Consider the following 144,179-nt stretch of genomic DNA (forward strand, 5'->3'; position numbering starts at 1 on the left):
GGAGCTCTGAGATCTTAATGGTTAACGCAGTGGCCATTGGGCTGCTAACTGCAAGATCTGAAGTTAGAAACCACCGGCCACTCCTGGAGGGAAAGACGAGGCTTCTATGCCTGTAAAGAATGACAAGCTCTGACACTCACAGGGGCAATTTTACCCTGCCCTGTAGGCTCTCATTGAGTCGGCATCGACCCCAGGGAAGTGAGTTTGAGCGAATCTAAACGATCATGTGGTTTCTTGCTTTTTCCTCGTTGGACCTTGGCTGATAGACTACCAAACAGAGCTAGAGCTGGAGTCACAGGGGGACTTTCCAATGCAGAGTTGGGGACCAGGAAGGAGAGCCAGTCAATGCTCATTTGCCACCTGTGTCACAGGGGGAGACTGGAGAAATAAGCTTGTTTCCCTTTTACCTTCCCTGTCCAACTCCCAGCCTCCAGACTCTTCCAGTGCCTCTTATTGGCGAAACGCAGTTATAAGTCAACTTACACAGGATCTAGGAGACACAGAATGAAACAGGGTGAGGGCTGGGTCTGCGGGTGGACAAGACCCATAGAATCTTGCAGTAGTCATTGGGATTAAGGAATTAGCGCTACGGAATTTTATGATGAAATTTAGATAGCCTTTATTTATCTCTTTATTAAGTAAATGAAACTGGTGCCTACCCCACTCCTGTCTCTAAACTCATAACAGAGAATTTTCTGATATCTTAGAAGGAAAATGGCAATCTGAAATCTGTAGCTGCTAATAAAATATGAATGTCATAAAAGACTCTTTGATCTTGTAAATTAATCGAACAGTTTAGAAAAAATTACTTTAAGATGAAGGTTCAGTGAATAATTAATTTTAAAGGTAGCAGTTTATAAATTAATTCAAGACATGCTGTCAAGAATTTTATAGGAAGACTAAAGACTAAGGCAATAATTTAAGAAATAACCCGATCCACTGGCGTTTTTTAATTGAAAAAGAAATTGGAGACTCTGGACTCTGTATTATGGACCTTATCACATTACAAAGAAATTGAAATTTATCATCTTGTCTGGAGGATCGCTGGAAATTATATTTAGCAAGAGAAACACTTTGAAGTGAGCATTTAAGGAAGGAGTAAGTATTTCACAACACCAATGAAGTACTGTTTAGCAGTTTTGATTGAAGCATGATTCACATATTCTAACTAATTTCAATAAGACTATCTTGAAAGGAAACCTGACTCTTGGAATAGTTTGTGCTGCCACTGAAATCGCACTTTCTGAATCATACAGTGAGAGAATAAAGCAACGAAGATTGTTGTTCACTTGAAAACTACACAAGAAGATGAACAAGTGAAGTTAACGAAAGTTAATGAAGAACCATTGCTTTATATTTTATTTTTTATAATTGTATCATTTGTTGTTGTGACTGTTGAGAATATTTACAGCAAAACACACTCCAATTCAACAGTTTCCACAGTACAATTCTGGGACCTTCATTACATTCTTTAAGTTTTGCAACCATTCCCCCCCCCCCCCGCTTTGGGAGTTATTCCTCCTCCATTTATATGACACACTGTCTCCTAATTTTCTGTGTAGTCTTGCACATTGTTGTCAATTTGAGCCCATATAGGGAGGCAGATCTCAGCAGCCCTGATGGCATGGTGGGTTACGAGTTGGGTTGCTAACTGCAAGTTCAGCAGTTCAGAACCAGTCTAGGGGAGTAGATTTGTAGTCTTGGAAGCCCACAGGGGGAAGTTCTACTCAGTCCTATAGGGTTGCTATGAGTTGGACTTGACTGGATGTCGGTGAATGAGTTTAATATTTTAAGTTGTTGTCACTGTGATCCCATTTAGGTTGATCTTAAAACTAAAGGCAGGCATTCTTTCCTTGTAATGTTACACTAGTGTTTGGTTCAAAGTGTTGTTTGGAAGACTTCAGGAGCATTGTTTGAAAGGCTTCTGGGGATACTTTTGGTTTAAGGTGTAAAGATGTTCCCAGGACCGTAGTTTCATGGGCTTATCTACCTTCCAGGATTCCAGAATAAACACTGTCTCTGGAATAATATAGGACTTTGAAAATAATATCTGAAAGGATTTAACGTTCTTTGAATGAAGAATAATTTTGCCATTCAATTTGCTAATCAATCAAGAGCACGAGATGCCCAATTATCCCTGCTGTCATGAATATGAAAGGAGACTGGTAGCAGAGTGGTTACAAGGTCAGCAGTTCAAATCACCAGTCGCTCCTCGAGAGAAAGGTGAGTGTAAGAGTTATAGTCTTGAAAATTTCTGTAAAAAGGGTCACAGTCTCAGAAACTCACAGGGACAATTCTACCCTGTCCAACAGGGTCACCCAGTGAGTTTTTGGATCATGAAGATTAAATTACTGCCAATAATCATAATGCTAAAAACCAAAAAAGATTGAGAGAAACAGACACACACTTTCTACTCACTCCAATAAAAAATGAAAAGGAAATGAGTTTAATAGGTAAACCACAATGGTACTAGTGCTAACTAAAGGCTGCGGTGTTGGTAGTGGTGTCTGCATTTCATCCTGATCCTTAAATTCTGCACATCCCGAACTTAAGTTGCCATGTCATACCTAACAAAACTAGCTTATTATATGAGATTGTTTTGTATCAAAAAAGAGGTGAACATTTTTCAAGATCAGAGGAGGGAATTGCATTGGAGCTTAATTTCTGAGGACCTGCTTTGCAGAAGGCTATAGATAACAGTTAAAGCCCAAAATCTATTTCTTACCCACCGAAGAATTTACTGCAGAGGACAGCACTGAAACTACAGCTCGGGGAGAGGGGCATTTCTGATCAGAGCACACAGGAGCAAATGAAGGGGGAGGAAGAGAGAGTGGAGCACATACTGGTCCACCAAGCTCTGAGGATGATATCCCTGTTCAGAGCAGCCAATGCACAGAGAGGACCATATGGCCAGCCCCACTACAAGATACGACATCCCTCACTGACCCATAGCCCCATGTGGGACAACACTGGAAACACAGTGAGGAAATTGAGCCCAATCTGACCCCACCACACCGAGGCAAAACACTAAGGGCGGTTCGAGGGGCAGGGGGGAGGGGAGGCGGGGTGAGTGGGAAGGAAGTGGGTGTTAACAAACCCAGGGACAGGGGAACAAGAAGTGATCCAAAATCAATGGCAAGGAGGGTGTAGGAGGCCTGGTAGGGCGTGACCAAGGGTAATATAACCAAGAGGAATTACTGAAACCCAAATGAAGGCTGGGTATGATAGTGGGACAAGAGGAAAGTCAAATGAAATAGAGGAAAGAACTAGAAGGCAAAGGGCATTTATAGAGGTCTAAATACAGGCATGCACATTTGTAACTATATTTATATATGAGGATGTGGAAATAGATCAATGTACATATGTATAGGTCTAGTATTAAGGTAGCAGATGGACATTGGACCTCTACTCAAGTACGCCCTCAACACAAGAATACTTTGTTCTATTAAACTGGCATCCCATGATGCTCACCTTCCCAACACCATCGCTGAAGACAAAGCAGGTGCATAAGCAAATAATGGTGAAGAAAGCTGATGGTGCCCGGCTATCAAAGGATATAGCCTCTGGCTTCTTAAAGGCTAGAAAGTAAACAAGCATCCATCTAGCTGAGAAGCAACAAAGCCCACATGAAAGAAGCACATCAGCCTGTGTGATCATGAGGTGTTGAAAGATCAGGTATCAGGCATCAAAGAACAAAAAAAAATCATATAATTGTGTGCTCACCTCCCCCATATCATCGCTGAAGACAAATAGGTGCATAAGCAAATGTAGTGAAGAAAGCTGATGGTACCCAGCTATCAAAAGATATAGCATCTGGGGTCTTAAAGGCTTGGAGGTAAACAAGTGGCCATCTAGCTTAGAAGCAACAAAACCCACATGGAAGAAGCAAACCAGCCTGTGTGATCATGAGGTGTTGAAGGGATTAGGTATCAGGCATCAAAGAACAAAAAGTCATATCATTGTGAATGAAGGGGAGTATGGAGTGGGGACCCAAAGCCCATCTGTAGGCAACTGGACATCCATTACAGAAGGGTCACAGGGAGGAGACAAGCCAGTCAGGGTGCAGTGTAGAAATGATGAAACATACAACCTTCCTCTAGTTCCTAAATGCTTCCTCCCTCCCCACTATCATGATCCCAATTCTACCTTACAAATCTGGCTAGACCAGAGGATGTTCACTGGTACAGATAGGAACTGGAAACACAGGGAATCCAGGATGGATGATCCCTTCAGGACCAGTGGTGAGAATGGTGACACTGGGAGGGTGGGTTGGAAAGAGGGAACCGGTTACAGGGATCTACATATAACCTCCTCCCTGGGGGATGGACAACATAAAAGCAGGTGAAGGGAGACATCGGACAGTATAAGATATGAAAAAATAATAATTTATAAATTATTAAGGGTTCTTGAGGGAGGAGGCAGTGGGGAGGGAGAGGGGAAAATGAGGAGCTGATGCCAGGGGCTTAAGTGGAGAGCAAATGTTTTGAGGATCCTGAGGGCAATGAATGTACAAATATGCTTGACACAATGTATGTATGTATGGATTGTGATAAGAGTTGTATGAGCCCCCAATAAAATGATTTTAAAAAAAAGAAAAAAAAATTATAAATTATCAAGGGTTTGTGAGGGACAGAAGGTGGGGGAGGGAGGGGACAAATGAGCTGATACCAAAGGCTCAAGTAGAAAGAAAATGTTTTGAGAACAATGATGGCAATAAATGTACGAATGTGCTTGACACAATAGATGGATGGATGGATTGTGATAAGAGTTCTATGAGCCCCCAATAAGATTATTTAAAAAGAAAAAGAAAGTCCAAAATCCATTTGCAGGATCCCCACATGGATTAACCTCCATTGAACTCCCCCAGACCATTGACAGTGGAGGTGAATAATCTTACCCTCTGACCGAGTGCATTGGGAGTGGATTACTGCAGATACAATTAGGTCAAAATTTACTGTATCATCACCAGGAGTTGGAATAGACCCCAGGGCAGTTATATATATATATATTAATATTGTGTGGGGAGGCAAGATGGAGATTTCTACTCCCACTAAGAGTTACAGTTTGGGGAGCATACAGATGCAGTTCCACCCGGTCTCGTAGGAGCACTAAGAGTTGGCATTGAATTGATGGCAGGGAGTGGAGTGTTGTTTTCTGGTGACTGTCACAGATGCTCTGGGAGATTCCAGTGCTCTCCTTCCTCCCTCTGGGCTAGGGTGACACTTCCTGCCCTTTAGAATCTGTGTATGGCCATAAGAGTCCATACGCCTCAATGAAAAGAAAACATGGATCACTTCTGGGTGGAAATGTTCAAGCGTTGGTATAAAGCTTGCTTTATTTCTTCTTGCACTGCAGTGATGGAGGAGGGAGGCTGTTGCTGAGAGTCTGTCAGCTTAGGCCTCTGAGTGAAAGCTTTGTGGAGCTGAGCCCTTCATAGCAGGAAGGGAGTACAACTGTGGCCAGTCTCTAACCTATGCTGGTTGTTACTGCAGCACAAGCTCTTCTGTTTTAGCTGATACAGTTACTAAACCCACTTCCCTGGAGTTCCTTCTGACTCATAGTGATCTTCTAGAGGGTTTCCAAGACTGCAACTCTTTAGGGGAGCAGACAGCCTCATTTTTTCTCTTGTGGAGGGCCTGGTGGTTTGAACTGTCAATTTTGTGCTTAGCAGCCCAATGGCTAACCCACAGTACCATTAACTAAGAAACCAAACTCACTGCCTTTGAGTCAATTCCAAGTCCTGGAGAAGCTATAGGACAGGGTATCACTGCCCCTTTAGGTTTCTGGGGCCTTTTCTCTTTATGGGCACAGACAGTATCATTTCCCTGAACAGAGGTCAGTGGGTTTGAACAGACGACCTTGCAGTTAGGGCTCCTTCAAAAGGAAAGAAGGCTCCACAATCACAAATTGTGGATCCAAGCAAGACAAAATCCTTGACAACTTCAGCCTTTTCTCCATTTATCATGATGCTACCTGAGATATAACGATGATGCAACGTTGGGTGCTGAAAGTGAGGAGGACTTCATGTACTTGCTAAAGAAACCAGGTAGCTGGTCGTCTTCCAAATTTCTTGGCATAGATGAGTGAGCGCTTCCAGTGCTTCACCGGCTTGCTGGAACATTTCAGTTGCTTCCATCAACTTCTGGAGCCTTGTTTTGGGCTAATGCACACACTCAGTGCTGCTTGAACTTCTTCCTTCGGCACCATTGATTCTTGGGGATATGCTACCGCCTGAAATGGTAGACTGTTGACTAGGCCTTTCTGGTGCAGTGACTCTGTGTACTCTTTCCACCTTCTTTTGATACTTTCTGCATCATTCAATAGTTTGTCCAGGGAATCTCTCAGTGTTGCAACTCATGGGTTGAATTTTTTTCTTGAATTCTTTCAGCTTAAGATATGCTGATCAGAGTGACAGGACTTAGAATCTGATTAGCAGGCTTCCTGGTTCTTTCTGGAAAACCTGCTTTAAAGGTAAAAAACAAAACATGCCAAATGAGTTCTTTTTTGGTTTTCTCACTCTAGGTCTTTGCCACTTCATTATAATATTTTACGTTGTCTTCTTGAGCTTCCCTTTGAAGTGTTCTGTGCAGGTCTTGGCATCATTTCTTCCTTTTGTCTTAGCGACTCTCTGATGAAGAGCACATTTCAGAGCCCCGTTTGACATCCACTTGGATCTTTTCATGACCTGTGCTCGCTTCATAGATGCGGTTCTTGATGTCATCTCACAGCGCAGCACATCTTCAGTCCAATGTGTTTCATACATCAAGTCTGTTCTTGAGAAGTTCTTGAAGTTTAGGGGAATTGTCTCAAGATCATATTTAGGCTCCCATGGAGTTGTTTTAATTTTCTTTAGCTTCAATCTGAAGGTACATATGAGCCATTGATGGTCAGTCCCAATCAGCCCCTGCTCTGGTGTCAGCTGCTAATATTGAACTTCTCCATCATCTCTCCCCACAGATGTAGACAGTTATATTTCTATGTGTTCCATCTGGGTAAGTCCAGGTATATAGGCATCTTTTGTGCTGTTGAAAAAAGGCTCTGGCTGTTACCTTCTGTTTCTTGTGGTCTAAGAGCGCATATACCATTTTATCCATTAGGTTTCTGTACTGCTCATTTAATCTGTGCGACTCTTGTCTCCCCTCACACCCGAAAGACTGTTAGGACCTTGAGATCTCTGGGTGTGAGGTTGACTTTTGCTACTCAACATTGTCTTTTTGTGTCTGGAAAGTTTCACTAATTTCTCTCTGCTGACACCCCACTTTCTAGGTGAGAGGCGCTGCTTGGTGTAAGTGCTTAATACATTCAGCTACGAACCAAAAGGCTGGAGGGGGGAGTTGACCCAGAGTCCCCTCAGAAGAAATTCTTGGCAATCCACTGCTGGAAAATCAACCATCGAACATCCAACAGAGCACAAGTCTATTGTGGCCACCTGGGGTCAGTATGAGTTGGAATTGACTTAATGGCAGACGACAATTGGTTTGTTTGGTGCTTTGAGGTGTGACTTAAGTTCCATTCCCTCTATTTGATGCTCTATATTAAGTTAAAAACATGCTATTCTTACTTCTCAATGGCACACTGTGCACCTGCACATCTGTGGCAGGTGGAAAAATGGCCACTCCAAAGATGCTCATGTTCAACTCTCCAAATCCGTCTACATGGCAAAAGGAGCTCTACAGGTGATATTAAGTATCTCAAAATGGGCCGATTAGCCTGTATTATCTTCTTAGGCTCAATGTAATCACAGGAGTCCACATGAGGATCAGAACAGATGCACCTTAGTCCTCAAAGTGATATCTTTGCTACTTCACAGTTTAAATAGGTTTGTATAGCAGATTTGCCCAATGTATTATGTCCTTGGATTTCTTGACTGCTGCTTCCAAAAACACTAGTTGTGGATCCAAGCAAAATTGAAATCTTTGACAATATCAGTATTTTTTCTATTTATCATGATGTTGTCTGTTGATCCAGCTGTGAGGATTTTGGTTTTCTTTACATTGAGTTGTTGTGTTAGACAGGGTTCTCTAGAGAAACAAAACCAGGGTACTTATGAATACACATATATATGTATGTATATATACATGGATATATACAGCATGAAGGAATATAACAGCTAATTAGTCCAAACAGCAGTACAGAGGGCTCAGTTCAATTCACTTGCATGGAACAGTTAATATATTGGAACCCCTTCAACTCACAAGGGCTGCTGGGTCCAAGCTTAAGGAAGCAGACAGCTGAGTCTTCCGTAGTGCAATGCAGGCAGTCCAGTCACAGGCAGCAAACAGCAGGGTGTGTCACCAACAGTCAGCTAGATGACAAGATCCAGCAGTCCGAAGCTCAAGCAATGTACACACCAACAGTGTAGCGAAGCAGATCTTGAGGGAACCTCAAGCTCTAGCAACACAGTCCATGAGTTGGGTGTCCCACAAGTAGTATAGATCACAAGTTGAGGCAGAGAACTAGCTAAGGCAGCCACACACTGGTCCAATCATGAGAGAACGAGAGAGAGGTGGGGCTTGCCCAACCATTTATCTCTTTGTCCTCCAATCAAACTTCGACCTTATTAATCCCACATGTTCTTATTGGCCAATTTGGCAAAATAAACCTACCTATCACAGTTGCAATCCATACTGAAGGCTGTCTTCTGTGATCTTCATCAGTAGATGCTTCAAAACCTCTTAGCTTTCAGCAAACAAGGTTGTGTCATGTCACAGCATATCACAAGGTTTGTGTCATCACAAGCACATCACAGATTATTGATGAGCCTTCCTCCAATCCTGTTGTTATACTCTTCCTCAATAGGCCAGCTTCTGGGATTATTTGCTCAACACACACATTGAATAAGTTTGGTGCAAGGATACAACTCTGACATGTTTTCCCTGATTTTCAGCAACATAGTATTTCATTGTCCCTTTGGTATGACTGCTTCTTGGTCTAGTTATAAATTCTTTGTGAACCTAATTAATCATTTTAAATTCACAATGGCATCCATAGTTTATGATTCACATGGTAAATTGCTTTTTCCTATCCCATAAAACACAAGTAACAGCGGGGCGTGGGAAGGGAAAGGGTAAAAATGAGGAGCTGATTCCAGGGGCTTAAGTGGAGAGCAAATTTTTTTTTTTGAGAGCAAATGTTTTAAGAATTATGAGGGCAATGAATGTACAGATGTGCTTGACACAGTTGATGTATGTATGGATTGTGATAAGAGTTGTATGAGCCCCTAATAAAATGATTTTAAAAAAGAGAATGACAAGGGCATTGAATGTACAAATGTGCTTTACACAATTGATCTATGTGATAAAAGTTGTATGAGCCCCCAATAAAATGATTTAAAAAATAGAATTAAAAGCCAAGAACTGTATTTTCATTTAAAAAAACACAAGTAAACATTTTTCTGTTATCTGTTGCTTTCAGCCACGATCCATCTACCATCAGTAAGCCAAATCCGTCATGCTACATCTTCTGAATCTGGCTTGAGTTGTGGCAGCACCATATTCCTTGCATGTGATAGCATTGACACTGCTTGATAATTCACATACTCTGTTCGATTACCTTTCTTTGGAATGGGAACAACTATGGATTTCTTCCAGTCAATTGGCCAAGTAACTGTCTTAAAATTTATTGGCATGTCCCAGTGAGTGCTCCCAGGGCTCCATTTTGTTGAAACAAAAGCTCCCAGGGCTTCATCAGTTTGTTGAAACATTTCCATTGATATTCCGTCAATTCCCGGAGCCTTGGTTTCTGCTAATGCCTTCAGTGCAGTTTGGACTTTCTCCTTCAATGTCATGGGCTCTTGATTGTGTGCTACCTTCTGAATGGTTGAATGCCAACCGGTACTTTTTGGTACAATGACACCGTGTAGCCTTTCTTCTTTGGATGCTTCCTGCATCATTCAAAAACTTGCCCACAGGCTGCTTCAATATTACAACATGAGGCGTGAACTTTTTCTTTCTTTTTCTGCCTTGAGATATACTCTGCATGTTCTTCTCCTTGATTTTCCTACTCCTGGTTTTTTCACTTGGAGCAAAGGAAGAGGGAGGAAGAAAGAGAGGGAACGACAGAGGGAAGAGGAGGAGGAAGAGGGAGGAGAAGAGGATTTCTCCCAAGGAAATAGCTCATGCTGTTGTCCTGTGGGTCAGATGACTCCTGACTTAAAGTCGCTGCAGGAGCTGATGACCCAAGATAGGAGGCAACACACCAGGCAGCTGATTCAAATCCTGAGAACTGAAGGTCAAATAGTGATAAGCTAGATGCAGGATCCCATTGAACAAGTCAGAAAGCTTTGCCAGAATTTCCATATATACTCGGAGCAGGCCACACTCCTGAGGAAACACCTTTCAACTAATTGGTTGTTCTCAGCATATCTCAGCATGTGGTGGTGATTACACCACATCTCATTGGAGAATGATTACTAAACCTCTAAGAATACAGGTCCAGTCAAGTTGACACACAATAGTAACCATCCCAGAAGGGAAAGGAGAAACAGCAAAGTGAAATGGGTAGGACATCCTCCTGACTTATTTAGCTGTTTCTGTGACACCAAGGAAAGCTAAAATGCTAAAAAGAAGAAAAAAAAAGAGAGATTTCATCATTTCTAAAGGAATTTTTCCTTAAAGCACAATAGGGGAAAATATGTTAAAAATGGAGTGTCATAGTTTAACGTTGTGTACTAATTTCAATTAAACAGAATATTTAAATCCACAGGGTGGTTAATATTGCACTACAAGAGAAAGAAAATGGTTACAGAAAACGCATAGGGCATGGGTTTGGGAAATCAATTTAGGTTGTTAACTAGTGAATTGCTGGAAAAATGAAATCGTGTTTGGTAACGATGAGGCTGACGTTGCAATCGCCGCAACCAGGGCTCAAATAGCCAACAACTGGGAGGCTGACTCAGAAGGGGTTTGTTTCCATTATCCCGAGGTGTCGGCGAATCGGAATGGGCAGATGGGAACCAAACCCAAACTCCTGTGGCAGTGAGAAACGGTCAAGGGTAAGAAGGCACAGCTGCTGTTTATTTCCCCCGAGATTGCCTCCTGTTCCTAAGTGTTCTGTGAAATCTACGTCATTATTCCAATAACTTGGCTGAATTCCTTCGGTTTCTGCTACAAAACCCACTGTCACCGGGTTCAGAGGCCTTAAATAATTCATTGCAATGAATACGGAAAGGCAGGAATTGTGTGAGATTGCCCGGTTAGCAAGGTTGCGGTGACTCACAGGAAGCTAGACTTCAGAGTTTTGAATGGTTAAAATCTCGGTGAAAACACGGAGTCCTTGTTCCGAAGGCCTCTCATTAACAGGGACACACATAACATTGCAAATGTGTGTCCTGTTTGCTGCCTGGTTTTGTAAACAAAGTCTGTTTTGGGTCGGGTCCAACCGAACGCCCTTCCAGATTCCCCGGCGCACAGGGGGGCGGCTCCTGCCCACCCCCGGGTCCCAGGCTCCGCGAGCAGCGACCCGCCAGCCAGGTCTCTGACGTCAGTGCTCGGGTTCCCGGAATGCCTTGCGGGGGGCGGTCACGTGCCGAGCCTCACTTCCGGCCCATCACTTCCGCGTGCGACCGCCGCTTTTGTCCGGCGGGGTTTAGGGGCTTTTCAGTACCGCCTTTCTGCTTCCCTGTGCCCCGCGGGAGGGACATGAGTGTCCCCGAGCCGCCGCCCCCAGGCGGGGTCTCAACCGGGCTGCCCGACACCCTGGAGGCCGGGGAGTCGACTCCGGGTACGTGCTGCCTGGGGGTCGGGCCGATTGCGAGTGGCCGGGGCCCGCCGGCAGGGGCTGGGCCCCGGGGCCCTCCCCGCGGGAGGACACTGCCGGCAGCAGTTGCGGCCCTGGGGCTGAAGGGGGCGTTTGGAGCCTCCCACCCCGTCGTGGAGGTGTGGGCGGGATTGACGTTAACGCTGGGTGCAAAGGAGGGAGCGCAGAGTCTGGATGGGGACCGGTGTTTGGGGTTTGGTCGGGGCATTTGATGGTGGGTCATGTTGAGTGTGCGGGGCCTGGCGCGAGCCAGCTATTCGTTTTGAGGCAGTGACTGGGGATAAAGTTGTGAAGATGAGCGCTTTGTATTTCGGATGGATCTATGATTATTGACCGCTCGCTCATGACATCCTTCCTCTTGCTTGGTGACGTTACCACATCCCTATTCCTCCTGCAGTCTCTCTCCCAGCCTGGCTTCCGGGAGAGTTTTAGCCCTAATGAATCTAGGGCGTCATTGATTGCAGCGAGTCTAGAATGATGCTCTGCTGCATCATCGTTGGGGACATTAGGCAAGTAGGCACTCAGTTTCTGGCTTCAGTGGCTCGGATAAGGAACTGTAGACCAGCAAGGCTTCAGGACGTTGGATGTGGCTTCTACCCCCCGTTCCAGTATCCCAAAACAAGGCTCTTGGCTTTTTTTCTTGGTCATATTTTTACTCCCCTCTCTCCCTCTTCAAGCTTCCAAAAATTGCCCCTGAAAATGAATCTCAGCCACTTGGTTGCTCGGTGGTCGGGCACTCATCTCACATACATCTTGGACATAAATCACGCAGCTGTCTGCTTCCCTTGGTGGGGAGTCATCCTCACTTGAAACTTTCAAATATAACTATGCCTTTTCTCTTGGTCCCCCCACCCCCATCACCTCTCTGTTTAGTCTTGGAGATTTTACTATACAATTTTTTTGCATTTGTATTTACAACCACCATTGTAAGGCTTGCCCACTTGGGTCTTGTACTCTGCCTCTCCATCTGTCCCAGGGCAGTCACGTCACTGCTCCAAGATACAGCTCAGATCATCCCTTAGCACTCACTGCTTATTAAGTTCACACTCATGAACAGGACAAGGGCTCTCACAGGTCTTTGCCTGGTGCTCTCCCGCTGCCACTCAGGTGATTCTGATTCCTCAGGACCCTGTGGGTTGAACTGCTTCACCGGGTTTCCAAGACTGTAAATCTAACGACAGGCTGAGCAGTTGGCTTCATTCTTCTCCCTCGTGCTCTCTCCACTGCAAACAACCTCTGGCGCCCTTTACAGAGTAGCCTTGGTGTTACATATTGCCTTTCCTCAAGCCACTTCCTTTCTGGGATTGTATCCTGTCCACTCCTGCCTCAGAGTGGACACCCATGTGGAAATAGTAATCCTCTAGACTCTTGGTGGGATTGTAAATGGGTGCTGCCTCTTTAGAGCCAGTTTTATGGTACTTATTTTAAAAATGCATAATCCTACGGAAACAGTGGCATAACTATGTGAAGATAAGAAAGGTTCAAAATAGCCAAAACACCGAAAAGCAGTGAAAATATCTATTCTTAGGAGATTGATTAAACAAAGTACGGTTAAAGTATGTTCTGCTAAAAAGAGTACACGGTATATTGATGTGCAGCAGTCTCTACATCTGTACTAGGGTGAGTCAAAAATTGTTGCTACAAAATTATAGAACCCTTTATGAAACAAAACATGGAAATGTCAAACTATTGTGTCTCATAGCTTTTCTCTAGGTCTACAGAGTTCTGAAGGTGGTGTTTCTATTTCTTTATCCTTCCCCTGCAGAATTCTCCACTCTGACTAACAGTCTTTCAAAACAGCTGTGCTGGCTTCCTCCAATGACTAGACTCATGTTCCTTTTAGTTATTTGAGTTTGGGAAGAAAAGCAGTCCAAAGGGCAAGCTCAAGGCTGATTGGACGGGATGAGGGTTCTCAATGACTCAGAGAACAGCCCTCAGGACTCTTGGAGCATGAACAGGTGCACTGCCAAGACGTTTCCCAGCTTTCCTGCCTTTGCTTTCTCACTGGTGCAGTTTTCCATTTCCTTAAAGCTGCTTCTTAATAAGGTGTGAAGGTCCTGTGCTCTTTGAGAAATTGAATCAATATTACCCCTCGGGGATCCCCAGAAACCATCTTCACAACTTTCTGGGCTGAAGTCTCTGCCTTGAATTGCATTGGTCAGCAGATTCCCTCTAAAGACACTGTTTTGATTGGAACAGCCACCCCCTCCCCCGCTTTGTTTTGTTTCTTGGAGGCACCTCTTCTGACCCATGAAACACATGCACTGACACCAAATTCAGGAAGATCACGGGCCAGTGGGTGGCAGGTCTTGTGGATAAGTGGCGGTAGCGGTATTTCAGCACTGACAGGGGTCTCCACGTGGCTCCTTCAGCTCCAGGGCACTAGCGTAGCTCCATGTGTCATATAGCAAGCTTGTCTCTACAGGGAGTGTCTGTGTCCTGCCTCCAGCCAGCTATTTATTTCCTTAGCACCTCCAAATGAGGTCATCAAGCTGCAACCTGATTGATAGGCTAAACTCCACCCCTTCACTCTTAAGTCTCAATTTGACAACAAATTATTTAACTACCACAGAAGGGGACTTGCCGTATCTATTATATGGTATCCTCAGAGCCTGGTAAATAAAATAGATATTCAGCAAATGTTTCTTACAGAAAGAAGTAAGGTTGAGATTCTTATTTGTAATCTCCCAGAACAAAGTAACTAAATCTATGTTAAAACATGAGTAACCACTATGCTCTGAATAACTAATAAGAAATTGGAGGCTCATGAGTTAGAATTGTGTGCCTTCGACCCCTAGTTAGTCAGGCATGTAGATTTGATCCTTTAAATTGAAGGATCCCTATAGTCACACTTCTGTCAGCAATCTCTCTTATCTGTGGGCAATGGGTTCCAGCCTCCATCCCTCAATACCAAAATCCACGGATGCTCAAGTCCCATAGGAGTATATAAATGGGGTGCACTTTATGTCAGCTCTAAACCAAACACAAACCCACTGCCGCCGATCTGCATAGGGTTTCCTAAGCTCTGTAAGTCAGTTTGGGAGCAGAAAGCATCACCTTTCTCCCATGGAGTGACTGGTGGATTTGAGCCACCGACTTTTTGGTAAATCTCTAGATGACCAAATATACTCGAGTCTAAGCCACCCCGAATATCTGCTGAGGCCCCCAGTTTTACTACAAAAATGGCATTAAAAGTGTGCTGAAAAACTGGGCTCATTCTAGCATATATAGGTACCTCGTATACCTAACACAGTGTAAGTGCTGTATCAGTAGGGCATCATGCCCTCTTAGCCCTGTGAGGACTGCTTTGTTCGCAGCGTGCTGGATCTGTGCTTGGTTGGATCTGCAGGTGCAGAGCCTCCAGATGGGGAGCGCTAGTGTATTTGTGCTTTCTACTTCCATTGAAGGGCTGTTGCTGCCTCTGCTCCAGTCAAGCCGGAGGCAGTTAGTAATGGCCATATAGAACTTCCTTTTTTCCCATGGGAGGCACCAGATCCCAAACACTCCGCTTTTCCCATCACTGTCTTTGTATTATTGGTGAAGTGCTCCCGTTTTTACTTTGCTGATCTGAATGTTAAACTTGCAACTTTGAGAATGGCAAAGTTTATGTTTCTTGGGATTAAAAAAAATTCAGTTTTAATTTGTCCAAAAGCTAATTTTGAATATGAATTTTTCTCAGTCTTGCCAAAAATGCTACCTGGACATGTGTTAAAAACAAGGTGTTTTGATAATGTATTCTGTATAATGTTCTAATTTGATGTTAACCGATTATTATAATTGAGGTATTTCAGAGGTTAATATTAATTATAAAATGCTTATAATATGGTTTTAGTAATGTGTCCATCGCATGTTTTACATTGTTTTTCTTTTTCCTCCTCATTCTAAATCAGTAAATCTAAATGCTTAGAAATGTTTGATTGGACCCTGCTCAGAAAGTGATTGAGGGTATTTTAAAATATTTCTGAGTACAGGAAAACTATGCTGCATAGTTTCTGGTTTCATACTTTGGAACTATAGAAGGCATCTCATACAGCAGATAATTGTTCATATGCTCTCTTCTTCAGAACCTGTATTGAGTCTTATGAGAAACTCTTAGAAAGTCTCTTTTCTCCCTAACCAATGACAAAGCAGTCCCTCTTTTACATATGTATAATGTCAAGCAATAATTAATGTTGACGCATTTTTCTTCCATTGACTTGGAGAATATTTATAGACTGCATTTTTGTTTACATGCTTTCTGCAGGCTTTTTGAACTCAGACACCTTTTAGAATGCTTTGAAAAATACAAATGTCTGCCTTGAAAAATATAAGTACTGATGGTGTACTGTTATGGTTGGCCTACTAACCAGAAGATCGGCAGTTCGGAACCATCAGCCTGATGCTCCATGGGAGGAAGATGGGGCTTTCTACTCCCATGAAGAATAACACTCAAAAACTCACAGGGCCAGGTTTTCCCTGCCCTATAGGGTTGCTATGAGTCAGAATCAACTGGATCACAGTCAAAATTTTTTTTTTAATTTTACTTTTAGCTTTAATGTTCTTTTGCCCTCCAAAAAAGCCCAACTGATTGCCATTGAGTTGATTCTGAATCATAGTGAGTGTCTAGGACAGACAGAAATACCTAGTGGGTTTCTGAGATTGTAACTCTTTATGGAACTAGAAAGCCTCATCTTTAACTGTGGGGTACCAGCCCCCATAATCAAACATATCCAAGGGGCAGTTGTGTAATTGAGGGGTAAAATTAAAGAGACATCAGACAAGAGAAAGCATGCAATTGCTCACCTCCCGGATGGCCATGATATTGTTAGATCTCTCTGGAGATAGAGTTGCACCTCGGTCCTTGGCTCTGCCCGAGAAAGAATTCACACCGAAGCCTGGCTCGTGATCCAAGTGAGTTTTATGAGAGTTAGAAGAAGTTTCAGGTTTTACATGGCACCCATAGGACTCCTCCCGACCATGCAGCCTGGCAGAGACTGCTCCGCGTCTCGCAAAGGTCTCTTTTCCCGCGACTCTCTGTTAGATCTCTCTCCCAGTTCTCCTCCTCCCGACTCTAGGCTCCTGCCTTTTCAAGGATTCCATGGGGAGGCGTGGTGGATGACCCCAGATCGACCCCATTGACTGAATTGAATTCACCTGGCCCAAGTGGGCCGATCCAGGTTTAACGCCCACCCATGCACACCTGCGGGAAACCCTGGGCCTCTGAGCATGTGCAGTGCGCCACCCTTTGTTCTTGTGTTTGGCTCTCTGGGCATGCGTTAATGGACATCCCATCCCTGCACTTATCTGCCTAACAATATCAGTAGCCAGATCTATGCAGAGAGAGCAAATACTATTTCCAATCACAGCTTATATACATTTTCAGGGACATGCCAGCCCCCCTGATTACATCATAATGGGAAGGGGTTGTACCATAGGCATACATGCAATGGGAGGGGGATGAGTTAGGGGTGTACACTCATAGGAAGGGGAAGAACTAGGGGCACACATGTGACAAGATGGGCAGACCCTGCATTCAAGATGGCAGCCTAACCTTGGCCCTCCTTGAGTTGGCTTGACTTTATCTTTGGGCTCTCCTTCAGGGAAATAATCCACTATCCTTATCAGCAGGGAGTGAGCCCCACCCAGGGTGGGACAGATTATAGGGTCTAATTGCTCTAGATGGCCCATAACTTCAAACTGCTGACCTTGCGGATCTCAGTACAATGTGTAACCAGGACACACCAGGGCTCTACCCTAGACATGACCATATACTAATAACCCAAGCTAAACCAAATCAAATCCACATCCGCTGAGATGAGTATGACTCAGAGTGGCCCTTTACAGGACTTCTAAGGGTGTGAATTTGTTATGGGTGTAGACAGCTTTGTCTTTCATCTGAGGAGCAGAGCAAGTGGTGGGTTTGATTCCTTGACCTTGAGGTTAGCAATTCCACCCTTACCTAACAGCACCATTTAATAGAGTTAGAAAACATTTTTTTGAGCCCTTGAAATCCATCTTCTCGGAGAAAGATAAAACTATTTTAAAAAAATCAACCACTATCAACAAAAATACACAAATAGTTGAGAGGTAGGTTTGTGATCTAACCCCCAAAGCCAGCTTCCTTCCATCTCTCTTATTCACCTACCACTTCAAAAGCTTCCTAACACAGTGGGCCACATATAACCCCTCCCAGGGGGATGGACAATAGAAAAGTGGGTGAAAGGAGACAGTGGTTGGTGTAAAATGTGGGGAGAACATTAAAAAAAATAAATTATCAAGGTTCATGAGGGAGGGGGAAATGAGCTGATATCAAGGGCTCAAGTAGAAAGCTAATGTTTTGAGAACGATGAGGGCAACAAATGTACAAATGTGCTTGACACAATGGATGTATGTACGGATTGTGATAAGAACGGTAAGAGCTCCCAATAAAATGATTTCAAAAAAACAAAAACAAACGCTTCCTAACTTTGCTTTTTGCTTGGGGACAGATGTAAGCGACACTTCTCCAGATGAAGGGCTGTTTGAGGGCTTGGCTCTGGAGGACAAAGCCGTGGAGCAGCTGGCAGAAGGACTGCTCTCTCACTACTTGCCGGATCTGCAGAGATCAAAGCAGGCGCTCCAGGAACTCACGTAAGATTGCCACCAGCCGCTCACGCGCTGTGTCCTTGCTGACATAAATCGTGGTTTAGGTGTGAGTTACAATGCTGCGCCGGGTGAAGATGTGTTTGTAATATTGAGTCACAATAGAGTACTTAAATGTCTTTACTGAGAGCAAACATGAGTAGTGGAACACCTAATGATATGAATGTAAAAGCTGAAATGAATGCTTTTAGAATATTTGAGCACTTCTAATAGGGACGCCTCAACCTTATCTAGATTCCAGATGGTTATGTATGAAGCTCTCTTTGTTTTAGAAAATCGTTTTATTGGTGTATAATTCACATCGTCCAGTCACATTCAGAGTTGTGCAGGCATCACCACAATGGGTTTAGAGCAGTTTCTTGTACTCGTTGTTACTCCCCCCCTCTCTCCTGCGGTGCCCCTGATAATTATTAATCCAGTTACTGTCTCTATGGATTTACCTAGCCTGGATTTCATACACAGAAAATCATGCAAAACACACCCAAACAAACACAAAACCAACAGTAACAAAACAAAAAAGAAAAAGCTCAATAGAAAAGAAGGCAGGAAACATTGAAAACTGAAACAACATTAAAATGGATTAAACAAGATCAAATGATAAGGTGTCACATCTGCGTGATTGACTTTACATTGCCCTCTGTCTGATAGCAAGGCCATCTACATTTCTGGACATGGTCAGAGGGGTTTATTTAATTCCTGGGGGGACCCTGCAAATGGATTTTGGGCTTCCACGGTCATCCACACCTTCTACAAACTGAGTGTCGTAATTTCAGCTCTGATACCATTCCTTCCTTTGGATCTGGATTTGAACACTTTGATCCCTGGATATTATACAGGCTGCTTTGTTTCTTCCATGTGGAATTAGAAGACGCCTCACTTAGTTGACTGCGTGTTTGAAGAGGAGGCTTTAAGACCCTCTTCTTTCTGATAGCCAGGCACCATCCAGTTTCTGCTAGAAAGTTATTTTCTCTTGAGATGTTGGACGAATAAACCCCTGTTTGCACATTGAGAAATTGCTTCCATAAAAGTCACATTTGTGTTCAGCTCCTGGTTCCAGTTAGCTACCAGAAGTGCTGCAGTATCTTGTTTCGAGATGCCCTGCCTCACAAGTACAGAGTAGCACGGTCCTCAGAGCGGTAGCAGCCTGTTTGGGTCATCCTGCAGCCCATCCTGCTGGGTCCTATTACCATCTGTTGTGTATTTCACCTTCTGTGTGCTCTCGTTGGAGGTGAAGGGACACTTTTCAAATCATGTTTGTCTAGATGACTCCGCTGGTTGACCCTTTTCTTCCTCAGTGGACTTTTAAAGAGGACCCTTTGAAGTCCTGCTGGCTTGATCGTCTCACTTGATAGATGAGGAAATTTAGGCCCAGAGAAACAGAGGCAGTCCTCAGGTCGTGAACATCTGACATACGGACACCTGTACTTGTCATTTTCACAATGTAAGCTTGCCCTCCCTCGGAAACAACCACACCAACTCCAGCTGTGATGGCCACTTGCTGTCCAGTGCAGCTTTTCAGTCATTAAAAAGGTGCCGAGCCTGTTCTTGACCAAGGAAGGCTTGAATAAAAACCACATGCATATGACCTGGCGCGTCCCTACAAATTAGACTTAAAGACACTCTTGGGAAGGGATCTCCTTGGCAACCAGGAAACCACCTGCAAACTGAATTTCCAGAAGGCGTACAACTGGCTATTGGCAGGTGTATCATGTGATTCCTAGTCATGTGCTGCTTCCATCTCGTTTTTTATTTATTCCTTTTGAGTTATTATTCATTGATACTGAATCTTTCAAACTCTACTTTGAAAAGTAATTGCTTTTCATTTCCTTTTTGAGAATCTCTCAAAGATACGATTGGTAAAACACTTGGAGTTTCTTGGTCAAGGTATTCTTTCTTCTAGGGGGATAGTACAAAGTTGCCCCAGATAGCTTTGAATGATGTGTTTGTTTTAGGTGTTAGAGTTTGAACACGGAGAATACAAATACATTATGCTACATCAAATAAGCTTTGGAGGTCATGTCTCTGCAGGTGGTTTCATATACTTTCCAGCTTCACCATCAGCCAATACTTACAGCATATGTTACTTTTGGCTGTGTGCTTGTGTTTCAGACAGAACCAAGTTGTATTATTAGACACACTGGAGCAAGAGATTTCAAAATTTAAGGAATGTCATTCTATGTTGGATATTAATGCTTTGGTAAGTATGATTTTGTTAAATGACCTCTTATTTTTGAAAATAGCTAGGTTTAACCTTTTTAAACTTAGCTTTGTATTTATACATGTTTAGGGTCTTTTCCTTTAATTTGAAAAACACGTATACTTTGTCTTTCAATAGGAAATTTTGATTTAATTTACTAGACCTGGTGTTGTAGTGGTTTTGCATTGGACTGCTTCTCCCAAGGTCAACAGTTTGAAACCTCCAATTGCTCCTCAAGAGAAAGGGGCCACTCCTGTAAAGAGCGCCAGTCTCAGAAACTCAGGGGGCAGTTCTGTCTTGTCCTAGAGCGTCTGCTATGAGTTGGCATCAACTCAATGGCAGTGAGTTTGTTTTTTTTGCTTTTCCTAGACTTACTTTCATGAATTAGACTTCTAGTATTGAATTTACGATAGGGAATTTAACTTATTTATAAGAGTGGTCTGTGAATAATTAGAGACTTATAATGGAGAATTGAAAGGAACTTTTAGTTACTGCTTTCACTCCTGTGGAAAACTAATCTTCATTTAGCTATCAATTAAAATTTTGTTTCCACTTTACACTAATATTTGATTTCATAGAATGTCAAAAAAAAGAGTGTTTGACCCTTTGACAATGATCAATGATCTCTTTCAGTGTAAATGGTAATAGATGAATTTCATCCAAAGCTCTATAAAAACAAAGCAAAACAACACTGACATTGAGCTGATGCTGACTCCTTAGGACAGGGCAGAACTGCTTCTGTGAGTTTCTGAGACTAGCTCATTTATGAGAGTAGAAAGCCCTGTCTTTTTCCCAAGGAGCACACTGCTGGCCTTGAGGTTAACACCCCCATGCATAACCATTATGCCACCAGAGCTATTTAAAAATAATTTTTTATTTTCCATTGTTAACTGAGAACATGCAGAGTAAAGCGTGCACCGATTCAAGTTTCCACGCGTGCAGTTTGGTAACGCTGACTGCCTTCTTTGAGGTGCGCAGCCATTCTTCCCCGCCTTTTCGGAGTTGTTCTTCCTCACTCACCTAAACTCACTGCCCCTAAGGTACATAGCTGATCTTTCTAGGGGCTGTTGTTCCCTTTGACCTCCAAAGAGTGTACATTGCAAGGCACATATTTATTATTTAAGTTAAATGGCTGTTTAGTTTTAAGGGGATAGTTTTGATGTGACGTTTAAAGTTGATGACAGGGAATTAGTTCCAGGACACATATCTCTGGAAAGTCTATTCGTTTGAATATGAAATTCTGTTCTGCACTTGCCCCCTTTTGGTCTAGATTCCTAAATACCAACTGGGATAAAAATGTTCAGTAACAGTAGCCAGGTCCATGCTATCCACTTTCTTGGCAAAGTTGTTCATGGAAGCCATTAGCCACATTTCTATTTTCTCCACCTCTGTCTGACGACCTCTGTCTGACGTGCCTTCCTCTGTTGTTCCAGGCAGTTCGAGACCCGTTGTCATTCTTTGATTAGCTGCTTGCACGCTTTTAAGAACCCAGGTGCTGTGCATCAAACTCGGAGAACAGACGTGCTCAACAACCTATTAGATCATTTAAGTGGAATGTCCCTTGAAACCATGACCTAACCCTCCAAACCAAGGAACTGAATCCCATCAAGTGTTTGGTTCTGCATTAGCGGCCTCACTAGCTGCCTTTTTTTGTCATTGTAAATATATCTATTCTGTAGCTTTTACTGAGTCACCTTGTTAAAGGTGTTTACAACTTATTGGCAACAGTTAGATTAATGAGCTGTGCAGCACTACGGCAATATGATTTCTCCATCACCACTGACCGGAAAAGTCAGTACTCCATAAACCAGGGCCCTCCTTTTCCCCGCCTCTCTTGCCCCTGGTACCACTCATAGATGTTGGTCTTGCTATATCACTCTGTTCTTGTCTTTTCATATAATGGAGGTCATGCACTATTTGTCCTTTTGTGAGTGACTTACCGGTATTTCCTTTCCCCAGCATAATGTCTTAAAGCTCCATCCATAATGTAGTGAGAAGCTCTATAGTTTCCTAGTAAGAGGAATTGATCACACTTTATTTTGAGAAACAGGATATTGAAAAGCACTCATGGCATGCTTCGCTTCCTCCATCCCTTGAATGCTAGAAATGGTTTGCTCTACAAAAGGACTTGTCATTGGGCTGTTATTGTTAGCGATTGGGTTGATTCTGCCTCATGGCAACCCCGTGTTTGCACAATCGAACTTCCCATGGGGTTTTTGAGGCTGTGGCCTTTCAGACACAGGCTTGTCTTCTGAGGCATCTCTGGGTGGGTTCAAATCACCAGCATTCCACTAGTAGTTGATTTCTGACCTGTTGGTATGGCCCAAGGGCGCCTGTCATTGGGAAAATGTAGCTTAAGAGTGTGTTCGTTGTATGACAAGCAAAAGCAAAGCCCTTTTTCTCTAGCATTGGACAGAGGCCTGTGGTATCAATGAAGTTCTTCCACTCAGTAGTATCTGACCTCTTGTGAAGGAGTTGAGTGAAGCTACACCAGCCTACATTTTTTTTCCTCACTGAGTTCATGTTGTAGCAGAATACATATTTGTCCAGTGAATGAGTCTTGAATAGGTGAACCAAACAGAATGTCATATTGTTTATTCACTGTGAGGGTGCAGGAACTAAGTTTCTCTCTTCTTTCATCTCTCAGCCCAAGAGTCGTCTAGATTTCAGCTAGGAATATGAATAGGGTCTCTAATCTTTAGAGTTCTCAAACCATGACTTTACTTGCAGCCATATTGTTGCTGTTAGGTGCCATTGAGTCAGTTCAGCTCATTGCAACCCTGTGTACAACGGAACAAAATACTGCCCAGTCTGCGCCGTCCTCACCGTTGTTCTTGTGCCTGAAGCCATGTTAAAGTCGCTGTTCCTTCCCTCTAGTGGAGGGCCGTCCTCTTTTTTGTGGCCCCTCTGCCTCACCAGGCAGGATGTCCTTCTCCAGGGACTGGTCTCTCCTGACAACTTGTCCAGTGTATGTCAGACGACACCTTGCCATCCTTGCCTCTGGGAGCACTCTGGCCTTCCATCTGCCAAGACAGACTGGTGTATCCTTTTGGCAGCCGTGGTACTCCCAGTAGTCTTTGCTAGCCCCACAAGTCAAATGCTTGGATTCTTCTTCGGTCTTCCGTCTTCGCTTTCCAATCTTCACGTGCACCTGAAGTGACTGGAAATACCATGGCGTGGGTCAGGTCACCTTAGTCCTCAAAGCAGCCTCTCTGAGGTTGTTAATCTTCTTTCCACTGACATTTTTCTCATTTCCTCTCTCTCCGTTACTTTGCCGGAGAGTGTGGTGACTTTTTTGCTTCTCTCCGCCCTCTTCAGCCCTCTCGATCATGCTCGTGGGCTCCTGTGATCTGTGGAGGCCAGCTGACATGCAGAGTCCATGCTTAGAGCTCCCTGGGAAGAGAGTGCCTTCACAGAGACTGTCTGCCTGGTCAGGCTTGAAAAGCCCCAGCAATATGATCGGCTTGGGGCCACAGTTCCCCTAGGTCTTTGCTCACACCTTGCTTTTTCTTGATGGGCAGAGACTCTTCCCTTAAACTGCCCTTTGGACATTGGCTCAGGCTCTCCTTGTAAGGATAGAAGTGTGCTTTTCTTGAATGGAACTGGTAGTGTTATTGGATGATTTTATTGAAATTTCAGGATTATATTGCAGATTTTAAAACAAAATGTATGTATTTAATATATAAATGACAAGTCTAACAACTTTAAAAAACTAAAATTTAAATGGTTTTCATTGAGTTTGTACATATTAGCTTTTCATTTAACCCTATAATGCCTGAATTTTTAATTTCAGGAAAAAAATTTTTTATTCTTTTCTTTCATAGTTAACAATATATACATTTAATTAAATGTTAGAAAAACGTTGCGCTCGGCGTTCTAGGGTTAGCAAAATTTTTTTTTAACAATTTCTACACAACTTCAGTGATGTTGGTAACTATTTTTTTCGATCCAAAAAGGCAGAAAATAATCAAACATAGAACAAACTAAGGATGGTTTAAAAGGGAAAACAAATGATAATGTGTTAAAATTTACCCAACTATATCTGTAATAATTCACTTTCTGATATCTGTAGGCAGGGTATACAATGAAGGCTTAATCCCCAAGGGTCTCTGCAAAAGGACTTTGGGATGTCACTATCATCTATAGCCCTCTGCAAATGTGGTGCTCAGAATGTATACATTTCCTTTCTCTGATCTTGGATTTTGTTTTTTATAATCCTTGGATCACATATAGACATGCTTCTTCTGTCTGGGCCTATCTGTCCCCTCACTTAGATGGCTTCTTGTTTTAAACAAGCTTTTAAGACCCCAGTGCTGTTGCTTGTGATTTCTTCACCACACTGTACCATAGCACCCTTGTGTTCAGTGGTCCCTTTTAGTATTGAGTTGGGGCTGTAGCGTAAGAACTGACTGATCTTAGACTAGGGCTTACAGTTCAGTATGGACACAAAATCCATTCTTATATCTAAGGTTGTAACTTAAAAGAAAAATCTGAACCAAATTGTCATTAGGGTTTTTAACAATTCTGCTAATGGTGTAAATTAGATTTGAATTTTGGAATTAAGATATACAGAAAGGTTTTTTTAAATTAAGATCAGCTGAGGATTAATGAGCATATTTATTGACTTATTTATCTATTTTGATATTTCAGTGTGTTTTAACTGAATTTTCATTTACTTTTTCATTTTAAGTTCACCGAAGCTAAACACTATCATACCAAGTTGGTGAATATAAGAAAAGAAATGCTGATGCTTCATGAAAAGACATCCAAGTTAAAAGTGAGTTGAAGAAATTCTTCTATCACATTCTTTATAGAAGCAGAGCTCTGTGTCTTTTTGTTTGGTCCCTATATAATGACGTGCTTAATTCATGGCACATGATTTCCTTTTATGCTCTGTCTTTCGTTGAATTTCCCTCTATGCTTTCTACGAATAGCTGGGCTGATTGGCGCATAGTCTCTGGTTAGGTGGTTATAATTCCTATCAAATGAGAGTTTGGAGTAACCTTTCCCCCCGCTAATCAGGGGGACCTTCCAGGACCTTAGAGGACCTAACAAGTTACATATGAAATTTGCTAGTATGTACTGATGACCTTAAAGCGAAAGACTATTGCTTTTAACTTTGGCCATAAAGTGTAGCCCTTGACTGTCAGCTCGGCTTTATTTACTTATGTATTTTGACACAGAAAAGAGCACTAAAGCTTCAGCAGAAAAGACAGAAGGAAGAGTTGGAAAAGGAGCAGCAGCGAGAGAAGGAATTTGAAAGAGAAAAGCAGCTAACTGCCAAACCAGCTAAAAGGACATGAAAAGTCAAGTGTCACTTGAGGCGCTTCCCGTGCTTGTCCCATTTTGTCTGTGGGTTGAAGACGACCTGGGTGTGATTGGAGATAAGGGAGTGCCTTAGACCCTTGTTATATTTTGAAATCCTTTCCCAGGATTACTGTGTCCTTAGCTTCATTTCTGCAATTGCTCTGAGTAGTAAGCCTATAATATTACTTGGTTTTGATATGTCTATGTAATATTTAAAATATAAAAACATAATTAAAAAATTTATTATTTTGACCTGGAATCATTTATATGCTGGGAAACGATCTGATTGTTACAATAATCTAGACTGTGAGTAGGTGAAAATTAAAGTTTCAGTTTCTTATGAAGTGATTTGCCTTTCTGGCAGTACAACGCTGGATTGTGGTAATCGCCTCGTCATTGCTTGGTCAGGAAGTTATGACTACTCTTTAGCAAAGAGGCAGAATAAGCTTTCGTGAAGAATAGGATATAAAAGTGTGGCAAGGTGGGAAAAAAGGCATCTCAGACAGGGAGCTGACCGCAGACATGCTCCCCACCGTGTGCGCCTTCTTGCTGCTAGGCAGTTCTTCCGTAGCTTCTGAGTTCGAGGTTGGTTGAGTATGTAGCAGAGGTTTAGGAGGCTATGGAACTATCACATACACTTAATAGGTTAAAATATTTCTCATATTCAGTAATAGACATCACACCCTGAGGTAGAGTTGTCAAGCTTTCCACCTGGAAGGTCTAGTCCATTGGTTCTCAACCTGTGGGTCGCGACCCCTTCGAGGGTCGTCTGTAGCAAAATTACAGATATAAAGTAGCAACAAAAATAATTTTATGGTTGGGGAAGGGGTCACAACAACATGTATTAAATGGTCGTGGCAGTAGGAAGGTTGAGAACCACTGGTCTAGTCACTAGTTCTGCCTGTCCTCTGATTTGCTATGTGGCCTTACAAATAGCTACTTTTTCTGCATGTTAAAAAAAAAATCCTAAAGTAGAATTATCTGTACTGGCTTCCTACTTTATAGATAAGGACAGCAGTGGGAGAAAATTAGTAAACGGCTTCTTCACACAAGTGGGAGGACAGTCTCTCTCGTGTTTCTAGATTTGTGTTCTCCAGTATTATATGTAGGAACTTAACATGTGAGGGAAATGTGGTATTTTGTTGTAGAATCACAAACGTATAAAATCAAGTTTGTGGTTTGATTATTATTTTCATGCCAGTGGGGCTCCAATCCCCATCACACATGGAATGTTTAAAACCTGTAGAGGCATATGACTGGAATGTGTATCTTTTATAATCCACGTTACATTCTCGGCAAGCTGGAATCACTACCTCTGATCACAGAGCAGGCTAATGATGAGGGAAAGTATTCGATTTAAATTGTGTATCAAACATTGGTGTGTTTAAAAGCTGAGATCATTAGCTGAAAGAGTCCCTTTAATGGGTGAACTATGGCATAACAATTCACTTGACCACAGCTTTATTTTTTTTCCACAACTTTATTTTTAAGAATAATATTTAAAAGTGCCAGTGTTGCTCTCAAGCACTTGCTTAAACAGTGAAGGGCTGGACAATGCCATTTAAAGCACTGAATGTATTGATATATGACTTGATAAAGGACATGCATTATTTGCCTGAAAAGTTTATAGAAATTATTCTTTAAAAAAGGCTGCTTCCTGGCCACCACACTGAATCATCTCAATCAAATCAGGAAATTAGGTTATTTTTAAAAATGTTTTTCCAAAGTGAATCTGGTGCACCCGAAAGGTGCAATGGTCTAGGTTTCCACATCATGCTACATACCATTAGTCTTTGGAAGCATCTAAAATTATAGATACTCCCACATCTCAAAAATAGTTCTGAGTAGGGAATCATTGGTTGAGTCAGGGCAACTTGTGAGCCATATGCTGCTCTTTGGGTACGTTACATGTGACTCTGAAGTAAAATTGAAAAAAACTGAAGGATATTCAGATAACGTGATTTCATTTGTTTATAAAAATATATGTATGGCTCTCAATTTTTAAGTTGTAAGGGACAGGATTGGCTTTTCCTTTGCAAAAGTGTATTGAGTGAATGGCAAACCGTACATTTTCAGAATTAATATTATGTAAAATTTCAAGTATTTTAAAATGTGAAAAAGAATAGGTATATTAGCAGTTACTATTTTAAGGCCAATTATAAATCAGTAGTACTGTTACCTTGGTAGTTAACACTTTATATTTCAACAACATAAATACACATCTGTACTGAATAAGCCTGAATGGAAATGCTTATATTTAGACTTGTATTTTTTGCATAAAATAGTAAATTTGTGCTTGAGAGACATCTTTTGTTGTTGTTGTTATTGAAAAATAATGCCTTTGTTTCAAACTATTTTGCAAATGTACTGAAATTGTATCACAAATGTACTGAAGTAAAATGTTGATATTTTGTATTCATTTTGCAGAAGACACCTTGTAAATATGCAGATGTGAATGTACTATAGATTGTGTTCACTGTGAATTTAATGGATACACAGTTTATAAATATACCAATTACATACCTTCATACAAGAGTGTTTTTGAACCCATAAAGTGATAACTATTTTTTATGTATTTAATTATTTTCAAAAGGCTCTCATCGATTATCAAGTACCATTCTGTACCTCGTCTCCTGTACTCCCATCACGTGTGTTATTTCAAACATGCTACTCTTTTGCTCTTCCCTCCTACCATTTTCTTAATGTTCTCTATGCATTATCTCACAAAATGACCATCTAATGAAATCCTTTTCAGAAAATTGATAGAAAGTGTCCTGAAAAAAAAAGTCATGGAAATAACCAACTTCCTAGGCTTTGAGAATAAAACAGCAACTACTCGCTTTGTGGTTCTGCAGAAAGTGCTTCATACGGATTTCTGCAAGTGTAACATATAAATAATAGAAATTTCCAAACAATATATTAGGGTGGGACCTCTGTGCAGTGCCTTTGTCGAGACTTGTGTATCTGTTTTCCCAAGCTTAAGTATTTATTTTCCTATGATTGAATCTATAGATTTAATCAGATTATTTTTTTTAAAAAAAGGAGTCCAAAGCAGTACTTTTTATACCAGGCATATGCTTCCCCTGGGTTCTATATAAATATTGTTAAGAATTCTTTTCTTGATGAGAGGCTCCTCCCCACCTTTGCACCAAGAGAAATGCAATCACCTTCATTGAGGCATACAAGGCAATGCTTTATTTCTTTTCCTTTTTTGTTGTTGTTTGATCCCATCGGATGGGGTTATACAGTCATCAGTATTATCAGCTCGCTATGTCTCCCCCCAACCTCTTTTCTTGTACCCACAGGGAACCATTACTCCTGTTACTATTTCTGAAGGGTTATCTACCTTGGATTTTATGTACCAAATGATCTTAAATATACAAATGGACATTCATAAATCTAACTTGATTAATGAAATAAAAACCATAGGAATTATTAAAGAACTAGAGAATAATTATGTAATATACTGCACCCTGGATTTTTCATCCCTTCCTTGTGGCCCTTCTGAGAGGGACTGTCCAATTATCTTACAAGTGGGTTTGGGGTCTCTACTACATGCCCCTTCACATCAATTTGGTTGCTTGTTTTTAACTTCTGATACCTATTCTGATACCTATTCCTGTTGACACTTCATCATCATACAGGCTGGTGTGCTTCTTCCATGTGAACTTTGTTGGTTCCTTGCTAGAGAGCTGCTTGTTTAACTATGAGCCTTTAAGACCCCAGGCACTATACCTTTTAATAACTGGGCACCATCAGTTTTCTTCACCACATTTGCTTATGCACCTTTTGTCTTCAGAAATCGGGAGAGGAAGGTATTATACAATGTTGCATTATTAGAACAAATAATCCTTGAACTGAGGTAAGATTTAAGTAGAGGCCCAAAGTCCATCTGCTTCCTTGTTACATTTACCTATATTTATATACATATATAAATACACATATTTTTTTCTTTCCTTCTACCCTACTATTATTTTTACCTGTTGTTCACCTCTCAGTAACTCCTTTCAAATACAATTCAATTGATTAAACGACTAGAAAAGCTACATCTTTCTCATCAATTTTAGAACACAGTGTTTCCCTGTTGGCTCCCTGCTCACTTGCCCCACCCCTCCCGTGGCCCTGCTAATCCTGCATATTTTTTGTAGTTAAACCAAAAAGAATAAACATACAAGACTAACAGGGATCCTGACATAGAGCAGATTAAGCTCTCTGTTAGAAGGATATACTATGTGCCATCAACCCAGTCCCCCTTTCTTCCAGATAGCTGCATATCCCAGGTCCCATTTGCCTAACAACTCATACACCCTTTTAGTCTTCAGCATTTGTGTCCAAAAGGCGAGCATCCTAAATGTCCTCATTGCTATTCCTCGCCAGGTATGGGGCAGTTTAGTGCCTCCCCTCACCCCCATTATGCCTGTAGACTTTCAGTGGCTCCCATGTGAGTAACCCACCACCAGTTCAGATGGGGTGCCACGTGCTGCCCCTTGAGTGTCAGAAGTCTACAATTGGGATTTCTCAGGGACTTGGTGGCTTCACTCCCATTACTGGTCTATTCCATTTTCCTCTTGGTTTGTCCCCATGTGGGTGGGTCAGACCAGCTGCTCTCCCTGAATTAAATCTTCAGAGCTGTCCTCTGCAGCACTGTCATCTAGGGAGTGGACATTCCTCCTTGAGCTGAGGCCAACCCTGCAGTCACCTCCGGGAATGAGCTCTGAGCAGGAACATCGTCCTCAAGGATTGGCACACTGGAATGAGGTCTAATCTTGCTTCTCCTTTCCTGTGGAGATATAAACAATAACCTCCCCCTTGGATTGGTTAGGTTCCTGACACCCTGTTGCTGTCATTTTTCTTCCTCTGTGGGCCTTTTAGCACAGGAGCTATCTGCATCTGTTTTTGATGACATATGAATCATTGGGTTTAGTCTGGCTCATGTCAGAATATCTGGTCCTCAGCCCAGGCATTGTGTGTTGTGTGTATCTTCCTTTATGCATGTTCTGCAGTTTAAACTTATCTCAGTGAACTCAAGTTGTACTTGACCTTTTGTGTTTAGCTAACCACTCTGCATAATGTCCCCAACTTTTCCACAACGAGGCATGCATTTTCCCCTCTAGGTGACCACAGAGCAACTCATTCTGGGTTAGTGCACCCAGTTGTGTCACCTGGGAAGGTTGTCTTTGGTCCCAGTGAATTTTTTTTGTAAAAGCAATTTGGCTTAAACCTCATTTTTTGTCTTGGCCTATTTAAGAGAACAGCATGCAGCTATGAAATTTTGTTTCCTGCTCAGGAGAAGTGCTGCAGAAATGGTGGTGGTATTGAGCACAGCCTGGAAGAACAGCACTATGGGAAAAACTCAAGTGTATGAGTGGTTTTCTTGTTTGAAAAAGGTAAAATGTCAAACCTAGTTCTAAGGAAATCTGTCAACTTCCCGAACAGACAAAAATGTCAACAAAATTCATGACCATGTGCTTGAAGCTGATGAAGGACCATTGAAGAGATTGGGAGGTTATCAGGTCAAACTGTTAATCAAACTTTCTCCTTAGAGGTTCTGCAAAGATAGCATAATAGTGTGCGACAAAAACAGCCTGTTTTCTGGAAGAGTGGGGATTGGTCTTGCCACCACCACAATGCACCTCACGCAGCCATCTCAGGTGTACCAGTTTTTGGCAAAAAAAACCAACCAGCATGCCCCACTCACCAAAGTCACCCAGCTCCTTTTGAATTCTTTTTGTTCCCGTGAATAAAGAGGGACACGATAGGACAGCTATTTGACAATGTAGAAGAAGTGAGGAAAAAACAAGGGAGGTTGTGGCAGTTACATAATCTGTCAACTTGAGCGAAGATGTGGAGTATAGCCTGTCAATCAGGTCATAGTCACTGATGCGTCTGTGTGGGCATGACCTCCTGAGGATTCTAGGAATGCTTGTCTTCCTCTCGAGATGGAACACACACTATTTCACCTTCCTAATGACAAGGCACATGGAGCCATGCTGATGGCAGCCAGAGCCCTGGAGATGCTCCCACTGCCACTGGATCCACAAGACCTTCCACCTATAGGCCTGTGATCTTCCTGCATTCAGCATCATTGCATGGGTTGTGTGAGTCTAACAGGAATTTATAGACTGGTATCGGATATATGAATTAATATTAGATTTATGAACTTGATCTGGACTGGGCTGAGATGTTTTTTTTTAATATTACAATTACTCTTTGATATAAAAGTCTCTTACACACATATGAGTGTCCCTGGATTTGCTTCTCTAGTGAACCCTGACAGTCTCAGAAGTGGTGCCAGCCATCCAAACAAATGCGTTTGAAAAATGTTTCCAAGAATGGAATCACAGATTTGACAAATATATTACATGTAACGGAGAGTACTTAGAAAGTGATAAGGTTGTTTTGTAAAAAAAATTTAAATAGCTTTGAAAAAAAAATCTGGATTTTTTTGGGGGCACCCTCATATCTATCAGGCTGAGTTTTCAGATTGTAGTATTTAGTTCTGTAGCCTCTTTGTTAAGCATCTTTCCCATTGATCTGTCTTTCTTGGAGTGAGGTGGATAGAAGTCCCCCCCCTATGATTGTCAAAACTGATTTATTTTTCCACCCTTTGAAGGATTTGGCTGATGAATTTTGTGGGTCTCTTGCTGGGCATGTGTTTGTTATGCTCACTGGCTCTTGGTCTACTACTCCCTTAAGCATTATATAGTGTCCATACTTATCTCTTGTTATGTCCTGCCCCTTGAGATTGATTTTGTCAGAGTGTAGAATGGCAACTTCTGCTTTTTAGATTGCCATTCACTTGATATACTTTTCACCATCTTTTGATCCTCAACCGGCTTTTTGTCTGTGAGCTTGAGATTTGTCTCTTGTAGACAACAAATTGATAGGTTTTGTTTCCTAATCCAGTCTGCCAATCTTTGTCTTTTAATAAGTGAGTTTAGACCATAGGCATTCAGAGTAATGCTACCCAACTGGATTTTTTTGCTGCCATCTTGGACATTTTGTGTTAGCTATTTTCCTACATCCGTCCTTAGCTGTGTTTTGGGTATGAATGGGGGATTTGTTCTTGCCTTCTTTTCTCCACTGGGTCACAGAGGTCTTGGGCATTGCTCTCAGTGCTATGACTTTTGGATGACATATCCCTATGTGGTGGTTTCATGTTTGTGTTCTGTAGATGTTGGTCTTCTGTCCAAAGTGAGTTGGAGAGTGATTTTTGTAGTGCTTGATTCTTTTTAACTTATTCTCTAATTTTTTCCTTATCTGAGAAAACTTTTACCTCCCCTTCTATTTTTTTAGAGAGTTTGGTGGGATAGAAGTTTCTTGGGTTTCAGTTACCCTATTTCAACTGTTGGAAGATACTACTCCATTTTGTACTCTTATTCATGGTTTTTGTTGATAAGTTTGAACATATTTTTATCTGATTACCCTTGTAGCTAGCTGCATTTTTTTTTCTCTAGCTGCTTTTATGATTTTCTCCTTTACCTCAAATTTGGGTAATTTGACTACTCTATTCCTTAGTGTGTTCTTCTTGGGATTCATTCTAGTTGGTGTCCTCTCTACTTGCTGGATGATTGTTGAATCCTCCTGTATTATATTGGGGAAGTTTTCTTCCAGTAATTCCCTTGTTATTTTGTCTGTTTTTTTTCTTCATTATGTCTTGCTCTGGTATCCCAATTATTCGAACATTGTTTCTCTTCACATCATTACTCATTGTTCTCAAGTTTTCTTCAGCTTCTTTAATTATCTTGCTTGATTGTATTTCACATTGGTTGAATTCTGTGTGGGTCACTTTAAGATTACTGATTCTGTTCTCCGCTCCTACCACCCTGTTGGTGATGTCTTTTACCATGTTCTTTGTTTCTGCTGCATCATCCCTTAATGTTTGTATTTCCTTTTGGTATGTGGACTCTATCCTCTTTATGATTTCATCCTTTTTCTGCATCGATTCCCTTATAGCATGTATGACTGAGAAGAATTCTGAAGATTCATTTCTGTGGTGGTTCAAAGTCTGCTTCTTCTATGCCCATTGCTAGGTTCAGGACCTCCTCGGCCATTGTGTTTGTTTCTCTTGCTTTCTTGTAGTGGCTGCGGATGTTGTCTACATGTTATTTTGATAGAGCTGGTGCCATTTGCCCAGGAGTCCAGGAGCCCTGTGTTTTCTTTCCAGAGTCTAGTAAGAATGATTTTAAGGACTACCTGGAGCCAGCTGCACAGTGGGGTCAAGCTGTGTCTCTATCTCCCTTGGGTTGATTCTCTCCCTAGACACCAATGGTTGTCTATTTAGAGTGCCGATGGCTCTCTCAGGTAGCATGGGTGGGGCGATGGGGGGCAGTGAGGGTGGTGCTGGGCAGGCCAATTGTACACAACATGGGCCTGCACTCACGGACCACAGGGTGGAAGGTGGGAGGAGGGAGCTACTCAGGGGACATGAGCACAGGCTGGCCACAGGTGCCTATCATGAACAGCAGCATCATGCTGGTTTTCAGCAGCAAGGGAGGCACTGGGCATGCCAATTGCAAGCAGGCAGACCAGCATTCATGGGCTGCAGCAGATCAGGGAGTGACTCGGGACCTAGGCACAAGCTGGGCACTGGTTGGAGCAGCCACTCCAGGCCAGTCTCAAGCAGCAAGGGAGGCACTGGGTCAGCTGAAGGCATGCCGGTGGACTATCATTCACGGGCCTCAGGTGGGGAGGGATCAATGTAGGGGACCTAGGCTCAGAAGTTTATGGGGATCTGTATTTAGTTGGTAAGTTGGTGAATAGGTTTGAGGCAATGCTTTTTAATCATTAAATCCCTAATCCTCACTGTGCACAAAATAGGAAATTTTACTTTGTTTTTATTTTGGGTAAATATGGTTAATATTTTTATATGTTCATTCAGATTAACCAATATTTCAGACTTTTTCTATTGCTAGCTTATTCATCATTTTGCTTTTCTGAGTTCTGATACAACAGTCTCCAGGTGAGATTAAATTTGTTTTTAAAGTGAGAAAGAAAGGAAGGAAGTAGCCAAGGATTAGTTTAACAGGAAAAGCAATGAAAGAAAAATTAGGTAAAATTTGGGGAGTGTATAGTCTTAATGTTGTATAATTTGCCTCTACTTTCATATTTCCATCACAACAGTTACACAGCAATGGAGACAGAATTCATGATGGAAGGGTTTATTAAAGATGCTAACAAGTTGCAAGGCCACTGAGAAATGCTCAGAGTTGTTTCCCAGGACATATTAGTTTCATGCCTGCTAATAAATTCCCAAAGGGCATTAGCGCTGAGTCTCAACTTGTAGGCATTCAGCTCGCCCTTCAGTCAGTAGTAAGTCTACCTACCCGGATTAAGTGTCCAGAGGCACCCTACTCCAGTAAATCTCAGGACAGAGGCACTTAGCTCTGCTTCCAGGGACCACCAAGCCCAACTTCCCTAATTATGTTTGCAGAGGCCCCCACTCTGCAAACCAGCCTCCTACACAAAACCACTCAACTGGCTCCATGGGGTGGGAAGTCCATCACTCTGCTCCATGCTCTGGCTCCTGGTTCTGCTGCTGCTCCTTTGGTGATATAGATAGTATATTTGATGGTATATTATCTGGACTCAAGAGGTTCATTGCACAGGGTTCTCGGATCCAGAGGACATGCTCCACTCATGGTTTTTGCTAATAATGAGACCCCTCATCATGCTTCTCAGAGGGCTCATTTATACACAGCAGGATGTCACTCCTGGGAATCCTGTCCCCAATTACAGATAAAGCCTGTCAGTATCTTCCCTTACCTTCTTACCAGACCCATGATGGGAGATGCCATTTGGTGGGAGGTAGAGGCTTTGGCTAGAAGAGCCACCTTAAATTCCCCACCCCTGCAGGGATGGTAAGAGGTGGTACCATCACTCATCAGTCAGATTGTCACACTAACGGTAGCTTGTGCGTTGCTATGATTCTAGAATGGTGGACCAGTTTTGGTGGAGCTACCTGGCTAAGAGAGATTAGGTAGAAATACCTGGCAATCTACTGAAAAGTCTCTGGATCCATATTGTCCAATAATGTTCATTTTGGACCAATGAACCCGAAGATGCTGCAGGACCAAGCAGTGTTTCATTCTGTTGTACTGGGGTCATCCTGAGTCAGAACTGACTCGCTGGCAGCTGACAACACCCGGGGGCAGTATTTGAGGAAAGAAAAGTATTAAGGACAAAAGTCATGATGGAATGGAAGGGTAATCTCTCCGTGCAACCTCAGTGAGGGAGGCTGTCGACAAGCATGTCAAGATTAATAAATTAATAAAAACCCACCAAGTTTAGGATAAAATTAATGAACGATTGCTCCCTATTATCACTTCATCATAAATCCGAGGGGAAAATGGTAGCTTTTCATTCTAGTTTAGACATTGAGTATAGACCTAATATGTTGCAGGTGGGCCTCCCATGCTCATATTCAGATAAGGATGGGCCTGAAAAACACTCGTAAGTATATATGAGAGCTGCTTACTCTGACTACTTACTCTGCGTGGCTTTTATCAATCCATTGGAAAAGATAGTCAAAAGGTGTGAGGAATATTTTGTGTATGGGAATACTAAGACACATTGTATCACAAAATAGAGGATGGTTACATCATTGCACAAGTGCCAAACCACGGAGACTCATGGCCCAGTCAAGCTGACACAGCCATCACAATCAATGTTGGTGTAGTCTTGCACCTGTTGTCAATGCTGAAGTCTGACACCAATGCCCAAATAATTGGATAGTGAAAATCTTAAACCATTGTTGGAAGTGGAATGTCAGATGATGAGTTAGATGATAGGTAGAGAATAGGCCTAATTACACTTGTGAGTCTGTGAATTTTGAGATCTTGAACAAATCACTTACACCCTATGTGTGATTTTCACTGCTTCGAATCCTTAGTTGTATTGCCCGTTGGACAGCTGCTCATTCTTTGCAACTCGAATGTCACCTCTTTATGGCTTTCCTTACCCCTCTCCCAGAAGAATTTCTCATTTTCTGTTTTCCTATAGTACTTCTGAATACATCCGCCTTAGGGTTTCCAATTAGCTTTGTTTTCCTCAGATATTAGCTCAAACCTCACTGCCATGAGTCGATTCCAACTTATAGTGATTCCATAGGGCAGGGTATCACTGCTCCCCTGGACTTCTGAGATGGTAACTCTTTATAGGAATAGAAAGCCTCATCTTTCTCACTAAGAGAAGCTTAACCCACTATGCCACCAAGGCTGATTCAATCTCTGCTTCCATGCCTAATTGCACTAAAACTTAGTGATAGGTTCCAAGGCCTTGGGACTAAAATGAGCTTGGAGATGATGAGTGAACAGAGAAAAATCGATGATACATACCCCACTGAGAGTTATTCTTTTCATTAATAGTTTCAGGGGAAAGGTGGACAGCTGACTCAAAACAAGTGAGCACTAAAAAAGTTAAAGAAACATTAAAAAATGGATGGGATAATACTGCCATCTAGTGGTCCTCTTGGTCCATGGATTTTAGTACCTGTTTCAATTGGTTTGTTCAAGACAATGACCTATCTGCGATCACCAAGTTTATTCCGGGACCCTTAAAGTTTCTTAGATAAGTAAGAATTTTCCACATGGCATGAACTTTTGCTTAAACTGTGAGATATTTGAAAGTACTCTATCTTAAAAATGTTTTAAAAAGTACTCTATCTGAAACATTTGATAAGGTAAAAACTTCATTTTTCTAACTTTCCTAGTCTTCCAGTTTGATGCTATTGAGGTTTTTGGTTTTGTTTCTTCTCCTTTAGTCATAGTCAATCGATCTATAATCATCAATCAGGCTCCGAATCTTCTAACTAAAACATTCCAGGTTAAAGATCTTGCTGTTACCAAAGTCCATGGAAGTTCTGTGGTTTTATTCAAGTGACCCTGGTATGTAGGGATCTGGGATGGACCCCTGGCCCAAGGGCAGCCCACCCACGGGCAGGGAACAGTTGGCCTGGCAGGAAAACATCTGTCTAAATGGAGCCAGAGGGTCTCATTGGTCTAGTCAATTGCTTGTCAATTTTTGTCTTGTGAGTTTGCATCAGGACTTTCATAGAGAATCAGCCCTTTAGTGATGGAAGGAGATGAGAGAAGACATACTGAAGTAGACGGAATGTTAGGTGGGAGATTTAGGTACATTTGAACTTTGGCTGGAGGAAGAGCAAGATAAGCAGACCCCTCGAGATGCTTTGGATCTTGATGGATCTTCTTGTTCAAGACTCATGAGACCTGGTGCTGGACTCTTCTTGGGCTTGTAGAGGGCTGCACGTTGAGCTGCCAACCACAAGGCCTTCAGTTCAAACCTACCAGCTGCTCCTTGGGAGGCAGATGAGGCGGTCTGCTTTCCTAACGATTTAAAGTCACAGAAACTAAAAGGGGCAGGTCTACTCTGGCCTTATAGGGTCGCTATGCGTCTGAATCAACTCAATAGCAATGAGTTTTATGGGATTCGGCGACTGGATTACACTTCTTATTTTTCACATTTCCACAAACTTATTTTTTTACCATACCACCTTCTGCTCCCTGCCTCTCCCATTTAGTAGAGCTAACCTTAAGAAACATATGTGGCAGCTAGATCTTCTTGCATTCGTGTTTTTCTTGAGGCCCCTCTAGCATATTATGTTTTTCAGAGTGTTTTAATATGAGGGGGCATTCCATTTGTGGAATGGAAATAAAAAATTAAAAAGAATGGAAAAGAAACTGGAATTTTTCTGCAAACATTTTGAATCTCCCTTGTATGGTTTATCTAGTTTACTTTTAAAGACACTATGTAGGAACCAAACTCATCGCCATCTAGTCGATTCCGACTTGTAGCCCTTGTGGCACTGTGGTTATATGTTGGCTGCGTTCTGCGAGGTCGGCGGTTTGAAACTACTCACGTCTGCCTGTAAAATGTTAGTCTCAGAAACCCACAGGGGCTGGTCTTCCCTGTCCTCCAGGGTCACTATGAGTCAGTATTGACTCCATGGCAAAGTGTTTGGTTTGGGTTTATGTAGGAACTTAAGGAGCCCTGGGGACGCAGTTGTTAAAACACAGCTGTGAACCGAAAGGTCAGTAGTTTAAATCCACCAGGCACTCCAAGGGAGAAAAATGAGGTTGTCTGCTTCTATAAAGATTTAGAGCCTTGAGAACCCTCATGGGGCAGTTCTATTTTGCCATAGGGTCACTATGAGTCAGAATTGGCTCCAGCGAATAGGTTCGGTTAGGTATGTAGTAGTTTATGTATTTTTATGTCTGCTCATCCAAGAATTCATGGGAAAAGATGCCGATGAGCTGCACCAGATTCAGTTCTACTTTCAGATCCATGCCTTTGTTTCATTTGTTGGATTTTCCTCTTGTTTTATCCATTTCTTTGCTTTCAGCAGTCTTGTTTCTGACAGACTTTTTAACTCCAGATCCACTTCCGGTTTCTTCCCAAACCTAAATGTTACAGTTGCAGTTCTTAAGCACCTTGTGACTTGTGTAGTCACAATAGAGCTCCAGTAGGAGCTGCCCATCAGAATGTCTGACTTCTCACTGGGAAGTTAGAGAAACGCCCAAACCAGGAAGGGAGAGATCGGTTTCCTGAATAGTAGGTGTGCCTCATCAATTGGTAGAAATTAAATTTAACTCCAAACTCACTTCCACTAGCCAATGCTGATTCTTCATGACCCTATAAGGCCAGGAAAGAACCCTGTGAGGGCCCAAGACTGTAACTTTTTACTGGAGTAGAAAGCCCCACCTTTCTCCTGCTAAGCGGCTGGTAGTTTTGAACTGTTGACCTTGTGGATCATAGTCCAACACGAAACCACTATGCCACCAGGGCTCCTCAAATTCTAACGAAGTATCAAAAATGGTCTCTTTCCTTTTTCTTCTCTCTCTCTGTTTTCATTGTCTAGACTCTTTCACTTTATCACTGCTTTAGGGCTGATCGATATGAACTGATGTTAACAGGAAACGCTAAGCTCGTGAGGCAGAGGGAGGATTAGTCTCCTGCTGGCCACCTTGCCCAGCTGAGAAGAAGGACAGCTTATACTTCGGTGTATCTCAGTTAGACAAAGCCAGACCGACAGGTTACCTGTGCCACACTGAGCTTGAGACAAGATGGGGACCGTAATGTGTCATAACCTGGGAAAAACCTGAAGAAAACGGTTTCTCACTGAAATCAAAAGAATGTGTGGCAGTTACATAATCTATATAATTTGAGGAAGGGGTGGGGTCTATCCTGTCAATCGGTTCGCAGCTCGATGACCTCATTTGAAGGCGTGACAGATAAGTAACTCACTGGAGGCCAGACACCCACTCTCTGTGCTACACATTGCTGTTGACAAGCCACATGGAGCTACGCTGATGGAGCCAGAAACCTGAGATGGAGGATCCACGTGGAGACCCATATCAGTGCTGAGATGCTTCTACCGCCACTGGATCCACAAGACTTTCTACTCACTGGTGGCTGTGATCTTCCTGTATTCGGTGTCATTGCATGTGTTGTGTGAGTCTGAAGAAGAATTTATGGACTGGTATCAGACATATAGGCTAATGTAGGACTTATGGACTTGATCTGGACTGGGCTGGGCTGTTTTCTTAATATATAATTACTTTTTCTATGAAACTCTTTCTGGTACACAAATGCATGTCCAGGAATTTGTTTCTCTAGCCATCCAGACTAACCCAGACCGTGAAATTCTTTTCTTACCCTTCTGGGAATCAGGCGATGCCAAGCCTCGCTCTCCGATTTGAATTCAATCATTCAGACAGTCTGACCTGACATGCAACTGAACAAACCTCCATCAAACATCTCATCCACAGCTTTATGCTGCGGGCTCTACACCCATTGCCAAGAGTCCATTCCAGCTCACGGGGACCTGACAGGATGCAGTTGAAATGCCCCCTGGTGTTTCCAAGGCTGCGGTCTGTAGGGACGCTGATGGCCACACCTTTGTCCCCTAGACCAATGTTGGCGCCATTGGCCTTTGGGTTGCCAGCCCAAGGGCTTCACCCCTGTGCCATGAGCCGCCCCGGGTATGTGTTTTAGGGGGGCTACAGCAGAAAAGGAGAAATAAGAGACAGAACTGAACAATAACTGAGTATGTACTATTGCTTTACATGAAATATGTTATTCAATTCTTGTAGCAACCCTATGAGGGAGGCCCTTTTTGTCCACCTCATGAGGAAGTGGAAGCTTTATGAGGTGGGAGGTGAATGTTCACAGTCACACAGTCGGTAAGTGGCAGCACAGCATTATGACCCAGGGCACACACACACCCTCCCACTCTCTGAGAGGGTACTTTTTCCTTATTGTCATCCTCTGGAAATCCCCGTCCATGTTTACAGTGCCAACTGCAGGAGGTGTGTACTGCTGCCACCCTTTTACAGAGGAAGAAACCGAGGCACATTGAGCCCGAGGACCTACCTCGCTCAGGATTGCACCAGTGTGCTTAGAAGACCCTCCGTGAGATGCACAGACGCCGTGGCTGCCACGGTGGGTTCAGATCGGACAAGGGCGGGGATGACACAGGACCAGGCAGTGTGTCATTCATTCCGTTGTACACACGGCCGCGGAGATTCTGAGTCGAAGCCAACTTCCTGACCCCGAAGAACAGCAGCAAAGTCGTGGAGATGGGAGTTGATTCTTGTGAAAAACCCAAAGCTACCATTTTCCAGGGGAACTTTTCTTGGCCTGGAGACCCTGGGTACGGAGATAGCAATAGGCCTGAGGAACTTGACATTTAATCTCCTGATCCAACTGTACCTGAGAAGGCTACCTAGCTTGATGGCGCTATTTTATGTACGAACCCCCTTCATTCAGCCTGAACTGGGTGGGAGAAACCCGAGCTTCCCAGTCAGGGGACATAAACATTTGGGGGATCCTGAGTCACCTGGAGATTTCACTAAAACGAAGATTCTGATCCCATCCATCTGGGGTGGGAACGCCCATCCACAGCAGGACGCTGAACTGGAACAAGCTAGTTCGAAGCCCTGCAATAGGGAGCCTCCTGGGAAAGCTGCCTTGAACTCTTTGACCCCTCTCGTCCGCCCCACAAAATCAACTGCCCCCTCCACCGAAAACCAAAAAAGCCAAACCCCACTGCCATCAAGTCCACTTACACCCAGAGCTGCCCCGCACCCCGTCCACCTGTAGTAGGACAGTGTTTCTGAGTCTGTACATCTTCTTGGGAGCACGCAGCCTCATCTGTGAGTTTGAGCCCCTGACCTTGCGGTGAACGGCCCAAGCCTAATGTGCAGCTCCCCAAATTCTAGGTAAACCTCGCAGGCCCGGAACTCTCTGGGTCAAAGTCAGCTACTCTGAGACTGGACAGGGTGAGCTCTGCCCTTGAGAAGACAAGGGTGCTGGGAAAGGCAGGCGAAGGGTAAAGCTGTGGAGAGAACCCAGCCACCCAGGAAGTCCACACCCATAGGAGAGAAAGCTCCTGTTCATGTTGCCTCCCTGCCACGGAGCTCCAGCTTCCTGGCACCTCCTCGTGTGGGGCCTCACAGCTAGGAAGGGAAGCCAGAGTTTCTTGCTGAGCATTTGAGTTGCTTTCAGGAGTAAATGTGGAGCATGGGCTGATGGGCTGTTTAAATAATAATAATACGAGTCCCACCAATTCACCTGCTTGGAGTGACAGTACTGCGGCCAAACTGTCATCAGATGGGATGTGTCTGCCCTTTGGCCACTTTACCGCCTGGGCCTTAGAAGATGAGTCTCTAGGTTGGTGACGTCACCTTCTTGGAATGTGGGAGCGGGGAAAGAGATTACTTCTCAGGATAGATGCTCCTTTTACTTCCTGGATATAATAGCAAGGAGAGACAAAAGGAGGCGAGGCATGTATTGGTCACACTGCCCCTCTGCACTCTGCCCAGGAGCCCTCTCATTCAACTGACTCACCGGCCCCTTTGTCCCAGGGGAAGGGAGGTGCCATCTTCAATAGCAGCTTGTGCCACCCTACAAGTCAGACCTGTTATAAAAGATACAGACCGACTTCCAAAGGAAGCTATGTTCCCACCCACCTGAATCCTCCACTTAATCCACACGCCAGTTAGGAGAACACGACGCCACACCTCCAGCTACAGAGCACAGCTGCCCAGCCCTCCTCGCTCCTTCTGCACAGAAACCCTTTCTATAAGGACCTCCTAGGATCCCTGGTGGCCTGGTGGGTTACACAGTGAATGGCTAACCAAAGAGTCAGCAGTTTGAAACCACCAGCTCTTTTGCAGAATAAAGACGAGGCTTTCTACTCCTGTACAGACTGGCAGTGTCAGAAACCCACAGGGCAGCTCGACTCTGTACTTTTGTTAGTCTGGGTACTTTAGAGAAACAAATCCACAGAAACTCATGTATAAGAGAGAGTTTTATATAAAGGGTAAGTGCACATCAAGAAAATATTCCAACCCAGTGCTGCCCAAGCCCACAAGTCCAACATTAACCCATTTGCCCGACACCAATCCACAAAGTCCTCCTCCATCTTACAAAGCACATGCAGTGATGCCGACTGCAGGAGGAAAGCCGAGTCAGTGAACGTGTAAGCATCTCAGTGCTGGCAGGGGTCTCCACATGGCTGCTCCAGCACCCAGGGCTGCATCGGGGTAGGTCCATGGGGCTTCTCCTTGGGGATGTCTTGCAGGAAGTGAGCCTTGCCAGCTGAAGCAGGGAACTGCACCCTGGTCCAACCACCGCAAAGCAACAGACATGAGAACAAGAAAGGCGAGGATCACCGAGCCATTTATCTCTCCGCCCTTCAATTAACCCTACCTGTGTTTATGAGCCAGGTTGGCACAAGAAACTAACTACCTCAGTCCTGTAGGGTTGGGATGAGTCGGAATTGCCTCCAGGGCGGTGAGTTGGGTTTGGTTGGAGAGAATGGCTGACCTTGCCAGGAAATGGCTCCGTTCCTGAGACACGTGGGGCTTCCCTGATGTCCATTTTTGGCTTCTTGTTGTTCTGTGCCATCATAGGACCCTGTGAACAACAGAATGAAGCACTGCCCTGTCCTGCTCCATCCTCACAAATGTTCCTGTGCTTGAGGCCATTGTGGCAGCCACTATGTCAATCTAGCGTTAGGACCTTTCGCTTAGGGACAACTCATTGATGCTGCGCAAACTGCTGGGCAGTCTAGGGTGCTTCCATCCTGCTGTCCCACCCGCTCTTCTTCACTGAGGTCAGATGTGCATTGCAGATGGATCATCTTGGCTGTTTCTTGGCTTCGTTAAAGAACTGTTGTTGTTATTGTTGTCAGGTGCCATCAAGTCGGGTCTCACTCAGGGACCTTATGTACAACCCACGGAAACACTGCTGGGTCCCGGGCCATCCTCATCATTGTCCGTATGTCCGTGGTTGCGGCCACTGTGTCAGTCCATCTTATCACAACACACTGCTAAGGATTTAATTGTGGCCTCTGAGCCGAGTGTAAACTGGACTCGGTCAGGCCACAAGCACACTACACTTTGCATTTGTAGCTGTCCAGGTCTCAACAATTTTACCACTGATGTGATCAGCCCCTTCGAATGAACCCGCAGTAAGCGCAGGATGGACCCCAGCAAACTCGGCAGCGCCCCACCTCCACTGTCCCCCGCGCCTGGCCTAAGGGACACGGTTGGCACCCAGGGGACAGGAGCGTCAGGTGGCCTCCGCTGACGCTCGAGGGAGCCAGGCGGCGCTCCAGGGCGCGAGGGGCAGGGGCCAGTCCCCGTGCGCAGCGCACCGCGCCCACTGGACCCGCGACCCGGGCTCGGTCCTCGGAGCGCACTGCGAGCGCGCCCAGTCTGCACTTGGCCATGGGGCTAAGCCGGCCAGGCCGGGGCGGGGCCGGCGGCGGGACCTTCCGGGACATTTCGGGGGTGGGGTGGAGGGTGGGGACAGTCCCGCTCTCCCCGCCCCCAGTCTCCGCCCGGGCGGGCCCCAGCTAGGCAGGGTGGCCCGCGTCCCGCCTGGCAGCTGCTGCTGCGCCAACGCTGTGGCCTGAGGCTCTGCTCGCCCCTGGGTAAGAGGCACCTGAGTGGATCGGGCCCGGGGCTGGAGAAGGGGGCGGGGGCGGGAAGGGGGCCCCGCTGCTGGGCTCCGCAGATCCGCTCCCCGCGCTCCAGCCTGCTCCTACATTCCGTCCCAGCCGGGGACACGCAGTCCGTGCTGCCCAGGGCTCTTTAGGGCGTCTCTTCCCTCGCCCTGAAGAGTGTATCGGGGTCCTGGGCGCCGGAAAAGCGAAGGGTGGCTGGTGGTGTGGAAGGGCGTCCTCCGTTTGGGGGGATGTCTGGAGGCTCGCGCTCCTGGACTGTGCCCCTCAGCAGGAAGGGGCGCCCGACCCCCGAGGGGCAGGGACCAGTGACGGCTTGCTGACTCCCAGGGGTGCCCCAGAGCCAGATGGGTGCGGAAAGGGCCCTCTGATGACCTCACCACTGGGTTCCCGGCCCCTTCTCTCACTCCGGGCCCTGCTTTTCCTGGACGGAGCGCGCCCTTGTCTGTGCTGCCCCGGGCCTGAGTGCAGGGTCCCACCGTTTCTGTGTGCCATTGTACCCCTTTGCCAAGGAGCTTGGTGGTGCAGTGGTTAAAACGCTGGACTGCTGGCAGGTCCGCAGCCACTCTGTGGGAGAAAGAGGTAACGGTCTGCTCCCACGAGGATTCATGGGAACCTTCCATGGCAGTTCCACTGGGTCACTGCGTCCCAATCCACTCATGGAAAGTAGGGGATTTACCCCTGCGGCAGCTCAGTGAGGATGAAGGGTCCCTTCTCAGAACAATGCTTCTAAAGGTACAAAGTAAGAGACAGAGTATTAGAAAGGAAACGAATTCCCAGACACCTGTCAAATATTAAAACAATTTGTGTGTGCGCACAGTAATATGTGCTTTTTTACTAACGCATTCAATCACAAGATTTGGTTATATTTAATATCTATCGTGGTTTTAAAGTACTAGACAACCGAAAGAATCAGTCAAGGTATAGACAACACCTTTAACCGGATAGGAAAGTGATGGAGGTTCCTATTGGTGGCAAAGTTGCAGGGAGGGCAGAAACAACTGTGGTTGGCTACCTGTATTCACAGTTGAAGAAGACTTACATTTCAGTTAGAGATGGCTGAAAACAAAGATGTAACTTTTTCCCCCTCCAAGTTCATGGCTCCAGGTTAAGAACTGTTGATACTGGAAAAGGCACAGGAAATGAGGTGCTTGTGGCTTCCGTGGACTGGAAGCACAACTTGAAGTTTGAACTTTGAACCTCTTTGTTGTACAATGAGGCTCAGGCACACAGCCCGGCTCCTGGCCCAAGGGGTGAAGTAAACCGTTGATTGGAATTTATTTTCCTCATTCAACCGAAAACGCATGGCCTTTTCCACTGTATGGCGATCCCGACACTAATGTGTACACAATGAATACGTGGATTCGAGAGGGTTGCTTGTGACTGTATCCAAACACCGAAAGTCATCAAGGAGACAGATGGTAGTTTGAAAAATGACTATGTTTAATCTGTGGGCTTTCTTTTATTTTTGGCCGTCTGAAGAGATAGGCAAACATATCTGGAGTTGGAGCTCTTGAGCTGTCAGCCCAAGGCCACGGGTCTGGTGTCCATCAGGGAAAACGAAAGTAGTGAGAGGGGACCAGCATTCCGCAGCAGAACAGTTTTCTTCTCTTGCCTGTGTCGAGACTTGTTAATCCGATGTGTTGTAACTCAGGAAATGACTTACAAGGGCTGGACACAGACCTTTGTGGGCACAAATGCATGCTCATCTTTTCTCTTTACCCTCTCCTGCCCCGCAGCCCACTGTGTGCCTCTGCTCTGACCCTGCCAATGTGGTCCATAGCAGCGGGGTGGGTGGAGGTGGTGGTGGTGGGTGGGTGGGTGAGGATGCGTGGAGAGGAAGAGTTGACACTAGGTTCCTAGAAACTACCCAGTTTAATCTTGAAGCCAGCCAGTTGCTTCTTCATGTCCAGCCCGAGAAATCTATGTAAACACAGTTGACAAGTAGAGGAAGGAAAGTAGATCGAGCCAAGCATCCCTTTAGTGCCAAATTAGGACAAGAGAAAAGGAGAGGGCTTTGTGAAACACAGGAAGTTTAGGACGTAGTGCAGGGCAGCGATCTGGCCCCCGGGTGGCACAAAGGTTGGCAGTCCAAACATGCCTAGTCATAGCACGGAAGAAAGGCCCAGCAACCAGCGTGTAGCTAAGAACATCTGTGGAGTGGTTCTATTCTGTAACACATGGTTTGCCATGAGTCAGAATTGTGTCAAGGGCAATAGCTTCTGGGGTGATGCCTTTAACCTTGGGAAGGGCAAATTGCTATGAGCCACGTTTCCAACATGCCCATCCCTTGCTTGTAAAGGTCCCTCCTTCCCTCTATCCTAACCTTCCCAGAAGAACATTACACACTCCTAATACAGACATTCCGACTAGATAGATTGACACCGTGGGCGTGGCAATGGGCTCAAACGTAATGACAGTTGGGAGGATGGCAGAGGACCGGGTGGTGTGCAAAGGGTTGCTATGAGTTGGAACCAACTTGACGGCACTTCACAAGCACAGGCCAACATTCTGTACGGATGATCCCTGTGATCCTGTCTGAGGTCATAGAAGCCTTATTCAACTCGGTCTCCTGTAAAACTAACTTGTCATCGTTAGTAAATGATCTGGGTTATCTGTGGTGCTTTATAAATGCCTGGTGAGTGATGGTGACAATGGTCATCCTTAAGCACCACATACCTGTTCTGTGCTGTCAGGTCACTTCCAGCTCATGACGACCCCATCGGCTGCTCTAGGCTCTGATCTGCGCGTATGCAGATCGCCTGACTTTGCCTCCTTCAGGGTTGATGGGTGGATTTGAACCTCTCAGTTAGTAGCGAAGCCCCTTAAGCCTTGTGCTACCTTGGACCTACTCCTTTTTAATCTGGAACATTTCCTTCTATCTGGCTGCTCCAGGCCTTTCCACCTGAATGAAGAATACATACATATTTATCCCGGGCCCAGTTCTTGATTTGTGGAATCAAAGCCCGTGGTGATTAGACTTCTGTGTTTCCTCAGGGATGTGATCTAAAGGCAGTCCTTGGTGTCCCCAGAGGAGAACGAGGTGTTTGAACAGTCTCCTTGTTTTACAGCATATGTTGTGAGGGCTCCCTAAGAAAGTGTGTCTAGTAGACATGGTTTGGGGTCTCTGTGAGCATGTAAATGGCATTGGTCCGAGGGCCTTTCCATGCTTAAGCCACCTGGAGTTGGATATGGATCATGAACCTTTCACGGGCTAGGCAGTCAAACCCACGCGGTAAGTCACAGGATAGGAGGGGTCCTTAGGATCAACTCCACACACCCATTTCTAGTATGCTCTAGAAATGGACGAAAAAGTGGCTCAGTTGCTTGTCCATCTTCTTACTTTTCCTCACATATGAAATGGGAGATACTAAAGTCCCCCCTCAGGTTGTGGTGAGGAATTCTGTGCAGTGCAAAGAACAGCAAGCTGTCAACTAATGACTTTAAAAAAATGTTGCTGTTGATACTTTTATTCTGCCTCTGCCATGGTCTGGGAACTCGGGGGAAGAGAATGGGAGGCGTGGTCACCATTCTGACGATGCCCTAGGTCTATCGTTCTTATGTTCCATGTCCCTTTGTCATTCATTGGCCCAATATGTCACCCAAAATAAAAAATATCAAACTCATTGCCATTGAGTTGCTGTCCTACCCATATAGGAAAGGGTAGAACTGCCCCTGTGGGTTTCTGAGACTGTCAGTCTTTAGAGCAGTAGACAGCCCCATCTTTCTCCTGCAGAGCTGCTGGTTGTTTTGAACTGCAGATCTTGCGGTTAGCAACCTTGTGTGTAACCGCTACACCATCAGAGCTCCTTGCACTACGTCACAGCTCGGCTTAATCTAAAGCAGTGGTTCTCAGCCTTCAACCTTCCTAATGCTGCGACCCGTTCATACAGTTCTTCATGTTGTGGTGACCCCCCAACCATAAAATTATTTCCGTTGCCACTTCAAAGCTGTAATTTTGCTACTGCTATGAATCAGGCACCCCCTGTGAAAGGCTCTTTCGACCTCCAAAGGGGTTGCGACCCACAGGTTGAGAACCGCGGAAGAGTTAGAAGAATAAATATTCCCATTTGAGTACCTACTTGTGGAACTTTCATCTTATTTATAGAACCCCAGTTTTAGAGGTGGAAGGGCCCTTTGAAGTTTCCCAGATCAATCCTTTCTTCCATCAAAGAAGAATACGTGGTACTACCTGCGATATGCATTCAGGTCTCCTGATTTTTGACACTCCCGTAGACAAGGCTGTGCTGCCAAGATAACTGTGCCGGTTTTTTGGACATATTAACAACATATGTTATTGGAGAACCCGGGACACCTGTTACCGACCCTCACCTCCTTCTGTCCAAGCCATTAGAAGGTGGCATTTCGCCAACCATTTCCAAACAACAGATGTGCCCAACTTTTAATTAAAGAGTCTTTTCCCCCCCTACTGGATTCCAAGGAATAATGGACCTGAGTAATGGGCCAGTCCCCTGATTATAATCAGACTCCACATTCAGAGGTTATTTTCATGTGAGACTCTGAGCAGGAACTCCAATGCTCCTGAAGCTGAGGACCTATTGTGTTGTGATCTTTTAACAGAGCCAGGAAACCAAAGGCTTAAGTTGAGCCCTGGTGTGAGAGAGCATTCATTCCATGTCCGGCTCCCTTCTCCAGGACAGGCATATTCAGACTTTAATAGAATCCTGAAATACACTTGGCTAAAAGTCAACGGTGAAAGATGGAATTGAAGGGAAGCCAAGGTGTGCGTCCTTATTGTAGAAAATTTAAGAGATCCAGCTCCCCTTGGCAAAAGCTAGAAGAGCAATGAGGCTTTCCCCTCCTATAAAAAATTCAGTCAAAACCATGAATTTCAGTTGCAATCAATCCAGTGGATTGACTTACCATTTTTATTCTGTGCATCTAGTGTGTAAATATATTCCTTCTGTATATTTTTAATTTTCTGCTTGGAAATGGCGTTGATTTGGTGAAATTGTCAGTCCTATCTCATCATCATGCATTCTCAATGGTAAAGTACGTATTCTATGAAAAATTCATTGACTTCTGAAAAGAAAATTAAGTGTTCCCAATGTGATCCCTAAAGAATCAGGGAAACATTTATTTAGTAAAATGTTTATTGAGGTAAGAAAACAGACCAAGTCAAGCCAAGCCAAAACAACCATGCCTTTCAGTTGATTTCTTCTCACAGTGAAATTTCTTAGTCCGGCTCTTCTGCCCACCTTGCTGTAGCCACCCCCAGATGATTGGGTAAGTCTGTGCAAACAGGGGGTGTGTAACCCTAATAAAGGCCAGTTTTCATTGCCACTCCCCTGGCTATCGGGATGAGTCCTCTGGCTAGCAAGAGAGAAATCCCAGGACTTTTGGAAGAAGAACCATCCGTGTAGCAAGTTTGAGATTCCTATTTGTTGTCTGAAGTGGTGGAGGCTTTGTTCAGGAGACTTCAAGGCAGAACAGAGAACCAGCACTGCGACTGGGAGGCAGAGGAGCCACTGGCTTCCTGGCTCATGGAGGCAGAGGACAACATGGCTGCACTGAGACCATGAGACTGGGAGGCAGAGGAGCGGGCTGGCTTGCTGGCCCATGGAGGCAGAGGACCACATGGCTGCGAGGCTGAAGACCAGATTAGGAACTGGGCTGCTGGCTGAGGAGAGGAGCTGCTGAGGACAAATGACTGTAGCCTTCATATTTTCTGATTCTGTGAACGTCCTGAGCAAACCTCTTCATCATGAGTAGTTCTGTGAGTTGTGTGTGGCCATTGCCGGGAGTTGTTCAAGTTGGTATCAGAATAGGGTAAAGAAAGCTGGAAGGCGGAGGCCGCCTCTCTGACCTCTGCTTTGTGACAATAAGAAAGAAGCCAGAGGAGGTTAGAAATGGCCCCCACGCTGCTCTGTGCAGAGACCCTATACGACCTAGTAGAACTGCCCCAATGGATTTCCAGGCTATCAACCATTTCAGCAGCAGACTGCCACAGCTCTTTAACGGAGCAGTTTTGAACCACCAGACTCTGACCCACGAATCCTCTGCTAAGTAGCTGAGTGCTGAACCGCTGCACTACAAGGGCTCCTTACACAAGCCTAAGGTCATTTGTAGGGCGTTTCTCAGAAGTGAGTGGAAGGAGCCACGGATTGATGGGCAGAGTGCCCATGACCAACTCATAGAGCTGTTGCTGCTATGTTAATTCGTCAATAAGGTTCCACAGCGTTTCAGGGCAGGGCGACCTTCTGGAAGCCTTTCTTCCAAGCTGTAAATCACCAACCTGGTTAGGAGCTGGTAGAACACTTCACCATTTGAGCCACCCAGGGAGTCCCACAGCACGACTAGTATTAGGAACTCTTTATCAGAAACCCTGTAAAGACAGTTCCTACAATTCACCCCTAAATCGGCAGGGAACTAAAGGACTCAACGGGACTCCCAAACTTGACTTGTCAGATCATGTGGACAATTGCTCTAACCTCCGGTCGCTTAGTCCTGACCCACTGCTCGTCCAATGGCCCGTACCACAGAGCTTAATATTTAAACAAATGTCTGGTCTTTTCACAGCCCTGTCAGTAGAGATCTCATATTACTCTGCGGTGTTCTAGTTTCTTTATTTGGTAATAATATAGTAACCCAGGCCCTGGTGACTCAGGGCACTGCTGGCGCTGCCATTACTCAAGAGGAGGTGTGGCAAGAGGAAGGGCACAGCATTCAAACACTCATGTGGTTTCAAGGGAGGGCTCATTTCCTTCTCTGCTCCTTGAGTAATACGATCTGGTTACTCAAGCCACCATCTCGTTCTTATAACCCTCTGAGCGAGGTCATCGTTTATATATATATGTACATAAAAATTGCATTGATTGCACACATTTCATCAGCATATGTCTCGTCATGCTTTAATTTCCATTTCCATTTCTTAGACCCGGCCCTCACGGGTACCCGACTCTCTGGTCATCTGCTTGGTCTTTTCCTGGTGGGACAGTGCTTAGTTGCTAGCCAAAAGGTCAGCAGTTCAAAACCACCAGCTGCTCCACAGGAGGAAGTGGTGGTAGCCTGCATCTGTAAAGATCAGAGCCGTGGGAAGTCTATGAGTTCATCCCGCTCTGTCCTGGAGAGACTCGTCAGCCACCCATCTGTCTCCTTGAAGTGAGCACTCAAATGTGTTGACTTCCACTGAATGGCCCCCACTCATCCTCTCAGTTTCTCCCAGGAGGTTTTTCTATGACAGCGGTTTCATTCAGAACCTCCAGGGATTCTCCTGGCCGTTAGCAGGAACCACCAAGTCAAATACATACAAAAGTTGCTGAACAGATCACGTAAATGGATGACAGGATTGAGGGGAGCGGGAACCTTGTACGGAAGCCCTGCTGGTGCACTGGTTAAGCGTTGGGCTGTGGGAGAAAGACTGGGCTTTCTATCCTGCAAAGAGTTACTGCCTTGGAAACCCCAGGCCACAGTGACTCACCCTTGACTCAATGGCAGTGAGTTTGGTTTGGGTCTGGAACCTTGTGCAAGTTTGAGATGAGCCCTGGCTCCTCAGCTCCAGCCAAGGATCTGCCGTGGAAGAATGTGGACACGGGGTTGTCAGAGGGGCCAAAGCCTGGGAGATCGCCAGTGTTTTTGCTGTTGGCAACTAATTAAAAGCAGCAGCAGCAGCAGCAGCAACAACAACAGCAACCGTCTGGACTGTATGTGACCTGCAGATCGCTGCTTTGTGACCCTTAGGTAGGATTGCGATGGTCTGGGCTTAAATTTGCAGCGTTACCAAGATATGCCTGTGCAATCTTATTTCTTCCTCTCCCAGTGCACATGTGCCCTGGGCCGCTCTCCTGGTCCACACTCATGCAACCCTCATCGCACGAACTCTCAGTCCCAAACTTCACACCCATCTGACCCAAAGTAGTCCAAACAAGCTTTTGTATCGAATCCTCCATTTCTGCTCACAGACGGCCAACTCTCTTTTCTCCCAGAGGCCTGTCCTACCTCTCACCCAATCATTCTTTCCTCCCGAATCTCTCTCGTCTTCCAATCTTTGTTTGCATTTCTAATGTTGGCACCCACTTCAGGCCTCTATCAAAAGGCCCTGGATCACTGCAATAACTTCCGACCCAGCTTCCCACACTTCCTTATCTTCTCTCCAAAGTACCGTATATCCTCGTGTACAAGCCGAGTGTTTCAGCACGTTTTTAATGCAGCTTTTTTGGTGGTAAAATTAGGTGCCTCAACTGATATTCGGGCCGGCTTATACTCAAGTATATACGTAACTTGCTCTCGGACACCCGATTCATTTTAAAGTTGCCTCATTGTTCAATTGCTTCCTAGAACTTTCCTCCTCCATTTGTTCTTCTCCCCCCCCCCCCCACCAGCTCTCTCTCTCCCTCCCTTTCTCCTATATTCCGTTCTCTGGCATGGTGTCTATAATCTGACTGAGCTCTTTCTTCTTGTCTAGTTCTCTCAGCATCAGTCAAATCTGGTTGTTGTTCAATTTCCCAACCCACCGTAGCCGTCAGCTGCGGGTGAAACAGTTGGCATACTCAAACAACGCCGTGTAGGACACTTGAATAAAGTGGTGATTTATCAAGGTGTGGGCAGGGTTAAGGGAAACAAACTAAGGGCCGTGAAGCCTGTTGGGGCAGGAGAACCAAGTACGGTTACGAAGAAAAGGCTGTAGCCGAGGAGCAGACCACCCCACAGGAATGTGTAGAGCCAGTAAAACGATGTACGTGTTAGTTTCCCACTGCCACTGAGACACACGTCCGCATTCTCGGTGACTTAGGCAATGCAAGCGTATTTCACAGTTCTGTAGTTCAGAAGTTGGGTACGAGTCTCACCAGGTTAAGGTCAAGGCGATGACATGGCTGCATCCCATCTGGCTTCACAAGCGGAGAGTCTGTTTTCTTTTCCTCTTCAGTTTCCAGAGGCTGCCCTCATCCTTGGCCTCCTTTCTGTTTCCCAAATCAACAACTTTGCTTCACTCTGACCATTTATCGATAGCCCTATCTCCCTCGGATGACAGCAGGAAAAGGGTCTTCCTTTTAAAGGACTCTGTGATGACATTGGGTCTCTCGGCCAAATGTAGGTCCGTTCTCCCAAGGTTCCTAATTTTATCATACCTGTAAAGTCCTTTTTGCCATGTAAGGTGTGTTAGTCCGGGTAGACTAGAGAAACAAATCCATAGAAACGCATATGTGAATAAGAGATAGTTTTATATAAAGGGTAATTGTACATTGAGAAAGCATCCCAGCTCAGTCCAGATTAAGTCCACAATTCCAATTATTGGCCCATATGTCCGATACCAATCTATAAAGTCCTCTTCTAACTCATGAAATGCAGGCAGTGACTCCGAATGCAGGACGGTCACAGGCCAGTGGGTAGAAAGTCTTGTGGATCCAGTGGCGGTGTTAAGCATCTTGGCACTGGCAGGGGATCTCCACATGGCTCCTCCAGTTCCCAGGGAACTGGGTCTATCGGCGTGGTGCCATGTGTCTTGTCAGTAGAGTGTCTCCAAGGGAGTGAGCCAAGAGAGAAAAGAATTCTGGAGTTCCCAGAATTCTCATGAGGAGGCCAGGCCCACAAAGAAGCCTCATTGGTTACATCTTAATTGACAGGTCAGACACCCCTTCACTCATAATCTTCTCAAATTGACACCAGATTATGTAACTACCACAGTATCCTTCCAAAACACAATGGTGGAGTAGCCATAGGGCAGCAGCATTGACATTCCGGCTTGAAAAAAAAATAAATAAAAGAGAAAATAAAAGAAAAAGGAGTCACTGGTCTCAAGAATTAAAAAATACATCAATTGTAGAATTATAAGAAGAAATTGTCAAATTCGCAAATGGTTGAAGATTTTAGCATACTTCTTTCTGAAAGTGATACATCAAGCAGTGACAATGAATAGTAAATAATAAAAGTATTTGGCATTATAATTAACCCTTTGATGTAAGGGATGTGCATAAAGCTTTGAGTTAGAAATCAGAAAAAATTCCGTATGAAATTTGTGTTAGGATGTGTGAAATGGAACACATGTTGAAATTGGCTTCATAATAGAGGTAAAACAAAAGAATTAAAATACACAGTTGGGAGACCTTTAAAAGGCCTCAAGGCCTGGGAACAGTTTGTACTGTTCTTGTCGGTGCCTCTTGGCTTGTGGGTCTGTCTGTTGGACACCCCTTAATTTTGAATGCAATCTAGCATGTTTTTGCACCCAAGTAGTTTGATCCACCTATTTTCTGTCAGTAGGAAGTCAGAGGTCCAATACTTCTCCTTTGAGGAAATGAGTAGCTGACCTCACGCTGCCCATCTTCTAAGCGCGAACTGGTGTCTTCCATTGACCGAGCGCACTTGGAAGACAGAGGGCAAAGGAGGCCTGTGTTTCTGCGGATGCAAAACTCTCAAGACTCGTGTGGGCCTCCTTTGTATGTTACAGAGATGCGCTGCAGATAAGAGGTCTCTCCTAGAAAATAGCTAAGTTTGCTAATGCTAATTTTGGCTTTTGCTGACATGGCGGAGGAGGTCTATGAGTCACAAGTTTTTCCCTTCAAAGATCCTTGACTATATCTCAGAGTTCTCACTTTTTGATATTTCCGAGTTATTAGCAAAAGATGTACCACTATCGTTAGCCTCTTCTCTAGAGCACACTTTCTTCATGCTTACTTCTTAATTTTTAACACATTTTACAGTCTGGGTAGGCTGAACATGTCCCCCAGTTATCAAGTCCTAGTTCCTTTTTGTTGTTGTTTTGTTGACCTTAATTTATCTCTTCTCTTGCATTGACCTAAAAGCAACCAGGAGAAAGCAGGCCACAACACTGCTTCTTGGGTGAATAGCTGGTTCCATCACTTACCAGTTCTGCTTTCTACATAATGGAAGCATCCAATTCTGCTGCACGTTCTGCCACCATATCACTGGGATCTCTTTCCAGGATAGTCCTCATGTCCTTCATTTCCTCCTGAGTGCTCACCACAGCGCCTTTCACATCGGGCACATAATTCTGCTAATTGTCTGTTCATTACAATATAAGTGTATTCACCAACGTGATTTCTGTTTGCTCGACCATGCTCCTCGCTTTTCTCAGTCATTCCTAACACTTTAATTAATAGCCACACTTTTACTAACAGTTTGTTCAAGGCAATCTAGTTTTTATTTTTAAACAACTAGTTTTTTCTTATGCTTGTCCACTGCCCTATCTCAGGCATGACCCAAAGCAAAAGAAAAAAAAAAACAAAACATTAGGAAGGAGTACTCTTCTGATTTCTCTGAGCGCCTGCTCACACTTCCTAGCGGCCAAACCCAGAAAGTGGGCTGAACCTAGGAGCCAGAGGGTGACTTCTCAGGGCCTGAGTTGGGCAGAAAAGAGTCTGGGCTGTATGGAGATCTATGGGACAAGTAGAGACTAGCTGGCAGAATCGTAATAAAAAAAAATCTGGGTGACGTTCCTGCTTGGAGCAGCCCATTCACAGAGAGGACTGCAGGGCTGGCCTCACTCAAGACATGACGTCCCCTCCCTGGACAACAGCGCTACAGACCACAGCACTGAAGATGCAGTTTAGGGAGTGCTACTGGCCTGACCCGCCCACATGGGGGCAAACCCAGAGGGGAGAGCAAGAGACCAGCAAGGGCAGCAAAGCCACAACGTTCCTGAGATATTGCGATTGTAGACTTTGGACTGAGTGTGTGTGTATGTGTGTGGGTGAGGGGTGGGCAGGTAATGCTTGACACCTCATCTGAACTGGTTGGGGGACATTCACAAGGGGCCACACTGAAAGTCTAAAGGTGCAATGGGGTGGAGGGTGGGGTGGGACACGAGACTGCTCCATCCTTGACTGCGGTAACAGAGATGGGGTCATGTAGATGGTGTGCCTTTTGGACACGGACACTGAGGTCTAAAAGTGTTTAAGTGCTGTTTGGCAAGTGGTCCTGGGTTATGGATCTCTGAAAGAAATGGAGGTTGAACTGGTGGATTGTAAGAGGACATGCTCGCTGTTTAGCAGAGGGAGACTCATCCACTCTGTGCCAGGACAGACTTGGAAATGTTTGTATGGTCTTTCTCTCTCTTTCTTTTCTCTTGGTGTCTGTCTATATAAGATAGGCTGGATAAGCAATCCCAAGGAGACAGCAATGGGACTGATGGTTCTGGGGAGGCTTGGGAGAGGAGGACAAGCAGGGAGGGAAGCGATGAGCAAGTAACGAATGGGACAGGGGAATAGTAAGGGATCTAAAAATGATGGTGAGGAGGGTGTAGCATTCCTGGTCATGTTTGATCAACTGAACTGCATCTGAGAGGAATTACTGAGAGGTAAATGATGGGTAAACATGACAGTGGGGAAGGAGGAAAGAAAAACTAGAGGAAAGAACATGAAATAAAAATTATATATATCGTCTACAGATATGTATATATGTCAATATATAAATATATAAAGATAGGTCTATCTATCTATCTATATCTATCTATCTATCTATCTATCTATCTATCTATCTATCTATCTATCTATCTATCTATCTATCTACACATACATACACAATAAGGAAACTGATAGACTTTGGTTTGTTCCAGTTATGTGGCATTATATGATTCTCACCTTCCTGACACATCGCTAAAGACAAAATTGGTACATAAGCTTATGAGGTGAAGAAAGCTAATGGTGCCTGGCTATTAAAAGATATAGCATCTGGGGTCTTAAAGGCTTGAAGTTAAACAAGTGGCCATCTAGCAGGGAAGCAACAAAGCCCACATGGAAAAGCACATCAGCCTGTGTGATCATTAGGAGTCGACGGAAATAGGTCTCAGACAAAAAAAAAAAAAGAGAAACAAAAAAACAATCAGATTGAAGTGAAGGAGTGTAGACAAAGTGGAGACCCCAAACCAACCTGTAAGATAATTGGACAGCTCCTCACAGAAGGGCCACGTGAAAGGGATGATATATCCAGGATTTAGTACAGCACTAATGAAACATAAATATCTTCTAGTTCTTTAACATTCCCTCCCCTTACTATTATGGTCTTAGTTTTATCTTATTAATCTTGTGAGACCTGTGTATGTTCATTTGTATAAGTAAGGCTGCTCGATGCTTGAAATTCAAGATGGATAAACCCTTTCAGAAATAGTAATGGAAGTAATGATTTCCTGAGGATACAGGAAGAGAGGGTGGGGTGGGGAGGCGGCTTACAAGGGGAGAAAGGGGAACTGATAGCAACGATGACTGTATAGCCTCCCTCTAGGGGAATGAATAACAGCTACATGGGATGGTATTAGATATGGTAAATAATAATAATAGTAGTATATAATACAATAATAAGCATTCCTAGAGTAAGGATGGGAGAGGGAGGGGAGAAAGGGGAACTGACATTAAAGAGCTCAAGAAGAAAGAAAATTATGAAAATGATGGTGGTAGCAAGTATATAATTATGCTTAATCTAATTGATTGTTATAATATCTGTAAGAGCTTCTAATAAAATGATTAAAACAACAACAAAAAACTTTAAAAAATCCCCCAAATAACTGGTGTTCTCCTTCCTGATGCCTTTGGGGTTGTGCTAAGAAAGTATCTGACTCCGAGAAGCTGTAACTATCTACTTCATCTTTCTTCTAGCTCTTTATTTGACTTATTTTCAATATTTAAATATTTAAACTGGACTTTATAATGTTTAAAAGACTTTCCATTGCAATTTGGCTCACAATATACTTGGTCAATGTTTACCAGCAGTAGGCAAGTCTACTGTTCTTCCTAGTGCCTACAGCAGGGCAAAGCCAAACCAAACTCAGTGCCATAGAGCCAATTCTGATTTATAGCGACCCCGAAGGACAAGGTAGAACTGTCCTTGTGGGTTTCTGAGACTGTAATTCCTTATCTTTCTCCCTCAGGGTGGCTGGCAGTTTCACACATAACCTACTATGCCACCAAGGTATCACGACCAAGGCTGTGTGGGACAATTTCTGTTTATCAGCACTAGTCCTTATATGTAGCACACACTCAATGAAGACGTCTTAGGTAGCATCTGATTTATGCAGTGCTATTCTTCCCATAAAGTAATTTCATTTATATGTACTTTGTACAGGACATAAACTCTGTAAATGAAAGTATATCTTAGACTATGTGTCTTGATGTTCAGTTCTGAAATATTTATTAGTATTTTGACTTTTTATTATGAATTGGGTGAAGGTTTATGGAGCAGGTCAGTTTTCCACTAGACAGAATCATACACTTTTTGTTTCACTTCATTGACTTCATTCCCACAAAGTAACATCACTTGTCTCACTTACTCCGGGTGCTCCCTATTTCCACTCCTCCTTCTTTCCTAACCCTTCTGAATTTTGTCCTGGGGTAAGTGCTGTCCTTTGATCTCAAAAGTTTGATTATTCTAAGGCATGGATGCTCCCCTAGTGTGACTTGACTGCTGTTTGGCCTTGCACCATGGGGGTGAGTGCATTTCCTGTCCTGAAGAATTACTAAAGACCATAGTCTCAGGGGTTTCACCAGTCTCTTTCCAATCGGTAAATCTGGTCTTGGGTTTGTTTGTTTTTATGACTTTGAGTTTTGTTCCATATTTTTCATCTACCCTGTCCAGGAGCTTCTAATGTGATCCCTCTCAGAGCAGATGATTACGGTAGCTGGACACCGTATAACTCTTTTCTCATGGTAATGGAGTCCGATGTTCTTATGGTCTATAAGTTATTGGATTATTTCCATGCATATTCAATTTTTTAAAGTTTTATTGGCACTTTATCCACATGTCACATAATTCAGTAATTTACCATATCAAGAAAAGTTGTATAATCATCACCACAGTCAATTCTCATCTTCAATGTTTTTCATTCTCTTTTGCTCCCCAAATGGAGAGACCAATATTTGCACCTACAATGGCTGCTCAAAAGGTTTTAGGACCTAGCGATGAAAGCTGATGGTGCCCAGCTACCAAAAGAGATAGCGTCTGGGGTCTTAAAGACTTGAAGGTAAACAAATGGCCATCTAGCTCAGAAGCAACAAAGGCCACATGGAAGAAGCACACCAGCCTGTGTGATCATGAGGTGTCGAAGGGATCAGGTATCAGGTATCAAAGAACAAAAAAATCATATCATTGTGAATGAGGGGGTCAGTGCGGAGTGGAGACCCAAATCCCATTTATAGGCCACTGGACATCCTCTTACAGAAGGGTCTCGGGGAGGAGACGAGCCAGTCAGTAGCAACGATGAAACATACAACTTTCCTCTAGTTTCTAAATGCTTCTCCCCCCCCCACCCCACTATCATGATCCCAATTCTATCTTACAAATCTGGCTAGACCAAAGGATGTACACTGGTACAGATGGGAACTGGAAATGCAGGGAATCCAGGGCGGATGATCCCTTCAGAACCAGTGGTGTGAGTGGCAATATTGGGAGGGTAGAAGGTGGGTTGGAAAGGGGTAACTGATTACAAGGATCTACATGTGACCTCCTCCCTTGGGGATTGACAGCAGAGAAGTGGGTAAAGGGAGACGTCGGACAGGGCAAGATATGACAAAATAATAATGTATAAATTATCAAGGGTTCATGAAGGAGTGGGGAGCCAGGAGGCGGGGGTAAAATGAGGAGCTGATGCCAGGGGCTTAAGTGGAGAGCAAATGTTTTGAGAATGATGAGGGCAATGAATGTACAAATGTGCTTGACACAATTGATGTATGTATGGATTGTGATAAGAGTTGTATGAGCCCCTAATAAAATGATTAAAAAAATGCTTTTAGGACCTCAGCCACTACTCACCAAAGTAGGATGCAGAACATCGTCTAGGTGAACTATGCTGTGTCAATGAACATGGCTGTCCCTTGACACCAGGAGCCCGAGTCCTGAGGTCCAGTGACTCAGTTCCTCAAGGTGCTTGATTGTGTTTAAGAAGTTTCCATAACTGTACCCCGTATAACATGGTACACTACATTCATGATATATTTGCAGCAAAGATAAATGCACATGAATAAATATCCTGTAGCAAACCCATACATATTTGTGAATATACTCCCATCTCACTCAGCTGGCATGTCTCTCCATGCATCTGCTTATAAGATGACTGTTACCGAAAGATTGTGTATATAACAGTGTGGTAGGTTTATTGTGCCAACTAGGCCTCCATAGGAACATGTGGGTGGGGTTTAATCAAGTCGAAGCTTGACTGAAGGGCAATTGGGATAAATGCTTTCTGAGGCCAGGCTCCCATCTCTCTTTCTCCCAGGTGATCAGACCAGGGTGCTGCTGCTTGAGCTAGTCCTTTGCCTCAACCGTGTGATTCACTACCTGTGGGCTGAGCCAGTCTGTGGATCTTGTTGGTTTGCTGTGCATTGCTAGAACTTGAGGCTCCTTCGAGACCTGCTTCACCATGATCCTGGGGGATTGTGTGGCCTGTGCATGCATCGCTAGAGCTTGAGACCCTCTGGGGCCTTCTCTGCTACCCTCCTGTGCGACTGACTGTTGCTGCTCCGCTGTCTGCTGCCTGTCTTGCCTCAGGGCAGATTCTGCTGTCTGCATCCATGACTTTGGACTGGCAGCCCTGGTGAGTTGAAGGATCTTCAGTCTATTAATTGTTGCATGAAAGTGAGTTGAATTGAGCCTTCTGTACTGTTATGTGGACTAATTAGCTGTTGTATTTCTTCTTGTGGTATAAACCTATCCATATATATATGTGTGTGTGTGTATATATATCACAAGTGTCCTGGTTTTGTTTCTCAAGAGAACCTTGCCTAACACCAGCAGTACACCTTGGTTGCTTCCCCACCCCCCCTGATAGTTTTATTGGCACATAATTTACATATCATATAATCCAGAAGTCCAATTATTCAGTTGTCAGTGGCTTTTAATAGTTCTAAAATTTGGTCACTGTATGCTTGTGACAAGTTAAGTATTGGTATAGACCTCAAATTATTGCACAAACCTTAAAGAAAACTTCATCTTTAAGCACATTTCCCAGCATTTCCAGCTGACGACATTGCCCTTTTCAGCAAGGTTAAATGAGTCCTAGAGATGTGCAGGCTCTCCTGGGTGCAAAAGATACCTCAAGTTCCATGTGGTGGGTTAGCTGGCACAGGAAAGGAAGGCCACGTACTTCATTCTTCCAGAGTAATTACTGCATTAGGAAATCATGCTGTAACCATGTTATTTAGTTGCAAACACTTGACCCAATCACTCTCATAATGATAACTTTCGATGGTAATATAGAATTAAATTGCACGTTAAAAACCAACTGAGAGATTTTTGGGGCCTGGATGTGGCCTCAGAGTCATCCCTCTGGGCCACCCTGTATCCACTTACTTTCTCTGCTCCGTGCAAGCCGCCCCCATTCTCGCTGCCAAGATGATGTGCGGAGGAACCTCGGCCACCAAGCCGGCCACCGCAGAGATCCAAGAGATCGCTGACAAGGTAAGGTGCGAGGTGGAAGCGAAAGAAAACAAGATGTTCCTGGAGTTTAAGGCAGTGGAGTACAAGTCTCAGGTGGTCGCCGGGAGGAACTACTTCATCAAGGTCCACACGGGCGATGACAACTTCATGCACCTGAGAGTATTTCAGAGTCTCCCTCATGAGAACAAGCCTCTGACCTTGTCCAACTACCAGACCAACAAGGCCAAGCATGATGAGCTGACATTCTTTTAATCCCTGGTTGCTTCGAGAGCCCTGGGTCCACGTGATCCACACATGAAGATAGTTGTGTAGTCTGAGTGGGAACCCGGGACCAGAAAGTACACATGTCCACACCGTGCCGCTGTGTCATGTTAATTGTATCACCAAAATAATGAGTGTCAATGTATAACCCTAGTATATTAGGTCCCATGAAGGCCAAGCATGTTCATGAAATCTATTTTCTAAAGTCTTTCAAACTTAAAAAAAACAACCAACTGAGAGTCTAGTGGATCTATAAAGAAGGATCAGAGCAACATGTTGTTAGGCACGTCAAATCTTCCGTGTGACTAGCAGTAGTGGGTGCACACACATGCATGCAGGACTCACAGTGTCTCCAGGACGGGTGGTCATTTTGCCCTCATGCCTCCACCAAGTGTCTAACCCAGGGCCTCTGATAGGTGCTCTGTGTATTTTGTATGCATTACTTGTGCGCCCTTCAGAGTCAGATGAGATCATGGTCAGGAGTCATAGCATTTATGAGGCAATCCATGCTTGGCACATTCTTGACAGCTCGAACCAGCGGTTCTCAACCTGTGGGTGGCAACTCCTTTGGGGGTCGAATGACCCTTTCACACAGGGGTCCCTTGATTCATAACAGTAGTAATATTACAGTGGTGAAGGAGCAACGAAGATCATTTTATGGTTGGGGGGTCACCACCACATGAGGAACTGTATGAAAGGGTCATGGCGTTAGGAAGGTCGGGAACCACTGGCTAAAACAGTGCTGATCCAAGGACAGTAACAATGTCTTTCATTCTATCTCTCCGGATTTGGGTTGATGCTTGTTGTAAAGGAGAGGATGGAGGGTTCGATCCCAGCAGTGTCCTCCGCACCCCAAGGGAAGTGTTGACGCTTCCTTTGGCTCCTTCACTTGCTCCGACTGCTCCAGATCCTGATTTCGCCTTTCGTTGGCTGTGTGACCTTGAGGATATAAACAGTGACCTTCAGCCTCACCCCTTCCAGTTGTAAAATGAGGGTAATCAGGTGGGAGGAGGAGGAGGTGGCGTTCTGCTCTCATGATTTATAGCCGCAGACATTCACAGGGGTGGTTCTGCTTGATGCTATATGGCACTATGAGTCAGAATGGACCGGATGCAGTGAGTTTGATGTTTTGTTTTGGAGCTTGTACCTCGGCGTCTGGCACAGGGGAGTCTGGTGTCGGGTGGAGATGAGCAAGTTTTACCACAGGGATTGTGATTCATGATCTAGTTGCAGGTATGTTATGTGGGACCCAAAGCCAACCAAACCAAGGAAGCTAATTCACTGCCACAGAGCCCATTCAGACGCATAGTGACCCTCTCGGGCAGAACAGAGTGGGGTTTCTGACACTATAAATCTTAATGGGAGAAGACAGCTGATTTTTTCCCCCCACAGTGCACCTGGTGGGTTTGAACTGTTGACCGTGTGATTTTCATAGCCCAACACTTAGCCCAGCATGCCATCACGGTTTCATATGTTTTGTGGAAGAGGCTTGGTATAGAGAAGGGCTTCCCAGTCCAGCGAATTCCTTAGGGATGGTCAAGCAGGGCTTGCTAGAGGACTGTAGGCTCTCTCGTGCACAGGGCCCTGTCAGTGCAGGAGAGGGCAGGTCCCAGAAGTCCAGTGCTTACCTGGCAGCAGCGGTCATGTCTCCATCAGCGGGCGTCAAATTATTATCAATTCATGGCCAACTTTGTTTCATTTATACCCTCACCCTTTTCCACTTCTTACACTATTTTGAAACAAAATCCAAATAATTCCACTGATAAAAATCTCAAGTTTCACTACCATGAAGTCAATTCTAACTCACAGTGATCCTATTGCACAGACTAGAACTGCCTCTATGGGCTACTGAGGAAAACTCTTTATAGGTATAGACGGCCTCATCTTTCTCCCATGAAGCAACGGGTGGTTTTGAACTGCTGACCTTGTGATTTTCAGCATTAGTCATCACCCATTATGCTACCAGGCTCTTTGAAAATCTTAGATAGTATTTCTAAAGGACAAAGACTCTTAAAAAGTATATCAGTGTTACGATTACGCCTTATGCAAGCTAACACAATACCATATAGTCTCTCCCACCCCACTCCATGGGACTAAAAAAAAACTACTTTAATTTGGTGTGGAAATAAAATTTAGCTTGAAGATATTTGTCCTGATTGGTTCTCGGCCCTGCCTTTGGGAGAGCACAAAAGCAGTTTTGAATTAAACTCTGTCCTTAATTATCGATGTGCCTGTAAGCCAGTTCTGTAACCTGGCTCTCAGCCCCAGTTTTCTCATCTATAAAATGGGGATATTAACACCTCCTTCTTAGAGTTGTTGTGAAGAGTCTCTGAGACACAGAAAAAGTGCAGCTGGTAATTAGTAATTCGATAATTGTTAGCAATTATGATGATGACGGTAGCTCTCTTTTACCATTCCCAACCAAATCCGGTCCTCTAGAAATGATTCAATTAAAAAGAGGTGTATGCAACTAATGAGAGTGTTAGGGGCCATTTAGTTCAATAGGTCTATAAATCCCAGGAGCCCGTGGGTGGTGCTAACAGTGAACACGGATGGCTGCTCCTCAGGAGGCTGGAAGTTTGAGGCCACTGGAAGTGACCGGGAAGAAGAGCCATGGCTGTTGGCATCGGACAAATCAGCCACCGAGAACCCTGTGCAGCACCGTTCTCCTCAGAGACACGGGGCCCTGTGGTTGGAATTTACTCCATAGCAACTGCTCTGGCTTTGGCATTGGATTATAGAGCTCAAGCAAGAGGATCTAGTGGGGCAAAGACGTGTTTCAGGAGTCTCACCTCCCTGGGCCCCTGGAATAAGGTTGACAGTGTTGTGTAGATGGGGCTCACTTGTGCCTCAGAGATTGGAACCCACAGGGATCTACGCCATCGGGACATAGGAGGGGGCTTCAAAAATCAATGGAAAAATTTCCAATCTCTTTTAATTCCATTTGAACGCAAACCTTTGGAAACCTCTGGACACATTTCAGAATAAGTTTGGGCCAGGGAAGCTGGCGGCTGAGAAGCCCTGTCGGAGGAATTTGGTGGGTGCTGAAGAGCTGCTGAGTGTTCAAAGGTTCTACAAAAAGCTCTCTGTTAAATGTGACAAAATAAAAAAAGAACTGAGCCCAGGACACCTGGGGTGGGGAGAGAGCCCCCTTGTGGCAAGAGAGAGAATCTGAGCAACGGGGCCCAGCTCTGCCCATCTGTGCGATGGCCAGGCCAGGCCAGTTCAGCGTTTTGATTTTCTGTACATCTAGAAGTACTGATGTACTAGTCCTTAATCCCATTCTCATTATTTGGATTGTCCAATTTAGCTTTCCTTTTGCCATATAGAGGGGGGCCTGGTGGCGTAGTGGTTGTTCGGAACCACCGGTCAGTGGGAGGGAGAAGGACAGGGCTTTTTACCCCAGCAAAGAGTTCCAGTCTCAGGAGCTCACAGGGACAGCTCTACTCCGTTCTCAAAAAGGGCCGCCCTGCTGCGAGTCAAAATCGACACAATGACAGCGGGTTTGTTTCGTTGCAGTATAGCAACGCACAACTGAAGTTTATAAATGACATTTTACATACCTATATACTTGAGTATAAGCCGACCCAACTATCAGCCGAGGCACCTAATTTTACCACCAAACACCACATTAAAAAATGTGCTGAAAACCTCAGCTTATACTTGAGTATATACGGTTTGTATACCCCAGATTAAGGTGTGGAAAACGGATTTACTCTCTTCATCTGGTTCACAATAACAAGGCTTGTTTTTTAAAGCAAAACAAACAAAACCCCGTTAAAGCTTAACCTTGTGGCTATTGAGAACCCAGGCAGAGAGGTCCCGCTTGCTGTAGTCGAGATAAAATAGCCGTCAACCACACGGATTGATGGTCTGCATGGAAGCACCAATGATGAAAGGTTGACAATAAGCTTTGGTGGCTGCAGGGAGCTTCAAGAATGCTTTGAATAATCCGGCTTATTCCCTTGTTTCATGAGAGGCCAGCAAGTCTTCTGAGGAGGCCCAAGAAGTCACCGGACTTAGACATTTCAGTTATTTTCAAGTTTGGTCTTTAGGGGGCGGGTTGGGGGTGGGGGCTTGGGGGGGGCATGGGCTTCTGTCCTTTGTTGTTAAGACTGTGCCGCTCTGGCTCCCTTCAATGGTCTGGTTTTGGGTTGTTGGTGAGCTCAGGAATTCCTACCGAGGCAAGCAGGGTATCAGAGGTCAGGTATCGCCAATCCAGTCGTAATTGTTGCCATGTCCCACTTCCCACCCAGACCATATTAGATGCTGGTTCTGACTTCTCTGATCTGGAAGTGGTTAGAATAAGAGAATGATCAAGATTGTTCAGGTGGGGAGAGCCAGGCATTGTGAAACTTGGGATCCTGCCCTTCAACGTATTCTCCTGTGGGTCTGAAGCAGTTGCTTTTAGCTCGAGCGAGATTTGTTGGCAGCCGCCCGGGCATTTGGCTTTGTGGCTGTGATTAAAGAGGCTGGTGAAGCAGATTCAGAGGCCCCCATCTCTCCCTGCGTCTCCCCTTTTATAACCCCTTCACCCTTCTCACCTTTCTCAAATCCCCGCATGCAGCTGTCTTCTCCTCTAATAAGTGAGGGGACGTGATATAATTAGATCATTTTCATTAAGAAGCCAGTGACCTTAGCAGCTAAACTCGTTATTCCCCAGCTCGGTGATTGCATTTTAATAAAGAATGCTTGGATTGGTATTTAACCCAAAGGACTTCTCATAATGGGGACATAATTTGGGGCATAATAACACACACACACACACACACACACACACACACACACACACTCACAGAGAGAGAGAAAGAGAGAGAGACAGAGAGAGAGAGAGAGACAGAGAGAGATATTGAGATTGAGATTGATTCTGAGTCCTTCCAGTTATACCAACTGGATGACATCCCCCATGTCAAACCGGTTCCACAGATAAGGGGGAGCAACAAGCAATGCTTTGAGAAGCTTTAGTCTCCGTAATGCCAAGGCACTGGCTGCCCAGAACAGAAACCTGTTTTTCCTAAGGATAAAGAGTGTCTCCGAGATGAAGTCAATGAACATGATTGGTCTAGCCACAATTCCTTATGTGATGTATTATAATCCCGGATTCTATGCGTTTGGCTATCATCCCATTTTGGAGGGAGTGGTCTGCTACACTCATTAGGGTTAAGGTGGGATTAAGTCCTGACTTGAGCAGAGGGCATGGACCCAATGCCCACTTTGTTTCCCTAGGGGTTATGCTCTTCTAACAGACAAAAATGAGACCCCCCAATCAAAGCCATCTTTCTGTACAAGAGCCATCTCAGACCCAGGAAGAAATCCCAGGAGCACTTCCAAGATCTGTCTGAAGTGGTGGAGGCGGAGACCAGAGACCATGACCATGGAACAGAACAGAAAAGTAGCATCAAGACCATGAGACGGGGAGGCAGGGCAGTGGGCCGGCTTCCTGGTCCACTGAGGGACCAAGGACCGGTGACTGAGAGTCTAAGGACTGAGGGAGGAGAGACTTGGCTGCTGGCCGAGGAGAAGAGTGAACCACTGACTGTATCTGTAATGTGTTCTGATTGTGGTGTGTGGTAACCTGTCAATTCCCCCAATAAGCCCCCTTAATCAGGAGTATTGTCTGTGGTTCAGTGTGATCCTGGGTGATGGGGTCCCCCATAGAGGCAGAGTGCTGCTGGGGGAAGTGTTGGTGTCGGAAGATCAAGAACGTTGCAGTGCGGTGGCCTATCTGACCGCTGCGTCATGGCAACAGGGAAAGCAGAGGCGGTCATAGATGACCCTCCCTAGCAGTTTACTGCCATCGCTGCTCGGAGTGACTAAGGAGAGATTGCCAGTCAAGGAGAATTGGCTCAGTGGCAATTTACTAGACAAAGTAAGCACTGGCGTAGTGGGTCTGCTTGTGTTTGTTTCCCAGTAGAAAAATGTGTGACATAGTTTTCATCACATCTCGACTCACGGCAGACTCATAAGTAAACACAGGTAAGCCTGTGCTTACTTAGATTACCGGGTACTCTGCCCCGGGTAGGGATTGCAAATTTGAACAGGTTTTGATTCTGTAGCAGGGTGTTGTGGGAAAGGGAGACAGGCAGATGGCAACAATGCCTAGAAGCAGAATCTTTGATGTGGTGAGAAGATGTGAACTTGTTCACCAGACATTAGTTGATAAGCAGAACTAAGCCTGTCTGTTTACCTTGCTTGTAGGGTCATCTGATCATTGAATTGGGTGTAATAAAAGACCCGTCAGCAGTCTGTGCAGATTTTATACCTAAAATATCACGTTAGCACACCAGGCGGGCTCTTTATATGACTTTTAAAAACATGTTTTTAATCTAGCAGAAATTCCTCCAGGCCTGGAGTGTCTTTGCTTACTCATCTGCAGTCAGTGATTTGATTAAATCGCATGCCCCTGACACAGAGCCTGGTGTCTGAAGGTGGCCTGAGGCCCCAATTACTTTGCTATGGACTCTGTTCAGAAGGTGGGCCATCAATTGTGGGTCTCTTGGTGGACTAGTTCTGTTTCCGTGTGATCTCAGGTGCTCCGTGATAAGGAATTATGGCTTCGAAGACCAATTTTGATGCACTGAAGAGTCACTCAAAGTGTTGAGGCCCGAGAGGAGAGTGGATGGCTATTGGGTATAGCAGATGGTACCCTAGGTTTTAGGTCATTTATGTAAAGCTTAATTTTTGTCATTTTAAATTTACAAAAAATTTATGTAAATTTAGTAAAACTTTAACGGGCGAGGCCCACCAGTTTCAAACAGTATCCTAAATGGGAAACAAAACCCAAACCAAATCTTTTGTCATCAAGCTGGTCTCCAGGGGTGATGGAGCAGAACTGCTCTGTGGGCTTTTCTCAGATGTGGTCTTCATGGAAGCCAATCACCAGGCCCGTCGTCCAGCGTGCTGCTGGGGGCAGGGAGGGGGGGGAAGGGGAGAGTTGCAGCCACTTTTTAGGCTTGTAGTTGAGTTGAGTGAAAACCACTTGTGCTACTAAGGACCTATAAAGAGCATCCTAATGAGCCCTTCCCTCTTCCCAACCCAACCCCCAAACCGTTGCTGGGAAGTCAAGTTGACTCCTCGCGATCCTTTAGGGCAAAGTAGAATCGCTCCCCAGGTTTCCATCTTTACAGAAACAGACTGCCTCGTTTTCTTCCTGGGGAGCAGTTGGTGAGTTCAAACCACCAACCTTTGGGCTCGTAGCTGCGTGCTTTAAGCACAAAATGCCTTCACAGCAGCATCCCAGAAAGCTTGCTGGAGAAATGAAATAAATGTAGGCAATTGTTACCGGCTGCTTGACTATCTCGGGGATCCTTGGGGACGCAGCCACAGGAAGAAAGGGTCTGCAGTTGCGGAAAGCAGCTGGAACCGATCAGGCCTTGACCTTCCTCATCCCTCAGAGCCTTGTCTGTCCCTTTCTAGCCCAACCCACCGGAACGATGACCCCGATGGCTCCCGTGGCGTCTGGCCCTCGCCTCCGGCTCTTTGCCTGCTTCCGCAGGCTGGCCACCCCACAGGCAGGCCCCCTCCAGCTGCACACAGGAGCCAGCTGTGCAGCCAAGGACCACTATGACGTGCTGGTGTTGGGTGGGGGCAGCGGTGGCATCACGATGGCCTCGCGCATGAAGAGGAAAGTGGGTGCCGAGAATGTGGCCATTGTTGAGCCCAGCGAGGTGAGTCTCCCTCTGTTGAGTACACCAGCGTGCGTGTGTAGATGTTCATGTGTTTTCGGGGGGATAACGCCAGAGACGGAGGCTTCATGTTAGTGCATCGCCTTCTGGCCCGAGGCAGCTCTTCAAAAGGATTGGGAGAAGGTGGAGGGAGGGAGGGGGCAGAATTTCCAGCTTTCGATGTTCCCTTCCCATGTCCAGAAGACAAGCAATAGCTATACAACTTAAAAAAAAAAACTAGGTTTCTTTTCAAATCTAGGTTTTTAGGGGGAGCAGGAGTGATGAGATGGTGGCAAGGAGCCCTCTTGAACGGTGTCAGTGGGTTTGAGAGACTTCATCACGAATAAGAGGGGGTAGGGTAGAGGGAACAAAGGAGAGAACAAATGTTCGGCAGGAAAAGCAGATGCCAGAAGGGGAGACTAAGTTGGAAAGTGTTTCTCAGGCACTCTAGGGACACCATTTCATGGAAAGTACTTTAGGATTGCCCAGAAACTCCCGGAAAATGACATGATGTTGGTGGTTTGCTTGTGTCCCAAGGACCTAGCTATGCACTGGGAGGCGTGTCATTGGGAGGGAAAACCGACATCTAGGTAGGGGTGACGGCAGTAGGGCAAGAAGGGCTCATCCTTTTCAGTGTGTCTCCCAAATGGGAAGTCAACATGTTGAAGAGCAAGGATGTCACATTGAGGACTAAGGTGCACTAGACCCAGCTGTCACATGCCTGTGAGAGTACGACTATGAATACGGAAGACTGAAGGAGAGCGGATGCACTTGAATTTGGGGGTGGGTGAGGAGTATTCAAAGCACTACGGACTGTCAGAAAACAAACAGATCTGTCTTGGCACAGGTACAGCCGGAATGCTCCTTAGAAGTGAGGATAGGGAGTTTTCTTTTTTAACAGTTTGATTGGCATGTAATTCACATGTCATACAAATTAGTTCGATCATTTTAAGAAGCGCTGTACAATTATCACCGTAGCTGATTTTAGAATATTTTTCTTCTTCCCTGTACTCATTGTTACAAGCTCCCCATTTCTCCCCAACTTCCCCTGTCCTACTCCCAAGAAACCATTAATCCAGTTACTCTATAGATTTACCTATCTGGGCTTTCATAGACAGAAAAGCATCATAAAACAAAAGTACTAGCAACAACGACAAAGTAAAACAGAAAAAAACACAACAGAAAACCATTGACGATGGACATGTTACCAAGAAAGACCCATCCTTGGGAAAGGACAGCAAGCCTGGTAAAATAGGACAACAAAAGAGAGGAAGGCCCTCAGGGAGGTGGATGGACACACTTGCTGCAAGAAGGGGCTCGGGCACAGCAATTGTGAAGATGGCGCTGGCAGGACCAGCCAATGTTTCTTCCGCTGTACGTCAATCGGAACCGAGTCTACAGCACTTAACAATAGCCACCATTCTCTGCTGAATTTGTGGAACATGTTTTGCCTGAGCTGCAAAGTAGATAGAACTTTCTTGAATCACTGGTAGGTAGGGTTGAAAATGGGCGATGCTCATGTGGGAGGGACGGGGGACCAGGATGGGTGGAGGTGAAATCTCAGGCCAGGGGCCAGGTTGGAACTGGGCCAGTTGGAAACCCAAAGCCCAGGCTTTGCGGGAACACCCCCTTGGGAGTGAGCATCCAGGCAACACAGATTGGGGCTGATTGTCCCAAACACAGCAGTGGCCACTCAGGGCACAAGGGCTCACCACCGAGTCATCTACCAGTCAAAGGAAAACTCTTCTTATCCCTGTTAACCTTGACTGCTAGGAGCCACCCAAACATTCAAATGTTTACATTTGACCTCCCTCAAAGATAGCAGTCCCTTCTTCATCCCAGCCCCCTTGTCCCACCATCACCCCCCAAATGATCTGTGCCAACATGAAGAGGACACAGGTAGCTGTGAGGAGTTGCTACCTTGCCAGGGTACAGGGTGGCCCAGTATTTGCTGCCTCCTCTCCCTGCGGCCACCTTACTTGTTCTGGGAGAGCTACTGAATTCTTTGCTTTACAGCCTCAGTGTCTTTTGCTTTCCGCTGGGCTCTTTGAAGGCCCCCCATAGTTTACAGATGACCACCAGCTGGGCGAGGTCTGCTTTGGCTGCCTCTCTCTTCCCAGCTAAATTCACTTTCAACCTCCCAGTGGGTCTTCACATTTTCATGAAAGTGGCTCTTCTGAGGGTCTGGGCATAATTCTAGACGCCTGAATAACCATTTCCTTAAGCTGCCTTCAAAGAAAGCACATGACTAGTCTCTGGGGCCTCAGGGATGGTGGAGGAGAGCCACCGGCTGGACCGGAGCTTTCCCTTCTCGCCTGTCTGATTTAGTGCCCACAGGAGCTGATGTTTTTTAATGTATAAAAAAAAAATCTCTGAGCTTGCATTTTGCTTCCACTTCCTGTTCAAGATGGATTTGAAATTGATGAACTCTGACAACGGGTGTAGGTGACCTGCTTCCCTATTCTTCTTTGTCACATTCAGTAGTGACTGTAGGGAGCTTACAAAGTCAGTTCCCCCCCCCCCCCATCATTTTGTTCCCTATCATTTTACTGGGGGCTCTTACAGCTCTTATAACATTCCATACATCAATTGTATCAGCATATTTGTGCATATGTTGCCATCATCATTTCCAAGACATTTTCTGCTTGAGCCCTTGATATAAGCTCCTCTTTTTTCCCCTCCCTCCTTCACCTGTATCCTCGATCAATTATATATTGTTATTTCATATCTTACACTGTCCTTTCTCTCCCTTCACCCATGTTTATGTAATTTGTCCCCTTTGTGGGGTTTGGGGGGGATATAGCTAATGTTGTTATGAATTCCCCTTCCTCACACTTCCTTCTCCCTGACCATCCCCTTACCTACCCTCATGATATAGCTACTCCCATTACTGTTCCTGAGGGGTTTATCTCTCCTGAATTCCATGTGTCGAGAGCTCTCATGTACCAGTGTGTGTTCTCCGGTCTAATCAGATTTGTAAGTTAGAACTGGGCCATGGTAGTGGGGGAGAGGAAGTATTCAGGAACTAGAGGAATGATGTGGATTCATCAGTGCTGTATTACACCTTGCTTGAATAATCCCTTCCTTATACCACTTCTGTGGGGGGGATATCCAATTATCTACAGATGGAGTTTGTGTTTCCACTCCAACCCCCCTCTTTCACATCGAGATAGTTGTTTGCTTTGGATCTTTTATACCTGTTGCCTGATCCTGTGGACACCCTGTGATCACACAGCTTAGTGTACGTCTTTCATGAGGGCTATTTGCTTCCTTGCTAGATGTCCTCTTGTTTAACTTCAAGCCTTTAAGACCCTTTGATAGCTGGGCACCATCTGCTTTCTTCACCACATTTGCTCATGCACTCATTTTCTCTTCAGCAATTGTGTCTGTAAGGTGAGTATCAAAGAGTGCCAGGTTATCAGACCAAAGTGTTCTTGTGTTAAGGGAGATCTTGAGTAGAGGCCCAAAGTCTGTCTGCTATCTTAATACTTATATAAATATATATACATTGGCCTCTATCCCTTTCATTATAAATTAATATATTTACATATATACATGCCTATAGCTATACCTCTATAAAGAGCTTTTGCGTCCTACTTGTTTCCTCTATTTCTTTTTACCTTCTTCCTATCCCACTATCATGCTCACCCTCCATTCAGCTCTTAGTATTTCCTCTCAGATACATTGCTCTTATATTTTAAAATATTTATTTATTCTTATTAAAGAAATCATTTTATTGGGGGCTTGTACAACTCTTATCACATCCATCCATCCATTGTGTCAAGCACATTTGTACATTCTTTGTCATCATCATCATTCTCAAAATATTTTCTTTCTAGTTGAGCCCTTGGTATCAGCTCCTCATTTTATCCCTGTTCTTCCCCTTCCCTCATGAACCCGTGATAATTTATACATTATTTTTATTATGATTATTTTGTCACTGTCCGATGTTTCCCTTTATCCACTTTTCTGTTGTCCGTCCCCCAGCAAGGAGGTTATATGTAGATCCTTGTGATTGATTCCCCCTTTCTACCCCAACTTTCCCTTCCCCTCCTGGTATCGCTACTCTCATTATTGGTCCTGAGGGGTTTATCTGTCCTGGATTCCCTGTGTTTACAGTTCTTATCTGTGTACATTCTCTGGTCTAACCAGATTTGTAAGGTAGAATTAGGATCATGATAGTGTGTGTGTGTGTGTGTGGGGGGGGGGGGAGCATTTAAGAACTAGAAGAAAGTTGTGTTTCATCATTGCTACACTGCACCCTGACTGGCTCATTTCCTCCCCGCAACCCTTTCGTAAGGGGATGTCCAGTTGCCTACAGATGGGCTTTGGGTTTCTACTCTGCACTGCCCCTCATTCACTATGATATGTTTTTATTGTTCTTTGATGTCTGATACCTGATTCCATCCATCTCTCGTGATCACACAGGTTGGTGTACTTCCATGTGGGCTTTGTTGCTTCTAAGCTAGATGGCCACTTGTTTATCTTCAAGCCTTTAAGACCCCAGATGCTAACTCTTTTGATAGACATCATCAACTTTCTTTACCACATTTGCTTATGTACCCACTTTGCCTTCAGTGATCGTGTCGGGAAGGTATCATGGAATACCAGTTTAATAGAACAGAGTGTTCATGCATTGAAGGAGTACTTGAATAGAGGCCCAATGTCCATCTGCTACCTTAATACTAAACCTATAAATATATGCACATAGATCTATTTCCCCTATATTTAAACTTCTATAAATGCCCTTTGCCTCCTAGTTCTTTCCTCAATTTCCTTTTACTTTCCTCTTGTCCCACTATCATGCTCAGCCTTCATTTGGGTTTCAGTAATTCCTCTCGGTTTCATTGCCTTTGATCAAGCCCTACCAGGCTTCCTACACCCTCCTCACTACCTATTTGGATCACTTGTTCCCTTGTCCCTGGGTTTGTTAACACCACTTCCTTTCCCTCACCTCTCACTCCCCCATGTCTGCCCAGAACCATCGGTAGTTGTTTTCTCCTCCAGATTGTTTATCCCGCCTATCTTATCTAGATATAGCTGCAGAGATAATAATATGCACAAAAAACAGACAGAGTAAAACAAAGCAACAAAAGATAGCAAGACAACAGCAACCAAAAAACAAAACAAAAAACAAACAAAACAAAATCCAAAGACAAAAAAAAATAGAAAAGCCTGTAACTAGTTCAATGTCTGTTTGTTGACCTTTAGGAGTGTTTTCTGGTTGAGTTTGATGGGGTGCCACACCCTGGTCCCAAAGTCTATTTTTGATATTTCCTTGGGACTTCCTTGCTCTGCTCCCCTTGTTTTTCTGTTGCATGCCGTTAGTGTTATGCCTCGGTATGGTGGGGTCAGATCGGGCTCAATTACGGCACTGTGTCTCCAGTGTTGTTCCCCCTGGGCTATGAGTCAGTGAGGGATGTTGTGTCTCATAATGTGGCCAGCCATATGGTCCTCTCTGTGCATTGGCTGCTCTGAGCAGGAATATCATCCTCAAAGCTTGGTGGGCCAGGATGTGCTCCACTCTCTCTTCTTCCCCCTTCATTTGTTCCTGTGTGCTCTGATCAGACATGTCCCTCTCACTGAGTTGTAGCTTCAGTTGTGTCTTCTGCAGTAAACTCTTCTGCAGGGAGGGGGGCTGTCCACGTAGTTGGGATTGGGGCCAGCCCCTCAGAACTCTATATTGGTTTCCTGTTTCATGCTGGTAGATACATTGCTCTTGGTCAAGACTCACCTGGCATTATAAGCCCTCTTCACCATCAATTTTAAATATCTTGTTCAGTTATCTCTGAGTTTGTTGGCTCTATACTCCCTCTCCCCACCCCCTCCTCTCCCATATTCTCCCCAGAACCGCAGGTTCGATAAACATGGGGCAAAAGAGAAAAAAACAAAATCAAAATCTAAAAACAAAGAAACAAACAAAACAAAGCAGAACAGAAGAAAAAAAACAAAAACAGAAAAGGAGAAACCAAACCAAGTCATTCTGTGTCTGGCTGCTGACCCTTATGGATGTTTTCCGATCAAGTCTGATGAGGTGCCAAGCCCTGTCCCTCGAGTCAGAAGTCTATTTTCAGGATTCCTTGGGGGTGTGCACCCAATGCCTGATAACTGATCCCTTTGAAATCACGTGATCACACAGGCTGGTGTGTTCTTCCATGGGCTTTGTTGCTTCTGAGCTAGATGGCCGCTTGTTTATCTTCAAGCCTTTAAGACCCCAGACACTATCTCTTTTGATAGTCAGGCACCATCAGCTTTCTTCACCACATTTGCTTGTTCACCCGCTTTGGCCTCAGCGGTTGTGTAGGGAGGGTGAGCATCATAGAATGCCAATTTAATAGAAGAAAGTATTCATGCATTGAGGGAGTGCTTCAGTAGAGGCCCAAGGTCCTTCCGCCACCTTAATACTAAACCTATAAATATAGGCACATAGATCTATTTCCCCATCCTCATATATATATTTGCATGTACATGTCTTTGTCTAGACCTCTATAGATGCCCTTTGCCTCCTAGCTCTTTCCTCTCCCTCGACTTTCCTCCTGACCCACTATCATGCTCCATCCTCACCTGGGTTACAGCTATACCTCTTCTTTACGTAACTTTACCCTTGATCATTCCCCACCAGGCCTGCCACTCCCCCTCACCACCAATTTGGATCCTATGTTGTTCCCTTGTTCCTGGGTTTGTTAACACCACTTCCTTATCCCCCACCTCCCCCTATCCCAAGTACCCCCGGAACTGTCTGTCCCATTGTTTTTCCTCCTGATAGTTCCAGGATTCCTTGGGGACTTAGCTACTTTGCGCTCCTTGCTGCCCAGTGGCACTCCCTTCACATTTCGCCTCACTGTGCCTGGGGTGGACCAGGTGTACTTTCCCCACAATGTCTCCAGTGCTGTCCCCTGTAGCACTATGGGTCAGTGAGGGAACGCTGTGCCTTGTGGTGGGGCTGGCCCTACGGTCCTCTCTACGCATTGGCTGCTCCAAGCAGGGATGTCATCTTTGGGGCGTGGTGGGCCATGATTAGGTCCACTTCCTCTCCCTCTTAGTTTGCTCTCATGTGGTCTGGACAGACCCGCCCCCTCCCTGGGCTATGTCTTCAGTGTTGTCCTTTGTATTTCCTTATGGGGAGGGGTTTAATAAAGCTCAGCTTGGGTCAAAAGGTCATACTTATGTCCCCTCACTTCTCTGTGGGTTCTGAACAGTTCTGTCCAGCCAACTGGAGTCATTTTGACAATTCTGAGCGATTTTAGGTTCCCCCGTCCATGAGTGAGTTAGACTGCTCGGAGATCATTTACCCCGTCTTCCCTTTCCCATGGAATTGAAAACTTTCATGGCCATTTGAGGCAGGCAGACTCCAGAAAACAGTGATAATTTGGGCATATGTTGGTTTTTGAGGTTGGAACATGTTTTGATAGCCCATAGGTTTCCAAATTTATTTCGCTTACTGCTGCCCCTTTTTCAGAAAAAAAAAAAATTGCTTACTGCTCCCTTGGTACTTGACCACGTTTGTACTATAGCCCACAATCCAGATGAAGTGTAGGTATCTGGTTTTGCAGTCCTTCTGGATTGGTCCAGCACACTCAAGGGGGTATGCTATTGACTACTTTGGGAAACACTGCTATAGACCTAGGGCACAAAATCTCTTAGAAAAGCAAAAGTTGTTCAGTGACATGGAATCCATCCTCATAGCAATCCTGTAGGAAAGGGTAGAACTACCCCTGTGAGTTTCCAAGATGATGACTGGTAGTGAGAGTAGAAGGCCCAATCTTTCCCCACAGATGGATTGGTGGTTTGGAACTGCTGACCTTGGGGAATGCAGTCCAACACGCCCATAACCATTATGCCACCAGGGCTCCTTATGAGTCAGCATCTACTCGACGGCAGTGAGTTTGGTTTGGTGCCATTTTCACAATTGTCATGTTTGAGCCAATTGTTTTAATCGCGGTGTTAACCCATCTCCTTGAGGGTCTTCCTTGTTTTTACTGAGTTTCTACATTACCAAGCCTGATGTACTTTTTCAGGGAATAGTCTCCTCTGATAACATGTCCAAAGTAGGCAAAACAAAGTCTCACTCCTCCCCTTTTTTTGGCAGCTAGAATTGGAAATTTTATTTAAAAAAATTGTTTTATTAGGGGTTCATAGAACTCTTATCACAATTCATACATACATCAGTTGTGTAAAGCACATTTGTACATCCATTGCCTGCATCATTCTCAAAACATTTGCTCTCCAATTAAGCCCCTGACATCAGCTCCTCATTTTTCCCCCTCCCTCTTTACTCCCGCCTCCCTCATGAACCCTTGATAATTTATAAATTATTATTTTGTCATATCTTTCCCTGGAGGAGGGGCAGGTGTCCACATATTAGTTGGGATTGGGGCTGGCCCCAGACCTCTTCACTGCTTCCCTACTCCATGCTGGCATGTTGCATTCACATCTTGGAGCACTGGGTTGAAGTCTGGTCCCTCTTTCCCTGTGGAGATATAAACAATACCTGCTCCCCTTGGGTGGGTTAGTGCCCTGTGCCTCTGCTACCTGTTTCTTTTATTTTTCCCTTTTCCCACCTCCTTTTTAGTTGTCTACCATGTGTATCCCTGTATTTGGTCTGGTTCCTGCCATATTACCTGGTCCTCACCCCAGGGATGTTTGTATAAAGTAGTTTTTTCCCTATGCCCCTTTTGCATTTTTTAAAAAACTTACCTCAGCAGACTCATGTTGTACTTGTCCTGTTGTGCTTGACTTACTTCTCTCAGCATAATTTCCTCCAGTTCTTCCCATGCAGTGATGTGCTTCATACAGTTCATTACTGCTTTTTAGCAATGCTCAGTACTCCATGGTACGTATATACCACAGCTTTTTAATCCAATCGTCTTTGTTGCTCTCTGAGTGAGGTTGTTCTATGCGGCGGTCTCTTATTTATGCTTGGTGAGTGTGGTTCTTCTGCCCATACTGCGTTGGCAAGGATCTTTTGTAGGGATGGGTTTCTTCTAACATATTCTTTGAGTTTTTCCTTGTCTGGGAAGACTTACTTCTCCATCTACCTTGATTGATAATTTGGCTGGGTAGGGTATTCTTGGGTTTGTGTTGTTTTCCTTCAATTTTTAGAATATGTTACTCCACTCTCTCCTCTTCTTCATAGTTTCTGCTGATAGGTCTGAGCATATTCTTAATTGTGATTGCTTGTTTTTCCCTAGCTGCTCTCATGATTTTCTCCTTTTCCGCGAACTTGGATAATTTAACTATTATGTGCCTTGGTAACTTCTTGAGATTCAGTTTAGCTGATGTTCTTTCAGCTTCCTGAATGTTTACCTGATTTTCATTCATTAAGCTGGGAAGTTTTCCTCCAACAATTCTCTCACTATTGTTGCAGATGACTTCTTTGTTGTGTCTTCCTCCAGTAAGCCAATACTTCTAATGTTCCGCTTCATAGCATCAGACATAGCTCTTAGGTTTTCTTCAGGTTCTCTGATGATTTTATTATATTTTTGTTCGCCTTTGTTAAAGTCTGCTTAGCTGTCCTCCAAGTCACTGATGCAGTTCTCTGCTTCCTCCAGTCGATTCTCGAGGTCCATGTTTCTTCTACTGATTTTTGTTATCTCCTTTTAAGCTCCTGTATTTCCTTTTGGTGTATGGCCTTTATCTCCTCTATCATTTTATCCTTTTCCTGTATTATTTCCCTCATATCCTGTATGACTCCATGCAGCATTCTGAAAATTTCTTTTTGTGGCAGTTCAATGTCTGCTTCTTGTATGCATGTCATTATGTTTGGGACATCTTCTGCCATTGCTTTTTGTTTCTCCTGCTTTTTTTGTTGAGGTCGTTGGGGCTGATGGTTTTTTGCGTTGTGTTGTTTTAGAGGCCATTTTCCAGGGAGTCGAAGAACACTGGCTTTCTCTGGGAGACTTGTAGGAATGCTTCTTCAACCTGCCTACAGCTAATTTCACTATGGAATTAACCTACCACTTTATCCTCCTGTGGCTTCTCTCTCAGGGGAGTGTCCCAGAAGGCTGGTGGGTTGCCTGCTTTGGTGTTGTGGAGGTTGGGCAGAGGTTCCTGCAACAGTGTGGAAGGTTGAGGAGTGTTGGCCGAGCTACCTTAGGACCCTAGGCACACAGGCAGGAATTCCCCTGTAAAACGTTGAGCAGAGTATTCCCTGGTGGAGATCAGCAGGGTCTTTCCCAGCCTCGGACTAGCTTCACAGGGTGGAGCTCACCTAGCTGGGTGTGGCCTAGGCGTAAATGCCCTAGGCTAAGGGGAGTGGTCTGGAGGTCAGCAGTGGAGTTTGAAAGCACAGGAAAGAGACAAAGAGGAGAAAAAAATGAAAAAGTCAGCCCCTTAAGACTGCGTGGATATAGAGAAGAGAGGGAAACAAAGGCAATAATGTAGCTGAGTCCCAATCCCTACCCTGTGGAGCTGCAAGGGTTTAGTCCCTGCCAGAGGAAGCTGTGGTGGCAAGCTGTGGCTGTGTTTAGAAAAAGCCCCTGTGCAGCCCTCTAAGACTGGGGGGGATATAGAGAAGAGATAGAAACAAAAGTAACAATGTAGCTGTATCCCGGTCCCAGCCTGTGGAGCTGCCCTGAGGCAGGAGGCGGCAATCTGTGTCTGCATTGAGACCAAGCCCCTCTATGGGATCCAAATGGTCCTGACTCCGGCAGAGACAGTGGCGGGGCCAAGGTCAAGCCCTAGCAGGTCTCCACTGTTGTAGGCCAAAGCCCCTAGCCACTCAAAACCCCTTGGGTCTGTGCCTACTTATCTTTATGATGCTTCTCCTAGATTCCAGCAGTGTTGAATTTCCCTGTAAGCAACTCTCCTGGGCTGGATTCTGCAGAGTCCCTCTGGTATGTGTCACTCTGTCGCCATCTTCCCAGAAGTCTTCACCACCTCACTTCTAAGGCACATTCTGGCTGCATCTCTTCTACGAAGATTTGTTTGTTCTTCTGGCAGTTGATGATGCTTTTGATAGTCTTCACCAGCGCTGTCATTCAAATGCACTAGTTCTCCGTCAGACTTCCTTATTCATTGTTGTATGAGGCCAGGTTGACTAGAGAAACAAATCCAAGGACACTCATATAGATGTGTAAGAGAGAGCTTTATATCAAAGAGTCATTATATATTAAGAAAACATCCCAGCCCAGTCCAGATCAAGTCCATAAGTCCGATACTAGTCCATAAATCCCTCTTCAGACTCACACAGCACCTATAATGATGCAAAATGCCAGTGGGTGAAAAGTATTGTGGATCCAGTGGCAGTGGAAGCATCTCCAGGACTCTCGCAGATCTCAGCATGGCTCCACGTGGCTTGTCAACAGGAAGATGAAGCAGAGAGAGACAATGTGTGGCTCACCTCCAGGGAGAGAAAGAGGCCGGCTGCGGCTGCGGAGAGCCCTTTATCTTGGTCACCCTCCAATCAAGCTGCAATGTGATTGACAAGCTAGACGCTGCCCACATGTTCCTAAAACCTAATTATCACGATTGTCCAGTTTTCACATGCATATGAGGTGATTGGAAATATCTTGATTGGGTCATGTGCGTCTTTGTGCACAAAGCAACATTGTCATTCTTCAACGCTTTAAAGAGGTCTTGTGTAGCAGATTCTCCAATGCAATATATCCTTTAATTTCTTGACTACTACTTCCCCAAGCATTGACTATGGACTCATGCATAAAAACGTGGCTGACTAATAGGGAGTGTGTGCAGATCTCCGTGGTCTCAGGAAATACAGTGGAAATGAATGAAGTTAGGAGCTGTTTAGAAGTGGCTGGAAACTTCCCAGACTTATCACAGTCTCTACATGCTTCTGAGCAGCCATATTTAGGCCACTGAGTTTAAGTTTCTTTTACCTTTGCATATAAACATGCCAACAACATGTGTGTATACATGTATGTGTATGTATGTATGTAGAGTACATACAAATCAAACATGAAATTAATTTTCAGCAGTAAGTCATGCAATGGGCAGTAAGATCGTTTGTGGCTTTTTTTCTTTTGCAATTTTAATGATTTTTCCAGAAGTTTCTCATTGTCAGTTAGTTGACCTTATTTCTGAGCCTAACAGAGTAGGGGGCACTCATGGTGGGGGGTGGGGAAACTAACCTTCTGGGGACCTCATATTTCGAGGTTCAGAAGGGAGTAATTGAGGAAGTCTGGCTCATGTGTCTTTATCTAGGGCATTTTTATCAGCCTCAAGTTGAAATGAATCTCCAAATGCTTTGTTTCTCAGAGGCATTTCTACCAGCCCATCTGGACGCTGGTGGGGGCTGGTGCCAAACAGCTATCCTCCTCTGGTCGTCCCACCGCGAGCGTGATCCCAGCTGGAGTGGAATGGATCAAAGCGAAAGTGGCTGAACTTAATCCAGATAAGAACTGCATCCACACAGACAGCGGCAAGGAGGTAACCGAACTGACCAAGGGAGGGAGAACCATCCTGTACAGATCATTAAATTGGCTCAAGTACATTGTATCATGTGCTCATCAATGACTCTCAAGAAATCTATTTTCCCTGTTGTCATATTGGTCCAGCCTATATGATCAGTCAGTTTTGCTTGGGGTTCACACATTATGTTGTGGATTCTAAAGAGGATGATTGTATTTTAAGATTAAGAAACCTTTTCTTAACCACTCAACATGAAAAAAAAGAGGTCATATTGGAACTGCACAAAGAAATGTAGAAAGGGGTCCCACACTTTCAGGGGCCAGGCAGGTTACACTGTATTTGTTTTTCTAGAACCCAGCGGAGTATTTCTTAGATTTTTTAGTATTTACAATCACGTTGAGAAGCTTGTAGGGCCTGGTAGATAAATAATAGGATACATTAAGCATACTGCCCACCAGGTCACAATGTATGGGATGGGTCCCAGGTGAGGATCGCCTCTGGGTTGGCTCAGTAGGGAATGGGTTCCTGGGTAACTTGAATGATGACATGTGCAGTGTGGGATTAATGAAAAGGTCTGGATGTGCTCTGGGAAGGTTCAGAGAAGCTGTGAATTGGAGTGAAGGCTGTGAGATAGTTTGAGTCACGGTGCCATGATTCATGAATCTCAAATAGCAGAGAACATGATCTATGGGTTAGCCTTTATGGAGCAAAGTTCCAATTGGAATGAGGGGTGAGACAATAGAGCATGGTGTGTACAATGGCAGGCCGGAGTGTGCTCCCCACCTTTCTGCCTGCCCACTCCCCTAGTCACCCACATTAGAGAAATGAAACATGTGCTGGTCACCCATGTCTGGGGCCAGAATTAGCCTCTGGGCTGCTAGTTCTTGGTTCCTGGTCTAAAATAGCATTGTCTTGTGTTGCAGATCTCCTACAAATATCTTATTGTGGCTCTTGGCATCCAGCTGAACTACGAGAAGGTACTGTTTTAAACTGTCTTGATATTCCATTGGCCTATACATGCCAAGATCAGACCCTGCACTTAGTTGTTTTACATTAATTCGACAAGAAGGAATACTAAGAAGTCCTCTCTTAATTTTACTTCTCAGCAGTCCTTTTGTGGTAAAAAAAAAAAACACCCACAAAATCCCCTCTGAACCTCTCTAAGATTCAGTCGATGATCACGATGCATGTTCTTGCTTTAAGCTTTAACAAGAGGTCAGCGTGTCCACGCCCTAAGGGTAGTTCTTTAAAAAGAAAAAAGTCTTTCTGTGAAACACTGGGTTGGCTGTATTAAAGCGTACTTGGAAAGTAAGTCTTCAGCTGCCTCTCTTAGTTATTAAGTGCTACTGTAGCAGCAATACTATAAATGGGTGGCTTTAACAAGCAGCCACTTACTTTCTCACTGTCTGGGAGGCTAAAAGCCTGAATTCAGAGTGCTAGCTGGGGAAGCGGGGAGGCTTTTTGTCTCCATTGTCCCTGGAGGAAGATCCTTGTTTCTTCCAGCGTTTACTCTTGGGTGGTCTTCATGTGGCTTGACCTCTCTCTCACACCATCACTACTTCTTTCTCTTACTAGTTTTAATCTTTCTTTGGATCTCAAAAGAGATCAACTGAAGATGCATTCTATATTCTGTCTCATTCATATGACAAAGGAAGCCTAGTCTCATACAGATATATAACCACAGCCACAGAGGCTTATATTTTTGGGGGACACTATTCTATTCATAACACAGAAATTTAGGACTCGTTAGGCACTGGGCACACTTCTGAGTTGTATTGGGTAGAGGCTGGAGCTCCTAGTAGATAAAACGGCCGACATACTATAAATGGTACCCTCACAGTTCTTTAGATTTCCTCTCTGCAAACTCTCGAGCTGTGTACTATCTGACAGTTATGAACGGGAAGGTTTTCTAGACCCCAACGGAGTATTTCTTACATTTTCTAGTATTTACAATCACATTGAGAAGCTTGTAGGGCCTGGCCGGTAAATAACTGGAATACATAAAGTGTACTGTCTACCAGGTCACAATCTGTAGGATGGGTCCCAGGTGAGGATCGCCTCTGAGTTGGCTCAGTAGGGATTGGGCTCCTGGGTAACTTGTGGGATTAATGAAAAGTCCTTGGGATGTGTTCTGGGAAGGTTCAGAGAAGCCGTGAATTGGAGTGAAGGCTGTGATATAGTTTGAGTCACGGTGCCATGATTCATGAATCTCAAATAGCAGAGAACATGATCTATGGGTTAGACTTTATGGAGAAAAGTACCAATTAGAATTACTTCTGGGAGGCCCATAGGTCTGAAAAAAAGCCCCAACGCACATTGACTGATGATACAAAGACAGTGTATGTACACAATAACAAAACCAGATATGCTAGACGGGGCTAACTAGGAAACAAATCCAGAGACAACTCGTATATGTACAAGAAAGAGTTTTATGTCAAAGAGTAATTGTATATTAAGAGAATATCCCAGCCCAGGCCAGATCAAGTTCATAAGACCGATAAGACCAATAGTAGTCCATAAATCTTTCTTCAGACTCATGCAGCCACATGCAAAATGCAGGAAGATCACAGGCTAGTGGGTATGAAGTCTTCTGGATCGAATGGCAGTGGAAGCATCTCAGTGCTGGAGCGGGTCTCCACGTGGCTCCTCCAGCTCTCCGAGTGTCTCAACAGCAGAAAAGTGAAGTAGAGAGAGCAAGAAAGCTCCCAGGCCAAACCCATAGGGAGCCATCATCAGTCTGTGACCTGATTGACAGGCTAGACTCCACCCCCTACACTTATTTATCAAGTTGATGTGTAATTCTGTAACTACCACGCCACACTAGTTGGTAGGTCCTGTGTGGCTACTCTGTGTGTGTCAGGGCAGAACTGTGCTCTACCGGGTGGGCTGGTATTTTTGGAAGTAGATCATCCTCTATTTCTTCCAAGGGGTGTTTGGATGAACTCAAACATTCTTCCTTGTCGTTAGCAGCCAAGCACCTACACAGTTTGTACTATCCAGGGACTCTGTCCACACAGGGCTGCCTCTCAAAAAAACCCCAATGCCATGTGAAGAGGCTCATCATCCACTCTTCATGTTGCAAGTCCTCTAAAAGGGAGTTGGCCATAACTCAATGGAAGCTTTCCCCTTACCAACAGCTTCTTCAGACGAAGGCGAAATGGCAAGGAAATAAGAGGGCAGTTGTTTTGTTTCTCTCTTGCATAGTGAGTTTTGCTTTGGGAACCAGGATGTATGTTTGTCCTGTGGGCAGAGTCTTTGGCTAGTGGTCAGGGGCCTTGGTCCATTCAGATCTGAAGGAATCTTGGGATAGTCTCTCAACCTTGCACTGCTTCATTTCCTATAGGCTATTAATAGTTCCCTATCAATCTTGGAGGTGCACGAGGAGAACGTAGTGATAGCATAGATGTGAACCTTCAAAAACATTAAATGCAATGTAAGGGTTTAATAGCAATGACAATCATTAATCCTGAAGCTGCTCATATTATAACCACCGAAACTGTAGCAGGAGGCGAGCTCAGTAATGAAGGAAATGATCACTCTTATTTATTCATCTAAATTGAAGTTGTGGGGCCAAAGAGTTTGTTTTGTATCTTCTTTTTAAAAAGTTAACAGTTTTATTGACCTATAATTCACATATGACACAATTCAATAGTTTAAACATATTTAAAAGTATGCAACAATCAACATAATTTTAGAACACTTTTATCATTCTTGTACTCATTATTATTAGCTCCCCACTTGCCCTTAATATCCCTTGCCATAATCCAAAGAAACTGTGAATCCATTTTTTGTCTCTATAGATTTACCTATCTTGGATTTCATAGAAAGAAAATCATGCCAGAACTCCCAAACAAGCCCCACAACAATAATAAAATGAAACACAGAAAAACCCCAATCTAAAAGAAAGCAAAAAAATAATAAAAAGTAGAACCAATTTAAAACGAGTCAAAAGGGAGAACAAATGATAACGTGTTCACATTATAGATAAGGAGTGAACCCAGGCTACCGATGAAGGAGATCATTGGGCTCTGTTTCGCTGCGGCAGTGGGAGAAGGGGACTTCTGCTGTGTCTGCTGTGACCCTGGAGGGGGTCACCATACAGAGGGGAGAATGGTCTGGGCAGATCTGGGAACAGCCTATCTCACAGACTCTTGCATGATGGTCACAGTTAAACTTGTTCTTGTTGGAAGAACTGATGTTGAAGTCTCAACTCAATCTGTGGCATTTTAATTATACTTTATGAACCTTCTAACAAGACAAGAGTCCAGCTAATCTTATTGACAGCAATAAACTAACACGTATGGACTATGCACTGTGTGCATAATTTTCTAAGTTTTACATGTGTGATCTCAATTGCTCCTGCTAACCACACTATGAAACAGATATTTTATCCCCATTTTACAGACAATGAAAGGAAACTCCTCAAACTTCAGTATGTAACCAAATCATCAGGACCACCCCCCAAATCATACTCAATGCTCTCAAGTCAATTGTTTCTCTTAGTCACCTTATGTAAAGTTTCTGAGACTTTAAATCTTTTGGGAGCAGACAGCCTCATTTTTCTCCCTTGGGATGGCTGGTGGGTTAGAACCACCAGTCTTGTGGTTAGCAGCCCAACACTTATTCTACGAGGACAAAGGCACACTACCAGGGCTCCTTAGAATCACCTAGAGAGCTTGCTTATCCATAGATTTCCGAGTCTGCTCCCAAAGTTTCTGGTTCAGTAGATCTGGGCTTGGGTGTGATACTTTGCATTTCTAGCAATTTCCCAGGTGGCATTGACACTGCTGTTCTAGGGACCAACCACTTTTTGAGACCCACTGACTTAAAGATACTAATTTGCCCAGCATTACAATGCTAGTAAGGGGAAGCTGGGACTCAAAGAAAGTTTGGGGATTTCAAAGTTCATGCTTTCAAACATCAGGCTTCCTGCTTCTACCAGAAGTTTGCTTGGGTACAGCCCGATAAGGAGTAGTTTAGATTTGATATGACTGAGTCAATACAAGTGGCTTTTGGGTCTGTCATTCTCCAAACAGGAAGCATTACTAGATTCTTGCCCTCAATCTGATGGTAGGAATAATTGTATTCCAACCATGGTCTTCCAGGTCAGGGAGGCAGAGGGTTGCCCTGAGCTGAGCCCGTGACATCGTGGCCTGCAGCAGACCCCTCTTCCACGTGCCTACTCTGTTCTCTGTGTGTATGGCGGCAAGGAAGGTACTGGAATACTGGAGAGTTTGGATGAGTGGCAAAGAGCAAGGACTATGAAGCCATTTGCATTTTTGCTAAAAAATAATTTGTGGTTGTGCTTTGTTGCAGATTAAAGGCCTACCAGAAGGTTTTGCTCATCCCAAAATAGGGTCCAATTATTCAGTCAAGACAGTAGAGAAGACATGGAAAGCTCTGCAGGACTTCAAGGAGGGCAATGCCATCTTTACCTTCCCAAACACTCCTGTGAAGTGTGCAGGTGCCCCGCAGAAGATCATGTACTTGTCGGAAGCTTATTTCAGGAAGGTATGCTTCTGCTTCTTGTTGGGCACAGCCATCAGGGTGGTAGAGAGCACCAACTCCAATTCCCCCCTTTTCAGAATACCATATTTATGTTTAAATTTTTATTACATAAGTATAAAATTTTAAACTAAAGAGTTATGAGAACAGGATGAGGGAGTCATTAATAATCCAAATCACATCCACACAGCGACTGTCACCATTGGCTAATGCGCTGGTTGTTTTCCTGTATGCAGTTTTTGTTTTCTCACAGGGTTACATTCATGTCGTACTTCCCCATTTAGATGTGCTGTGTGTTATTAAGACTGACTTTGTAACACGGTTGTTTTTTAAGGTGTGTCTCCTGGGAAGATATGTTAGAAATCATTCATTTTTACATAACCTATCATCAACTGTTCCCACTTGAGCTTATGGTTGCGAATGCTCTCTAGACTGGATACGCCCTTTGGGAAAACCTCATAGGCCAAAGGTAGAGCTTCAAACCTGAATGGAGAGGGCAGAGGAGGACGTCTTGTAAACAGGCGTTAGCTCAACTGTACACGACTCAAGGTTGTGAGGGAAGCTGCCCCCCTGTCCCCTGGCATTGCCTGGGATGTGACATTTGGTTTCCCAAGGAGGGGTTTGATTGGAAACTGTGGCAGAATTCAAGGCAATCCGAGGCTTTGGGAGGGACAGCTGGGAAAAGGAGAGGGCCTGATGAGGATGCAGAATTGCCCACGTGCTTGGTGGCACCGGGTCAGTTTACATCGCTCCTTCCCCTGAGTGATGTAAACCTGCAGCATCTCTGTGGGGCTGGGAACCAAGGAACAGTTCCAACAGCTTGTTCTGGTCAGAAGGAAGCTCCTTCTGGATCCTTAGGGGTTGCCAATGGTGAGATCAAGGTGAGCAGATCCGAAAGGGAGCTGAACAAACGAGAAGGGGAAGACACCAGTGCTCCTGCCCTCGTGGGAATTCTTCTCGGAGAGCTCTTTTCTCCTAAGTCTTGGGTGGCTTCAGAGGAAATTTCTTTTTCAGGTGACAAAACATCTTAGGGATGTGGGGGTGGGGGGAAATCCCCAAAGCTAGGCTGTCACAGTCAGGAGTCGGGAATTTTGTCTCAATGATTTTCCTGGAATAGTACCTGGTCAACTGTTGTTCACTGCCACCAAGCTGGCCTCCGATATGCCTGGTGTCCCCATACACAGAAAAATGAAATGCTGCTCAGTCCCGTGCCACCCCCACAGGGTTTTCCTTGTTTGAGATTTTGCAAGTAGATTGCCAGGCTTTCTTCCGAGTTCATCTTAGTCTGGAAGCCCTGCTGACACTTGTCCCATCAACATACAAGCCTCCACGGCTTGGTGAGTGGGGGCAGTACATCAGGTACTTTGGCCCGGAACCTGGGTGAGAATTCTGCATGGAGGGGAAGAATTCTACAGCTGAACCACAACCATATTAAATAGGGAATGTATCAAGAAAATGTCCAAATAAACAGTTCAGTTTTATCCTTCTTGACATTTTTGATAGCTGAACTCGATATTCACCTCTAGCCTTTAGGTCAACAATGCCCACCTCAACTCTAGGCTCAAGTGTCTGCCTGGTTCATGTGTTGCTACCAGAAAATGGGACAGTGGTGGATTGGTCTACACATCACCCTACCAGGGTATAGTGAGGGGTGGGGGGAGGAACCTGGTAAAGGTTTTTCTGAGGGTTTGGGTCCTGTTGAGCTTTTTAAAAAACTGATGGGAATGTTGTAGATCTTTCCTTTTTTTTTTGTTTGTCTCTCCTCAGACAGGGAAGAGGCCCAAGGCCAATATCATATTCAACACTTCTCTTGGAGCCATTTTTGGGGTGAAAAAGTATGCAGACGCCCTGCTGGAGATCATCCGGGAGAGGGATCTCACCGTCAACTACAAGCACAACCTCATTGAAGTGCGAGCTGACAAACAAGAGGCCGTTTTCGAGAACCTGGACAAACCTGGGGAGACACAAGTGATTTCAGTGAGTGCTGAGGTTAAGCTGTTGGCCTGAGGCATTGGGTGTGGAGCATGGCAGGTGCAGGGGACACTGTGGCTGTCACTTGGTTGCCACCACTGTGTGCTGGAGAAGGCTGGTTGAAAATGACGCCTGAGGGCAGTGGTAAGGTGAGAAGCCCTACACTGTAGAATTGACCCTGATCGTAGTGAAACTTCCTAGGACACAGGAGGACACTCGCCTTGTCACTGCCCTGCAGGGTCTGTGTGCAGGTGACCTTTGCTTACCTTGTTCTGCCAAGATCTGTTAGCGGAAGGAGAAGGTTTTCATAATCACATTCCATTCCTACAGCACAGTTAAAAGAATGAAGAGCGCCAATAAAATGAATTTTGAAGTGAACCAAAGGCGAATCTTTTAAATATCAAAACTTCACATCTGAAGTCTTTTAACTCGAGCCTTTTCTAAAATGCACGGCACCCCTCTGTCCTTTCTTAAATAAAATATTACTGAGCACTAAAGTTTTGGGCCAAAGTGCTAAGGTCACAATTTAAAAAATGCATTTTTATTTGGAAATAATTTCAAGCTTACCGAGAAATTGCAAAAATGAAAACAGAACAAAGGATGCTCCCAGGTACGCTTGATTCAGGCTCTCTTATTAGTTGCTTTGTCACGTGCGCGCTGTCAACATACACATGGGTGTACTCAGGTGCGTGTCCATGCTGGTTCAAGTGCATGACTGCTCACCAGAGACAGGCAGTTGGAATCTGCCAGTTGCTCTCAGAAGGCGGTGACCGTCCGCCTTTGTAGAGATTGACAGCACTGGAAACCCAGGGGGCAGCGCTACTCTGTCTTATAGGGTGACTATGAGTAGGAATTGACTCAAAGGCATCACTTTTTTGTTTTTGGTGTGTGCTTATGTATTTATACATCACACCCACATACACACATATGTAAATGTGTTTGGATATATAAATACCATATACACTCGTGTAGAAGCCGAGTTTTTCAGCACATTTTTAATGCAGCTTTTGTGGTAACATTAGGTGCCACAGCTGATAGTTGGGTTGGCTTATACTCGAGTATATACCGTATAGATACAGGTATGTGCTGCTTGATGTATATGAAGCATTCTGTAAAATAGGACATTATTGCGATTAAGACATTGTATGGACACCATATTACCTAGAGTCTATAATTGATGCACATGAATCAAAGTAGCCCTCATACAAGCTGCTCACCTCTTCTTTAGCACTTGGAGCCTCAGGGTTTGTGAACTTGTACTTGCACCCAGTTGCTTCTGGGTGCTCAAGGTTCTCCCAGAAACCCAGGAAGCTTGACCAGGACTGGAAACCTCAAGGGATGGAGCAAAGTAACTTTGCTAGGGACTGTTGCTGACCTGGGGTAGCCATGGATGTTGAGTCTTGGTTACTTGGGGGCTCTAAGCTTCATGCTGCTCTGCCTCCTAGTACCCTTCTAGACCAGGGCCTCCTGCCCACTGCATGAATGAATACGTGGTTGGACACTGCTGAACCTACCTGATGTGGCTGGCATATATATTTGTATGGCTTGTAAATACATTTATTGTTGGTATATACATTTGTGCATATGTGTGTATACACACACACACACACACACACACACATATATATATATGTATATATATATATATATATACATACTCCCAAATATTTCAGGGTAAATTATATACTCTGTGACACTTCACCCCTCTTTACCCCCAAGTACTTAGTGTAGATTTCTTAAGATAGGGTTATTCTCTAATATAACCACAGCATCAGTCTGAGGGGGCGTCAGACAGTGTGTAGCAAAATGGAATTTAAAATAATGGAAGATTTCCACAGACCTTCCTGAGGTCTCTCCCCACTCCTACAGAGCTATCAGTTCAGCAACTTTCACACGGACACGATCCTTTAACCTGCCATCTGCACGAAGGGGCTTCAAAATATTCATGGGGAAATTCCATGATTTTTAAATTACCTTTGCCGGTGAACTTTCTGAAGTCCCCTTGCATTTCAACTTTTGTCATTTGACCCAGTGGAATTGATACCATTTCCCCCTGCCAGTACAGGCTTTTGTCTATAGTGAGGAGGTACATTTCATTGGGATGTTTCTGTAGCTATTGTCGTTCATGACACTGACATTTCAGAATTAATAAAACTCCTTTCCTCCACTCCCCCTTTTAATAGAATGTTCCCCATGTTTGGTTTGCCACGTGGCTCCGTGTGATTAGTCTCCGGTTCTGCTTTCTAAACTGGAGTACTGAAGAGACCATGCTGTGTCCTTCCTGCTAGGGCATCACATATGAAAGCACATCATGTCCACTGCCCTCGGTGGTGATGTTAATTGTGATCAGCAGTCTAGGTGGTTGAGTTTCTCCACGGTATAATTAATATTTTTTCCTACCTTGCTACTAATAGAAGTCTGTGGGAAGCATTTTATGACCATGCAAATACCCTACTCTTTATTGAAATTTCCTCCTAGATCTAGCACTTAGATGATGATTCTTGTCTAATCTTTACTATAGGGGTTTCAGAATGATGATTTTCCAATTTTGGCATTTCTTACATATTTACCAGCGGGCTCCTGGCATACTACTGCCAAGCAAAGGTTCTCTCTTTCTCCTTAATTAGTTAACTCATTATCAGTATATATTCACGACTTCCTGTTTTCTCAATGTTTTGTAATTCTTACTTATTTCGGTGCTCAAATTATCCCAGGTTTGACACGTAGCAGCCCCTCTGAGCTGGCTTTTGAGTCCTTGTGGCATGTCTCCATCAGATTTGTTAGCATTTCCTTACTTTCTAGCTTCACTAGCCATCCCAGGTACATATCATAGATACTCGTGTATAAGCCGAATTTCCCAGCACATATTTAATGCAGTTTTTGTGGTAACATTAGGTGCCTCGGCTGATATTTGGGTCAACTCATACTCGAGTATATACGCTATCTACCTTCTTCAGCTCAGGGTCATAATTTTGAAGCGCTCTTAAGTAGTTATGCTCACAGAGCCCTTTTGGGGGTGCTTAGGGCTAGCAATCACTTTATAAAAAGGTCCCATGTGACTTCGTTCCTTGGTTGTCTGTGTGTCCATTTGGTAGTGTTCTGGCTTTGGCTTTCCTGGATTTCAGGACATGGCATGGGAAGTCCCTCCAGCTTCAGTTCTTGGCCATTTCTCTTTATGATCTTTTACTGCCTGGAAGATGAGATAGGCATCTTGTTAAGTTTTCATGCAAAGTAAAAGTCAATGGGTTGTTTGGTGAATGCCCAAGGGGTATTTTGATGAGCAAAATGTTTGCGTGTGAAGGAAGGAACAGATTCTGCTATTTGGTCCTTTTGTTTAAACTGGACCTTTGATTGTGAGCTGTGTTCTGGATAGCTGAGGCTGCAGGTAGAAACTTGGATAAGCGATTAGTTCTTGATCCTCAAAGGTAGCTATAACGTCTATAAAGAAATCATCTATTTATTGCCTCCTTTGAATTTCATAATTTCAGGACAGATTCTCTTTCCAGAGTCAAATCCACTCTTAAAATCTGAATGTTGAAAAATCTACCTGGAGGATTTAAAGCAGCGGTTCTCAACCTGTGGGTTGCGACCCCTTTGGGGGTCGAATGACCCTTTCACTGGGGTCGCCCACTTCATAACAGTAGAAAAATTACAGTGATGAAATAGCAATGAAAATATTTTTATGGTTGGCGGTCACCACCGCATGAGCAACTGTATTAAAGGGTGATGGCATGAGGAAGGTTGAGAACCACTGATTGAAAGCATTGACTCTCACACCTGGCTGAACACAGCGCTTACCTGGAAACTTTAAAGAGCCCTAATGACTGGGTCTTAACCGACTGTACATTTCCAGTAATTGGTTTAGGCGGTGGCCAGATTGAGAGTATTTTTTTTCCAACTTAAAAAAATTTTATTGGAGGCTCTTAACAGCTCTTATCACACAATCCATACATATATCCATAGTGTCAAACACATCTGTACATATGTTGTCATCATCCTTTTCAAAACATTTTCTTTCTACTTGAGCCCCTGGCATCAATCAGCTCCTCATTCCTCCCTCCCCCATGTCTCCTTGATAACTTAAAAAAAGCTTTTTTCCATGTCTTACACTGACTGCTGTCTCATTTCACCCACTTTTCTGCTGCCAATCCCCCTGGAAGGGGTCCATTTTTTGATCATTGTGATCCGTTCCTCCTTACTCCCCCTCTGCCCTCTCCCCCCACTTCATTGCTCCCTTACCCTCCTAGTATCGCTGCTCCCCCTCTTGGTCCTGAGGGGTTTATCTGCTCTGGATTCCCTGTGTTTTGAGCTCTTATCTGTACCCGTATACATGTTCTGGTCTAGCCAGATTTGTAAGATAGAATTGGGGTCATGGTAGTTGGTGAGGGGGCGGGGAAGGAAGCATTAAAGAACTAGAGGAACAACCTTCCGTCGTGTTTCGTCAGTGCTGTTCTGCACCCTGACTGGCTCTTCTGGAAGACTGAGAGTTTTAACAGTTCTCCAGGTGGTTGTAAAGGGCCGTCAGCACTGAGAACTAGCATTGCAATGAACACATAGCAGAAAGCCTGTGACTTTATCCTGAATAGAGAATATGTGACTGGGTTCAAGTCTCTTACGTTGAAAAAAAACCCCTAAGCTTGTTTTAAGTCCTGGAATACTAGGGCGAGGCTGGCCTTTGGAGACTATCTGGTCTACTGCATTTATTGATGGAGGTATCAAATGAGTACGCTGAAGACCCAAGTGGGAGGAAGCTGAGGCTTTCTACCCACCAGAAATGTAGTCTCAGAAACCCACCCTCTATCCTTTCGGGTGGCAATGAGTCAGAATTGACTCAAAGTGATAACATGACACTATTTTTTGGAAAATTTTAAATGGGCTCATTCCTTCAAATCAAAGTATCTAAGACTATAATCTACAGCCTTCCTGTGTTCGGATCCTTAGGAAATTTTGTGCTTCCCTAAGACTTACCAACTTTGGATCTGTATGTGGAGGGATGCAGGAACCTGTAGTTTCCACAAGTGTTTCAAATGTTGCTTTTGAACACGATCAGTTGAAAGCCACTCCTCTAATTATATTATATATGCTAATCAAGGAGAAGCAGGCTATTTATCCTACACAGTTTGTAGAAATGAGTAATGGATGGAGAAACACCTACAACTGAATGCCAATGATAATTTGTTCAAGCTTTTAATTGTGAATTAGGTGGATGTTTACTGATCAGATCATTGTCCAATGTTAATTTTTGATAAATCTATAAAGTAGGCTCTAGGATTTCTTCTGAAGAGGCTTTCAAGTTGAGTAAAATTCCACACCACTCTGATTATGTTAACATATTTGACTTTCCTTCTAGGAAAGATGTATGGAATGTGTATATTTTTGGAGAATTCTAGTATATTAACTAACAGATAAAGCTGCACCATGAGGTTGAGACCTGGCTTCCTTAGGTGTAGTGCTAGTTGACTGTAGAAATGCAGACAGAGCTTTATCATCTGGCGGAAAACAGTTGTTGGCAGTTGCTCCATTATGCCACAGACACTGCGTTAGTGTGCATACATTATGTGGCTGCAAACAAGATAAATTCATTTTTGCATAGTTCTGGAGGCTGGAAGTCTGAAGGCAGAGTCTTGGCAGGACCATGGCTCTTGCAAGAGCAGGGGAATAGCTGTGCTGCTTTCAGCATCTGCAACCCCCCGGCTAACTCCAGTCTCTTGCCTTCATCTTCGCTCAGCAGTTTTCCTTCATGTGTCTCTGTTTCTCTTCCCCCTTTCATATAAAAACACCAGTCATATTTGATGAAGGCCCACCCTATTCCATTTTAAACTCATGTGAACATCACGGCTTTTATCTACAAAGACCTAATTTTTAAAGACGGTCACACTCACAGGCACTGGGAGTTATAATGTGGACATTGCTTTGTTCAAGTTCTGACCTCCAATAGCTGTGAGTGTGATTGGGCTCAAACACGTTTGGATACAAATTAATCCAGAACACACATGTTCATTACCTTAGGTTCACTTAGGCTCATAATTTTATATTTATACATTTTTTCCTTTGCATTCTCTTTATTAAAAGCTCAGTGTTTAAGCTTATAGTGATATAATCTGAGAGCATACATACAGGCCATCTTCCCTGTTCCCCCTTCCTTCAGTGATTGCTGAGCCTGACTGAAGGCGTGTACTGCCTATTATGGGAACTGGCACAGGTAGGAATTATCTTAAATTGCCAACATTTGTTCACTCTCATGAAATGTTACTTGAACATTTGAACCAATATGACCTTGCATGACCCACCAGCCAATTGTCATTGTTAGATAAAGTTCTTTGAAACTAATCCCTTAACATCGGTGTCAGATTATCCAATACCAAAGTAAGCACAGGTTTACGTGAGTTTACTTCCTAATCTGCACTGAACAATGTCACCACATCCAAGATGTTGCTTCTAGGTTTGGCTGCCATCTGGGTCTCTCTCCTCACCCCATAGCACCATCTTCTAGAATTTCAAATTTATAGTCCCTGACAGAGATGGATGACCCAGCAGGCAACATAGGCATGGGCTCACTTGTGCTCACTTACATGTGAAACTGTTTATTACAGACAACCAAGGAAGCACAAGGAAGCCTGTACTTACCTTCTTTATTAGGTAATCTGCTCCTGCTTAACTTCTTACCGAGAATAAAGAGGGTGGACTAACAAACGTGGAAGAAGAGCGCATAAACAAGCGCAAATGTTAAATGAGCTGTCAAAAGCAATCGAGATGAGTATGAGGAGAACTTTGACATTGGCTCACCAACTACCCCCTTTGGGAAACATCCCCCCCCCACTGCTCCCTAAACTGCTAAGCAAACTCAATATTGAATCAGACCTTTCCTTCCATCTCCAAAGTATTGGTCAGTGTCCTTCACACCGTTTTTATTTTATATTAAATGGATGTGTTCACGGTTTCCTTTATGTTTCTTCTGAGTTGGCTCTTGATCAGGATGGGCGCTTACTTACCTGCCCCCAACGTGACCTTTACAAGTTCTAGGATTTATGATGCAATCCCTTTTCTAGAACAGAACGGAAGTGGCAGACTTTACAAGTCAACCGCTGAGGATCAGAAAGAGAGCAATCACAATAGGCCACGTCTTTATCTTAGAAATAATAGAACAACCAATGGATTCCTTCCGAGTGTGAGCGAGGTTCTCCCCAGTATCTAGGATCCCCCTGGCTCACTGTTTTAAGGACCATTTGGTCTCTGCCTGGGGGCATCATGCCAACCAGGAGATGGCTACCGAGTTTGCCTCCAGACTCCCTGGGAATACATAAGACATTGGCGAGGGCGTGGGTCTGTACAACACTCCGGGCAGCCATAGACAAACTCCAGCGTGAGAAAGATGGGGAGGAACTTGCAGGGCTGGAGAAGTATTGACACCCCCCCCCCCCATCTAAATGTTCTCCTTTTGTGCAGTATGAAATGCTCCATGTCACCCCGCCCATGGGCCCGCCAGACGTCATCAAGACGAGTCCCGTGGCTGATGCTGCTGGCTGGGTGGACGTGGACAAGGAAACCCTGCAGCACAGGAGATACCCGAATGTGTTTGGGATTGGGGATTGCACCAACCTTCCTACATCAAAGACCGCTGCTGCCGTGGGTAAGAGGAAGAGCCAACTGTCTCCCCTTCCCAAACGAATGGTACCCAGGGGACAGTGGTGACAAACCCAGAAGCTGGGCACCCACCACATTCTGCTAAACATGAAGAAACGATTCTGTGTTAAAAATGATGGTGTTTCCTGGCCCAGAAGGGAGCTGTCGATGAAGCGAGCCCTGCGTCAGGAAGAAAGTCTGGGAGCCGTGTGGCACCCCACGGTAGCATGATCTTACCTTCCTTCTGTGGGTCAGAGAGGCTGCTTTCTGCGGGGAGGGCCATTAGGAGGAAGACATCCTTTCTTTTCCTGCTCTCTGGACATCTGCTCATTCTCACGCCACCATGCGTACATCCCTGGTAGTCTGTGCCCCTGTGCCATGCAGGTGGGCTCGTCTTCTTCTGCTGGAACCGCTGTACAGCTAAGGAAGCATTTGTTTCCCTAGAAAACACATGCAAGTCAATGAAAGCTTTTGGACCAGAACATTGTTCTGTTAAGACAAATAGAGTGGAGCATGCCCTGATGGGTAACCAATAAAAGCTCCGCTTGGAAAACTCATCCTTAACCTCAATGTTCTGCACTAGCAGTGATGGGGAGAATTGCCTTTCAGGTGGTGTCCTCTGCAGACAAGAACTATCCCCCCCTGGACACTCTGACCCACAGACCTTCCTGCTCAGGGCTCTGGGTGAGAACACACTGTCTACCTTCACCTTTACCGACTCCCTCGATCTAAGAAAGACTTTCTAGGAAACGCACCACACATCTTTTTCATTCTGACTCGGGACTCCCACTCCTGTAATTGAAGCCCTCCAAACATAAGCAAACTGAGGAAAACAAGCGCTGTGGATCCGCACATGGTTGGTGTTAGTTGTCATGTCAATTCTGATTCAGGGTGAAGCACGCATGAAGAGTGTCCTGCGTCACAGGCTTTGGAAGCAGATCAGCAGGTCTTCCCTCGGAGGTGCCTTTGGGTGTTTGAACTGTCAACCATTGGTGCCCCTGGTCTGGCTGTAGGTTGGGTATTGACTGGGCTGCTCACCAAAAGGCTGGCAACCGACCAGAGGCTCTGTAGAAGCAAAACAAGGCAGTCTGCGCCCACACAGATTTATAGTCTTGGAACCCCTCTGGACTATGAGTAGAATCGACTTAACAGCACTGGGCTCGGTCTTTGGATTCAGAGACTGTGAACACACATCTACCCTTTATGTATGAAGCTCATATTAATATTTTGTGACCTTTGCTTCATCATTTTACTTACGTCTTCTTTTTGTCTGCTTGTTTGAAAGAAAGTTGAGCCATCATGTTATATCACCCTTAAATGCTTCAGCCTTTACTTCTTAAAAAGATAAAAGTCTATTCACACACAAGGAATTAAGTATTGTGTAATAAAATATATAATTCTGTGTGAATTTCTCCAGTTTTTCTAAAAATGCCTTTTATGGCTCCTTTCCTCCTAAATCCAGGAGCCAACCAAGGTCACATACTGCTCTGTTGTCACATTTCTTTGGTCTCATTTCTTATGTCTAGAAAGAACAGTCTTCTCTTTATCACTCTCTCTCTCTTTCACACACACACACACACACACACACACACATACACACAAATATAAAAAGCTATAAAGACAAATATATAAATATAGATTAAAAAACATTGGCACTTTTTGAAGGGTCCAGACCAGTTATCTTGCGGAATATCCCACAATGTGGAGTTGTCTGGCTGTTATGTGCAGTGGTTAAGTGCTTGCTCGCTAACCCAGAGGTTGGCAGTTTGAACCTGCCCAGAGACTGGGAGAAAAGGCTTGACGGTGACAGGCTTTAGTACAGACGACAGCCTGGGATCTCTTACAGGGACGTTGTGCTCCGTCACACGGACCTGCTCTGCTTCGTAATGCACTCAATGGCACCGATCAGCAGTAGCTGTTTACTCGGGTCCGAGGTGAGGATTCAGCTACTCTGTTCCATTATTGGTTAAGCAATGTGAAAGTGTTCCTGTCTCCACATCCTCTCCAGCACTGATTCTGACCACCTTTAGGACAGAGAAGGAACCCGGCGGGTGGGGTGGCTTACCTGCTAACAGTGGGGTTGAGTTGCGAGCCTCCCGGTCTGCAGTTTGAAGCCAGCAGCCACGCAGAGGGAGAACGAAGAGGTTCTCTACTCCCGTAACGGCTCACCCCCCAGCAGTTCTACATCTTCCTGGAAGGTCCCAAGGAGTCGACATCGGCCTAATGGCAGTGAATTGAGGGAGGACAGGGAAGAACTGCTGCTGGGTTTCTGCTGCTGTAACTCTGGGCAGGAGCAGAAAGCCTCATCTTTCTCCCCAGCTGGCGGTTCAGAGTGTTTTGGTTTATACCCCAACTTGAGCCCACTGTTGCCTCCAGAGTGCCTCATGATGTCTGCTAGCTACTTAAAGACAAACAAGCAATCCCCCAAACAAGCATTGCTTTCAATGTTTCAAATGACAGAGAAACACACACACACACACACACACACACACACACAAAACACAATAAGCAAACAAACACACTGGCTCAGAGTGACCCTCTCTCTCGATTTTAAATGGGTGATATTAAATATTGTTAGACACAAAGTTGTAAGGGAAATGCCTTGCTCCCTGCTTACCATCTGCTCAGTCTCTGTGCCATGTATCACTTTTATGTCTTTCACATCCCAGAGTTTCTTTACCGAAATACTGGCAAATAAAAAAGCACCCCTTCTGTTTCCTCCTGTACAGGGGCTGTAGCACATGATGCGCTCGGCTCTGCCCATGCCATTTTTCACTTAATACGCAAGTCTTGAGGCATACGGAGCATCCACTTTGTTTTTCCATCTTGTTTTTTTCCCTTTTTTAATAATATGCACTGTGTTGTGTCATTGCTCCAAAGTTCACTTACCAAGTGCGTTGTTTGATTTGTTTGGGGGGGATCCCCACACGTTTGCGGTGCAGTAAATGTTCTGCTCCTTGACATCTACACCCAAAGCCCGAGTCCACCCCCGGTGGAGTTATAGCAAGTCTCATTTCTCATTCTCTCCCCACTTCCCAGTCCTGGGAGGACCCATAAGAAATGCCTACCTTCATTCCCCAGAGGTGTCCTGGGCTTTACCCAGCACTGCTGTCTTGCCTCACTCCAAACCACTCTGCTATTGTGAGCGAGACTCTGTCTTGCCATGATGAATCAGGCTTTTTGTGGGAGTGTGTACTTCCTGTCTGCTTCCCTTTGTCCCAGGATTCTCCCTTCTCTGAGCTCAGCACAAGGCCAGGATGTGGTATTTAATAAAAGTTAACCGCAGGCTTCTACCACTCCTCTCCAAGTTTGTCCTCCTGTGGGGGTGCAGAGGTAACATGTTGGGCTGCTAATCACAAGGTCAGCAGTTCAAAACCACCAGGCTTTCTACTCCCACAAAGATTTACAGTCCTGGAAATGCATCGAGCAGTTCTACTCTGCCCTACAGTGTCTGTCACTCTGAGTCAGAATTGATTTGATGGCAGTGAGATTTGTGTGGGGTTCAGGTGTCCCTGATACAGATTTCAAGTCTTCTAGGTTCCCCAAGGAACCGTGGTGATGGTGTGTGCCAGCCATTTGGCCGTTAACCACAAGAATGACGCTTCAAACCTTCTGGATGCCCCGAGGGAGCAAGATGAGGCAATCGGCTCCCCGAGAGATTTCCAGTCTGGGAAATCCCGTCCAGGGTCACTGAGTCAGAATGGACTTGAACGAAGGCAGGGGTGTTTCCTTTTTCTCTCAGAAGCACCCGAAGAAGAGCAATGTTTCTGAAAAGGGAAATACAGCCGTTAGATGTATTCCCTTCTCCATAGCGAAGATGACCACTTCATATTTTTAAAGCTGAGTCGTTTCCTTTTAATTTTGAGAACTCCTCATTCCAGAGGAAAAGTTCACTGCTCTTTTGATTTGGGGCCCTGTGAGCAGCGGGTGGGTTTCAGGCTCCCCGCTCTTTGTTTTCTTACAGGGCCTCTGAGACTGGTTCTCCAGATGGCCATTGATGGGGACACTAACTCTGAACCCCATGGAGTGAAATATTATCCTAAGGGGGGGGGGAAATCCTATTCTTCTGAACAGTGCACCTATATTTTAAAACACAAGAAATTAGATTTAAACTTTTTTCAATAGCATGTTTTTGTGAATTTCTATTTTCTATCTTGTTACATAGCTCCAATTTTGCTTCTGGGCCCCCATAACCTAAGCTATATACTAACTGGCATTTTAACAAAAGGGTTGCCAATCTCTGGTTCCAGGGGTTAAATATAACCTCTTTGAGGAGCACTTTACGATATGGAACGCACCCGTCTTTCCTCAACGCTAAGTCCACTCTTCCACCTCAGGAGACCCCAACTGTTTTTATCATTAGGAGTCTTGATTAGTTAACATTGAACTTGGACTGAGATGAGCAGACACGAAAGAATTACTTGTTAATATTTTGGGGTGGGATAACGTGTCTTATGTTAAAAATCCTCGTATGTCAGACATGCACAGAAAGACTTATTGGTGAAATGGTCTCATGCCTGCTCTAAGCATACTGTAGAAAACAAGTGTGTGCAGTGGGATACAGGAGCTAATGTTGAATGGCAGGGTTCCTTATATTAGGCTTAACATCCATACTAAAAAAGACAATTTCCCTGACTCTTGCATAATATATATGCATATGCATATATATACTCATGTGTGTGTTCGCATGCATCTATCTATCTATCTATCTATCTATCTATCTATCTATCTATCCATCCATCCATCTACCTATCTATCTAATCTATCTGTCTATCTAGCATATCTAATTATCTATCTATCTATCTATCTATCTATCTATCTATCTATCTATCTGTCATCTATTAGAAACTCTGGTGGTAGTACAGTGGTTAAAAGCACTCCATTGTTAATTGAAAGGTGGGCTTTTCGAATCCACCAGCTGCTCCACAGAAGAAACATGGGGCAGTCTGCTTCTGTAAAGCTTGTAGTCTTGGCAACCCAATGGGGGCAGTTCTACTCTGTCTTACAGGGTTGCTATGCTTCAAAAGCCACCCATTGACAGTGGATTTATATACTTATATTTATTTGGTCCAGTTTTAGCCAGGGCAGTCCATTACAAATGAAAACTCAGACTTTTGCCTGACTAGATCTTCTGGGACCACCAGTCTAGCTGACTGTGAACCAGGCCATGAGGACATTCTGGATGGCCATGGGAGACTGGGCACACCGGCCATTGACTGACTTCCAGAAGGAAGGGGGAGTGGGCTTAGGGTAGGGGACTCATTTAAAATGCATGCTTGAAATTGCCTGCTGTCCTGCTAGAGAGAGCTGGCTCTTTTAGTTCCAAATTCACAGAGAAGTTCATCATCAGCATTTTGAAACTAATGAACCAAAAGACCCCCTTCTGGTAAGTCAAGAAGTCAGAGGAGTCCCGCTCTAGTTCCAACCTAGAGGGATGGGGCACCAAACCTTCTTAACTTGTGCGCGTTAAAACTATTTGTGAATTCTTTTCCTCGGAAGACCAAGATGTTTGGATGTTTCTGACTTTTCCACTTCTCTTACAGCTGCTCAGTCCGGAATCCTTGACAGAACCATTTCCCTGATTATGAAGAACCAGACACCAGTGAAGAAGGTATGGACGGCTTGTCTGCATCCTTGTTTCAACGATCAGCTTCCATTCGGCAGGCAAATCACCTCCATGATTCTGCCACTTTCTTACTTTGTTACTCTAATAAGGATACTTCAATCATTGCCTTCATCATGGTTTGTTTGTTAATTTCATTATACAATTTGAGTATCTATCTAATCTATCTATCTATCTATCTATCTATCTATCTATCTATCTATCTATCTATCTATCTATCTATATCTATCTATCTATCTACTGGAAAAACCTGAAACCACTCCGAGTCAATACTAGATACTGATTGCTGTTTATATAACAGTATATAAGAAGCACGCTTTGATAACTCCAGTTCGTTTTTAATTTTAGTACGATGGCTACACATCCTGCCCGCTGGTCACTGGCTACAACCGGGTGATTCTCGCGGAGTTTGATTACAATTCTCAGCCGCTGGAAACATTTCCCTTTGACCAGAGCAAAGAACGCCTTTCTATGTACCTGATGAAGGCCGACTTGATGCCTTTCCTCTACTGGAATATGATGCTCAGGTAAGTGCATCACCCGGTGTAGACATCTAGCCCAAGGGCACTGACTTGTAAGTGAGAAGAGACCTCAGTTGCTGGGGACATTGTCACCTACACCCGGCTGTGCCATTTCCCACAGGTTAGGGATGGCAGACTAGGAAGGATTTTGATACTTCCTGGGAAAAAGAGCTGGCTTAGCTGAGGAACAGGGAATGATCATTCGTCTACCATTGCAGGGTAGGCCACCTCTTTTCCCAAGATGGGCAATGACCTGTTGTTGCTTGGGTCTTCTGGTGCCTGTGACCTGGTTCCGTTGACACCTCATGATCACACAGGTTGGCGTGCTTCTTCCATGTTGACTTGTTGCTTTCCTGCTAGATGGCTGATTGTTTAACGTCAAGCCTTTAAGACCCCAGATGCTATATCTTTTGGAGGCCAGGAACCATCAGCTTTCTTCACCACATTTACTTATGTACCCATTTTGTCTTCCGAAAACATGTTGGAAGGGTGAGCATCACAGAATGCCAGGTTGTTATTACAAAGTGTTCTTGCATTGAGGGAGGGCTTGAGCAGAGGCCCAACATCTGTCTACTTCCTCATGCATTGCCATATGAATATATGTACATATGCCAAAACCTCTATTGGTTTTAAAAATTTTATTGGGGCTTATACCACTCTTACCATAATCCATACATACATCAATTGTGTAAAGCACATTTATACATTCATTACCCTCATCATTCTCAAAACATTTGCTCTCCACTTAAGCCCCTGGCATCAGCTCCTCATTTCCCCCTCATTCCCCACTCCCCCCTCCCTCACGAACCCTTGATAATTTATAAATTATTATTTTGTCATATCTTATACTGTCTGATGTTTCCCTTCACCCCCTTTTCTGTTGTCCATCTCCCCGGGTGGAGGTTATATGTAGATCCTTGTAATCAGTTCCCCCTTTCTACTCCACCCTCCCTCCACCCAACCCGTATCGCCACTCTCACCACTGGTCCTGAAGGGATCATCCATCCTGGATTTCCTGTGTTTCTGGTTCCAATCTGTAGCAGTGTACATGCTCTGTTCTAATGGATTAATATATTTACATCTGTACACACATATGTTTATACCTGTATCCCATAGCTTTGCTTCCTAGATATTTCCTGTTTCCTTTTATCTTTCTCATGTCCCACCATCACACTCACCCTTCTTCTGCTTCTTAGTAATTCATCTCAACTAGATCGCTGTTGCTCCAACACCACTGGGAACTCTGCATCCTCCTTGTTGTTGCTTTTAATTCCCTAGTTGTTCCCCTATCACTCTCTCTTTTCCCTGCCTCCTCCTACCCCCAAATCCCTCCAGAACCTTTGGTCCTATTGCTTTCTCCTCGGGCTTGCTTCCCATGCCTATTTTATATAGGTAGGCAAAACAGCAATAACAGAGACCAAACAAAAAGACATCCCCTGATAGAAGAGTCACAAGGAAGGTATGGTCAATCAGGGTGCAGTATAGCACTGATGAAACAAACAATATTCCTCTGGTCCTTTGAGGCTTCCTCACTCCCCAGTATCATGGCCCCAGTCTCCTGCCTTTAGTTCTGGCTAGACCGGAGCCTGTACACTGGTACAGATAAGAGCTCATGACACATGGAATCCAGGACAGAAATAGAAGTAGTGATACCAGGAGGGTTGGGGGAAGGTGGGGAGGAGGAGAGGAGGAAGGGGAAACCAATCACAATAATCAATACATTATCCCACCCCCTCCCAGGGGAACGAACAACAGAAACATGGGTGAAGGGAGACAGCAGTTGGTGTTAGATATGAAAACAATAATAATTTATAATTTATCAAGGGGTCACGAGGAGGGGAGGGGGGAGGGAGGGAAAAAAAGGAGCTGATACCAAGGGGTCAAATAGAAAGCAAATGTTTAGAAAATGATGATGGCAACCTATGTACAAATATGCTTGATGCAATTGATGTCTGGAATGTTGTAAGAGCTGTAAGGGCCAGCAATAAAATGATTTTTAAAAAGTAATGATCATTAATACGTATCAATTATTTTATTTATTGACAAATAAGTATCACGCACAGAGCCACTTTTCACACCTCCGCATTTCCTGATGTGTTACCCTATTTTTGTTTTTGAGAAAAACTGTAGGAAACATGGAATCCTGGTGGCATAGTGGGGTACTAGTTGGGCTGCGAACTGAAAGGTCAGCAGTTGACAACCCCTAGCTCTTCCATGGGAGAAAGAGGAGGCTTTCTGCTCCCATCAAGGGTTATGGTCTTGGAAACCAATTGGGGTGGTTTTATCCTGCTCCCTAGGGTAGCTAGGAGTCATAATCGTTTTAAGAGTAGTAGGTGGGTCTAGGAAGCCTAAAACGGTGACTTCAAGTCAAGTAGAGCTCGGTTTTAGTTATGTGTCTACCATTTCCACTTAGGGGTAGTTGCTTAAATTTCTGGTTTTAGTTTTGCAATCTCCAATATGCAAATAACCTCATCTATCTCATAGGATTGTTGTAACAAATTAATTAATATTCTCCACTTTATCTCTAGGTTCTAATACCCACTGCTGTGGCTACATAGAACTCAGACACAATTCATGATTAAAAGGTTTATGAAGGATGTTAACAAATTGTAATGGCAGTGAGAAATGCTCAGGGTTGAATTGTTTATCAGGATATGTTACAAAGTTCTGTTAAGTCTGTTAATAAATGCCCAAAGGGCAGACCACTTAGCTATAAGCTTCAACCCCAAGGCATTCCACTTAAGGTTTGTAGGTCAACAAATCCAGCTCTCTGAATTAAGTGCCCAGAGTTACCTCACACCAGTAAGCCTCAGCCTGAAGGTGTTCAATTTCACTTCCATGGATTAGCAAACCCAACCTCCTGAATTAAGTGCCCAGAAACACCCCACTCCAGTGAGCCTCAGCCCAAAGATACTCAGTTCCATTCTGTGGTTCAGCAAGTCCAGCTCCCCCAGTCGAGTGCCCAGAATCACCCCACTCCACAAGCCAGCCTCCTGCACAAAAGGGCTCTTTTGGGTTGGGACGTCCATAGTTCTGTTCTATCCTCTGACTTCTGGTTTCGCTGTTGCTCTCCTGATGATATAACTCTCTTCTGGATCCAGAAGGTTCTCTGCACAGGAATCTCAGGTCCAGAGGATTTGCTCTGCTCCTGGTTCTAGCTGGTAGTGAGATCCATCCTTCTTCCTTCTCAGAGGGCTCATTTTATACACAGCAGGATGGCACTCTAGGCCATTTCCATTCTCAATTCATTCCAAGTGAACCTCACGCCGACCCCTGAAGGGAAAGGTCCTTTGGTGGGAGTTAGAGAGTTTGGCTAAAAGAGCCACATTATATAATTTACTGCCCCTGAAATTGTTATGGGAATCAAATGACCTAATATATAAAGTGACAAAGACACAATACACATTCCACAAAGAATAATAGAAAGTTTTTAATGTGATTCTCTTCTTCGTTCTTAAAGAAAAGACAATCTCACTCAACTTTTGCAAACTTGTATTAGACAGGAAGGCCTGGTGGCACTGTTGGGTCAGCATTGAACTGCTCACCACGAGGTCATCAGTTCAAATCCACCAACTGCTCCACGGGAGAAAGATGAGGTTATCTGCAATCAAAGATCTACAGTCTTAGAAAATGTATATCAGGTCTTTCGATCAAATTGACTTGGTGGCAGTAGATTTGCTTGTTTGCAGTTTGGCTTGTTGGACTGGCAGGTCAGGATATCTACACTAGTTGTTCTCAACAGGGGGTGGTTTTATCCCCAGAGAATATTTGGTGGTGTCTAGTCACCACTGTCGGGTTGACCAGCCCCTAACACATCATCATGGCTCCGGTAGGTGCAACTGTACAACGATAATAAGTAAAGATTATAGTAACAAAGTAATGACATAGAGAGCATGAGAGATAGAAGAGAGATTGAAATAATGGAGTCAGACACATTTCATGGTAGTATGCTCACCTCAGCCTCCTTGGTGGTCCATGTGGAGAGAGAGAGAGAGAGAGAGAGAGAGAGAGAGAGCGAGAGAGCGCTAACCAAGGCTTTTATATTCTCTGTGGACTTGCAAGCCCCTAATTACAGGTGAGGACATACGTCACAGGAAAGGGTTGTGCTATAGGTAATACAATCATGGGAGGGAGGGTGATCTAGAGGTATCCACGTAATAGGAAGGGGAGGTAATGGGGGTATACATGTGACAAGATGGGCGGATCCTAGATTCAGGATGGCAACCTAACTTTGAATGTCACTGAGCCGGTCTGATCTGTTCTCTGACCCATCATAGAAACCATGATTAGTAGGGTGTAAACCTCATCTCAGGGACCAGTCTGATGGCCGCAAGCCTTTAGGGAGAAGTAGCCCATTGTCCTTAACAGCAGGGAGTAGGGCTTACCTGTTGTGGGACCAGACAGTAGTCTGGCAACTGACTGTCTGCAGGGAGTGAACTTGACACTCATTTACCATTAGCTGCAAGCAGTGTCCTAAATCTGATGTATATTTGGGGGATACGACTTGGGAGAAATCTTTCTGTTTCCCACACACCACTCTGGGGGTGCATTTGGCATCTGGTAAGCAGTGTCCAAGGATGCTGCTAAAACATCTACAATGCACAGTTGTGCCCCTCACACAGAGACATCTCCAGCCCCAAATGTCATGGGGCCAACGTTGAGAAATCCTAACTTACACTCATTGTGCCCATGAAAGCAGAGCGTTGATTGGTGGTGCAGGTGTAACACCAGCTTCCTGGATTGAACCGGAGAATGTGGCCTCACACAGCCAATCCGTGCCAAAGCGACAGTTTAGAGAGGTCGTCCCTCCAAGCCACGGGCTCTCTCGGTCCCAGTAGACAGGCAGATCTTGATTTGTGTGCTGCTGAGCCTGCTCTGTGAGCAGCCCGACTTCCTTGTCAACCTCTTGCTGGTTGAAGCCACCCCATCTCTTGCCACTGCAAATATTTATTTTTCTGTGTCATTTCTTCCAGGGGCTACTGGGGAGGACCAGCCTTTCTGCGGAAGTTGTTCCACCTGGGTATGAGTTAAGGTCAACTCAGCTCAGCCCCTGCTCCCTTTGGGTGGCACCTGGATCAAAACCATCGGCACCGATTGATCGAGAGTGGTATGAAGGAGGCGGAACCTGGCCCTGTAACGAGTTTACTTTGGACAGTGGTGACCAAATGCCCCCTTGTCAGTGTCTCCACACAGCCACCAAGGAAGGGCTTGATTCTTGGGAAGCATCCCAATAAACAGAACAGACTTCTGTTTTCTAAATAAAAGCTTTTTTTGTTGACGGAGTTTCTCTGAGCTCATGTTGTTGTGACTCTACACTGCCATCATGTCCATTCTGACTCCCAGCGGCCCTAAGGACAGGGTGGGACTGCTCTTCAGGGGCGGCTGTAATCCTTACAGGAACAGTCATCTCCCTCTGGCGGAGTGGCTGGTGGGTTTACATGGTTGACCTTGTGGTTAGCAGTCCTCTGAGAAACCTGCTGTGATGGTTCTGAACCTGTGGGTCGAGACCCCTTTGGGGGTCGAACGACCCTTTCACAGGGGCCACCTGGTTCATAGCAGTAGCAAAAAGACAGTGACGAGGTAGCAACGGAAATAATTTTAAGGTTGGGGGGGGGGGTCACCACAACATGAGGGACTGAGAAAGGGTCGCTGCCTCAGGCGGGTTGAGAACCACTGACCTACCGCATCACCCGGTTCCTCGCTATCTTGTCTAGGAGTCCCGGAAAGTTATAACACTTGGGTGACTAGGAGCGAGGTGGTGGCAGAGCTGTTGTTGGTGTCCGATGTGCAGCTGCCAGAGCCAGACTGGAGGCTCGGTAGCACGAGTGATTCCGGCGGCAGTGCTCTTTCGGGGCACAGCGGGTAGCGGTCAAGGGCATGTGCGTGGAGGACTCCCGCCACAGGGAGCGTGGCTGGCTGAGAGCCCAGATGTGCTGCCCTTGGGCTCACCAGCAGGCTTGTGCGGGGACCACACACTCAGTACATCTCCCAGCCCATGTCCGCCGGCAGGGGATACTCGTGCCGACCTCTCCCCACTGGGTGGGAGGCCCTCTATCAAGAACTTTGGCTTCAGGGCTCCCGGTTAATCTGCCTGAAGCTTCTTAGACCTGTGCTGACTCAGGCTCTTTCTGCTCAGTCCTTCCCTCTCCATCTCTTTTCACAGGTAGCGTTCCCTGAAGGCCCCTCCCTGCTCTACCTGCTCCTACCTCTTTCCTTGCCTCTTTCCCCAATCATAGGGATTTCTCTAATCAATCTCATGCAAATCGAATTCTTATTTCCCCAGACGTTCCTAAACTAACACACAACGACAGTGGGATCCGGGGGCTCCTGATGGTGTGCGGGCAAGCGTGTGCTCAATTTAGTCCCAATAGTGGCCAATAGCATTTTGAATGAGTCCACACCTGGAATATTGCAAGAAATCGCTTCTGTTGATTTGAAGTCCAGCAGTGGCTGGATTTCTTTCGAATTCCTTTATTCGTAGACGGTTCTAGTCACAGTTCCGCCTGGTGTTTTAAACCTGCGTATATTTCATCTTGACAGCTGCCATGAAATGAAGGGCATATCAGGTGACGCAATTTCTTGGTTTTAAAAAATTGTGGTGGGACTGTTTGAAACAATGTACATCAACAGTATCCACACGTACGGTTTAATGGCTTTGGTAATGTTCTTTGAATGGTGCTGTCATTCTATCCTTTTCCAGATTCCTCTACCACCGTCAGCATAGACTCCACCCCTGGAGATTTTTATAACGGTTCATATTTTCTTAGGTGTTACCTGGGATTTTCAAGTCTTTCTGGTTAGAAACTCTACTTGGGCATTCGTCTAGTTTAAATATTTCCTGAGCACCTATTACAGGCATTGTTCTCAGCCCAGGGACCTGGCAGTGAAGAACCAGACAGATGAGAGCCCAGCCTTGGTTTCTGTGGGTCCTGAGATGGTTCCTCCTCTCAGTTTTCTTGGAATGCCAGGAAACTTGCTGATGGAGGTTAGAAAGGAGAGTTTCTTCAGGGGCACACATTCTAGGAGACAGCAGGGCCCCACCCTAGCAGCAGACCCCCTGGCAACAGGAGTGGGGGATGGTTTTTTTTTGGGGGGGGGCTGCATATCTTGGTTTGCCTGAGTAATTGCTGTCTAACACCTGTCTCCTGCCACAAATCTTATTCATCCCCCCTTCATTCTCCACAGTTTCTGTTTTGGACAGTAGCCTCCATGACCACTCTAGTTCTCCTACTCCCCCTCCTTCCCTCCCCGCCCAGTTCCAGAATGGGGGAGCCATGCCACTAAAGGTGGCCACCCAGGCCACTCATTTGGGGCACAAGTCAAGACAGGCGTGTGCTGCCTTGTTCTCTCAATGTTTGCACCTTTGCACTCTAGGGGGTTCTTGCTTGAAGACTTCGGCAGCCTAGCTCCGCACCGCTGCTCACCCTCACAAATGTGTGAGTGAGGGAGGGTGCTGGGCACCCTTGACTCCAACCATTCCTCCCTATGGAGTCTGTGAGTCCTGGGCCTTCTCTGCCCAGGCCTTTCTCCCCAGATGTGGACAAGAGCACTGTCATTTTCAGAGATGGGGCTTCCTGTTTGGTGTTAGGTCACTTTGAAACCCTTGGAAGGCCTAGATCCTGCTTCCTGGGTCTGTTGATGATAATATATTCCAAGCAAACCGCCACACCTCCTGGTTCCTAGGTGGCCAGGCAGAACTAGTTGCCAAGGCTGGAGAGGATATAAAAAAAACAAAGTGCTGGATTCCAGGAATGTTTAGCCTTCGAAGCCTGAGCACATTAACCATAAACGTGGGAGAGGACCAGGGAGAGGCTTTCCTGTGGGACAACCCGCAGTCATTAGCAACAGGAGGAAGAGGCCTGAAGTGGGTGGGGACAAGGAAGATGCTTTCTCCAGGGTTGGGGCTTTGGGGTGAGGGTGAGTGTGGGGGTCCTGCCCTGTGGAGGGCTCCTTAGTCAGAAGCAGCTCTCTTCAGAGTCCAGACAGGACAGCTGCACCGCTCACTTTGGAAAGAGCCTGCTCCTTGGCTCTCCCCCCGGTGTAGGCAGGGGTACCTCGAGAAACAGACGAGCAACTCCCACCTCTGTAGAAGGAAGAGCTTTATAGCAAGAGGTAATGAGTTCGATATCAAGAAGCATTCCAGCCCGATCCAACTCCAGTCCCTAAGCCTGATGCTAGTCCCTAAGTCCCTCTTCAGCCTCCTGTAGGCTGCAGGTTGGTAATGCAGAAAGGTGAAGTGGGAGTATCCGCAGGCTGATGGCTGGAGAGTCACGTGGGTTCAAGGTCAGTGGAAACACAGCAGGGCGCCAATAGCTCTCTGGGTTGGACAGCCCACGTGAGGCTGTGGAGGAAGGCCAAAGGCACGGTAGCAGAGACAGCAGCTCTTCCCAGAGTCTCTCCCTGTTAGACATGGAGAAGATGCCATCAGGCTCTGCCGTGATTGACAGGTTTGACTCCCACTCTAGCCAGGAGTGCCTATATGACATAATCCCTACCCACCATGCATCCCTCATCTCCCTTGACGTCTGCCCTGCGTGACCTTGGGTGTAAATAACCGAGCGGAGGTCACACTACCGGAGGACAGGAAACAAAGTTGAGCTCAAGCTATTGGGGAGAACACAACATTTCAGGTTTAGTAAATTTTTTTTTTATTAAACGCATTTCTAGTCTTTTCCTTCTGATGTCAAAATTAATGTGTGCACATTTGTTAATTAAAAATGAAAAAAAACAACGAAAAAGAAACCACAGAAATAAGCAAAAAGAATAAAATCCACCCTCAAATCTACCCTACACTTAAAGCAATAATGTGCTGGTGTCTTTTCTTCTATCTACCTAATATTATCACATGTACAGTTTTTGAAAATAAGAGAGGATCATTCTGAAAGTACTGTTTGCGATCTGTGCTGTTGTTAACAATATGTACGAAAAATGCAGTGGTGGTTAGTAGCGAGGAGGAGGGGACCAGTAGGGAATTTCTGGACCACAGAGTGCTTGACAACCACTACTGAATGAATGACCATGTGTGTAATATACTTGCTAGCATGTCAGCATAGAGTTGGCCCTTGGTATACATGGTCTTCTCAGGTGATCCTTATAACAACTCCACTAGAAGAATTATGAAAGACAGAATAGGATTCTTTTGGAGGAAGTCGGTTTTTGTCATCCAATGTTTAAAAAGTAGCTATTTAAAAAATATCATTTTATTGGGGGCTTGTACAACAGTTATCACAATCCATCCAGCCATCCACTGTGTCAAGCACATTTGGGCATTGGTTGCCATCATCATTCTCAAAACATTGTCTTTCTACTTGAGCCCTTAGCATCAGCTCCTCATTTTTTCCGCTCCCTCCTGCCTCCCCCTCCCTCATGAACCTTAAAGGAGCCCTTTTGATTTTTGAAATGCACCAGCTCACTCCAATCTGATTTATTTTAATACTAATTTTTTTATTCCATGAAAATATTGTTCTTTTTGTCTTATTTTTTGAGGTTGGCAGTTTAACGTGTACATACCCCCTTCACCACTTCTTTTTTTTTCTTCCCAGTGTGTTGCTGTGACCTAGGTGAGGGCTTCCAGAGCAGGTCGCTTTCCATTGAAGTCACACACATTTTGCTTCATCTCATTGACTGCAATCTCCACAATGTAACAGCACATATCCCTCGCTCCATCCTGTATGTGTCCTGGGAGACCGACCTGTGTCCTCTGTAGCCATGGTCTCTGGGCTGTCTGGTTTCTGGCTGAGCTTGGACAATGGGGATGGGCAAGATGAAGTGGGACATTGCTTCTGCTGGCTTTCTCGCTGCAGGGCCGCTCTGAGTCCCATGAACAGCGAGATTATTCTGTCTGTCGAAGTGAATGGTCATCAAAATCACAACAAACCTTTTCGCTTGCATTTTAGATGTGTTTGTTTCTTATTTATTTTCCTCATTATTTAAAACATCGACTTCTATAAAAGTGCTAGTCTGAGAAGAATTAGATGAAAACCAAACCAAACTGAACCCACACAACAGCAAAACACTTGGGTCCGTGAGCACTCATCGCTAGAGAAGCAGCATTTTACAAGACTCTCTCCTTTTGGGATCTGACAGTGCTCCTTGTTTTTAGCCCAGGGGACTTCTGGGAGAAACCAGCTCCTTGGTTTCAAACCCCATGTTACTGCACCATGTATTCTGGTTCCCCTCAGTCTAGGACTTATCTTTGCAAGTAGCAACACTTTCCATTATCCCAATATGACCACGCCACCTTCTTCCCATTGTGACCCCGACTGACACAAGGTAGTCGTTGAAGAGGGCCACTGGAAGAAATTTAAGTGGGAATGTCAATATTGTAGCAGCACCAGGGAAGTCTGAATACCAGAGTCCAGAAAGGGTGACATTTTAATCCCGGATGAACAGATTTTGCCCTAGCAGATGAACATTCAGTTTGCAGGCAAGGTAGTTTGTTTATTGTGACAACCTGGCTGATAAACAGACGTGGGGTTAATTGAAGGGCAGAGGGATAAATGGCTCGGTGAGCCTCGCCTTGCTAGTTCTTGAGTCTCTTGCTTTCTGATGGTCAGACCAGGGTGCAGCTGCCTTAGCCAGTTCCCTGCTTCAGCTGGCAAGGCTCACTTCCTGCAAGACATCCCCAAGGAGAAGCCACATGGACCTACCCCGATGCAGCCCTGGGTGCTGGAGCAGCCCTGTGGAGACCCCTGCCAGCAATGAGATGCTTACGCATTCACTGATTCGGCTTTCCTCCTGCAGTCGGCAACATAGTGTGTGTTTTGGGTGATGGAGGAGGACTTTGTGGATTGGTGAAGGACATATGGGCTAATGTTGGACTTGTGGGTTTGGGCAACACTGGGTTGGGATGTTTTCTTGATGTGCACTTAACCTTGATATAAACCTCTCTCTTATACAGGAGTTTCTGTGGATTTGTTTCTCTAAAGTTCCCAGACTCACACAGCAGGTTAAAACAGAAAGCTTCCTTTCGGCAAGGTTAAAGGAGACCTTCCGGGAACTGGCAAACATTGGCAATCTCTTAGCTCACGTGCCCCGTAGGCATGCAGAGAAGGGCCTGAAGCAGAGCAACCAGGTGACAAGAGGGATTGAAGGTCGAGTTGGGGAGAGGAAGAGATGCGGAGAGGAGAGAAAAGGGTGCACCGGGGGAAGAACTAATGAAAAAGATGAGAGGACACTTGACCCCTGTGGCAATGGGAGGGCATGCACAGAGGCATTGGGACCACAGCTCCTAACCAACCCGTGGGCTCCTTACTTCCTGTTGACTGGAAACTGTCCCTAAAATGTAGCCAGGTGACCCGGACACCTTGAGATACTGTGTGGCAGAGTAGTGGGAGGAAGATGAGGCTCTGCACTCCTGTAGCGTGGCAGTCCTGAAAAGCCACAGGGCAGTTCTCGCATGCCCCAGAGGGTTGCCACGGGTCAGAATTGGCTCGATGGCAGGGAGCTGAGTGAGTGACAGAGGAGAATGGCCCTAGAGCGGGGGTGTCAAACTCAGTGAAAACGCGGGCCACTTGGTGCAACAGGCAAGATTCACATGGGCCACAGCACATTGATACATTGTGTTAAATTTATATTTTGAAGTGAGGATTCAGGGTTATGGATAGGATAATTAAAACATTACATACTTGCTTTTAGTTAAACATTTATTTTATTTGATGTATTTATGAAACTAAAATGATTCATTTTTACCCGAAACTTGCCAGTTCTTTCCTCCTACTAGTTTTCACTTACCTCTTAGGTTGTCACTGGAAAATATAACAAAGTAACTCATAAGAAACACAAAATGTTGGACAGCTGACAAACCTGATGCACAATTGGGATGGCTTCCCTCTAAAAATGTTAACTAGCATTGCCGTTAGGTCTGATTCATGACAACACAACCCAGAGTGCTCTTTTTAACCTTTTCTCTGTTGGGATCTGTTTACCTTACGTCGCCGGAACTGAGTCAGCGCTTTTACACACATGCACAGCCCCCCAGGAAAGGCACTGGCCACATGTATACTCATCTTCAGCAGTTAAAGGGTTAACGAGAGAATTGTGTGTACCATATTGTCTCGATCTCCCCTAAGCTCTATTTTCCTCATAACAAATTTTTCTATTTTCATTTTATTTCAGAGCATCTTGGGCCACAAAAAATTACTCTGGGGGCTGCCAGTTTAACACCCCTGCCCCAGATGGTGTTCGTGGCTGTAACCTGTATGGCAGCAGTTTGCCAAGTCTTTCTGCCGCAGAGCAGCAGGGTGGGACCAAACCACCAACCTTCAGAATCTAAGGTTTTGACTAACAGCTGGGCCCTCGACCATGGCACCTCCAGGGCTCCCCTCCCCCCTCCCCTCCCCTCCCCTCCCCGTGCCTTCCTCCTGTGAGCAAATGAAGACAATGATACCCAAGGGTCTCCATCCTTTGCCTTTTCATTCCAGCAAAGCTGATGGTATTAGCTCCACCCTCCCCCCACTTTGGTAATTGTCTAGTTTGCAAGTACATCCCCTAATCCACCTGACAGCCAGCGGACTCGTGGTTGTCTCTTAGTTTGATTTCTAATAATTTTTATGCACACATACTGTTCTAGGTGCTTAAATACCAATGCCTGTAAAAAAATAGCAGCGTGATTGGAAAGGCTGAGGGTAAGATGAACCTTTTCCAGAGTTCAGTTTATAAATCTAGAAAAGATCTGCCATCTGGGACAAGAAACAAAAAATATGTTCACTGTCAAAGATGTCTGAAAAAAAATCCGAAGTCACATAGCATATGAGAAATAAGTGGGATTTGAATCTTAGTCTGTTCTCAAAGTGTCTTGGGGGAAATGACTGATTTCAGGGTTATTTTGGAAGGCTTCTCCAAGATTAGTGGTGTCCTATTTCTGCTTAAGGAGTAAACTAAACAGGAGAAATGTGTTAAACTATATTCTTTTATTTGCCAACTTAAAAAAAAAGCAACTTGTTGGCTTCTGTATCTAGGAAGTCTGGGAAGGAGACCAGCGATGGTTGGATCCAGAGATTCCTCTGTTATTAGAACCCAATGTCTTCCCTTGTTGATCTCTCAGTTGTGTGTGTGCGCGCGAGTTTCTTTCCCAGGAACACTCAGTTCTTACATTGAAAGTGGCTCCTGGCATCCTTAGGGGTCCATGTCCTTCGAGCTCAAGTCCTGGCGAGAGTACGTCTCTTGATTGCAGTAGTAAAACTCTGGGGGAGCCTTGGATTGATTCAAGCTGGGTTTGTGATTTTTCTGACCTGTATTAGGGTTCTCTAGAGAGATAAAACCAGATTGCTGATAATTTATATATATATTTATAAATTTATATACATATATAATTTATATATATCACAAGAACTAAACTGTTAAATTATATACAGATAGATATATAATACAAGAAACTGACAGTTAAATTATAAAGCAGTACAAGTGGCTCAGTGCAACTCACTGACATTAGCAGTCCTTCAAGTCTTGAGGGCCGTCAGGTCGTCCTCTGTAGAGATAGAGCTGGTCTATCCCAGCACAGGCAGCAAACAGCAAGTCAGGTCACCAACCATCAGCTAGGTCACCAACTGTCAGTCCCCAGCTCCAGAGATGTAAATTCCAATTATGTGGGCTTAAAGGGACCTCAACTTACAGCGATACAGTCCACAGGCTAGGCGTCCCACAGGGCCTGTAAATTGAGGCACAGTACAAGCAAGGCAGCAGCATACTGGTTCGATGATTAAAGAGCGAGAGACAAGAAAGGCGAGGCTCACTGAGCCATTTATCTCTCCGCCCTTCAATTAATCCCACTTGTGTTTATCAGCCAGGCTGGCACAATAAACTATCTCATGACCCAGTGATGTGCCCAGGTTTGGGGGAGAGGTTTGAGCCAGCTCTGTGCGAGTCACAGCACTGAAGATGGGGTACTTCTCCCCCCTGAGATTCTGGGCTTCAACACCTATGCTGGCTGCAGCACAAGGATGAGGTAGACACATTCTCTCTTATTTTCCATGATCAATTTATTTATGTTACAAATACATGCTTGTAAAATCTGGCGGGTTGCTGGGAGTCCTCTGGGCTCTGGGAGAGGCTCCTCTGTGACACTTTTGTAAGAATCCTTCTGCCTTGGAAGTATGAGAACTCCTCTTGGGAAGATGACGTTCTGGTCTACTGACCCCAGGGACTCCTGCTAGTACCTGTTGACAGGTAGATCTTTCAGCTCTGCTGGGCCTCTCAGGTGGTGCCATACCATGGGCCCTGGAGAGGGAAAGGGAGAGGGTTGAGTGCCCCATGCAATTCTAGAGTTTGGACTCTGGGCTTCTACTGCTAGAGATATCCGTGGGATGCCTGTGTGCCTCAGACACCGGCACTCTCCTGGGCCCCATCCTTCTTTTTTTTAAAAAATCATTTTATTGGGGGCTCATACAACTATTATCACAATCCATACATACATCAATTGTGTAAAGCACATTTGTACATTCATTGCCCTCATCATTCTCAAAACATTTCTCTCCACTTAAGCCACTGGCAGCAGCTCCTCATTTTCCCCTCTCCCTCATGAACCCTTGATAATATATACATTATTATTTTGTCATATTTTACACTGTCCGACGTCTCCTTTCACCTACTTTTCTGTTGTCCATCCCTCAGGGAGGAAGTTATATGTAGATACTTGTAACCGGTTCCCCCTTTCCATCCCACCCTCCCTCCACCCTCCCGGTATCGCCACTGTCAGCACTGGTCCTGAAGGGATCATCCTCCCTGGATTCCCTGTTTCCAGTTCCAATCTGTAGCAGTGTACATCCTCTGGTCTAGCCAGACTTGTAACGGATCATGATATTGGGGGATGGGATCATGATATTGGTGGGTGGGGTGGGAAGGAAGCATTTAGGAACTAGAGGGAAAAAAAGGAAACAAAGGTTTCTAAGAAGATTTTATAAGAGAAGATCTAGAAGGATGGGGCTCTGGTGAAGAAAGCTAATGGTGCCTGGCTATCAAAAGATATAGCATCTGGGGTCGTAAAGGCTTGAAGATAAACAAGTGGCCATCTAGCTCAGAAGCAACAAAGCCCACATGGAAGAAGCACAGCAGCCTGTGCGATCACGAGGTGTCAAAGGGATCAGGTATCAGGCATCATCAGAACTCATCAGTTGCCATCCCCACCCTGTGGCACACGTGTCCCAGTTTCCTCTTGTGTCTCTTGTTTCCATTCCATCTTCTCCCCTAACCTTTCGGAGCTTGATCCTTGGGTCAGTGCTACCCTTTGGATCTCAGTTGGTGCTTATTCGAAGGTGGGCAGATCTCCCAGTGTGCTTGCTCGCCTTGTAGACCTGTCAATAGTCTATACTTTTGTTTCCTGCATCTTGCGACTCCTCTCAGTGGCGTCCTCTGCCTTGATTGTTTTTGTACCGATCTCTCCCTGGATGTTGATTGCATTTCCCTTTCCCCAGGTTAATAAGTATTTTCCTCTAGTTAGTGATTTACTCTCCCTTCCTCTCCTACCCCTGCTATCCTTTAAAGACTGTTCCTTTCTGCATTTACACCTTGTCTTGACTTCATATACTTTCTTATAGCAGTGGTCTCATGCAATAGGTGTCCTTTTGGGATAGACTAATTTCTCTCAGGATAATGTGCCCTTGGTTTGCCCCTAAGTGAGCTGTTTTGCATATCCGTCATCTTGCTTCAACACTGAATCTTACTCCACTGCGTGTATGTACCACAGCTGATTGATTCGTAGTGTATGAAGCTAGGTCTTGCTAAGCAGTAGGTTGTTTCCTGCTATTATGAACAGGGCTGTAATGAACATGGATATACACATATCTCTCTGTGTCACACCTCTTAGTTGTGTGGGTTATACACGTATAGCTAATAGTCAGATTGCTCAGTCACATGGTAACTTCCCCCACCAGAAGCTTCACACTGTTTCTCACAGTATTGTAATGTTTTACTGCCCCGACAGCAGTGGTTGAGGGTCCCAGTCTCTCCACACTCCTGCCTAACAGTGAAGCTAAAAAAAAAAAGAAAAGAAAATCTAAATGCAGTTGGAAAGAGGGAACTGATTACAAGGATCTACATGTGACCTCCTCCCTGGGGGACAGACAACAGAAAAGGGGTGAAGGGAGACGCCGGATAGGGCAAGATATGACAAAATAATAATTGATAAATTATCAAGGGTTCATGAGGGAGGGGAGAGTGGGGAGGGAGGGGAAAAAAAGAGGAGCTGATGCCAGGGGCTTAAGTGGAGAGCAAATGCTTTGAAAATGATGAGGGCAAAGAATGTACAGATGTGCTTTACACAATTGATGTATGTATGGATTGTGATAAGAGTTGTATGAGTCCCTAATAAAATGTTAAAAAAAAGCAAATGTTTTGAGAATGATGATGGCAACAAATGTACAAATGCACTTGATGACGCATGGATGGATGGATTGATTGTGATAAGAGTGTGTGAGCCCCAATAAAATGATTAAAAAGTATATATATATATCTAAAAAAACACCAAACAAAAAACCAGAGAACAGCAGTGCTGGCCGAATCTGTACAGCACACATCTTGTCTGTTTTACAGAAGTCAGACGCTTAGAGTAGGAACTTGCCCAAAGTCAAATGGCTTGGAAGTGACAAGGTCTGGACAGAGCCACAAGAGGGCGCTCCTCTCTCATTGTACTGCAGGAGTTGCTTTTCCCCAACTGGGCTACCTCCCTCCCTTTGACAAGCGTTAACTCCTGCCCCAGCCTCCTTATTTATTTGTTACAGGGGATTGCCAGGGTTAGAAACATGGACTGTATGTGGGATGAACACATTTCTAAAACTAGAAATTAGGTTACATCTGGTCTACCAAGGGGATGCTTTAAAAATTTTTTTGGGGTGTCTTGTAGAATTGGGCATGTTGGGTGCTGACACCATATGGGAGGCTTCTGTGAGTCATGGCTGACAAGCCACCCTGTGAGTTCGTGTGTGCATGCATGCGAGCTGACATACTCGCCTAGGGCTTCTGCCCAGGGCGTCGCCTTGCCCTGTTGCCATTTGAGACGGAAGCCTTGTACAGCTGCTCTCCTCTGCCCAGTAGAGTTTATAGGCACCACTCTCTGCCTTGGTTCTCCCCCCCCCCTTTATTTATTGCCCACTCCCGCGCCTTGGCACTGACTGGGCGCACAGCTGTGATTACTCCACTCCTCACTGTCTATTCCACCTCCTGCAGGTGATGCAAGTGATTATTGCTGTTGGCTACTAACCGAAAGCTTGGCGGTTCAAGTCCACCCAGAGGAGCCTTGGAGAAACGACCAGATGATCTGCTTTGGAACAAAACCAGCCATTGGAAACGCTATGGATCACAGTTCTACTCGGTCTCCCAGGAGCTTGCAAGGAAACTGAGGGGTGAAAATACTGTATCCACTTTCCATTTTAATTTCTGCTACTCTCTCCCCACACATGAGCCAGGCTCCCTCACTCTTGTGTCTTTGCTCAGGTCGTTCCAATCTCTGGGGTTAATTTCTCCCTCCCTGTTGCATGTATCATCTCTGCTGGCTCTTTACCACGGAGTGGTATTGGGACAGGCCCATTGGGAATCTCTGCTCCATTTCCTAGTTATCAGTTCCTAAAACACTCACATCGCCTCTATCTTTCTTGACTGGGAGTGTTAATTTAAGCATTTTTCATGAAGGCATTTTGATTCCATCAATGCCCTCCATCAGATTTTTGACTTCTGGAAAACAGAAAGCCTGTCTATTTCACACACTGCATTCTTGCTGAGTCCAGGTGTTGGGTCTTGACATTGGATAACTGCATTTCTGGGGTTCTCAGGACAGACAGCTTTTTCTAAAACAGGGCGTCCCAGCCTCCTCCCAGAGACCCTGTGTAGATGGGCTTGGTTGGCCACCTGGCCATCTGTGTTCCATGGACAGGTGGTCCCCATCCCCATGGCATCTTCCTCTGGTGCAATGATGTCTTCCCCTCCCATCCTGGCTTTTATGGGGGCAGGGGCTTCCTGTGACAGAGGGCGAAAATCAGGGTGTGTTGTAGAGGCTGAACATGGTCTGTGCCGCTCTCCTGTTGAATTCAAGCGCAGCCTTGTACATAAAGTTCTTAGTGCAGTACCTCACAGACAGTGCGGGCTGTTTTAGTTGCTAAACTGTTATGAGCAAAGAGCAGGGCACAGAAAAGGGGCTGGTGATATACAAAGTTGTATCTGAATTCTTCCTGTCCATTGATCCTTTCGATAATCCAGCAGGTTTTTAAATTTTAAACCTTTTATTTGGAAATAATTCCAAACTTATAAACAGCTGCAAACATAAAATCATACCACGGGCTCTTTATCCAGATCTACCCATAATCTCTTTATGCAGATCTACCTAGTAAAACCTTTTATTTCATCTAATATGTGTTTTATTATTTGTGTGCTCTCTTTTCATTCTTTAAATATATAGAATCTAGGTGCCCGCCACCATGGGCTCAATTCTGAGTCATAGCAACCCTGTAAGACCAAGTAAAACTGCCTCTTTGGGTTTCCAAGGCTATAAATCTTTATGGGAGTATAAAGCTCCATCTTTCTCCAGTGAAGTAACTGGTGGAGTCAAACTGCTGATCTCGAAGTCGGCAGCCGGCTGCATAACACACTCTGCTACCAGGGGCCCTTGGGGCTCAGATCCCTAAGAAGAAATCAACGTGGCCAAGACCTTGGCTTCTGACCCCTAGCGTCCAGAACGATGAGATTTCTGTTCTTAGAAGACACGTAGTTTGTGGTACTTTGTTATGGCAACCCCAAGAAATTAACACAGTACATACATGAAATATATATATATATATTCAAATAATTTGAATGTAAGTTACCTATATCATGACCTTTTATCCCTAAATCCTGCACGGTAACTACTACAGTCCTAGGCATACTTAACACCAAATGGGAAAACTCAAACACATTGCCCTGGAGTTGATGCCAACTCATAGTGACCCTCTAGGACAGGGCAGAACTTCTTTTGTGGGTTTCTGAGATTGTAACTCTTTTTTTAAAAAAATAAAATCGGGGGGCACAGGCTGTCCATCTTCGGGGGGGGGGCTGCAGTACTGGGAACACCTCAGTTATGAAGTTACAAGAGCTCCTGTGAAGACCCCGCAGAACACAAGATTGCTTCATGGGATCCATCAAGATTCCGGTCTGCTAAGGAAGTCAAAGGAAGATAAAGGGCCAGGCAGTTCATTCTGTTGTGCTAGGGCCACTGTGGGTCGGGCTGACTCACGCACCTAACAGCACGTGCAGCCTCCTCTCCTTCATCAACTAGCTGAGATCTAACCTAGTGACCATGGAGATCTAACAAATCCCATGTAGAAGAGAACTATTAAATAAAAAATGTGTTGACAGGAAAAAAAATCATTTTATTGGGGGCTCATACAGCTCTTATCACACTCCATACATGCATCCATTGTGTCAAGCACATTTTGTATATCTGTTGGAGATTGTCACTCTTCATGGGAATAGAAATCCCCGTCTTTCTCCTGCAGAGAAGCCTGTGGTTTCTGAACTGCTGACTTTGCTGTTAGCAGCTCAGCTGTCACCACGACAACATCGGGGCGCCTATGTGCATTAAGCACACAATAGATAGTCTCTCACTGATAACTACAGTACTATAGTTATCAACATTACACATTTATACTGATACAATATTTTGCCTAGTCTACTGTCCACATTCTGATTTTATCAGTTCATCTAGTGTCTTATACCATCCCTCCCCATTTCCCCTCCCCCCCCCTTCAGTGCAGGACCCAGCCTAGGATCGAATACTGAATATGGTTGTCATAGCTCTTTAGTCTCCTTTTACCTGGAACATTTCTACAACTTTTCCCCCTTGACTTTTATGATATTGACATTTTGGAAGGGCATATTCTGGCCACTGTCCCCCACCCCTCCCTTTTAATAAAACAGTCTGTTAGGTAATTTAGCTTAGGGACTGGGACATCCATTACGCATGCCCAGAGGTCTGAGCTACTGGCTCATGAAGGAGTGGTACACTGTGCATACTCAGAGGTTCAGTTTTCCATGCAGGAAGGGGAGGTACACCTGGGTGGGCACTGCACCTGGATTGGTCCACCTAGGCCAGGCGAATTCAATTCAGCCAATGGGGTCGACCAGGGTCATCCAGCACACCTCCCGAAGGAGTAATTGAAAAGGCAGGAGCCCAGAGCCGACCTCGACCTCGTGACTTTCTGAGCAGCTTCCAGGGAGGCTGCACGGGGTGAGGGGCCCTGCGGGTGCCTGTGTAAACCTGAAACTTCTTCTATCTCTCATAAAACTTACTTGGATCACAAACCAGGCTTCGGCGTGAATTCTTTCTGACACGGGGCCAAGGACCGAGGTCTACCTCTCCCTGGGAGATCTAACAAGTCCTCATTTTGTGACTGGTGTTTCTTTTCATTAGATTTCGGTCGTGTGTTCTTGGCAGGAACGCTGCATAGGCGATGTTGAGAGGGACTGCGGTTTCTACTAAGCCAGAGGCACTGGTGCCATAAAAGTCCAGGCTCCTGCTTCCTCTTGTCTTGGTATCAGAAGGAGAGTGAGGGAAGCTAGAGTGTGAACTAAGCCAGAAGCTTCAGGAAATCTTGGATGTCGTTCTAGGTAAATCACACAGCTGGACAAATGGAAACTGGGCAATCAGAAAAATAATCGGAAATTCAGGCCAATAAAACTAGGCAAAGCAATGTCATTCCAAGGCGAAGTTCAGCTTCACATTCCAATGATGTGATGTTTGATTTCGGAACAGGCGAGGACATTTGCTGACTATGAACTATGAGGGAGACTCAAAAAGTTTATAGGAAACTTTCATTTTATTTCCATGAAGTTTTTGAATCCCCCTGGGACATGTGATTGTGTGTGTGTGAGGGAGATTCAAAAAGGACATAGAGATAGACTTTTTGAAGCCCCCTTGCATGTTTGTGTGTGTGTAACAATTTATAGACATCCATATTTTACCTTTCAAGTAAGAGGCCCAGGTGGCAGAGTGCGTCATGCCCAGGCCGCTCGCCTCAAATTCAGCAGTTGGAAGTCACCAGCCACTCTGCGGGAGAAAGACCGGTTTTCTGCTCCTGCGAAGATGTACAGCTTCAGAAGCTCACAGGGGGCAGTTCTACCCAGTTTTCTTTTCTTTTTTTTCTTACCGTTGCATCTGTTTTGCAAATGAGGAAACTGGGCCACTGGTCTTTGGGGGAAGCAGTAGCAGGAGGGCTTCTGCAGCGGCGGGGTGGACTCTGAGCCTGTGCTGTCTCTGCAGAACAATTCTTGGCTTCAAGTGTTCTCCTCGAGTTCAAGTTGGCGAAGGTGGGCTGTAACTCAATCAATTAGGCCATCAGGAAATCTAGGCTCCCCTTAAATGTTACAAACGCCTTTGACTTCTTTTCTTTCCCCGTCACGCCTGGGAGACCACAATACAATTTCTTGGGTGCAGGAGCTGCTGTTCTTTCAAGAAGAGGGGCTGAAACTGAGTTCACAGGCTTGCATCCTCTCATCGTGATCTTCTGGGTTGGCTTCTCTTTGGTCTCTGTCCGTGCATCCTTTAACCGTCAACTCAGGCACGCATGCTCTTGAGCAAGTGAGCCACCTGGATAAAGGGAGAGAGACCTGAAACTATACTTACTCATTCACTGCCCTCCAGTAGTTACAGACTCTCAGTGATGCTCTCCCAGAGGGCTCTTCTCCGGAGGGTCATGGTCAGCCTACACAGCTCCTTACTGAAAGGTGAGTACACAGCCCAGCATTTTCTATTGGGTCTTGAGTGATGCTTCTGGTTAGGGTTGTGAGTCTGGGTGTGTGTGAGTTAGGAGTACCATTTTGCCTACCTTTCAGAAAAGGTAAACCGTTGTCTGAATTATGCTTGATTCAGGTTTACTTTGAGGTCTCGGAACTGCCATGTGTTCAGAATAACAACATTAATAGGAATATCAAGACGCAGAAACAGTGATGCTAATTGCCTACCTCACGGAGGTGCTGTGAGGATGAAATGAGGTAATGAACTCCAAAGTGCTTTGTACTTCACAGATAACTACCACTATGCGGAAATGCAGTTACATATCTGGTAGTAGCTCTGCTCCCCAGCTTTTGGGTAGGTCAACAGTCTTGGTGGTTGTCTGGGCCTTATGTTGAAGAGAGAGTTTATACGATGTCCGACTTCATTGTGGGCAGAGGGGACAGCCCTAACATTTCCTCTTCTTACATCGAGGAGACAACTAATATGTAATGAGTGACCACCATGTTCCAGCTGTTTTCCATATGTTGCCTAATGGCCCTGATGCGCTTTGTGAAATAGGATGGTGTGTGATTTGGATGTTGTGGGAAAGACATGTTATGATGAGGGGGATTCAAAAAGTTTGTGCAAAAGTTCCATATTCCATATTCCATATCTCCCTCACTTTCACATCCCTCTGGTATACCCAGGCAGTCCTCATGCACCCCATAGTTGCGGCTAGGTGCTGTAGAGTTGGCTCTGGCTCATAGCAGCTCTATGCACAGCAGACGGACACTCTGCCCAGCCCTGTACCATCCTCACAATTGCTGTCCTTGGAGCCACCATGTCAATCCGTCTCACCCAGGGTCTTTCTCTTGTTCCCTGAAACTCTACCAGTCCTATGTGATTTCCCTTTCCAGGGACAGGTCTTTCCTGATAGCATGTGGAATGAAGTTCTCCCACCATTGCTTCTAAGGAGCATTCGAGTTGTACTTTGTCTTAGAAATGGTTGTTCTTCAGGGAGCCCATGATATTTCAATGGTTTTCTCCAACACCCTAATTCAACTGCACCCTTTCTTCGCTCGCCTTCCTTTTTTATTGCTCAACTTCAAAGTGATTCAAAACACCCTAGCTGGGGGGTCAGGTGCACCTTAGTGTTCAATGCAATGTCTTTGCTCTTTAATGGCTTACAGAGGCGTGTGCAGTAGACCTGCCCATCTGGGGTTTGAGCCCCATAGCCCTTATTACATTAAATCCTATTGATGCCTGAAGGACCCAGTCCCAGTGCCATATCCCCGGGATCCTGGCAGTCAGTTTTGCTGGGGGAGGGGTTGCGATGGCAGTTGCATCAGACTTTGCGCTCGTGTTGGAACTGGGTGAAGATCCCAGAGAGAGGGCCCTGGGAGTGGGTGTGCATGTGCTGGCAGCATGGTTGGCACCCCCAGCCCTGGTGGCTGCTGCCATGTTGGTACAGCAGCTTTTAGAACATGATCCAAGGCCAGAGCTTCTGCCTGTAGGAACCTAGAGCCCTTGAGCTGGTCAGGCAGGCATGCCTGGCATTGGCGGCAGAAGCAGTGGAGCCAGAGCAGGTGCTGCCCTGAGCAGAGTGTGAAAGGCCAAGAGGCGGCTAGGAGGGTAAGTGGGATCAGGAGGAGGCATACAGGGAGGATGTGCTGTGGGGATTGGCCTGAACCTTGGGGCTCACTGCTCTTTCCTTCTAGAGGAGGGCATATCTAAAACCATTCGTGGGATATAATAAACAAAAGGAGAGAAGCTTTTCCTGGTCACATAAAACAAAGCAAAGTGAAGTCAAACCAAACCCGACCAAACTTAGAAGCACCTTCTGGAATCAGAGAGCTCAGATGCTGCTTGCACCATCTGAGTGATTAAAAATAAAGGCTTTGTTATTATATACTGCTATTATTTCTCTTTATTTCCTGAGGCATTTAAGAATAAGCTATTAACATGTAGTTCTAACACCTTGTATTAGTCTGGGTACTTTAGAGAAACAAATCCACAGAAACTCATGTATAAGAGAGAGTTTTGTATTAAGGTTAAGTGCACATCAAACAAACAAACAAACAAACAAACAAACAAACAAACAAACATCCCAACACAGTGTTGCCCAAGCCCACAAGTCCAACATTAACTCATATGTCTGACACCAATTCACAAAGTCCTCCTCCAGCTCACAAAAGACAAGCAATGACACTGACTACAGGAGGAAAGCTGTATCAGTGAATGTGTAAGCATCTCAGCACTGGCAGGGGTCTCCACACAGCTGCTCCAACACCCAGAGCTGAATCGGGGTAAGTCCATGCAGTTTCTCCTTGGGGATGTCTTTCAGGAAGTGAGGTTTGCCAGCTGAAGCAGGGAACTGGCTAAGGCAGCTGCACCCTGGTCTGACCATCACAAAGCAAGAGAACCGGGAACTAGAAAGGTGAAGCTCACTGAGCCATTTCAATTGACCCCACATGTGTTTATCGGCCAGGTTGGCACAATAAACTAACTAAATCACACCTTAAATACTCCAGGGGGTATTTACACAAACAAATCACTTTCCTTAAAAGCTATGACATCCATACTCATCGACCATGGGGATCACAGCCCAACGCACAACCAGCGCTCCACTGGAGCACGTGCTTTTACTGTAAACCATTCTGAGTCTGTCAACCATTATGGGAGCAGAGAGTCTCATCTTTCTCCCGGAGAGCAACTGGTGAATTTGAACTGCTGACCTTGAGATAGTTAATAGTCAAATGCTTCCCTGGCAGAGCCACCTGGACCCCTTAACAACCACCATCTAACCCTGAAATCAGAAAGTCAGCATGGGCACATTTCCAGTCCGTGTATAGAACCCTTTCAGATTTTGTCAACTGTCCCCATAATGGCATTTTTTTCTTCTTTCGGTGCAGGATCCGGGCTGGGATGACGCAGTGGAGACAGTTGTCTCATCTCTTTATTGCTGTTGTCCTCGCTAGGTGCCATCCAATCAGCTCTGGACCCTGTGCGATGCAAAAGGAAACTCGCCAAATCCTGTGCCGTCTTCACAATCACTGGTGCGTGCAAGTTCATTGTTGGGCCAGGGTTTCTTTGAGGGGCGTCTCACAGAAAGAGCTCCCCTGTCTCTGGAGTCTCCTTTAAGCTGGCGTCATGCCTCAGTGTTTCCCCCTTTCTCATGAGGGCGTCGATGTTGCCACAACTTTCCGTCGGACTTTCTGCCCAACACGTTGGGAAGTGTTGGGAAAGTATTCTTTTTTAGAATAAGGAGCCTGGATGGCACTGTGGCTAAGGGCTCAACCATTCGCTGAAAGGTTGGTGCTTTGAACCCAACCACTGCTCTGCCAGGGAAAGATGTCGTTCTGTTCGGTAAAGACATAGGCCTTGCCAACCCTATGGGGAAATACTACTTACTTTGTCTTATAGGCTTGCTATGGGATGGAACGGACGTGGCCGCCATGGGCCTGACTTGAAGGATGTGAAGTGCTGACTTTCCACGTTGAAGGCTGACCGGCAGCCGGGCTCTACCTGATATGTCCTCATGATCAGCCTCAAGCCATGTGCTCTTGGCAGGAAATCCGTAACCACGATGCCACATACCTCCCAGTGTGTCATGGCAGGAGGCAGAGACACCGATCCCTGCCACCTCTAGGTACTTAACTTGATCATCTTGTCAATTTGATTTTCTCGCACATTTCTCCACCACTTTCCCCCCATTGTGATTAATAAGCATGTGGTGGACATATATGTATTATTTTATAGATCAAGAACACACCCCCCCGCAGAAAAACAAAACAAAACAAAATGTAGGGAGCTTACATATCTTTCTACTTTTTCAAAGTAGTTGAATATCTAAACACTTATACAACTATCGTCAACTTGATGGGCCATGCTGCAGCCAAATGGATCAGAACATATCTCATGACCCCTTTAAATGTTCCCCAGTGGACTCCCCTGGCACGTTCCCCACACGTAACCTTCATTTCCCTTCCTATCCTCATCCAGAGCTGTGCTGAGGCAGGCGTGGAGGTAGGCCCAGGGACACGGCAGTGAGTGAAACAGACCAGGGAGCTTGCATCCACTGGAGAGGGACAGGAATTAGCCACACAGATACGGGCAAATCAGGTGGGGACATGTGCTGCGTGGGAAGATTAGGTAGGAAAGGGATGGATGGTGTGTCGATGAGGATATACACACGTCCCTCTTCTGCCCGTGGGTGTCGTGTTAGGTGTATGTGTATTTTTTAAAATTTTGGTGCGTGTGTATTTTTGTGTGCATGTATGTGCCACTCTACACAGAACACATTAGGTACTCTTCTGCCTGCGTGCCTTCGCTCATATCAGGCATTCCCAAAGACATGCTCTCATTTTTTACCTTTGAGCTTGAACTTGAACAAATGGTTCTTCTTCTCCTCCATAAAGGCTTTCTGATCACTGCTCCCCTTCCTGAACAGACCAGCAGAGAAAGAGGGTCTGTAAATTAGAGCGGGTTATATTCATGTCCTAAAGGGACGATGGCATGAAGCAGTACAAGTGACACACGTTTTCTGAGAGCAAGGGCTAATCCCATCTTCGTATTTCTTCTCCCCTCTTTGACCACCTCTCTCCCTGTACCACATAGAGTCTTGATTAATTTTGAATGGAAAGATTTGAAACTGGTAAAAGTAAGAAAATTAAAGGAAGCAGTAAAGACAGGTTCCAAAGGGGGAGCGGGGGTAGGGGTGGAGTGGGATAGCGCACTTTCAGGAGTTAGCGGAAAGACCATTTCTAGAACTCTCAGCTACGGTCAAGTTCACCTCCAGCTTCTGTAGGTTTGAGGATCCCAGAGTCCACCCCCCTTACCCCCACCTACCCCCTGTAGATTTCAGCGATGGCAGATGATTGACAGCTTCACAGCAGGTTTCCGTGTCAACTGCTCTTGACAGCTACGTAGGATTGTTTTTCCTGAAGGGCTGATTACCGAAACAGTTCTTAGAAGAAAGGAAGAAAAAAAAAAATCACCGTTGCAAAAAATAACCGTGTTTAGACTAAAGCAAACGAGAAAGCTAACAAATACACGAGGAAGCAGCTCTGGTTCCTCCCGTTATTTCGCTTTCCTCTGTTTTGGATCTGTGCCCAATATCGCCTTAAAGTTTAAAGTCTGGGTCAGATACTTTCTGGGCGGTACAGGTACCCAAGGGTCTTTAGGGTGCAGTTCAGGCGCAGGGGCTGCAGGTGGCGCTGTGTACGCGTGGCGCAGGGTGGTCACGGTTCTTCCAGGATTGCGATCTTCTGGCGTCTTTTTAGTTAAACTTGATCTGTGCGCTCACCTTCTGTGGAGCACGTATGAGAAACAGATTAGCTGATTCCTGACCCTGAGCAGAAGGTCAGCCAGTCTGTGTTCAAGTGGAGCATTCACGGTGGGCTGGATCGTGTCCGGGAGGAGGTTTGGAACGATGCCCACGGGCTGTGAAAATAACGCTCAGGTGTTTCTCCCCAGCCTTTGTCTGGGGAGTCTTCTCTGGGTTGAATTCTTGGCGGTAGAAGCCGCCTTGGTGTCACCTTTTAAACCTGTGGGAGTGGGTTTGGGAGAACATAAAGCATCAGCTTCCTTTAGAGCAAGGCTGCGTGGCGTTTTAGCTCGCTGAGCTCAACCTCTCAGCCCTTTTAACGTGGTCACCTACGAAAATGAGACCTGCTTTGTTCCCTACACTCTCCCCGAGACGTGAAAGCCACCTCCTTTGTTAAAATTGCTAGAGATGCTTTAGAAAAATCCGTCTCCGGATGTTATGGCAGCTCCGGGACTGCGCGTCATTCTTTCCTGGGCCCTGCACACCGGCTAACAGAGAACTGGGTACCCAGCGTATCACCTGTCAGTCAAGCTGCAGGATCTCACACTCCTTAATTAAACCTGAAGTTTCCGGTTTCCTAAGATGGATCTGTATCTCATGTTTACAGAGTTTGAACATGGAGAGAATGGAAAAGCACCTTATGCCTGTGCCCGCATGACTTTCCTGTCATTTACTATTCTAATTCCCCAAACACGGTTACTAACGGCATTCCTAAGTTCAGATCGCGCCCTCGCTCTCTCGTTTGCCTTGAAAAGGAGTTGGCACATCTCATCACATTTCTAGAGTAAAGTTATCAAAGATGAATTTGATTATTTTTATTGTTTTCAGATGATTTCTCTTCTTACTCATTCCCAGTAGATGGTTCTACGGCTCTCTTTGAGTTGGTAAGCTTAGTTCAGTGCCACTGAATGTCCGAGGCTCGTTCAGTTTTTCTCTGCTGGTGGGGAAATCTTTAACCGTTGCATTGAATTAACAGCACAGGGGAACGACCCCAGAAGTTACTTTGTTTCCCTCTGATGCCACCAACATCCCTGCCCTCTGGCACTGGCTCTGTGTTCGTGTGTGTGTGGTATGACATGGAGTAGACACATGGTGGAGTAGTCATTGGATAGTGACTGAGTCTGGGGACATAGGCGAGCATCAGGCCTTCTGAATGGTCAGTGGGAAGGGAGCTGCTTGTGTTTGGTAGGAAGTCTTCCTTCATGGTGGAGGGATCAATGGGCCTTGAGCTCTGGCCGGTGTAGCATGCCAGTTGGATATAATGGAGTCTGGACCATGTCTGAGCACGGACTCATCTTCATTTTTCTCCTTAGTGGTGGGGGTTCTTATTTGAGCTCAGGCAGCGTGAGGGACAATGCCCCTGAATACTGCCCCTGCTTCCGTCATTTGGCCCTTCCCAGTCAGGGTCTCTGTTAGTTCTCCTTCTCCGCTAACTTTCGTGACCTTTCCCAACTTCTTCCCCACCATTCACTTAAGCGTGAGGAAAATGCTTTGTGCTCGATCACGTGTTCTCTTAAAACGTTTTTGTCTTACTCTTCTGTGGCACACAGATATGGCTGAGGATTTTCAATGTGCTTCGTGTGAATGTTTCCTGGAGTAAACAGCGTTTGTTTTGTTTTTATTTCCTAGAGGTTCAAGAAACCGAATTGATCTAAAGCCCATGGCCTTGAATCCTTCCATACCTTGCTCTAGCTAAATCATCCCGACTTTCGGGTTACCAGTGCTTCACAAGCTCACGGCATCTGAACTTCTCTGTGGACGTGGTGCAGAGATTTTTCATTGTCTTTAACAGCAGAACTCTTTGGATGCACTAAATCTCATCCATTGCTATGAGCAGGTGAAGGTCAAGTTGGTCTGGGACAAGCATCGAAGAACCACCTTGTGTGAGCTCCAGCTCTCCGAGATCTAGAGGGTACAGTTTGAACTCTAAGAGGAAATCTCTTGGGTTTCTTGGGGCCTGAAGTAATTGCAAACAGTGCAATGATCTGCTGTATTAACCAACTCTTCACCTTTATATTCCAGTTATCCAAACCCATCCACACATCCAAACATGAAACATCTACTGCTTCAAAGTCCAAGGGAACGGCAGAACTAAAGAGTCAAATGCTTAGCTTTTCCTTACAAAAGTCGAGATCCAATTTGAATTAGTCTGACCAATTAATATTAGGCTGTATCAAAAAGGAACCAGAAATGGCAGTGGCTTAGGCCAGGATATCTTATTTGGGTTAAACCACCCTCCTCCATCTTTAACAACATAATCTGAAATACACAACCTTGAAGATAAAAAACGCAGAGAAAGACCACAAATGGCAGTGTTTCTATCGAGCTAACCCTTCCTGGAAGAATTCTATAGTCTTTAATTCACACCACTTCCAAACAGCAGCCTTGTCATCCTTGAGGGACGAGAATCACATTCTTTTAAAATGTTCTTTGAGTTCTGAGAACAAGAAAGAAATCTTGGGAACTAGGGGTGTGGGTTGATCGAGTAAGGTTTCTCAAAGAGTTCTCAAAGGACAGTGCTTGCCGCCCTGGAAAAATGAGCAGGTATATGCATCATAGTGATGGGAAAAACATTTCTTGCCACAAATTTACTGCCTTTTCTCTCACCAATGTACTTTTCAATTTTCTTTTTTTTTTTCTTTTCAATTTTCTTAAATGTTGAGAAGCCTCCATAGTTTTCCTGTGGTTTTGGGGAAACTCTATTGAGATTATCCCTTGGGAATCCCCAATAAAACAAAACAAAAATCCAGTGAGTTGACCGCTCTGCTTTGCATTGAACTGGCTCAGTAGACCCCCTTGGGAGCCACTGCTTTGATTGGACTTTTCTTTTGAAAGCACTCTGATGAGACTAGGACAAGGATCTTACTAAGAGAACTTGTCTGCAGCCATTCAGTGACTGCAGAGATTTGTCTAAACATGTTTTGTTGGTGCTCAACCTGTGTGTGCAGGAACTCGAACCATAGTAGCAATATTTTATTTTTCTTACCTTGGTATATACAGTCTTTATTATAAAATATCCCATTCAGAATTTAGAAATGATCATGGCAGCTGCTGAAGTAGAGTCAGACATGGCATTCGTCCACTGCAAAATGAATTTTAGCATATGGAAAAATGGTTGTGTGGTAGTTACATAATTTCATGTCAACTTGAGAATATTATGAATGTAGGGGTAGAGTCTAGCCTGTCAATCAGGCTACAAGGTAACACCCACCATGAAGATTCTGGAAACCTCCTCTTTTTCTCCTGGGAGGACAACACACACTCTCTCTCTGCCTTGGTCTTCCCGCTGACAAGTCACATGGAGCCATGCTGATGGCAACCCGAACCCTGGAGATGCTCCCACCACCAGAAGACCTTCCACCCCCCAGACCTGTGATCTTTCTGGATTCAGCATCATTGCACATGCTGCGTGAGTCTGAAGAGGAATTTATAGACTGTTATTGGACATATGGGCTAAAATCAAACTTATGGACTTGATCTGGACTGGGATGTTTTATTGAGGCATAATTACTTCTTGGTATAAAGTTCTCTCTTAGACACATATGAGTGTCTCTGGATTTGTTTTTCTAGTGCACCTGGTCTAACACAGTATGTTTCATTTGACTGTAATCATCTGTAAAGTGAGTTCAAATCTCCAGTGAGATTATAGAACTCATGAACTTTCATTTCTATTTCAGTTATCTATGGCTGTATTTAAAAATTATCTCAAAGTTTATTCACATAGAGCTGTCCTTTTATTTTGACAAGCATTAAAGGGCCAGGAATTTTGGAAAGACTTAGGGGAGGGGGTGTTGGCTGGGGTTGGGGAGATACACTTAAAGATGGCTTCTTTAATCTTATGTCTGGTATTTTTCTACATGGCTTCTCATTCCAGGATGTCTCCACATACCTGCAGATTCTCACAGTGTGTTGGCCTCAGGGTAGTTACACATTTTAGCTTGTAGCTGGCACCCACAGAGTGGGAAGGAGACACTCCCCGGAGACTTAAGGGCTATAGCTGGAACAACCCCTGTCACCGCGGCTGCATCCTGTGGTCTGTTGGTCAAAGGAATCACAGGGCCACTAAGATTCAAGGGGGTGGAGACACAGATTCTACTTCATGACTGGGAGCAGCAAACTCATATTGCCAAAGAGCAGGCGGAATGGAAAAGATGACTACTACCAACTTCAGAAAATTCTGCATCACAATCTCATTCACGTGGCCCCTTATAAAGCTTGTTCAATGACTCCTTTCTGAGGGTTCAGTCTTGATTGAGGTACATTTTATTAAGTATTTTGAGTATGTCCGATGCTGGGCTGAGTGCTTGAGAGGCACGAACTCACTTAATTCTCATGGTCAGCCACGCTGGAGTAGGCTCTGACATCCCCATCTCAAAGAGAGGATGCTAAAGTAAAGAGATGAATGGTTTTGGTAAGGGCTCCATCAGAAATCCCACAAGTAGCTCTACTTTGTCCTAAAGGATTTAAGGTGCTTACGCAACACATGTGACATCACTATGTAGAAGGAAATAAAGAGTTTAGAAAATTGCAATAAAGACAAAAGGTAGGTCGCTGTGGGGCAGGGAGTTCATGGGTAAGACGCCAGCACTAGGCTCCAGGAACATGCCCAAGTCAGGTCACAAGTGTGCCTTTAAGCTGTCTAGTAGACAACACATAGGGGGAAACATAGCAATTTCTGTAAGCTCAAAATATAGGTGAAATATAGGTGAAAGCTCAGAGTCCTCACAAGTGTAAAAAGCTACATTGTCATCCACCCTCATTATTTGGTGTCAGAGTACTGTTTCTTTAAATGTGCCTCAGTTTAGGAAGGTGTTGGTAACCCCAAGTCCAAAGGAATGTCCTGACATAAGGATTTAGAAATAGATGAGCTGGACTGCATGAGACCTTAGGAAGCAATGCCCTTCTAGTAAATCCGGAGCTTTGAGCTGGTTCATTTCATGTGGCTCCCCTGTTGAGAATTTGCATTTCCACTCTACATACAAGGAATCAGAGCCTATTCTTATACATCCCCTGGTGGTTCTTAGGTATATATACATAAAAATCATTTGGGGGATCTTATTAAAATGTAGATCCTGACTCAGTATATCTGGGGTGGAAATGCAAATCCTCAGCAGGGAGCTGAATTGGAATGAATGGTTCAAAGCTTTGGTAAATCCAGAGTGCCCAGGGCTCTCCTCTACTACTTAGGGTATCAGTCTTGGAGAGAGTTAAGGGAGGGTCTCTCAATTCTTTACAGGGCAGAGGAATCCACCAAGTATCCCCCAGCTGTAAGGAGAACTGGCTGGAAGAGAAAACCCTCCTTGGGTCCTTGAGTAGAAGCAGCAGGCTCTTTCTCGATATCTGTTCTGCTGATTATTTTTAAGACCAGTCATAAAACAATTGTAGGAAAAGGGAAAAAGGAGAGAACACTTAAGGAAAATAAAAGCAGGGGGTGAGGCTAAGAGAAGAATGAAATTAAAACATCCAGACTGTGTAAAAGGTTCAAAGGAAAAGACTAGAGTAAATGTTACGGTAAGAGAATAAAAATCCAGTGCAGAGAAAAGGTTAAGACTTAAAATAATAGTGAGAGATTAAATAGGTTTAAGATAAAAGAAATGAAAGAGTTGAACTATTGAAAGGAAGTGAAAGTAAAATCAAATTAAAGTTAAAAAGTAAAGCCAGAAAACTGTGAATTCAATTTAAAAACAAAATAAACATTAAAGATGAAAATAAGATGATCAGTAACATCAATGATATAAGATAAAATAATATAAACCAACAAGGCGAAAGGTTAAAACATGAAAGTAAAAGTGATGAAAGATTAAGAGGATAACAGACTGAAGCTCCGGGAGGAAAGGTAAAACCATAAAAGTAGATGGGTTTGAAGCTTAACGACATGATTAAGGAATGAATAATGCTCGTTGAGTGTTAATACTTTAACAAAGAGGATTAAGAGAAAAAATTTAAAAGAGCAAAAAGAAAGAAACTGGGATTTAGAGGACAGGCAGTAAAATAAGTCAAAGAAAGGAAAAAAAGTAGGGCAAATAAAAGCAAAATTATTAGGAATAATAACAAGAAGAATGATAGAGAGCTACACAGAAACATCCCAACTATTTCCCTGGTAAACAACTATCTAAACCCCGCAAAAACCGTGATGAGGTGTGACATGTACTTGGACATGTTGTCAGGAGAGACCCGTCCCTGAGAAAGGACATCCATCATGGTGGGGAAAGTGGAAAAAACAGACTTTCAGTGAGATGGATTGACACGGTGGCTGCAACAATGGGTTCAAACATAACAACAATTGGGACGAGGGTGCAGATCAGGCAGTGTTTCATTCTGTTGTGCATCAGGTCACTATGAGTTGGAACCAACTAGACCACACCTAACAATGACAATGACGGCAACAGCAGCAACAACATCATGTCTGATACACACCCACGGTGAGTCTGGGTGGCTGGGTTGCATTGTTAGGTGCCATCAATTTGACCCTGACTCAGAGTTAGCCTATGTACAACCGAAGGAAACATTGTCCAGCCCTGCACCGTCTTTCGATGGTTCTGTTTGAGTTTATTATTTTATTACGGCAGGCACTCTGTCGATCCATCTCATCAAAGGTTCTTCCTCTTTTTCACCTTACCAAGAACATGCTGTCCTTTTCTAGGGACTGGTCTCTCTAGGCAACACGTTCAACGCATGAGAGACAAAGTCCCACCATGCTAGCTTCTAAAGAGCATGTTAGCTGTACTTCCTCTAGAACAGATTTGTTTGTTCCTCTGTTGGTCAACGGTACTTCCAATATTCTTCACCAACACCATAATTCCAATGCATTAATTCTTCTGCAGTCTCTCTTATTCTTTGTCCAACTTTCACATGCTTATGAGGCAATGGGGAAAAACCAGGGCTTGGGGTCAGGTGCACCTTGGTCCTTACAATGATATCTTGGCTCTTAAATAGTTTAATGAGATCTTGGGCAGAGATTCGCCCAGTGTAAACCATTGTTGGACTTCTTGACTGCTGCTTCCATGAAGATTGATTATAGATATAAGTACAATGAAATCCTTGACAACTTTGATCTTTTGTCTATTTATCATGATATTGTCAATTGGTCCAGTTGTGGGGTTTTTTATTTTCTTCATATTGATTATAATTTATGCAGCAGGCTATGTATGCATGGATCTTTGTCAGGAAGTGCTTTAAGTCGTCATGGCTTTAGGTAAGTAAGGTTGTATGTTAGGCAGGGTTCTCTAGAATACAAAAAAGGTATATAATGGCTAATTATTCCACACAGACCTACAGAGGACTCAGTTCAAGTCACTATCGTGGAAAAGTTAATAAACTGAAGGTTCTTCAACGCACGAGGGCTGTCAATCCAAGGTCAAGGAAGCACCCTCAGGCAAGGCAGGCATAGTCTGCCTGCAGGCAGCCAACAGCAGGACGGGGCAGCAACAGTCAGTCAGGAAACCCCACTGAACTGGACTGAGTTGGGATATTTTCCCAATAAGCAATTGTTCTTTGATATAAAGCTCTTTCTTATACATATATGAATGTCCCTGGATTTGTTTCTCTCGTCAACCCCGCCCAACACACATACCATCAGTTCTTTATCCCATGCTGCCTCTTGTTTTTTGTTTTTTTTTTAACAATTTATTGGGGCTGATACAATTCTTTACACAGTTCATACATATACATACATCAATTGTATAAAGCACATCTGTACAGTCTTTGCCCTAATCATTTTTTTTTCTCTTTTCTTCTTTTACATTTTATTAGGGACTCCAACAACTCTTACCACAATCCATACATATACGTACATCAATTGTATAAAGCACATCCATACATTCCCTGCCCCAATCATTCTCAAGGCATTTGCTCTCCACTTAAGCCCCTTGCATCAGGTCCTCTTTTTTTCCCCTTCCTCCCCATTCCCCCCTCCCTCATATGCCCTTGGTAATTCATACCTCGTTATTTTGTCATATATTGCCCTATTCGGGGTCTCCCTTCCCCCCTTCTCTGCTGTCCCTCTCCCAGGGAAGAGGTCACATGTGGATCCTTGTAATCAGTTCCCCCTTTCCAACCCACTCACCCTCCACTCTCCCAGCATCGTCCCTCACGCCCTTGGTCCTGAAGGTATCATCCACCCTGGATTCCCTGTACCTCCAACCCTCATATGTACCAGTGTACAGCCTCTGTCCTATCCAGCCCTGCAAGGTAGAATTCGGATCATGGTAGTTGGGGGGAGGAAGCATCCAGGATCTGGGGGAAAGCTGTGTTCTTCATCAATACTACCTCATACCCTAGTTAACCCATCTCCTCTCCTAAGCCCCTCTATGAGGGGATCTCCATTGGCCGACACTTGGGCCTTGGGTCTCCACTCTGCACTTCCCCCTTCATTTAATATAATATATATATACACATACATATATACATATACACATATATACACATACATACACACACATATCTTTTTTTTTTTTTTTTGCATGATGCCTTATATCTGGTCCCTTGGGCACCTCGTGATCGCACTGGCCGGTGTGCTTCTTCCATGTGGGCTTATTTGTTTCTGAGTGAGATGGCCGCTTGTTCACCTTCAAGCCTTTAAGACCCCAGACACTATCTCTTTTGATAGCCGGGCACCATCAGCTTTCTTCACCACATTTGCTTGTGCACCCATTTGTCTTCAGCGATCCTATCATGGAGGTGTGCAGTCAATGATATGATTTTTTGTTCTTTGATGCCTGGTAACTGATCCCTTTGGGACCACTCGATCACACAGGCTGGTGTGTTCTTCCATGTGGACTTTGTTGCTTCTGAGCTAGATGGCCGCTTGTTTATCTTCAAGCCTTTAAGACCCCTGTCACTATCTCTTTTGATAGCCGGGCACCATCAGCTTTCTTCACCACATTTACTTGTTCACACACTTTGGCTCCAGCCGTTGTGTCTGGAGAGTGAGCATCATAGAGTTCCAATTTAATAAAAGAAGGTATTCATGCATAGAGGGAGTGTTTGAGTAGAGGCCCAAGGTCCTTCCGCCACCTTAATACTTGACCTATAAATATCGACACAAAGATCTATTTCCCCAACCTCCTATATATATATGCATGTACCTGTCTTTGTCTAGACGTCCATGAATGCCCTTTGACTCCTAGCTCTTTCCTCCATCTCCCTTGACCTTCCTCCTGCCCTACTACCATGCTTCATCGCCCCCTGGGCTAGAGTATACCTCTTCTCTAAGCAACCTTACCCTTGATCATTTCCCATCAGGCCTGCCACTCCCCCTTCTCTACCCTTTGGGGTCCCATGTTTTTCCCTTGTCCCTGGGTTTGTTAACACCACTTCCTTACACCCCCTACCCCCCACCCCAAGTCCCCCCGGAACTGTCGGTCCCGTTGTTTTTCATCCAGATAGTTCATCCAGCCTGTCCTATTCAGACAGACCTGTGGGGTCACTAACATGCACGAAAACTAGACAGAGGAACACAAAGCGACAGTATACAACCAGACAACAATACAACCAAAACAAACCACTGAAAAAGAACAGAACCAAAACAGTTCACAAGAGAAAAGCTTGTAGTTAGTTCAGGGATCTTTGCTGGCCCTTAGGAGCGTTTTCCAGTCCAGTCTGTTGGGGCACCACGCCCTGGCCCCAAAGTCCGCTTTCAGCATTCCCTGGGGACCTTGCCACTCCATTCCCTTGCTGTTCCGCTGCACTCCCCCAGTGCATTGCCTCGGTGTGGTGGGATCAGGTCAGGTGCAATTCCCACACTGTGTCTCCGGTGCTGTCCCCTGTATCGCCCTTAGTCACTGAGGGGCATCATGTCTCATAGTAGGGCCAGCCATGTTGTTCTCTCTGTGGACTGACTGCTCTACTCAGGAACATCATCATCACGGCCTGGTGGGCCAGGCTGTGCTCCACTCTCTCCTCCTGCCCCTTCATCTGCTCCCGTGTGCTCTGATCAAATATGTCCATCTCCCATAGCTGCAGGGTCAATGTCGTCCTTTGGAACAAGTTCTTTTCGGGGGAGGGGCAGGAATCCACTTAATTTATGGTGCTGGGGCCAGCCTCCCAGACCTCTCCACCGGTTCCGTCCTCCACGCCGGGATATTGCATTCACACCTTGCGACACTGGGTTGAAGTCTGGTCCCACTTTCCCTGTGGAGATATAAACCATACCCTCCCCTTGGGTGGATTAATGCCCCATTTCTGTCATGCTGATTGTACTTACCTCAGGGGACTCATGTTGTACCTGTCCCTTTGGGTCTGGCTTACCTCACTTAACATAATTCCTTCCAGCTCTTCCCATGAAATAACGTGTTTCATGTGCTCCTCGGTGCTTTTTAGTGCTGCATAATACTCCATTGTGTGTATGTGCCAAAGTTTGCTAATCCACTCGTCTATCGATGGAAACTTAGGCTGTTTCCAAGTCTTTGCTATTGTGAATTGTGCCGCAATAAACATTGGAGCGCATATGACTGGTCGTGTTTTATTTGCTGCTTCAACCGGGTATATGCCCAGTAGAGGGATGGCTGGGTCGTAAGGTAGATCAATTTCCATTTTCTTTAGGTATCGCCAGATTGCTTTCCACAGTGTCTGTACAAATCTGCACGACCACCAGCAGTGGAGGAGGGTTCCTATTTCACCACAGCCCCTCCAACACTTGTTGCTCTCTGATTTACTGATCTGAGCTATCCTGAGGGGTGTTAGGTGGTATCTCATGGTTGTTTTGATTTGCATTTCTCTTATGGCAAGGGACTTCGAGCACTTTCTCATATATTTATTGGCCATATTGATCTCCTCTCTAGTGAAAGTTCTTCTCATTTCTTTTGCCCACTTCCTTAGGGGGTTAACTGTTTTCCTCTTTTTGCAGGTCATGATGGTGTTGTAGATTTTAGTTATGAGCCCTTTGTCTGACGTGTCATTACTAAAAATCTTCTCCCAGTCTGTGGGTTGCCTTGTCACCCTCTTGGCAAAGTCTTTCGAGGTGCACAGGTGTTTTATTCTTATTAGATCCCATTTGTCGATTTCCAGATCACCTGTGTGTGTCCCCTTCCCTGTTGCAGTGAGCCTATGTGCTCCCTGGGCCAGTGCTCTGAGATTAGTCCCGATTCCCTCCTTAATGGTCCTGATGGTTTGGGGTTTGACTTCTAGATCTGTGATCCACCTTGAGTGTATTCTTGTGCATGGGGTGAGGTAGACGTCTTGTTTCAACTTTCTACATGTGGATATCCATTGTTTCCAGCACCACTTATTAAAGAGGGCATTTGCTTCCCACTTGACGTTTTTGGGACCCTTGTCGAAGATCAGTTGTCTATATGCTGATGATTTTACTCCTGGGCTTTCTATTCTTTTCCACTGGTCTGAGTGTCTATCATTGTGCCAGTACCATGCTGTTTTGACCACTGTAGCTGTGTAGTAGGCATTAAAATCAGGTAGGGCGAGTCCTCCAATTGTGTCCTTCTTCTTGAGGAGTTCTCTGCTAATTCTGGGTTTCTTCCCTCTCCATATGAAGTTGGTGGTCAGTTTTTCCAATTCTTTGAAGAAGGTTGATGGTAATTGGATTGGTATAGCATTGAACTTGTAGAGTGCTTTAGGAAGAACTGTCATCTTTACTATGTTCAGCCTACCTAACCATGAGCAGGGGAGCTTCATCCATTTGTGAAGGTCACTTTTGGTTTCCTGTAATAGGGTTTTATAATTATGCTTATATAGGTCTTTAGTATTTTTTGTTAAGTATATTCCTAGGTATTTCAGTTTGTTCTTGGCTACTGTGAAGGGTACTTCCCTCTTAATCGCCTCTTCCATGGCCCTGTCCGATGTGTATAGAAACCCTACCGACTTCTGTTTATTGATCTTGTATCCTGCTACTCTTCCGTATTCCTCTATTGCTGTAAGTATTCCAACTGTGGAGTTTTGGGGGTCTTCAATGTATAGGATCATGTCATCTGCAAATAACGATAGTTTCACCTCCTCCTCTCCCAACTGGATCCCTTTGATGTCCTTCCGCTGTCTTATGTTGTTAGCCAGAACCTCCAAAACGATATTGAATAGAAGAGGGGACAGGGGGCATCCTTGTCTTGTACCCTTTTTCAGTGGTATTGTTCTTGTCTTTTCTCCATTGACTATGATGTTGGCTGTTGGTCTTTCATAGATAGCTTGTATGAGCTTGAGGAACTTACCTTCCAATCCTATCTTCATGAGTGTTTTGATTAGGAATGGATGCTGGATGTTGTCAAATGCTTTTTCTGCATCTATGGATATTATCATATGGTTTTTATCCTTTTTCTTCTCGATGTGGTGAATGATATTGATGGATTTTCGGATGTTAAACCATCCCTGCATCGCTGGGATGAATCCTACTTGGTCGTGGTGAATGATATGTTTGATGTTCCTTTGTATTCTATTGGCCAATATTTTGTTAAGGATTTTTGCATCTATGTTCATTAGAGATATTGGTCTATAATTCTCTACGCTTGTGGGGTCTTTTCCCTGTTTGGGTATCAAAGTAATGCTGGCTTCGTAAAATGAGTTTGGGAGCTTGCCGTTCTTTTCTATGTTATGGAATACTTTGTGGAGGATCGGTGTCAGCTCTTCCCTGAATGTTTGGTAAAATTCTGCTGTGTAGCCATCTGGCCCTGGGGCCTTTTTCCTTGGTAGGTTTTTGATGACACTCTCTATTTCTTCCTTCGCTATGGGTTTGTTGAGGTTCTTGATCTCTGTCTCAGATAATCTAGGGATAGATTGTTTTTCTAAATATTTATCCATGTCTTCCAGGTTTCTGAATTCATTAGAATACAAACCTTCATAGTACTTTGTGATTATCCTTTTTATCTCATTGGGGTCTGTTGTTATTGCCCCCGATTCATCCCTCATCCTGGCTATTGATGATTGTTCCTTTCTATCTTTGGTAAGCTTTGCCAGGGGAGTGTCAATTTTATTAATTCGTTCATAAAACCAGCTTCTAGTTGCGTTAATCCTTTGCATTGTTCTTTTGTCTTCCCACTGGTTTAACTCCGCCCTGATTTTTATTATTTCTTTTCTCTTGCTATTGGAGGGGTAGTTCTGTTGACTCTGTTCTAGTTGTTGGAGGTTTTGTGTTAACATATCTGTCATACGCCTTTCTTCTTTTTTCATGTATGCATTCAGTGATATCAAGCTACCTCTGATAACTGCCTTTGCAGTGTCCCATAAGTTTTGATATGTTGTATGCTCGTTCTCATTAGTTTCTAGAAATTTCCTGATATCCTCTCTGATCTGGACCTTAACCCATTCATGTCGCAGGAGATCGTTGTTTATTCTCCAATTGGTGGCCCTTGCTTTTCTGGGTGCCCTTCTATTAATCTCCAGCTTTATGGCATGGTGGTCTGAGAAAGACGTCTGGATAATATCTATGTGTTTGAATTTACTCAGGCTGGCCTTGTGCCCCAGCATGTGATCTATTCTTGAGAAAGATCCGT

At 44.8% G+C, this 144,179-nt stretch overlaps 2 protein-coding genes, 1 long non-coding RNA gene and 1 pseudogene across 4 annotated transcripts; 3 read left to right on the forward strand and 1 right to left on the reverse strand.

Annotated features, from left to right (window-relative positions):
- The first annotated feature begins 11,550 nt into the window (after window positions 1-11,550).
- Window positions 11,551-29,270, forward strand: BLOC1S6 (biogenesis of lysosomal organelles complex 1 subunit 6). The gene is made up of 5 exons (XM_075530985.1): window positions 11,551-11,721; window positions 18,225-18,366; window positions 20,488-20,575; window positions 25,266-25,352; window positions 25,759-29,270. Exons 1-5 carry the CDS (start codon window positions 11,640-11,642, stop codon window positions 25,876-25,878), a joined length of 519 nt encoding a protein of 172 aa, XP_075387100.1. The 5' UTR covers window positions 11,551-11,639; the 3' UTR covers window positions 25,879-29,270.
- Window positions 29,271-44,708: 15,438 nt separating this feature from the next.
- Window positions 44,709-109,030, forward strand: SQOR (sulfide quinone oxidoreductase). The gene is made up of 10 exons (XM_075530497.1): window positions 44,709-44,840; window positions 69,888-70,138; window positions 82,352-82,522; window positions 83,428-83,481; window positions 87,821-88,015; window positions 89,777-89,986; window positions 97,427-97,610; window positions 103,147-103,214; window positions 103,575-103,753; window positions 108,721-109,030. Exons 2-10 carry the CDS (start codon window positions 69,905-69,907, stop codon window positions 108,776-108,778), a joined length of 1,353 nt encoding a protein of 450 aa, XP_075386612.1. The 5' UTR covers window positions 44,709-44,840; window positions 69,888-69,904; the 3' UTR covers window positions 108,779-109,030.
- On the forward strand, window positions 62,072-62,607 carry LOC142425587 (cystatin-B pseudogene; annotated as a pseudogene).
- LOC142425326 (uncharacterized) lies at window positions 87,195-100,800 on the reverse strand. Of its 2 annotated transcripts, none has more exons than XR_012779662.1 (3): window positions 100,672-100,800; window positions 97,841-98,043; window positions 87,195-93,170 (listed from the first exon to the last, which is right to left on the reverse strand). It is a non-coding gene; the product is annotated as an uncharacterized LOC142425326 (long non-coding RNA). The 2 variants fall into 2 exon arrangements; XR_012779663.1 differs by lacking the exon at window positions 100,672-100,800 and adding an exon at window positions 99,669-99,819.
- Window positions 109,031-144,179: the final 35,149 nt, after the last annotated feature.

Source organism: Tenrec ecaudatus, chromosome 14 (genome assembly GCF_050624435.1).
Source record: "Tenrec ecaudatus isolate mTenEca1 chromosome 14, mTenEca1.hap1, whole genome shotgun sequence".
Lineage (NCBI taxonomy): Eukaryota > Metazoa > Chordata > Mammalia > Afrosoricida > Tenrecidae > Tenrec > Tenrec ecaudatus.

Excerpts from the sequence above, each read along its gene's own strand:
- BLOC1S6 (XM_075530985.1), top strand. The coding sequence starts at position 11,640 with ATGAGTGTCCCCGAGCCGCCGCCCCCAGGCGGGGTCTCAACCGGGCTG. Across the intron at positions 18,367-20,487 it reads CAGGCGCTCCAGGAACTCAC|ACAGAACCAAGTTGTATTAT; the intron begins GTAAGATTGCCA and ends CTTGTGTTTCAG. Across the intron at positions 25,353-25,758 it reads AAAAGACATCCAAGTTAAAA|AAAAGAGCACTAAAGCTTCA; the intron begins GTGAGTTGAAGA and ends ATTTTGACACAG.
- SQOR (XM_075530497.1), top strand. The coding sequence starts at position 69,905 with ATGACCCCGATGGCTCCCGTGGCGTCTGGCCCTCGCCTCCGGCTCTTT. Across the intron at positions 82,523-83,427 it reads ACACAGACAGCGGCAAGGAG|ATCTCCTACAAATATCTTAT; the intron begins GTAACCGAACTG and ends CTTGTGTTGCAG. Across the intron at positions 89,987-97,426 it reads GGGAGACACAAGTGATTTCA|TATGAAATGCTCCATGTCAC; the intron begins GTGAGTGCTGAG and ends CCTTTTGTGCAG.